At 37.9% G+C, this 144,179-nt stretch overlaps 2 protein-coding genes across 3 annotated transcripts; one reads left to right on the top strand and one right to left on the bottom strand.

The window, feature by feature from the left end:
* Nucleotides 1-33,320: 33,320 nt before the first annotated feature.
* FBXO11 (F-box protein 11) lies at nt 33,321-117,573 on the top strand. Its single transcript, XM_045445971.1, has 23 exons — nt 33,321-34,326; nt 92,088-92,215; nt 92,581-92,662; nt 93,081-93,225; nt 95,059-95,188; nt 95,905-95,988; nt 96,069-96,201; nt 97,743-97,849; nt 97,935-98,046; nt 98,363-98,469; nt 98,555-98,692; nt 106,754-106,971; nt 108,170-108,255; nt 109,116-109,210; nt 110,205-110,327; nt 110,416-110,501; nt 111,492-111,568; nt 111,658-111,801; nt 114,112-114,222; nt 114,882-114,989; nt 115,333-115,441; nt 116,068-116,166; nt 116,249-117,573. The coding sequence occupies exons 1-23, from the start codon at nt 34,107-34,109 to the stop codon at nt 116,376-116,378; spliced, it is 2,772 nt and encodes a 923-aa protein (XP_045301927.1). The 5' UTR covers nt 33,321-34,106; the 3' UTR covers nt 116,379-117,573.
* On the bottom strand, nt 117,540-139,260 carry MSH6 (mutS homolog 6). Of its 2 annotated transcripts, none has more exons than XM_045445969.1 (10): nt 138,872-139,260; nt 128,778-128,977; nt 126,311-126,480; nt 122,516-125,060; nt 120,432-120,700; nt 119,220-119,337; nt 118,749-118,838; nt 118,128-118,282; nt 117,819-118,018; nt 117,540-117,711 (listed from the first exon to the last, which is right to left on the bottom strand). In XM_045445969.1, exons 1-10 carry the CDS (start codon nt 139,123-139,125, stop codon nt 117,630-117,632), a joined length of 4,083 nt encoding a protein of 1,360 aa, XP_045301925.1. In that variant the 5' UTR covers nt 139,126-139,260; the 3' UTR covers nt 117,540-117,629. The 2 variants fall into 2 exon arrangements, with proteins under 2 accessions (XP_045301925.1, XP_045301926.1); XM_045445970.1 differs by lacking the exon at nt 138,872-139,260 and adding an exon at nt 138,577-138,634.
* Nucleotides 139,261-144,179: the final 4,919 nt, after the last annotated feature.

Here is a 144,179-nt window from a genome sequence, read left to right as displayed (position 1 = left end):
TTTATAAAGCGGGGTAAAAGTGTTTAGTTAATCATATCCTAAATAAGAGGAAAATATATTTATTTTATCTTCTCCCCAAGAAGGGAATATTTAATATTAATATTAAATTTATTAATAAATAAATATTAATTAAGAAATATTTCAAGCTTCTCTTTTCAAAACATTGAGGTCATTTTTTTAAGTTTATTTATTTATTTTGAGAGAGAGAGAACACGCAAGCATGCAAGTAGGAGAGGGGCAGAGAGAGAGGGAGAGAGAATCCCAAGCAGGTTCTGCACTGTCTGCACAGAGACTAGTCTCATAAACTGTGAGATCATGACCTGAGACAAGATCAAGAGTTGGATACTCAACAAACTGAGCCACCCAGGCACCCCAAGGTCATGAGTTTTTAGTCTGCTGCATATTTCTGAAGTAGAATGAGACCATCACCAAGTTATTATCAGCATCCCCAAGGACACAAATTCCCACCAGCGTCCAATCAAACTAAAGAAAAATGGAAAGGAGTACATGAACCTCTGGTGTTTTGGGGTTTTGACCTCTATAATTTTGTGACTACTGTCTGATTTCCTTTGGGCTCAGCCTGATTTAGTTGAAAGCTTAGAACTGTGTCCACTTTTTAAAGAAATATGGCTAAAACAAATGTTAAAAAATACTAAAATTCCTAAAGCACTTACTGGTTCTAAAGGAGCAAAATCAAAACTAAGGCCCAAATAATTTTTTTAAGGACCTAGATGCCATAAAGAGTAAATCTGACCCTAAGCCCCACTCAAATTTACAAAGAAAATGTCTTCTCCTTCTGCCTTCTCTGAAAACACCTTCTGTCCCCTGTCTTAATTCAGTTCTGCAAAGTGAAGGCTAACACCAGGATATGAGACTAGGGAGCAAGGAGCAACCAGAAAATGGACACACTTATGCATTTCATTGCCTCCCTGATCATCATGAATCCAAATGTAGCTTTTAGTTTCTGGAAATTTGACCTCAGAACTCATTGGGGACATCTCCATGTTATAAAGATGGAAGTGAGCCTAGGTTTGGCCTATGGGCCATAGTTTGCTAACCCTTGATTTAGATTATCATAATAATGATAAATATAATAATAATGAGCATTTATCTCATTCCATTATCACAATGACTCCCATGAGGTAAATACCCTTATCTAAGGATGATATTGAAAAAAATTAGCTACTGATATGACTAATCAATTAGAACAAAGAATAGGTGAATAATGGGTGAAAACTGACCTGCTGTGATCATCCCCACATTATAAGTTTGGGTGGGCCTTAGGATAGGGTAGTAAATTGTCTTAGGTTATACAAACAGTACCCATTGTAGAGCTGGGATTTTCTGACTCTAGAGCCCATACTCTTAACAACTTGATAGATATATGCTTCTATAAGTCAGAGGACTTTGTTTTGGTAGCAAACTTAAACCCCTACCAGTTACCTAGTCACAAGCATGTCTGGGCAAGAGTAATCCATCCATACCACTTCCAAAAACATTCAAAACACAGGTGAGCCACAGTTTAGAAATATTTCAGTATGTTAATAGTTAGATTGCAAATAAATCAAAAGGAAATGTGAACTCCTTTGACTACTCTCTGACTTAAATCCTTTCCCCTGCTCTATGCCTATGGCTTATCCTCACCCTTCCTTGTCTGCTCAGGTCTCTGATCAAATGTGACTTTATTGTGTGGTCTTCCTGACCTCCAATAGATTAATAAGATAGCAACTCCTGTTCTGGGTTTCCTATCTCTCTTGCCTTGTTTTGTTTTTCTCCATAGCACTTAGCACCATCTAACACACTATGTTTAAATTTATTTTTTTATCTCCTCCAGTTAGAATGTGAGCTCTACAAAGTTAAGGACTTTGTCTTGTTGGCTGCTATACCGCAGCACCGAGAAAGCACTTGTTTAATGACTGAATGAATACATACAGTAGAGAGGCCACATGGTACAATAGTAAAAACATTGGATTTAGAATCAGAGGTGGTATTCTAACCCACCTCTGCCACTTACTGGTTGTGTGACCTTGTACAAGCTAACCACTTGAAGCCTTGGAGGCTTCAGGAAGAACAAAGGCCCTGAGATAGGAGTGTGCTAACTAGGGCAGGATGGCCACGGTAACTGCAGCACAGAGTAGGCAGAATGTGGTAAAGAGTGAGAGATGTAAAGATTAAGGGGCTGAATAGGTGGGGATTGTGGACTATTCTAAGGACTTTAGGTTTTTCTCTGAGTGAGAAGAGAAGACAGTTGAAGGATGTGACAAAGAGGAAAAATGCTATCTGTTTTAACTTTTACAAAGTCTGTTTGTGGACAAGGGCAGAAGCAGAGAGACCAATTAGTAGGCTACTACAATAATCCAAGTGAGAGATGATGGTGGCTTGGCCAGATTAAATAAAGATGATGAAGGATTGTCAGGTTCTGAATATATTTTGAAGACATAGCCAACCAGATTTGCTGATGGTTTGGGTGTGGAATATGAGAGGAAAGGAAGAGTTAACAAAGACTCCAAAGATTTTGGTGGGGGACTGTAGGAGGAGTGGGTGTGAGATGGGTAATAAGAAATTTGGTTTTGGTTCAGCTAAGTTTGAGAAGCTTATTAGACATCTAAGTAGAGATGTTAGGCTGTCAGATGGATAGATAATTCAGGCATTCATGGAGGAGGTACAAGCTAGAGATATAAATTAAAGTGTTGTCAACCAATAAGCCAGAAGTTTCTGTCCTGGCTACTAGTAATAATCACCTAAGGATCTTTAAAAAAAGGTTTTTTTGAAATTGTGGTAAAATGCACATAACATAAAATTTCTCATCGTAACTATCTTGAAAAAAATACATAGGCTCCAATCTGGACCAATGGAATTAGAATTTATTGAGATAGAAACTGGGCACCAACCAGTGTATTTAACAAATATGCCAAGTGTTTGGGAAGATGAGGAGAAACCATAAAGGAAATAGAAAAGAAACAGCCTACAAGATAGGAGTCAGACAAGTGGAATGTCCCCAAAGTCAAGTGCAAAAAGTATTTCAAGAAAAGAGTAATATAACAACTGTCAGATACTACTGATAGGGTCAGGTAAGATGAAGACTAAAGAAAAATCATCAAGCTTAGCAAAATGTACATCTCTATTTTCCTTGACAACTCTTTCTATCAATTGGAACTATCATATTTATTAATATTAAAAATAACGTTTGGTCGTTAAAAATAGCACCTTTTGACAGTAAAGCCCATTAGAAGTTTTCAATCCTTCTGTGTCTTGCTCATGTATCACTCATGACTCAATAGTCAGAACAAGGTCAGTTGGTGATTTGGCCCCAGACTGAGTCTCCTGCAGATGATATAGAACTATGTGGGACCTCCTTTCTGAGATGGAATGAAAAAGGATCTTTCAACTTGATCACCAAGGAGATGGGACAATAAACTCACCCAGCCACTCATAGGAACCAACCAAAGTGAGACAGAGAGGACTACTTATAAAAGGCCAGAAAAAGCAGTCACTAAGAAAAATAGAACTCTTCCTCTTTTTATATTTGAGAAAATGCCCTATCTCTTCCCTGAAACAACTGCCAACAAATGCTTTATATGATTATAATTTATATAATGCTTTAAAGCTTGATAAATTTGAGCTTTGCCAGACCCTTAAACAGAGGGAATTCAAAGACTTGAACCATCCATTGAGAAAGATCTGCTGCTTCAGTTCAAGTCCATGTCTTCTGGATGTTTCTTCCTCAGTGTCACTTCTTTCTTGCTTTCCCTGAATCTGCCCTCAATTTATTCATGAATCTGGGGGAAGGCATCCACTGCTTACCAAAGTCTTTCTCCATCCCATGCTAAGGAGCTAATGCTTTCCCCCATCTCACTACTGTATTCTCAAGGGACAGAAGCTCTGATGAGAAGGAAGGATGACATCAAGAATACATGTAGAACATAATGTAGGGACCATATTAGGAGTGATGTCAAAATTCTCATCCTCCTTGTTATTCACTCACTTCTTCCTCTGGATTGTGTATCTAGAACAGGCACCTAGCAGTGCCTCCTGTCCCTAGAGTAGGATTCAGTAGAAGACATACAAGTTTCTCTATAGGGCCAAGAAGGCTTCAAGTCCATGTTATCCCACCCAGTTCATCAGAACAGGAGACAAGGTTGGGACTTAAGGCTGAAACTCTAATGAATAATAAAAAAAAAAAAAAGGGAATTTTTCTAGAGCAGATGTTCTCAATCTGGCGGCAATCTCTGTGGTATGGGCTAAATGTGTGTGTCACTCCAAAACTCATATGTTGAAACCCTAATCCCTATTGCGATGGTATTTGGAGGTGGGGTCTTTGGCAGGTAATTAGAATCAGAATAAGTCATGAGAGTAGAACCCTCAAGATAGGACTAATGCCCTTATAGAAGTAACATGAGAACTCTCCTCCCCCACCACCAATATGAGGTCACAGAAAGATGGTGGCCATCTGCAAAATAAGAAGAAAGCCTTTATCAGATTCCAAATCTGCCAGCATATTGATCTTAGACTTTCTAGTCCCCAGAACTGTGAGGAAATAAGTTTATCATGTCAATAAGCTTATCATATCAACCTCAGATTCCATGGAAGCTAAGTCATTGGGCCTAAACTGATTCCTGCGTCCCCTTCTCCCCCTACACCACTGCTTTGTAATCCAAAGCCAAATACAATTTTTTGGTGTTTAATTGTAATACAACTTTGGAGCAAGAAGTAGTCTGACTTTTTTACATTGTATTGACCGTACAGCAAGGGTGGAGGGACCAATACGAGTCTTATCGCAGCACTGAGGGAAAAGCTTTTCAGAAAAGGAGATCAAGAAAAATATGACTCATCATGGATGAACCTTGAAAACATTATGCTAAATGAAATAAACCAAACACAAAAGGCCACATTTTGTATGATTCTATTTTCCATGAAATGTGGAGAATGGGCAATTCCATACAAACAGAAAATAGGTTAGTGGTTGCCACGGTCTGAGGGAAGGGGGAATGGGGAGTGATTGGTAATGGGGACGGGGTTTCTTTTTGGGATGATGAAAATGTTTTGGAATTAAACAGTGGTGATGGTTGTAAAACTTTACAAATAATACTAAAACCACTGAGTTGTACACTTCAAAAGGGTAGATTTTATCATATGTGAATTATATCTTAATTTTTAAAAGAAGAGAAAAGAAAAGATGTGACTCAGAAAGGCACACCTCAGATGTGACAACTATGGCTCAATCACTTATTTGGCAATTAATTGGAGAGCATGGTCTTGAGATACTTCTCATATGTAAAGTTCTGTGCTTTTATCCTCTCCCCCACACCAGTGGAAATCTTTTTATTGCCTTTTCTATTTACAAAAGCAATACACAGGCATTTTTAAAAATTCTGACAATACCAGAGGATGTAAAGAATAAAATAACTTGAAAAAGCACCACCCAAAGAAGGTCATTATTAACATTTTGGTGTATATTTTTCCAGATTATTTTTCTATGCATATGTAACAGGGAAAATATTTTAGAACTATGTTAATGTGTTCTTCTCTTTGCACTTCCTTGTATGTCAGCAACCCTCATTCTGTACAAAGCATCCTTTTTCCATAAACTATCAGATTCTTACGACAGGAATGCAAAGAGTGGAAAAAGAGTCAATGTTCAGTTTTTGACTTCTAAAATAAGGTTTTTGATTAGACATTAAGAGTTTTGAAAGCCAAATGTTGAAAATAGAGAAGTTTTTAAAAAAATTATTGTATTTCTCATCAACCTAAGAGACACAGATAGAGTTTTACTGAAAGCCAAGAATAGGGAAACTCCAAGGATGAGGGATGTGAACTGGGGGGAGAGGGATGAGTTTGGTTGGAGGATTATGGAGGGAAAAAAGAATGGCTTGGGGGAATGCGGAGTAGACAGGTGTATCCTGACCAATATTCTCTGGACCGAATTCCTGGAGGGGAGAGCAAAGGGAAAGGAGACTTCTCTCTGCCCACCAAAAGAAACCTAGGAGACTTCAGTTCAGGGAGATCCCACCCTAGTGTGGGTTGGGTAGAGCAAGAGTAGAACTGCATGGGTTGACTAGACAGATGAAGCAGAGCAGCAATCCCAAACTGGTCTTGGCTCCACTGTGACCCAGAAGGGACCCCTTCAGGGGGAAATCTAAAAATTAGCCCAGCCTTTAGTTGGGGAGCAGCTAGTGTGCATCAACCAGACCATCCCCTCACCTCCTTCCCCCCTCCCCCAGTACCCCCACAGCCTCCATCTGGGGGAAGGGGGTGGGGGAAAAACAGCCTTGTTAGGGAACTGGACTTTGAATTGATGAGCATTTACCTGATAGAGACCACTTTAAATCAAAATAGACTGTTAAACCACAAGAGACTATTTAATCTGGAGGAGACTGAGATAACTTTAATTGGAAGGGTGGGAGTGTGTGAGGAGATTAGATCAGTTAAGAAAAGTAAAGAAGCCAAATGCCCCTCTTTAAGAGCAGTGTAATCAAGCTAGATGTTCTATTTTAAGCAAATGAAATCAATGAAAATGAATAAAACTTTATAAATACTTTTAGCATACACATTTTCGTAACCTGATGTTTTTCACTTTACAGTATGGTTTATTATTATTTTGTTGTTGTCTCCATGTTCCTTCCCCCCAGCTAGGCTATAAATATTTTGAGGACAAGGACAGTGTTTTCTTTGTGTCTGCCTCAGTGCTGAGTACAAAGCAGACACTCCATATCACTACCACCTAAAACATTTCTAGTTCTTTCCCTATTTACATGCAGCTAAAAAAAAAAATCTTGAGGCAAGCAGATAGTTTGGAAGAAAGGGCCAGTGAAAAGAACACTGCATGGATCCCTGAGTTCTCCTGATCGTTCACTGACTTAAGGCAAGTCACTTCTTCGCCTCTTGCTCTCACTTTCTCCACTTTCCTCCCTTTCTCAGAAATAATGCCTTCACTATCTTTTCATGCACATGTGAGGCTCAAATAAGGAAATGTACATGACATCACTAGGAGGTGAATGCAAAATAACCACATCAAAATCTCATTTTTACTAGTGACCCCAGACTAGAATGTCAAAGTGCCTGGGATCAGGCTCTCTTCCAGGCTGCCCTCCTTGCCCAACCTTCCTGCAAACCCATTGCTACAGTGTTCTTCCCCCTCCAACCCCCCACCATCAGCTTTCTCTGACTGTGGCAGCCAGACCAGAGTCAATGATCTCCCAGTAAATACTTGTTTTTAAAGAACAACTGAAAGATTTTTACTTAGCTGACTTGTGACTGTTTCCTGAACACAGATGGAAAAAGGTTATTTAGAGACAGGAAAACAATAAGGGCATTTTTCATTCTAACAGTGATTAAAGATCGTTAATCCTTTCCACTTCACCAATTAGCAGGTCTTACAGGTCTTGATTGAGAACAAATAAAAGTAAGTATTTTCTCCACATACCAATAGTCTCAAGTCATAAGCAATGATGTAAGCCAGGACTTCAACCGGCAAGGCACTGCACCTTGGTTTTTAACCAAGAGGCCTCTGGTATCATGCTCTGCGATATATGGAATATGGTTCTAGCTCTTCAATAAAACACACAGCTTGCCTCCAGTGGTTTCAGAATCTAAGGCAAGCATGATCCTGAATAATTCTGTGGGTTTTAAAAAAAAATCCAATTCCAACTTAACTATCATTCACTATGTAAATAAATCTCTGAGAAATATCTTCTTGAAAAGTAAAGAATTGTTCATTCTTTTAGGAAACATTAAATGAGTATTTGTCACATGCCAAGAGGTATGCTACACACTGGGATACAAAAATGAATCAAGCTGAGTTTAGTAGGGGAGACAGACATGTCAAGCGAGTAATTGTTCTACACTACAGTAAATATAATCAAAGGTGTTCACTGGCCCAGAGGAAGAAGGACTGAGCATCCAGGTTGGGTTCATGAGACAGGCCCCTGAGCTGGATGTTTTCATTCCTGCACTCATGCCACAAATACTTACTGCAACCGCTGTGTGTCAGGCATTGGGTAATAGGAATACAGTAGTGAACAAAACACATAAAAATTCCTGTCCCCATGAACTTACATTATTGTGCAGACAATCACGAAGACAAGTAAATAAGTGATGTATTTATCTAACTAACGAAAGGTACTAAGGGGGGGCCTGGGTGGCTCAGTCGGTTGAAGGGCTGACTTCAGCTCAGGTCATGATCTCGGGATTTATGAGTTTGGGCCCCGTGTCAGGCTCTGTGCTGACAGCTCAGAGCCTGGAGCCTATTTCGGATTCTGTATCTCCCTCTCTCTCTCCCCCTCCCTCACTCATACTCTGTCTCTCAAAAAAGAATAAACATTAAAAAAAAAAAAAAAAAGAAAGAAAAGAACTTTAAAAAAAGAAGAAAAAGAAAGGTACTAAGGAATAAAAATGAAACCACAAATGCAGATTTGAAAATTGTAGGTGAGAAGGCCATGGGAAGTCTCACCTGAGAAGGTGACTCTTAATATCTAATGAATGAAATACGTTAAGACTTCATTTCTATGAGGACACCATAGGACAATATGGCAGAGAAAAGAGCAAGCACACAGGCCCTGAAGTACAAAAGAGCCTGGAAAATGTGAGGAAGACCAAGGTCAGTGTCCCTACAGTAGAATGAGTGAGCGGGAGAGTAGTGGGAAATGAGATTGAGAGGCAACTGATGAGAAGGCAGATTTTGAATAGGGAATTATAGGAAGGATCTGAGCAAGGAGTGACCTGAGCTGAGAAGATGACGCTGCATGATATGTTCTTGGGGGCAAAAGCAGACAAGAACAGTTGGGAAGTCACTGCAGTAGGTAAAAGATCGTGTTTTAGACCAGGGAGGTGGCAATGGGAATGGTGAGATATGGCCAAATTCTGGATTTATTTTGAAGGTAGAGCCAACATGATTTGCCAATAGATTGAGTGTGAAATGTGAGCCAGACAAAGGAATCAGAAAAGCACCAAAGTTTGTGGCCTGACCAATTACAAAGGTGGAGTTGCCATCGACTGAAATGGGGCAGAGGGACAGGCGTTGGTTTAGAGGAGCACATCTGGAGTTCGACTTTGAGCATGTTAGGTTGAAGTGTTTATGATATCAACTAGAGATACCAAATAGCTATATATTTAGGTGTGGAGTTGAAAGCAGAGGTTGGATATAGAGACATAAATTTGGGCACTACCGCATATAGATAGAATTTAATGCCACGAGCTTGGACAAAATCACCCAGAGAGAATGAGGATATGAAAGAGAACAAAGAGAAATAAAGAAAGAAAAGAAAAGAATTCCAGATAGAGAGGAAGACATGTGAGGACAAGAAGGTAAGGACAGAAATCCGCTTCGTTAAGCTAGAACAGGAGTCGACAGATTTTTCTGTAAAGAGCTAGGTCAATATTTTAGACTGTGTGGATCATACTGTCTCTGGCTCTTACTCATCTCTGCTGCCATAGCATGAAAGCAGCCATAGACAACCCCTAAATGAGTTGAGAGTGGCTGTGTCCAAATGAAAATTTATTTACGGACAGTGGAAGTTGAATTTAACATAATTTTCACATGTCACAAAGTATTAGTCATCTTTTGATTCTTCTCACCCACTTAAATATGTAAAAACCATTCTTAACTCACAGGCCATACAAAAACAGGCAGCAGGACAGATTTAGTCCACAAGCTATAGTTTGCTGACTTCTGAGCTAGAAGAATAGAGGGTGCAATTAGGGAGCAGTGGGAAAATAAAACTGCAGAAGTAGTCAGAGTTTACGTCATGGGTTAGAAATATCAGGTATAAAGTGACTGCTACATGGTCTGCTCTCAATTAATGGTAGATATCATTATTGATTTGATGTGTCATTTACAGGGAACTAGCAGCCAACTTTAAGGAAGTGAGATTTACAGTCAAAACCGAGACTTAAAATCACAGGATTTAGCATTAGCTAAACCAAGAGACGGAAGAGGATAAATGAGGCCTTCACTGAAATAAGATTGGGGGTGACTAGAGGGGCCCCAAAGGCACCAGCAAGACGTTCTGGGTAATAGTTACTAGAAATGCACACATGGATGATGACTTGTAATGATACTTTAATTTTATAAGACATGTGTGGAAACTCATTGTGGTTGCAGGCATGATTCATTTGCAGTCTGTGAATGAAGATCTGAAATCGTTAATACAAAAAGATGCTTCCGAGCAAATGAACCATATTTCTGTGATAGAGGAGCATCTTTAATTTATATGCAAGCTTATCAAACTGGAGATAAACATGGTGTGCCAATGTTTGAGTTTAAAGTGCCTGGGTGGCTCAGTCGGTTAAGCATCTGACTTCGGCTCAGGTCACGATCTTGTGGTTTGTGAGTTTGAGCCCTGCCCTGGGCTCTGTGCTGACAGCTCAGAGCCTGGAGCCTGGAATCCGTTTGGGATTCTGCGTCTCCCTCTCTGTCTGCCCCTCCCCCACTTGTGCTCACTCTCTTTCTCTCTCTCAAAAAAATAAACGTTAAAAAAAAATTTTAAGCGCTCCTATTCTGCTCAGAATCACCAGACAGAATGTAGACTGAGTAGTACAGGCCTCCCCTCAAACCACCTCCCTACAGGCAGGGTGGAACTTCGGGTTTACGTGTTCTGGTGCTTACTAGTTGGGTGAACTTAGCCCAAGCCCTTAACTGTATTGGTCTTCACTCTTCTCTTCTGTAAAATGTAACTCATTATATATTTACTCATTTGAAAACTAAAGAACACATTTTTTTTTTTTTTTTTTTTTTTTTTTTTACTTTTTGGGGTTTTTTTTCAGTTAATTTCTTTTTTTTTTTTTTTAATTTTTTTTCAACGTTTATTTATTTTTGGGGGGACAGAGAGAGACAGAGCATGAACGGGGGAGGGGCAGAGAGAGAGGGAGACACAGAATCGGAAACAGGCTCCAGGCTCTGAGCCATCAGCCCAGAGCCCCACGCGGGGCTCGAACTCACGGACCGCGAGATCGTGACCTGGCTGAAGTCGGACGCTTAACCGACTGCGCCACCCAGGCGCCCCTTTCAGTTAATTTCAATCAAAAAGACAACTGCCCAGAGAACTGACCTGCAAGATTCCCTAACTGTTGTTATCTTAAAATAAATTTTATTTTTTCCCATTGTAGATGCGAGGTATGTTCATTGCAGAAAATATGTAAAATACTGAAAAAGGAGATGTATGGCCACACAGGGGTGGAGAAACATGCCTGAACCCCCAAGAAAAATCATTATTAAACTTTTGAAGCATTTTTTTTTGGTATTTCTAGAATTATTATTATATTTTAAACGTTCAAACTTTTTGCCACCATGAAATGCCAGCACTCAGGCTTGCCATAAAAATAACCTGAACATACAGAAATGTATTATTATGGACCCGACATTTTCCATCTTTGGTACACAAAACAAAACTTCACAGTCCACCAACAATATATGATTGAGATTCTTGAGGATGTGCTTCAGGGAACTGTTTGTTGAATACTTAAAAATAAAAATCAGTGTTCCATTTTTAAAGAACAGCTGGCTGTGGATCTTCTGCCGTTTTTGCTTTATGGTCCCTTCTGATTCTTAGCTGTAATTAATTTACCGGAAAGATTTTACAGGGCTGAATTAAGAATGCGAACACGCAGTTGTACGATAAAAGTCTGTGCTGTTGTTCTTCACGTCTCTATATTTTTACAAATCATCACTATTTCTCAAAGAAGCTATCAGACACAGATCAAATTGTATTATGTGGAAACAATAAAGCTCCTTTCACCACAGTTAAGAACATTCTCAAGAATCATCTTACGGCCTGCAGATGAAGTTGAAGGAATATTTGACAAAATCAAAATTCCCATCTAACGAGGGATTGTCCCTTAAAAATTGTTTAGAAAGGAACTAGAGCCATGACAAATTCACACATGGCGGTGGAGCATTTCCTGGCCTTTGCTTCAGTTCTCATATTTCTCTCTTGCTCTTCACAATATTATTGTTGTGAGGGGGGGAAAGGTACATGTTGTTAATGATTTCTGCGCCTGTTGTTTTGTCCACATTCTCCAGAAAGCCCTCTCAAGACTGTTCTTTGGAATCAGCCTTTATGTACACGCTCCAAGTGAAAGTTGGGCATTTGCCAGTGAATTCAATGTCAGCATCAACTGTCAGGGTCCAGGAACCCTTCTGTGAGAGGCAGCTTGGAATAGAAGAAAGAGCACTGGACTAGAGTTCTGGGTCCTAATTCCGACTCTGCCACTTATTAGTTTTGTATCCCCTGACTATTGACTTAAACCAAATGAGCTTTTGTTTCCTCATCGGTAAAACTAGAATCATAATAACTGCCCTGCCTATCTCTCAGGGTTGTTGTGAGGAACAAATAAAATACTGCAAGTGAAAGTGCTTTTAAACAAGTGCTCAGTAAATGTCAAACTTTTTTTTAATTGTTTTAAAATATACATATAAATGTTACCATTTTACCATTTTAGGTGTCAAGTTCAGTGACATTAAGTACATTCACCTTGTTGTGCAATCATCACCGCCATCCATTTCCAGAATTTTTCATCCTCCCCAACTAAAACATTACCCATGAAACACTAAGTCCCCGTTCCTCCCTCTCCCCAGCCCCAGGCAACCACCATGTTACTTTTTGCCTCTACAAATCTGAGTACTCTAAGTACCTCTTTTAGTGCATCATACAATATTTGTCCTTTTTGTGACTGGCTTCTTTGACTTAGTATAAAATTTTCAAGGTTCATCCGTGTTGTGACATATATCAGAATTTCCTTCCTATTTAAGACTGAATAATATTCCATTGTATATATAAACCATATTTTGTTTGTTCATTTGTGGACAATTGGGTTGTTTACATTCTTTGGCTATTGTGATAATGCTGCTATGAAAATTAGTCTACAAATATCTGTTTGAGTCCCTGCTTTCATTTCTTTTGGGTATACACTGAGAAATGGAATTCTTGGATCATATAGTAATTCTATGTTTACTTTTTTGAGGAACTTCCCTACTGTTTTCCACAGAGGCTACACCGTTTCACATTCCTACCCATAGTACACAAGGATTCCAATTTCTCCCACATCCTCACCAACACTTGTTTTATATATATATATATATATATATATATATATATATATATATGTGTGTGTGTGTGTGTGTGTGTGTGTGTGTGCCATCTTAACGATTGTGAAATAATATCTCATTGTGGTTTTCATTTGCATTTCCCTAGTAATTTGTGATGTTGAGCATCTTTTCATCAGCTATTGGCCATCTGTTTATCTTCTTTGGAAAAATATATATTCAAGTCGTTTGACTGCTTTTCAATTGGGTTATTTGGTTTTGCTGTTGTTGTTGAGTTGTAAGTGTTTTTTATATATTCTGGATGTTAACCCCTTGTCAGATATGTGGGTTGCAATTATTTTCTCCCATTACATGAATTGCCAAATATTTTTACTTTCATTCATGTACCAGAGCCTATAAAAAAAAATGTTCAGTCATTCACCATGGAGTTTTAGGAACTGAGAACACTCTCCCAGAGTTTCTGTATATAGACATGATACCATAGTTTAAAGACCAGATGAGAAATTTTCATTGGCAAAATATTTTCTTCTGATTTAAGTAGTAAGAAAAAGTACTTCAAACTTCCCCTACTCTCAACCTGTCTCAGTAAGATATTTAATTTAGTTGTAAGTTGGAAAGTGATTTTCTTTACCTGCTTATACAATAACTAGATAGATTAACAGATTGGCCAACAAAAAGCAAAGAGCTACAGTTATATATGACTGAGGGGAGAAAATAGAGACACTTTTTTTGAGAGAGGGAGCATGTGCATGTGCATGTGCTTATGCACAGGGGAGGAGCATGGAGAGAGAGAGAGAGAGAGAGAGAGAGAGAGAGAGAGAGAGAGAGAGAATATCTGAAGCTGGCACCATGCTCAAAATACAGCCTGGAGCCCGATGCAGGACTCGATCCCATGACCCTGGGATCATGACCTCAGCTGAAATCAAGTATTGGAAGCTCAACTGACTGAGCCAACCAGGTGCCCCCATACACTTTTTAAAAATAACATATCCTGTTTATGCCTTGCCATTCACCATCCACAAAGGAAAAATGAATAAGCCATATGCTAGCAAAGAATAATCACCCTCTTCACAGGCAAACCGTTAAATTGCATAGGTGGAAATAACAGTCAAAAAAAATACTGAGTATCTACAGATCTTTCATTCAATAATTTACTTTACAAACGTGATATTCAGCTCTGTGTTAGGCACTGGATACACAGAAATGAATGGGCACAGTTCCTGCCTTCGAGGAGTTCCCACTCGGGTGGAAAAAATGACCAAGGCAAAAGATAATTACAATACTATATGGTGACTACCAGGGAGTTCTGAGGAGTGTTTCCATTGTGGATAATTCACTGCTGACTTCTATGAAGAATATCTCAGAAGTATCAAGTAGCGGCTTATGAAATCCATCATGAAGATAAAACTTTATGAAATGTTAATTATTGTTATTACATTCTTGGTATTCTTTTAGTATTAAGAGGTATGGTGTATAAACTACAGAGCATTTTGTGTCTAAAATTGTTTAAATTTGTTTTCATTATCAAAATAATGCATTCTTTTTATAGAGAGTGCAAGCAACACAGAACTCACTGGAGGTAAACACCACTAACAGTTCACTATGTTCTAGTTCATTTAAGATAGCATCCTAATTTCAAAGGTACTAAAAAGTGGAGAGAAAAAAAAAGAATTTTAGTCAGCACTTGAAGTCTAGGGTCTGTATGAGCAGAAGGCAGAGACACCAAGGCAGTCTTAAGCAAACTGTGCAGAAGAATTCACAAGAAATCTGGCTTGCATGATTAAAAGAGGATTATATTCATTTTCATACTAATGTTTTATACTTCCAGGCCTTGTATATTACACTAGGAAGTATCTTTGTATATTGCATTCCAAAAATCCCCGGCTCTTAGAAGATGCTCCCAAAGTTTATGTTTCCAGAGTTGTACTTAATACCTTCTGAATAGGTTAAGAATATGATCTTTGTTGTTCGGAAGATTTATTCTGTATTACTCAAGTGAATCTTTGCCTGGAAGGAGATAAATCTCCAGTTTCTGAAACATTGGTCAATAAGCATGTATTGGTCCCACATGGACAGATATGAAGGAGCACATGACTTTTTTTTTCTCAGTCATTGGCCCGTATTTATTTTCTTTTCTAAAATCCAAAGGGTTTAAGGAATGAAAAATGTTGGGATGCAGCCTGTCCAACTGTCAGGTCTCTTTCTTTTAAAAACATTAAGGAGGGGCGCCTGGGTGGCGCAGTCGGTTAAGCGTCCGACTTCAGCCAGGTCACGATCTCGCGGTCCGGGAGTTCGAGCCCCGCGTTGGGCTCTGGGCTGATGGCTCAGAGCCTGGAGCCTGTTTCCGATTCTGTGTCTCCCTCTCTCTCTGCCCCTCCCCCGTTCATGCTCTGTCTCTCTCTGTCCCCAAAAAAATAAATAAACGTTGAAAAAAAAAAAAAACAAAAAAACATTAAGGAGACAGCACAGTATAACATAGTACAAGAGGAAAACATGTGTATGCAGACCTAGGTTCTTCCACTAATTAGATGTGTAATTTTAGATAAATCACTTAACCTCTCTAGACCTCTGTTTCTCATCTCTAATTGCTCTACCGAGTTCATAGGTTATTGTGAAGATCAAAAGAAGTCATAAATGTGGAAGCACTTCAAAAAATATAGCACATGCATACTATAAGGTATCATTAATACATACATTTATCATCGGTCTGTGATGCCACTCTTAGACTCAGGCAAGAGGAGCACTTCCCCTGGGTGCTGTGCTCCACAAACAAAACACATTCAACTTTATTAAATATCTAGCAGCACATTCCTAGTATGGCCTCAACTCTGGCAATGGCAACAATATTATCTGGAGTGATTTAAAGATTATATACAGTACTTTCTGGATCTGGCCCAAACTGGATCATCTTGATCAAACACATGTCAGATTTGACCTCAGACATTCTGGTTAACAATGGAGATGCCATTTAAATGCTTTTGGAGGGGCACCTGGGTGGCTCAGTCGATTGAGGGTTCATTTCAGCTTAGGTCATGATCTCATAGTTTTGTTGGTGGGTTCCACCATGTTCTGTGCTGACAATGAGGAGCCTGCTTGGAATTCTCTCTCTGTCTCTCTGTCTGTCTCTCTCAAAAAAAAACAAACAAACAAAAAACAGAAAAAAAAAAAAGGAAAGAAAAAAATTTTTAAAAGATGGTCTTGGAGAAATTAGATTTAATTTAGATAAGAGGGTGAATTGCACTAGGATAGTTAAGTAAAACCATAAAAGATCCTCAAATAAGGAATTGTGGTCTATGGTGGAAAATACTTTTAATTTTGTGCTAACAATAGTTATTTGGTATGGACTGTTGCTTGCTATTAATGATGTTAGCAGAAGCTTACATAAGACATAGATCTAAACTTGCCTATTTCACTTTTTAAAAAATTTTTAATGTTTATTTTATTTTTGAGAGAAAGAAAGACAGAGTGCAAGTGGGGTAGGGGGAGAGAGGGAGACACAGAATCTGAAGTAGGATCCGGACACTGAGCTCTTAGCACAGAGCCCAATGCGGGGCTTGACTGCACGAACCGTGAGATCATGACCTGAGCTGAAGTGGGATGCTTAACTGACTGAGCTACCCAGGCGCCCCGCCTATTTCACTTTTTAAATAATTTAAAATGCTTTTTAAATTTTTAAAGAAAATGATTTTTCTAAGTAGAAATATGCTAAATGTGACAAATACAATGAAAATGATATTCCAATAAAATAACAGAAAATTCAAAGAAGGGAATAAAAATGTTTGCATAATTAGGAACATGCTTGTATACAACTATATATCTATATTATATATCTGTGTCTGGAGAGGTAGATGCTATTTTCTATACATTATAGGTAGAGGTATGTTCCCCTCTGAAAAGAGATTTAAACAAATTGAACCACATATTTTTCTTTCTGTTTTTCTTTAGTCTCAGCATGGAAAAAACTGAAAGAAAATTTAACACTGTATGGATATAGATATTGCTGATAGGCTGGTGAAAAAAAATTATAAGTGATAGAATTTATATGACAAAATTAAAATTTTGTAGTATTTTCTCTGATAATAATCATGATTGCACCAGCCCCATTAAAATGTTTGAACATTGGGGCGCCTGGGTGGCTCAGTCAGTTGAGCGTCCAACTTGGGCTCAGGTCATGATCTCACAGTTTGTGGGTTCGAGCCCCGCGTCAGGCTCTGTGCTGACAGCTTGGAGCCTGGATCCTGCTTCAGATTCTGTGTCTCCCCCTCTCTCTGTCCCTCCCCTGCTCATGCTCTGCCTCTGTCTCTCAGTCATAAACATTAAAAAATTAAAAAAAAAAAAAGTTTGTACATGATCTGTAAAATTTGTGGTTTATTTCCAAATATAAGCACTGATTTAGAAATTTTATTGACAATTCTAGTTGCTACTGCAACAGACTAAAATTTCTCCAATTCTATCAAAGCAAATTTTTTAAACATCTAATATTAAGGAATTACTTTCTTTGCATGAAAATAGTATTAATTTTTTAAGAGATCCTTTTTTCTAGGGATGCATATTGATATATTCATGGATAAAATGTGAGGATGTCTAGGATTTGCTTCAAAATAATTGGATATAGAGTGTTGGGTAGTATGGATAAAGCGAGACTGACTAAGCATTAATACTTTTTAAGGGTGGGTGACAGGTCCAGTGGAGTTCTTTATGCTCTATGTCTATGTTTGTAAATGTTTTTACATTTCCATGGTAGAATGTTAAACAAGAAGCTAAGAAGTCTATTGATTTAGGAAAAAATTTGCTATTAGTGTCAACAGAACTCAAATTGTGTGGATTAAAACACTAGAATTAGGGTTTTCCTGAAAAAAAAAAAGTATAAAATAAATATGTAGTAATTTATGACCTATGTACATCTTTATCTTCTACTCATCCAAACATCACGAGCCCATCAACAGAACGCCCAAATGTATAATAATAATTAAGTTCAGTCATTTTTGCTATTTAGCTGACTTTCAGTCATATAAAAACCATTGCTTTATACATTAAATTTTTTTGTCACAATAACGGTATATTTATCAAGGAAGATGGATAGAACACATTTATTTAATTTTTTTAACCCTGAATCATAATTTTTAAAAATCAAAAATTGGACCTTTTGTATGTAGCCCTCTATCTGCACTCTTGTCCTGGGAACTCCAAATGTTAGGGACAAGCATGCTCTCAGAATTTCCATTTTATTCTTTATTTTGACAGCTAAGATTGGCAGTGAATACCTAGAAAAGTGCTTTTTTTCAACTTATAATTGTCTTCCTCTATATATTGTAAGAAAATATGTGTATTTTTGCTCAACATCACAAATGGGGCTCAGATATCTCTGAATGTTCTACCCAAGGCAAGAACCATGTGTAGTCATAGTAATGTTCACAATCTGCCCCCTCCACAGACCAGTGACCAAAGCAGTCATCACCTCTTTAGTGAGAATAGGTGAGATCAAGTTACAGTCATTTCAGGGAAGACCTTAGGAGTTGTTTGAGACCTTTGGAGTAGGTGGTCATCTACATCAAGGATGTACTGTGGAGAGTTCTGTTTATAACTCTGGCCTCTTATTTAATACAGATATTAGACTTTTGGACAATTTGTGCAGAGAGAAAGTTTAAGATCCTCTATCTTTTACATGATAGAGACATTTAGCTTCATATTTTCTGAGCTTCCAATTCCCAAACAAGGAGATGTAAAAGGGTGAAGGAGGTTAAGATAATTATCTGGACAACAATTAGTCCATATAAGCAACTAACAACTAGTTTCTTTTGTCTAAGTCATTCATATATTCCCACCCAAAAGTTCTGTTTCTGTTTGAATTAGCTGTGTGATCACTCCAATCTCCACATGCAGCAATAGCTGACTCTTCAAAAAAAAACTTATTATCTCCAGTGAAGTACATTCATACCACACTTCTGCAATTCTAAGATACTTTTGATTGTAGGATTGACCAAAGATGTAGTAACCACTTTTTTAGGAGGTAAAAGAAAGGGACTGTAAAATTAATTCTAATCTCATAAACACCAAAATATGTGTGTGTGTGGGGGGGGGGGGACGTGAGGAGAATGTCTTAGAATTGAGAAAACACTAAAATATGATTTTTTGAAGTTACTTTAGAATAAGAAAGTTATTATAACTCTTATGGGGAGTGATGGGAGACAAAGAAAGGTGTACATGTGTCCACCATTACGTAGGAACAGCATGGTGGCCCTCTGCTCTGGTCAGAAAGGCACAGCATGAGAGCATGAGGACCTAGCAGGAAGGACAGACACCAAGAGTGGGGAGAAGGGGGCTTGAAAGCAGTCATGGGTCAAGTGGAAATGGTGCATAAAGAAACATTACATTAGGAAATTTGCCTGTAGCTGGCTCTGCCTCCAAATAATCCTAAGTAACCAGAAACCTACAAGAAATGATCAAGGTGAGCCCTCAGTTCTGTAACTTCTTCCCTTAGGTTATTATCAAAACCTAACCACCAGACAAAGCACAAGCCCTTTTAGCTAGCCTGCTTGAGAAACAGGGCTGAGTGTTCTACCTCCTGGAACATTAAAAATTACACTTAATCTCATTTTAGTGTAATGTTAAAATACTTTTAAGTCTGTATGGTAAGAAATGCAAAATGTTTTGAGACAAAATACCAAAGGGTATAGTCATTAGGTGTTACTGTGTTTACCCAGTAATTGGCTCCTTTCCTATAATGGATGAATCTCTGTTTCAAAATGGAAAAATAAATTAAACAGTAAACAAATTCCCTACATAAAGGTCATATGAGCTCTTTGTAACCAGAATGAGGTATTTCAGTAAGTTTACTGAGCACCTGGTATTTTGTTCAGGTGGCTTGCTTCACTCTGTAAATGCCAATAACTAGTGTTTATAAGTCTGAACTATTATAATGGTCACTTTCATGTAATAATCGCATCCTTATTCTCTGACTGGAAAAAACAACATAAAAACTGTGAACACTATGTGACTAAATATGGAAAATAAATATGCTTTAATAGTTTGGGAATAGGAACAGTGTTTGAAGGTAGAGAATAGAAAAGAAAAAGGCATTCTGCATTTCCTTGAAAATTTTGATTCTGCTGTCACCACTTCCAAAGTCTAAGTGGGTACAAACAGCCACAAAACATCTTTCTGGCTCCGTATTCCTTATTCCCAACTCCTTTCGAGGTAGAGAAAACACTTTCCTTTTTATGTGTCCTTCTATTTCTTAAGTCCTGGAGAAAAGGAGATCGGGTAGTTACCGAAGGAATTGCCTCTTTGATTCACTGAACTCCTACTGTGTGCCAGACACTGTGCTGGACATCATGCAAGATGCAAGATGACAAGATAAAGTCCCTACTCTTCAGAAGCTTTAATGTGGTGTAGGGAGAGTGGTCAGGGATTAGGATCACACAGGTAAATCACTAAACTACCGGACATTGGTGGCAGGTAAGGAGTACCAAACAGGATTACCTAAATCAGCTTGTGCTGTGTGTCTTGGGGGTGGGAGGGGGGGCAGTGGTGGTGTACTGGAAGGCCTTCCTGGGAAGAAAAGACACGATTTAAGGTCTTAACCAATGAGTAGAAATTAGCCAGATGAAATGCGGCAAAGGAATGCAGAAGAGCCTTCTTGGCAGAAGGGACAGAAATAAAATTGGCAGAAATCAGTGAGTCATTAGATGGGGGCTGGGTCAAAGAGAGAGGAATCTTATAGATGGGCAGGTTGTGGCTGCAAAGGCACAGGCAGAGCAGGCAAAATCGGGTTTTAATGAGATGTTTCTTTGGTCAACTCTCCTTTGTGGAATGCCCCTTTTGTCCTGGCCCAGGTCATGGCTTCTAACCTGGCATCAGGAAAGAATAGACCAGTAACTAATCTCACCCTCTGGGTTTAGCACTTTGGCAAGTACCATCTTTCTAGCTTCCTCCTTGCTCTCCATCTCTGACATTCATTCTTGTTAAACCTCTTAATGCATTTTGCTGCTTGTTTGGCTGGTGTTCCAGATGCCTAATAGCCAGTTAAATTAAACTTACCTTTATAGTTATTGATCTTTCTTTGCTTGAAAAAATACTCAAAATAACAGCTTAGTTTTTTTTTAATGATTTCCAAAGAAACAGCCAAGAGCCAAGGGCTAAGGGCCAAGAAAGCCAATAATAATGATAATAGCTACAAAAATGGACTTTTGTTGCTTGTCTCCACAGCTTCTTAGCTCTGTTTCCCACCCCCACCAAGTCTCTCGGTTTTTATTTGAGGAATCCACCTCTCCCCACGCAGCCCATGTGCTTCCAAGGAAGATGACCCACTACCTGGTTAGTTTAAACCAACCATCACATTTCATCTTCCCATGCACAACTTTTGGTTCCAGGGCAGGCTTGTGATTTAAGCAACTGAGTATCAGGATATTTGCTAGGCTGCTGGGGCCCAGTCATTCCCCCTAGATGTGGATGAGGGAACATGTACTTTTTGGAGGTGTAGGCAGTCATCTTGTGATCATGAGAGTTGCTGGCTTTAGGATAAAGCTGGCAATGCAGAAGGCTAAGTGGAAAGATGGAAAGACACTGAACCCTTAGTGACTAAAGACTTAAACAATCCTCAGTAAAATTAATTAATCCAAAAGCCTGCCATACCTCTGGACTTTTCAATTTCATGAACCTGTACATTCCTTGCTTAAACCAGCTTGAGTTGTGTTTTTTTGGTACTTCCAACATAAAATATTCTATGCCATACAGTTCCTATTTGTTGAGAGCCTACTATGTGCCAGGTATGGTAATGTGTGTTCTACAGACTAATTTCTACAACCATATTTTTTCTTTTTCTTTACAATTGTGGTAAAATACACATAACATAAAATTTCCCATTTTTATCTGTTTTAAATGTACAATTCAGTGACACAATGTAATACAGCCATTACCACTGTCCACTTCCAACCATAATCATATTTTTTTTTCAATGTTTATTTATTTTTTTTGGGACAGAGAGAGACAGAGCATGAACGGGGGAGGGGCAGAGAGAGAGGGAGACACAGAATCAGAAACAGGCTCCAGGCTCTGAGCCATCAGCCCAGAGCCTGACGCGGGGCTCGAACTCACGGACCGCGAGATCGTGACCTGGCTGAAGTCGGACGCTTAACCGACTGCGCCACCCAGGCGCCCCCATAATCATATTTTGAGGTGGGTATTCCTATCCTCATTTTACCAAAAAGGAAAATGATCATCAGAGAGATACATTACCCACATCAGATCACAGTTAGTGGTATACTCAAGATTTAAACCCTAGTCTGTGTGACTGCAAAGCCTAGATATTTTTCTACTTCATTATAGTGCCAAATGAAATTATGAAGCAAGGAAACAGGAAGTCTTGGTTGAATTATCAGCTCAGGGTCCACAGCATAGAGATTAGGATCTTGGGAGGTACAGATCCAAAAAACAGGATACAAGGTAAGGAACAAATAGTGATCAGAATCCAAACCATCAAAGGTTGGACACTAGAGGTGGAAATCAAGAGAACAGGGAAAACCGTTTAGGTTCAAGAAGTAAGGTTGGAAAGGGGGCTCATCAGTGGACCCTTTAAGAATATCTGGTTGTATTTACTTACCCAACCCTGGTTTGTAGGTGAAAAATTACTGCCTTGTTCACTTATTTCCTAAAGGATTTTGACCTCAAAACTAATAACAAATAATACTTTAAAACAAAAAAATAGCCCAATGCTATGCTAAGCATTCATTAAAATAAGTCACATAATAAAGTTGATCCATATCAAAAAGGAGACACATCCTGTGATGGGGCCTGGTCCTTTAAATGAAGTCTGTGATGACTGAAGAGCTCTATTACCTTCTTGTTGGGACAAGATGGATTCCAAGCAGTGTTTCCTTAAAAAAAGAAAAAAAAAAAATTACAAGCTTCTATGCTAAAAGCTGTCCACCTTTGATGAGTATCTCTTAATTGTTTACTTTTTAACTAAGGGTTTTTAACTAGGGCTATTAGAACTCCAGGGTGTTTAATCTGTTGATCTGTTTGTTTTCAAAAGTCTAACTCCTTTCATTTGTGATCCTAGGTAAGCAGTAGCTTGGAGGGTTTTACTTATACAAAAAGATCAGTTCCTTAATTTTCTATTTCCGTAAGTGTAAATTTTTGCAGTGTCAGAGGCTCTCTTGAAGTGGGGGAGGGGAAGTTATGAAAATGGATTGGGTAAGACTCCCCATTGTTTTCACACCCCAAAACCTGGACCTCCACACCAAGGCCCCTTCTCCAGTTGGGTAGTGAACAAAAATACAAACATTTTCTCATCAATTATTTTTTATGTAAATCTAAGTGCTGACCTTAATGATTCACTGCATACTGAATAGAAATATGACAGGGAAAGGAGCTTCATAAAGCCAATGTCATTTGACATGGCTGACACATGTATGAGGCTTATCACCCTTTTCCCTCTAAAGCAGCATTTAGGCCACTAAACGCTCCATGGTTTACATTAGGGTTCACTCTTGGCATTGTACATTCTATGGGTTTAGACAAATTGATAATGACCAAATCCACCATTATAGTATCATACAGAGTAGCTTTATTGTCCAAAAGATCCTCTGTCCTCTGCCTATCACACTGTCCCACCTCCCTAACCTCTGGCAACCACTGACCTTGTTACTGTCTCCATAGTTTTGCCATTTCCTGAATGTCATATAGTTGGATTCATACAGTATGTAGCCTTTCCAGATTGGCTTCTTTTTTTTTTTTTTTAAATTTTTTTTTTTTTCAACGTTTATTTATTTTTGGGACAGAGAGAGACAGAGCATGAACGGGGGAGGGGCAGAGAGAGAGGGAGACACAGAATCGGAAACAGGCTCCAGGCTCTGAGCCATCAGCCCAGAGCCTGACGCGGGGCTCAAACTCACGGACCGCGAGATCGTGACCTGGCTGAAGTCGGACGCTTAACCGACTGCGCCACCCAGGCGCCCCAAGATTGGCTTCTTTTACTTAGTGTATGCACTTAAGGTCCTTTCATGGCTTGATCATTTCTTTTTAGTGCTGAATAATATTCCATTGTCTGAATGTACCAGAGTTTATTTACCCCTTTACCTACTGAAAGACAAGACTTATATAGAGAGGTATGAGTAACTGAGCAAGTCCACCTACCTGACCAGGTGCCAGGATTACGGTTGGCCTGCCAGATCCATTGAGTTGGGAACAGAAAGGGGAGAGGATGACAATTAGGCCTCCTTACCAGAGATAGCCCATCGCTACCATGCTACCATCATTCCTCTGGAGAGAATATGTCGCTTCCAAGTTTTGGCAATTATGAATAAAGCTACTATAAACATCGGCGTGCAGGTTTTTCTGTGGACAGAAGTTTTCGACTCCTTTGGATAAATACCAACAAGTGTGAGATTGCTGCATCTTATGGTAACAGTATGTTTTATTTTGTAAGAAATCACTAGATGTTTTTCTGAAGTTACTGCACCATTTTGCATTTCCACAAGCAATGTACAAGCGTTCCTGTTGCTGTTCACCTCACCAGCATTTGGTGTGGTCAGCTTTCTGGATTTTAGTCATTCTAATAGGTATGTCGTGAGTCTCCTTATCTTTTCAGTTTTTACCCTTGTCCTCTCCACCCCCACCACTCCTTGCAATAGCCTATCTTTTCAAAAGGACCCATGGAATCTGAGGGCTGTGTGGTAGGTGGCACAAACAAAGCCACATTAGATAAATGATAGAGTGGAAGGCTGAGAAAGGACTGGATCCAGTCATTTGGGAGCCCTGGGGAGAGGAGTCACCTGGCACCCTTTCAAACCAATAGCCTTTAAATAGCTGAGGGCAGAGAGAAATTCATTTTCTATTAATATAAAATGTATAGCTCTTTATGGTTAAAATAAAGAATTTATTACATGCATTGAATATAATAATGTTTCGACTTATTTGGAATTGTCTTTCCTTTCACATTTTTCATTCATTTATAACTTGAAGAACAATAGTTTATTCATCAGGCATAGAGGTAAATTACAACTACAGACTCTTGTTCAAAATATATTTATAAGTTCTTTTGTTTTTTTTCCAGTTTATATATCACAAAAACAGTTCTAACTTTTCTGAAGGTCTTGTTCTTTTTTTCATTTTTCTTTTGGGAATTTCTGAGCTAGGCAACATCTTGTAAGACACATTCATGGCTTTAAAATGTAGAAAATAACCATCTGTCCCCCAAAACAGTATTAAAAATTGGTGGTAGAATTCCAAAATCAAATGCTACCTCCACCTCTTCTACTGACCAACTTATCTGAAGGAACACGCATGCCCATGTCTATGCCCCAGTGAGAACCCCAGTACCACTTTATTAGTAAGCAGGCAAACGCCCAAACTTAATGCTTGGATCAAGGCTGGGTAGAGGCCAGAAGGTCTAAGTGAGGCCTCTTGAGCAACCTTTCCAACCTCAAATCTAAGTCCTGTGACCCCCCCCTCAAGTATGCCAGAAAGGAGAAGAGTAGTAGGAGTGAGAATAAGAACAGGACATATAGAGAAGTCATCAGTAGATGACTATAAGTCCATCTACCCAACCAGGTGCCAGGATGAGACTGGCCTGCCAGACCCATGGAGTTGAGAACAAAAAAGGGAGAGAAGGACAATTAGGCCTCCTTAGCTGAGATAGCCCATCGCTACCATGCTACCCTTACCCCCCCCCCCCCCCCCCGGAGAGAGTATCTGCAAAGCAGACTCCTAGGGGTAGGAAATAAAAAAGCAGGCATTAGACTTGTAAGAAAGGAAAGTGTCTTTCAGTGTCATGATCCTTCCTTCTAGTGAAGTGTCTCCAGAGTCTCTGACCAGGCTAGTCACTTTTTCCATGTGGAGGATCTAATAAGAGGGTAAATAGAGGCAGAAGCTTGAGTGGAAATGTCCTCCTTCATGAGCTCTGACAGAAGAGCTGAACAGCCCTCCCCACCCCCCACACCTACCCCATTACTTATTTATTTATTTATTTATTTATTTAATCTTTAACAACTGGGCTTAATAAGCAAACTTTGTTCAGCTAAGTTTGTCCAATTAAGATTAGCAGCTCCCTTGGTCATTACCACTGCTCCTTGCTCTAACTTCCTGGGACCACTGAGATGCACAGTTAAGCTTAAGCTGGTCTTCCTAAGAGTTTCGGTAATGGGTCACAACAGGTCATTAAATCAATTTAACTTCCAGGCTGTACTGCACCCTTGGCCAAATATTCACTCCCTAGTTTATTTCCCATCTGAAATCATACCTAGTCATACTGTCCAAAACTGGTCAACAGAGAATATTACTCTCAAAAGTCCAAATAAAACAACAAAGAATGGTTGGAAATGGAATGACAATAACAGAAATTCAAGTCCAAAATGAATTCCTATTTGTACCATAACTTGAACTCAAAGACCTTCAGAATCCAATTACTCTTCTCCCTGGTTTCCTGATCCTTTCAGTACCTGTCAGAGGATTCTCCTTCAAGTGCCTTGGGTTCCTTCAGCCTTCACTGCACCCTGAACCTTCTTCCATTACAATGGGTGTAGAGCCTTCAGCAGCTTCAAAATGAAGTAACCCACCCAAATCTCTCGAGTCCCATAAATGTAGAAGCAATTGTGACTTCTGCAGCAGCAGCATTTTGCAAACAAAATGTTTCTAGGATCCAATGAACAGACAGCCCCTCGTTGCCGTTGCCTACCAGAGATTACAGCAGACTGAGTGTTACCTGGGGGAAGCGGAATAATGTATGGGAAATAAAGGATGAAGAGAGAACATCTTTTTGGTTTCTGCCTTGCCAGGAGGCCTATTAGAATATGTCAGTTTTCCAACTGCTACATGTGAATTTAAATCAGTTGGGATAAACTTCCAAATAAGAGGTTAACTGTGACATAGGACGTCTTAGTTGCTTTTAATAGGGACATAGTTGACTTCCTATACAACATCTTCCTCTTTTTCCTAAAAAAACCCTAATTTTTTTCTATGAACCCACATTTCCTCCATCAGCTGACCACATCTGAAGCTATAGGGGCAAGTCTAATTGGTCTAAGAGTAATCCTCACCCTCCCCAGAGGCTCATTCAAGAGTGGGCATAGAGGGGTGCCTGGGTGGCTCAGTCAATTGAGCCTCTGACTTCAGCTCAGGTCATGATCTTGTAGTTCATGAATTCGAGCCCCATATTGGGTCGCTGTTGTCAGCCTGTCAGTGCAGACCCCACTTCAGATCCTCTGTCCCCCTCTCTCTGCCCCTTTCCTGCTTGTGCTCTCTCAAAAATAAATGAACAACAACAAAAAAAGAATGGGCATAGAACCCAATCAGGTACAAAGAGAAATGAGGTTTTCAGAGGTAGCATCCCTAATGTCTAGATCACGCCCAAATCTTCCTTCTTTCTCTTGGTATCCTTCCCATGTTCTGAACCCTTCTATTTCCATTTCCCTTTTGAGTCTGGTATTTCTGGCGGAAAAGACTAATGTTACATTGAACCAGGTCTCTGTGAAGTGACATAGCTTCCACCTCCACAGCACTCCACATTTATCATAGGCAACCTGGGGGGCCTGGGTGGCTCAGTCAGTTGAACATCCAACTTCAGCTCAGGTCATGATCTCATAGTTTTTGGGTTCAGGCCCCGCATCAGGCTCTGTGCGGACAGTTCAGAACCTGGAGCCTGCTTTGGATTCTGTGCTTCCCTCTCTTTTTCTACCCTTTCCCCGTTCATGTGCTCACTTGCTCTCTCTCTCAAAAATAAATAAATAAACATTAAAAAATATGTAATAACAACAAGCAACCCTGTAGTCCGTGCTTATAGCCTTGCAGCTGGTCTTCTCTGCATTTGTCCACTCCAGGTCCAAAGCCTTTTAAACTTCATGACACAGCTGCTGCCGCTGTTTCCTGCTCTAGAACTCCTCAGGTCTATTAACCTTGCTTGCAAGATCTGCTCTCCTGAAATGTATCTTAGCTGGATTATCACTCTCAACAGATTCCTGAATCTGAAGCTTCTACTGATGCTTCCAAAAGCGATAATCTCAGGATCACAGAGGAGTCTAATTTGTCCTCTGACATGTGCTCCTCCCCTAAACCCCACTTCCTGTAGCTTTCAGATTCTCCAGTCCTTGAGTAACTTCTACTACTTCATGTATTACTTTCTGCCACTTCTTTCTCTGCTCCTGTTCCATGTCTTTCTATCATCCCTACTCTTTTCAAGGAGGCCCAAATGAGTTCGTAAATTTTAATCTGGTACTTAAATGCAGCCAATTCTTCCACAAACACAGACACACCTCCAACTGCTGTCTCCTTTCTAGGCCTATGCATCCATTTCCTGACCTAATCCTTGTACTCTCTCTTAAGAGGCTCCCACAGTGAGAAGATGCCAGAGTATTCTGCATCTGCCACAAGATCCTTGTTCAAATACTGCCTGAGTGGAGAAATCCTGCAGGGAGGTCTCCCATCAGTCCATGCCTCATCACCTGCTGTCATTCAGCCTGACCCTCCCCTTTGGTGCTGTCTTGTACGTGCCTTGTAAAAAGTTTTCTAGTACTATTCATTTTCTAGGCATACTTCCTTATAACAAGAGCCATGTCTGCTTCCCTACATATAATGCCTATGTGTTTTTGAAAATCACCAAGTATGGCCTGAAACAATACCAACACCAACGGCAATAACAACAATGGCTAACACTTTACTGAGCCCCTTCTATGCACCAAGCACTGTCCTAAGCATTTTATAGGTATTAATTTGTTTAATCCTCATAATAATACCATGAAATAAGGACTACTGTCACTCCCATTCCACAGAGGCAGAAACTAAAGCACAGAAAGGGTAAGTGATTTGCCCAAGTCCAAAGCTCCCTGTTAGTCTGCCACTCTGACATCTACCCACACGTTGGTCACCTACCAGTTCTTCCAAGATATAATACACTCTTATCATTTGGCCTCATCTTTTCTCAGTGCTTGGAAATTGGGTTCTGCTTTTAAAAAGCAAAAAATAAAGATTTACAACTGTCTGTCACAGCTCATCCTAAATCTTGAACACAATTAATTTTTTTAAAGGGTGCCATGTCTCTATTATTCCACAGGGAAGGGTATTAAAGTTTGAATCTATAATTCTTTAAAGATAACCTCTATTACAAGTATCATTGGAGTGCGTGCTTACCAGGTTTTCCCACATATACATTAAATTTAAATCCTTAGTTCCAAGTTAATTTTCACTGTCTAACTGATAAAATATTATCTGAGCATGTACTAAAGAATGAATTTCTGCAGCTTAGTGAGATAAGTCATTCATACTCTAACAAGGATATTTTAAACAGCTGGTTATTCCTTCAGGAAAACCATATTCAGATCAAACTAATTTCCTAAATGACATAAAAGGAGTGAGCAGCTCTGAGGTGTCTTATGTAACTCACTGAGTGCTGATGGCTTGGGACTAGATGATGGAATGACAGAGGAAAGGGAGGCTGAATCTTTGATATGCTAAAAATCACAGTAAATATCACCTGCCAGGTATTCAAATGATTAAAGGGCTTATTTTTTCCACATCCCTATTGTCATAGGTTTTATAAACAGATAACTTTACATACACTATCCTGTTAAGCACCAGTAATTAGTTGAGAAAAACAAACACAAATGTACTTGAAGAGAGAGCAAACCCTGAGGGAATTTAGCCCTCTGAAATTATTCTAAGTGTCTACTGAAATCATTCTAGGAGACTCCTATCCCAAATAAAAACCCCATTTAAGTTTTTTTCCTGTCACACATAATATCTATCCTAGCTAATTGACAGGAAGGAGTATTTACTGACACAGGTGGACCTGGCAATGGATAACAATATCTGGAATACTTGGGGTTTTCATGGGGGAATTGGGTCTATATATACCTGTGAATGGAATGGGCACTGTACTGGCAAACAGTAACTTTGCTACTAAGCAGTTACAGGATTTTTTTTTTTTTTTTTGTCACCTTACCTCTTTGAACTTTAGCTTCCCAGTCTGTCAAATACAGAAATGAAAATTACATGATCTCCAAGGCCCAGTCTAACAACTCCCAAGTTCCACAATTTTAAGATGCCTTTGAACACTTTTGCGTGAAGAAGATTCTAACATTGAATCCTGTAAGATAGACTAAAAATATGTAGGAACCAGTGATCTGGGGATAGGATAATATTTTTTGTTATCTCCTAATAGATGTTCCACTACTGTTAAACTAGTTTCTCTCTTGCACTCCATCAGCCATCATGGCTCCAAGAAAGGGTACAGAGCAGATACCATCACAAGAATGAAGAGGATATGGTACATAAGGAAAGCTCCTGACATTTAAGAAGGAGAAAAATTCCTCTTATAGCCCTGAGGGATGATGGAGAGAAGACAGGGGTACAAGGAAGAGGTAATCAGACCCACCATGCTTACCTTCCATCCCTTCTCAGGGTGGAAACTATGATTGGAGGTATATAGTTGAAGGTATATAGTTCACACAGATTTGGGGAGATCCAGGAAAACTGGGGATAGTGGTTTGCTTCCCTGAGCATGCCTGTGAGAGGCTGAGTCCTCTAGAAACTCAGCTTTCAGCTTGATGGCATGTTCAATATGACGTACGGAGGATAATGCAACATTGGTGGCGGGAGATGGCTCAATAGATAAGCCCGAAGCAAGGCTCCTGGCTCATCAAGGCCTACATGTGGTATTCAGGGAATCCGGAAGTTCCCATATATCTCAGTGAGAAGAGAGAGTGGCATTGTGAGAATCAATGGACCTGCAGGGACTTGGGGTCAGTCAGTATTGAGGATGTAGTACATAAGGCAAATGGCTCATGTATGTACTTCAGTCAAGATACCAGCATGATACCTCAAAACACTAGAAATGACCAATTTTACCTCTAGACTATCAGTCCTGCTTTCAGACCATAGCAGCCACTCCATACCAGTGGATAACAAAGGACTGGCATGCCTGGCTTCTCTGATGCCATGTAGGCCTTCCCATCCCCCACGGCTGCTACCAACCCACTAGTCATGGTGTAAATTAGAACAAGACACTCCCTTTCTTAAGACACTTTACTTCCATCTATCAGAAAATTGTCATAGTATATACTGGTTTTGTTAGAACAAGTCATCTTACTGCCACATGCCAGAGAACTGTCATAATAAATTTAGAAATCTACGATGCCAAAAAAGTGAAGGACATTCTAACTGTACCTTATACAGTAACCTTTGGCCTTCATACATATCTTGGAATGAGAGAGGGATGGAGAAACAAAATGATCAAAGACTGATCATTTTTATTAAAAAAGAGGGGGCGGGGCACCTGGATGGCTCAGTTGGTTGAGTGTCTGACTCCTGATTTTGGCTCAGGTCATGATCCTAGGCTCGTGGGATCGAGTCCTGCATTAGGCTCTGTGTTGAGCACTCAGCATGGAGACTGCTTAAGATTCTCCCTCTCTCCCCCCCCACCCCCCTCCCTCTCTCCTCCATTCTGTCTCAAACTAAAAAAAAAAGAGAGAGCAAGAGCGATAATGTGGGGACTCAAAAAGGTTAAACATTACAGAAACAAGCTACAATTTCTTTGTACATCTGAATTAATGTCAGTAAATCTTTGACTATGCCATGCCAAATTACAAACTCTTTATGCCCAAGATTTTACCTTTTTATTTTTGGTGTTTCTCTTAGCACCTTACAGAGTAATGCAGAAGGGACAGAAGGAACTAATAAGTGCTTGTTGAATAAAAAAGTAAACTTTTAGAAAAGTCAGAATTATGGGTCCACTTATATGTATAATAGTAAATAATTTTCCTCCCCCCTCATATTTATTTCAACCAAATCTAAAATTTTACCCATTGGCACCTAGCTAACAATCATAAAAACCTTAGGTTCTTCAGTTGTTTTCTAACAGCCCCATCCTCAAATATTTTTTGGAAAAGGAAACTTAGATGTAAATTTCAACATTTTAAGGACCAAAGAGAAATCATCTCAAAATTACAGCATTTTTAAAAACTGGAAATGGGATTATGTAGTCCAAAATAAGTTCTTTTTAAGGTGAGGGACCCTCATTATTTAGAAAGGTGATATGCCCGAAGTCACATAATTAAATCCAGGACTCAAACACCCTGCACAATATTGGCTCATCTCTTCTTGCCCCTCTCTCCACTCCCTCCCCAAGTACATACTTTTCTCCCTCTCAGCGTTATTTTATCACCCTCTGCAACCGCTTAATTACCTATCTCAAACCTAGATAGGAATTGATCAAACTCAAACAAGAGAGAAATCACCCAAAGGTCTGCAAACTAGAGAATCAGGTAAACTGCCAGTTTTGCCACATCCATAAAATAAAAAAAGCGGAGAGAATTGAGAAAGGGCACTTTTTCTGCCATCACAACAAAGCTAGGGAATAAAAACGCGTTTTCCTTGGGGACAGATTATGCTGAGGGGACCAGATACAGATACCAAAGATAATTCCTCTTGGGTTTTTTTCTTTTCCTTTGAGTTTGTGGGATCAAAAAAAAAAAAAAAAATTAAATAACAGTCATAACCTCAGCACATTTACTTCTCTCCTTTTTCTCACATATTATTTTCTTGAACATAGACCAAGTTTCCAAAAAATAAATTGACCAAGGTCTATTGCCTGTTTACCAAAACCTCTTCAAGACTTAGGTGACTCCTCTTAGTCACGAAGATTAGCAAACTACTCCAAACTTCGGTTACAGGCTGAAAGCTCGGTAAATTGGATCTTCAAGGTTTGCAAATACCCTCAGCTGGGCTAAAGGGCACAAAATCTCTAGCGCTCCCTACAGCTCACACTTTGAACGTACCTACCACAGAAAACGCAAGTTACCAAGGATCGACTCCCTAGCTCCACTTTTTTTTTTTTTTTTTTCTGCTTAAAAAATTGGGTGAAGGTGGTGGTGGTGGGGCGGGGGGAGGACTAAAAAGGCAAATCGAAGGATTAATCACTTCTCCCCATTACATCAGCAGCCCCCGCCCTTTCCTCCGAGCACCTCCTCTCCTAGAATCGTCGCTACGCACTAGCGCTCTCTTCGCCCCCCCACCCCGCTCTATTATATGCCCTGATACCTCCCCATTATCACCCGCCCCACCACACTCCCCTTCCCTCCTTCCCCCTCCTAGGCGAGGCAGGGAGGAAACCCGAGAGAGGAAACAGGGCGTTGAAGGAAGGGACTTCGCCATAAAACCAGAGGCCCCATTGGCCCGAAGGTTGTATGGGCGCCCCCCATTGGCTGCTCTGCCGAAATCCCCGCCCCTCGGCTTCCCCGCCCATTCACCCCTCCCCCCGCCGCCCCGCGGCCCTCCCCCGCGCCCCTGGCCAGCCCCGCGGCGGGGAGGGACCCACTGGGCGAGTGGAGGCTCCGGCGGTGTCAATGGCTCCTCCTGCCACGGAGCAGCAGCAGAAGCAGCGGCTACGGGGTTGAGGAGGAGGAGGAGGAGGAAAGGTTCCTTTAAGGAGGAGGAACGACGACGCCTCTTTTTCCCTCTATCTCCTCCCTTCACACTCATTTCCCCTTCGCCGAGGAGAGAAGGGGGGGAGGAGAGAGAAGAGGCCGAAGAAAGAGAGAAAAAATTCCTCACAGAAATCTCTTTCAGGGGGTGTGGGGGGAGGAAGAGGAAAAAAAAGAGCTGGGCGCCCCCTGCTCCCTCCCTCCCTTCTCTCCCTCTCTTCTCCTCCTTCTCCCTTCCTCGCCCGCCCGCCCACTCCCCCCGCCGCCTGAGACGCCGCTCGGGAGTCGGCGGGACCGGAGTCTGTCTCCTCACCCGCCGACGCCGCGCTTCGCCTCGGGATCCCCAGGCGGGCGGACGCCCTTTCTTTCTTTCTCTCTCTCTGCCCGTCTTTCTGTCTCCGTCCCTCGCGGCCGCCCCGCCCGGCGGTCTCGGCCTTCCCCGTGCGTCAGGCCCTCCCGCCCGGCCTCGCTCGGTCTCTGTCTCCGCCGGCCTTTCTCTTGAATCGGGGTCTCGTTCACCCCCTCCGCCCTTCCCATCTCCCCTTCCCCTCGCCCCCTTTCCTTCCTCCCCCTCCCCACCCCCTTCTCCTGCCCCGCAGCTCGTAGTGCGTGTGTGTGTGTGTCCCTCCGCCAACGCCGCCACCTCAGCCCGGCAAATGAACTCCGTCCGAGCCGCCAACCGGAGACCCAGGCGAGTGTCGCGGCCGCGCCCGGTGCAGCAACAGCAGCAGCAGCCCCCGCAGCAGCCGCCGCCGCAGCCGCCCCAGCAGCAGCCGCAGCAGCAGCCTCCGCCGCCGCCGCAGCAGCAGCAGCCTCCGCCGCCGCCACCGCCGCCTCCGCCGCTGCCCCAGGAGCGGAACAACGCCGGCGAGCGGGGTAAGGCCGCGCTCCTTCCCCGCCGCCCTCCGGCTCGGGCGCCGGCCGGCCGGGACCCGCGGGGAGGAAGGCCGGGGCGGGCGGGGGAGGCCTGTGCGCCCCCGGGGTGGGAGACGGAGGCTGAGCGGAGGCGGGTCCCCCGGTGCCGCAGTGTCAGCCCGGCCCGGGCCCCGGACGGCAGGAAAAACCGCGGCTTCCCCACTCGCCCGGGCTCTCTCTCAGGCCGCGCTTTGTTTGGTTGCGGGGGCTCGGCACCCTCTACCCCCACCCATCCTTTGGCTCCTTCGCTGGCTCACGGACCCCGCAGGAGTCTGTTGGTGGCTGGGGTGGGGGGAGGCAAAATGTGGGATTTCCCCCTTTTCTGCTGCCTTCCACGGTTTAGCCTCCCCCTTCCTAACAGAAGGTGGGGGGGGGGGGACAACTGGGAGTGATCGGGCGGTGGGGCTGGCTGGGGAACTTGTTTTCCCCCTTTTCTCTGTTAGCCTCCCCCTTCCTGTGGAGGAGGGGGAAGGGGGGGAATCCGAGTGGTCTGTGGTGTTGGCCGGGGAACTTGTTTCCCCCACCCCCCTCCCTAGTCACGGGGTAGGGGGAGCAGCGACTACTCTCCCAACCCCATAATGTTTGCTGCGCAGTTTGGCTTTAGTTACAGAACCCCTGGGAAGGACCCGTTAAATCAAGACCTTTAAATAAATAAATATAGAATCCATCGGCCATTTCCAGTCCCCTCCCTCGCGTCAGTGCAGTTACCCTTCGGTTCTATCGACCACCCCTCTCGCCTGTCCTCCCCTAGCAAACCCCTACGCCTCCGTGCTACCCTCCGTCTCCTAGTGGGGTTTGAACGCCCCTTCCTTGGAACTGGCCCCTTGGGAGAGTGTGAGTGTGTGTGCTGTGTCCAAGGCCTAGTGAAATGTGTCATTTGGACCCAACTGTGCAGCTCTGTCTGGTAACCACCATTGTCTAAGGGCTGAAGCTCCCGGGGGTTGGATTCTTGCTTTAGCAAAAATAATGTTCAGTTCTACTTTGATGATGTGGTTATTTTGGGAGATATATGAGGTAGGATGTGGCACCTTGGTCTCCAAACGTAACTATTCTCTTTATTAATTAGCTGTTCTCAGTGGGAGTGGAGGTCAGTACCATATTTATGTGTACGGTTGTTGTTTTAAGGAGGAGGGGAATTGTTAGGAGACATTTTGCGTGTTTTCGTTGGCGGATTAAGGTTAATTTTACATGCGTTGGTTGTCACACCTCCTTTGATTAAGCGAATTGAGATTAAATGCCTTTTAAAAATTATACATTCCTTCCTTAAAAACTGTTTCAATGTTGTACTTAGCTAAAATACTTAAAAAGAGAGATGAGAATCTTTTGAAAAATAGTTCAAAGGGTTTTCACTAGTCACTGTTACAGATGGTCCTTGAGAAAGCAGTTTGCTATATGTTGCTTGAAAGAATGTGATGTTTCAAGCCAGTTAGAGGTGTTGTGCAACAGTATTGGTAAATATGTTTTGATGATTCTCGGATACATTTACCATGTTTCTGTAAATTAAAAATATTTGTAGTTTCATCATTTCCTTTCACATTTGCATAGCAGGGTTTTCCTGTGTTCCATTCAAATAATAGTCAAGTCCCCTTCCACCATATACTGTAGAGTTCACAGTCCTTTTTGAGAAAACAATGATACTAGATTGAAATCCTAGCATAGTAAGGATTTAATTGCTGGAAGTGTTTTTAAGATGTACTGATTTGTTCATACCATTAGGGCTGAATCAAATCTGTTTGGCCAAACTTAATTTAGTCCCATTGTGTATTTTAAAATATTTATTCTGAATCTCCTTTTCATGATGTGTGTAATTTCAAACTTAGTTGAGGTACTTTTATCTTGGGTACTTTTCTTAACATTTGTTTGAATTATTAGCCACTAAAGTCTATTTCCTTTTGAAGTAAAATTACTTGGTTGTTGGCATTAGCATACTAGAGTGTCAGTTTCCTTTTCATTCATGTCCATAAGCTGACTAACAAAAAGATGTTCAAGAAATCAAAATTTCAGTATACACCTAACCAAATAGTGAATCAAATGCACTGTAGAATTGTTGCTTTGCTGCAGCTAGTAGAAACTGTTCTGGTAATTCCATGTTGACACAGAGGGGAAAAGAACTTGCTGATTAGCCTTCAGGGAAAATTCTGTGGGTCTTTTAGAGGGCAGATAAATGGCTTTAAAATGAATAAAACATTAAGATAACTTAAGAGAGTAAAATAGTAAAGATTTTGCCAGTTTTAAGTAAAATATGTCTTTCTACAAAAATTGGCGATTTGATTACTTTTTAAAAACGTACAGTTCACACGATGAGAAGTTAGTCAAAGGAATAACCTCTCTTTTAAAAGTTTTATGGAGCATGGGAAGTGTCACTATTTTTGGTCTGGATAGGAGAGGTTTTGTTGTTTAAGAATATAGTGGGTATCATAATTTTGACAAGGTAATTAAGGAACTACAGCCAACATGTATGTGTGTGTTGTACTTTTTACTAACTCTTAATGGGTATGTAGCTCTTGCATTAGAGTTTGGATAGAGTTACATAATAGTGGATCAGACAGCTTTCCAGGTCAGAAATTAAAGTCAGACTCACTGTTTTTAAGACAAGTTATTCATTCAATATAAAAAATTACTTACTTATTTCACATAAAAGGATGGACTTTGGCTTTGTTAGTGGTAATAGTATAGTTACAATGTCGTTTTTATTTTTAAGCAAAATTTTTGTCAGGGTTGCATTTTTGTTGCTCCTTTACCCACAAGATAATTGGTCTAAAAACTTCCTTGATACATCCTTACACACACACACACACACACACACACACACACTTTCTCTTATATGTCATGGCCAGTGTTTGAAGAGGAAAAAAACAGTCTAATACAGTGAATTCTTATGAGGACTTTTCAAAACCTTCCATTGGGGACAATTACTTATACCCACATTGGGAAATATTTGGCCTGAGTGTTTCATGGAATGCTGTCTTCACTCATGTTATCTGTAATGGCCCACTGTCTTAACATGGAATACTAATCATTAGCTGGTTTTGGTCTTTCAGTTTAAGTTCCAGAGTTTAGGATTTCACATACTACTTTAAATTAGTAGAAAATAATTGGTGTTACACATAGGGACACTTTGATGATATATTCCAGATTCAGTGAATCTGGAAGTAGTGTGGGGTAGATTTTTTTATATTTATTTTCTTTTGAAATCCTGAAAGGATTTAGCTTTTGCAGCTTGTTGTGATTTATGTTAATATCTTTTTGATAGTCTTTTTCTAAAAGTATGAGGTAAGGTTACAAGTCTGCAGAAGTGCTATGTATTCCGAGCATTTTTAGTTTGTAGTTAAAATTGGTTACTTAAAATAGGTAATAAATACAAATGATTTAAAATTCAGAAGTTTCTTGTCTACACCTGCCTTCAGCTACCAAATTCTCCTGCTTGGAATCAATCACTATTATTAGTTTCTCATTTATTGTGTTTTAATAAAAACATAAAAAATGAAACTTGACAACTGAAAGTCTTGATATCAAAGTTTTTGAAAATAGGTGTAATTTTTTCTGGTTGGAGAATTCATAAGACTCTTTTGAAGTGCTGAAATTTTAATTATATAATCATTGATAGTTCAAGAGATTTAATACAATATATTAATGGTATTGCTATTAATTTCTAGTCTGAAGTAATTGTAGAGAGTAAAAACATAGTCTTTTTAGTTCCATATTTGTGGGATAAAAATCTCACCAATGACCCTGGAATTAGAGTTTTGTTTTAACTAAACATGTTGAAATAATGCAGTACATACAGTATATGTGAAATATTCCTAATGGAGCTACATATTATAATATGCAGCAGCCAGGAAACTCCTTAGTGTTCTAGTCATGCATGCTAATCATACCTTCTGTGGGCTTGTTCTAGCTCATGATATTTTACCTTCAGGTTCTTCAGAATAAGGAACTTACAGAATGCAAGAATAAGGAACTTCTGCAACCTTTTTTGACAGAAGAGTTCTGGGCAAAGGACATGATTTTTCCAGTCTTAGGAATTAAGTACTGTGGGCCACTACTCTCCCATCTGGTGGCCAAACCTTCAAAATATTTACATCCATGAAAGGAGAAATGCCACCCAGTTTTTTGTGGGAGTAGGTGGGGTGGAAAAGAGCCTGTTTTCTCAAAGCTTAACAAGTTATTTGAGGGATAGAAATGAGATAGTAGGGTGCCTGGGTGGCTCAGTTAGTTAAGGTATGACTCTCGATTTCTGTTCAGGTCATGATCTCACAGTTCATGAGATTGAGCCCTGCATCAGGCTCTGTGCTGACAGCATGGAGCCTGCTTAGGATTCTCCCTCTCCTTCTCTTTCTCCTCATCCTCCACTCTTGCTCTCTTGATGTCTCTCTCAAAATAGATAGACATACATTTTCAGAGAAAACATGAGATAGTGTGACAATGCTGATGTGAAAGTTCTGCTGATTAGGCCTATGGGTTGTCCCTATACTGCTTTTCTCTTTCTTTACTGGAAATTCTGGCAAACCCAAGGACAGGCCAACCAGCTTGGAAACCTACCAGGTAAGGCAAGAACTACCCGTAGATCCTGACCTGTTAGAACCCCTGGACTTAGATTTGGGAGAATTCAAGGCTAGTGAGTATTTCCAAGTTTGTTTGGTTTTTTTCCCTATGTGTTTTAATTTTGAAGCTAAACAATCTGTAATAAAGAGTTATTTCAACTTGAGGTTCCTTATAGTCCCCACATTTATTACTAACTAATAAGTTAACTCTTGTGTCTTTCTTGTCCCACTAGTCTCTGAAGAGTTATTCTGTTTTAGACCTTCCATTTTATTAATTTAATCAGCCCTTTGAATTAATTACATTCTCAACTTCCAGAGAATTCCAGTTGTATGTGAGGTTACCAGCAAAGTACCCCCAAATTGCAGTTGTTAACCCTCTGAAAATAAAATGATAAGCAAAATATGCCAGTTGAGACAGTTGGGCAGTATGATAGGGAGAGCTCACGGGTGCCTGGGTGGCTCAGTCGGTTAAGTGTCCTACTTCAGCTCAGGTCATGATCTCACAGTTCTTGGGTTCGAGCCCCGCGTTGGGCTCTGTGCTGACAGCTCAGAGCCTGGACCCTGCTTTGAATTCTGTGTCTCCCTCTCGCTCTGCTCCTCCCCCACTCACACTCTGTCTCTCTCTTTCAAAAATAAACATTTAAAAAAAATTTTTTTTTAAAAGAAAGAGCTCAGAGTTACAGCTAGCTAGTTCTAATCCTGGTTACACCATCAACAAGCTGTTTGACATGGCGAAAGCGATATAAACTCTTGGAGCCTTACATGATTATCTTTAAAATGAAAATGGTAATACTTGTCTTATGGGATAATTAATGATGAGAGATTTAAGTATCTAGGACTTGACAGATGCTCAATAAATGGCAGCTTTTTAAAATAGTAATAGGTGCACCTGGGTGGCTCAGTTGGTTAAGTGTCAGGATCTCATGGCTCCAGAGTTTGAGCCCGCACTAGGCTCTCTACTGTTAGCACAGAGCCTGCTTCAGATCTTCTGTACCACCCCCATCTCTGCTCCTCCCCTGTGTGCGTGCTCGCTCTCTCTCTCTCAAAAATAAACACTAAAAATAAAATAGGGGTGCATGGGTGGCTCATTCGGTTAAGCATCCGACTTTGGCTCAGGTCATGATCTCATGGTTTGTGAGTTCAAGCCCCACATTGGGCTCTTAGCTGACAGCTCAGAGCCTGGATCTGTTTCTGATTCTGTGTCTCTCTCTCTCTGCCCCTCCCCTGCTCACGTTCTGTCTCTCTCTCAAAACTAAATAAAATTTAAAAATTTTAAAAATAAAATAATAATAGTAAGCAATGGAATCAGTTATATATAAAACTAAACCCAAAAGATAAAATGTGCATGAGTCATTAGTTTCTGGCATACCCCAAAATGCAATCTAGGTGACTTGATAAAACCTTAGAGAGGGGCACCTGGAAGGCTCAGATGGTTAAGCCTCCAACTTAAGCTCAGATCATGATCTCACAGTTTAGGAGTTCAAGCCCCGTGTTGGGCTCTGTGCTGACAACTCAGAACCTGGAGCCTGCTTCAGGTTCTTTGTCTCCCTCTTTCTCTGCCCCTCCCCTGCTCACACTCTGTCTCTCTCTCAAAAAATAAAATAAAATAAACATAAAAAAAAAAACCCAAAACCTTAGTCTGGTTTATAATTATAAATCATTTTATAGCCAACAAATTAAAATATTCTTTGAAGAAAGAATAAGGAAACAGAAGAAATGAGTATTTGAAATACAATAATAAACATAGATCACTGTTTTTGCTTATGTACTAGAGTCTAATACATCTCATTTAACCCTTTTAGCAATTCTGTAAGATAGACATTAGTCAGCAGTGAGTAGTCCTAGTAAATAGCAGAGATTTACAAAATTGATTTATATCACTGAATCTTCCCATAAACAAGAGGAGAGATAACAAAATACATTTGGCAGAATGTGTCCATCACATTCAGAGGAGGGAATAACCTAGCCCTTGAAGCACATCTGTCTCCTTTCATATCCCATTTATTTTATTGAAGACTGGTACAGTAGTCTGATGCTATATATTGTTAGACACCTGCTTTAACATTTTTTAAATAACCTTCTGATCATAACTTTACCTCTAATGTAGATTTGTCTCTGGAAGAGATGGCACTGATTGGCCAGCATGTTTTTCCAGCTTGTTGAGATCACTAAGTACTCATTGTGTAAAGAGGGGTAGATTTCTCTTGAATTACTCATAAGTTATGAATAAAAGGTGTTAAGTCATTTTAGCTCATGGTTATAGACTAGCCTATTTCAGGAAGGAAAAATGTGAGTTAAATTACACTTCGGTGGTAATTTTGACAGGTTTGTGGACTAAATATCCTTTTGTCACCATAGCTTGATGTCTTTGCATGTATAGCCTGGGGTTTTTATATGTTTGGTTAACACAGAAATGTGCTTAAACTTAATCCTTAGAAAATAGAGAAATGAAACCAATTAACTTCCCTTGTATAATTTATTTTAGTTTAAGGAAATATCAAAAATATGTACTTTGAAAATGAATACATTGCGTATTTTTTGTTTTAAAACATCCAAATTAAGATAGTATATTAAAGCAAATGTAAGTTGCTTATTGTCCCCAATTTCTAAAGATCCAATTGTCAGTGTTTAGTCCTTCTAACAAATGAAAAATTGTGTGTGTTCAAAAGAGGAGAAAAAATTATTAAATGCTGTTCCCTCAACTGGTGAATAAACCTTAAAAAACATAATGGAATATTTCCACATCTCATGAAGGAAGAGGTACAAAGAGAGCCTACTTTTCTGTTTTCTCAAAGCTTTGAAATTGAGTGATAGAAATGGAATAATAACCTGTGCTTTAAAATTATTTTTCTGGTAACAGTGAAAATCTTTACTGATTTCTTTTAGTGTGCAGCATGCACTCATTTTCTAGATGTTCAGGTTGGGTTGTGTCAAAATCTTTGACTACTAAAAATTTTTCCTCAGAATGGAATTAACTGGCTCCTATAGGGGTTCAGTCTTTGACATTGATTTCTTTAGTACCATGTATTGATAACTGACTTGAATCAGTTTAGCCTCTGCTGGTTTGCTGCCTTTACTTGAGTTTAATGAGAATTCTTTTTTACACTGAAATATTGATTTTGTATCTTGCATCCATAGTCTATAACATAGTATGTATAAGACCATGTGGCTTTATGAGAATCTGACACTTAAGAGGAAGCAGGTGGGGAAGAGAAAGAACATACAGCTCTTTTTTATTCACCTGTTATATTTTGAGTTGGACAGGGTTGGTATATATATGTCACTAGTAATTGTTTCTTCCCATATAATCATACATATTGAAAAAAAACAGGCTTTAAGGGAAATTAGAAGTGAAATAGAATTTAACAAATGGAAAATAGAAATCATTCTGGGTTTGTATCATGGCAGAGAGAAAGGATCAAAGAAGACTTGTTTAAAAGAAATGGAGGTGGGTGAAGATCCTATATTTTGAAATTGAATTGTTGGCAAAGTGATTGTATGGTAAAAGAAATGGTGGAATCACTCATTTTTCTGTGTTAAAAGTAGCCACAGAACTAATTCACTGTTGTGTGTAAATGACTGATATCTTCATAATCCTTTGAAATGCATTTGCATTTTTAAGAAACTGATCCCTTAGTCAAATTTTGGTATTTTAGGCCCAGTAAAAGAGATAGAAATAAGTGATTTGGACAAAGGCTTTGGGTAGGAGTGCTTCCTCAGAGACAAAATAAGTATGTCAGGTGAAGGTGAGGGTGGAATAGTCTTGTAAGAATCACTTCCCTTACACATTTATTGTTTTTACTAATCTACTTCTGACCCTAAAATTTTCTTAAAAGTTTCACATTTTATTTTTTCAAAAGACTAATTTTGGGTTGAAGATTGGGATGGAGAGAAGAAAAAGAATTAGAGCAGGTAGGAGTGACAGTATGTGTGGGTCATTTTAAATTAGCAGTGGTCATTTAAATTAGAAAGTCTGTATGTAATTATACACACACACACACACACGCTATATATAACCATATATAATTATTTAAATTGTGAAAAATCTATTAGTTTTTTTTTAACTAAGCTTTTTTTAATGTTGATTTTTGAGAGAGAGCATGAGTGGGGGAGGGGCAGAGAGATAGAAGGAGACACAGTCTGAAACAGGCTTCAGGCTCTGAGCTGTCAGCACGGAGCCCAACATGGGGCTTGAACTCAGGAACAGCAAGATCATGACCTAGGCTGAAGTTGGACACTTAACCCACTGAGCCACCCAGGCACCCCCCTAAACTGACATTTTAATAAAAATACGCAAGCGCACAAATCATTGGTGTATAGCTTGATGACTTTACACAAAGTGAACACGTCTGTGTAGCCAGTAATACCTAGATCAAGAATTAAACACTACCAGTATCCCAAAGGGGCGCCTGGGTGGCTTGGTCTGTTGAGCGTCCGACTTCGGCTCAGGTCATGATCTCACAGTTGGTGGGTTTGAGCCCCGTGTCGGGCTCTGTGCTGACAGCTCAGAGCCTGGAGCCTGCTTCAGATTCTGCCTCCATTTCTCTGCCTCTCCCCTGCTCATGCTCTGTCTCTCTCTTTCTCTCTCTCAAATATAAAATAAAAAACAAAAAAACCACTATCAGTATCCCAGAAATCACCGTTCTGTGTGTTGTCCCAGCCCCTTGCCTTCCCAGTCACTATCCCCAACCCTATCTTTCTTACTGCTTGGATTGCTTAGATTAGTTTTGTCTGTTGTCTGTCTTAGGTACCAACTTTATATAACTGTAATCGCTCAGTCTGTATTCCTATGTGTCTGGCTTCTTTCCCTCAGTATTTGTTTATTTCAACCATGTTGTTGCTTATAGCAATAGTTTGTTTAGTCTTGTTGATCTGTAATACTACATTGTATGAGTATATGACAATTTATTCATTCTATGATTAAGAGACATAGAACTTTAATATTTCGCTGTAAGGAATAGTGCTGTGAGCATTTTATGTATATCTTTTGGTGAATACAGGTACCCATTCCTGGTAAGTCTTTTACCTCAACATTATACCATCAGTTTTCTTTTCTCAAAGACAAAGCTTCCATTTACTTGGGAGATAAAACAACTTTAAGACCGATGTGAATATGGGGCAGGCACCTTGGTGGCTCAGTCAGTTAAGCATCCAACTTCAGCTCAGGTCTTGATCTCACTGTTCCTGAGTTCAAGCCCCACATTGGGCTTTCTGCTGTTAGCACAGAGCCCACTTCAGATCCTCTGCCTCTTTCTTCTTTCTCTCTCTCTCAAAAATAAACGTCAAAAAAAAAGACAGACGTGAATGTGTCCTCTCATAATTAACGCTGCCAAAACAATTGATTTTATTTCAAATATTAGTATTTTTCTTAAGTCTTTGGTATATCTGCTCTAGCATCCTTTAACAGTGGTGTTAGGAAGTTTACCCGTCACCTTAATATACTTTAATTTTCCCCATAGGTTGTAGGTTGGGTTATTTTGAGGAGGAGGGAAATCTTTTTTTATATTTAGGAATTTTCAAAATTACTGTGGAATTTAATGTGATTCTAAGCCTTCATTACAAAAATTATTTGTTTTTGCAACTGCCATAGTTTGTTTCTCCATTTCAGTGTGGAATCCTTCTTTTTTTCTTTTTTTTTTTTTTTTACTACTTTTAAGCTTATCTTTTTAACGCCTGTGAAAATATTTTGCTTTTATTTGGTTAATTGTTTAATTTATTTTTTTCTGCATATCTTGATTATCCTTTATTAAATTCTGCTTATTTTAAAATTACAGAAGCTTCATAGAAAAATTGGGATGCATTTTGTTCTCAAGTTGTTTTTCTAGTCCTTGACCAGATCATCAGTTCCTGATGTATAAGAAGAAGGTGTAAAAGTACCTCTGCCAGTATCATTGACAAGTTTTTCCTCAGCTGAAAGCTTGTGCTGAAGTGTGCTAGTTAGTGTCTTATAAGCTTATGCTCCCCATGATATAAGTATCCCCTGAGAATGGCAGGCCATCAATGACTGAAATGGGGTTCTGTTGTTAAAGAACCACTTGCTTAAAACAGATAATATGGTAGCCTTAGATATCAAAAAGTAAGATCTTATTATTTCATGTCTGTTCTTTCAGCACTTACTAGTTCAGTGTTAGTGCTAAGAGTTTTTCTTTCTTGTCCACGATAAGCAGTGTGGAGGAGACTGCTACCTTCCTGTCTTTTTTTTTTTTTTTTTTTTTTTTTTTTTAAACACCTATCCACATCAAGTAAATGTTAAATTTGGGGATAAGGAGCCTGAGCTTTTTCATCAAAGTGGCTTTTTTTTTCCTTCCCTTCCTAGAATTAAATTTCTACATCAGGGGATTTTGAATAAGGTGACTTCTGAGTTGCTTTAAAACTCTTTCTATATCATTTAAATTGCCAGTAGAAATCAGTGAGGTCTGAATTTGTTAGGTATTTCTATACAGACATGGTTCTTGCCTTTATGGAACTTATAATTGAGTTAGAGACTAAATTTAAATAACATTTGAGACCAGAATGAATTGCAAATAAGGATGTTGAAATTGTTTTCATTGTCTTCTGATACATATTTTTAAGGATACACACACATATACATGCATACATACATATACCACATCGGAGTTTCATTCATAACCTTATCTGTCCACTGTTTCCAAGTCCAGAGTCTGTTGGAGAGTTTTTTATGAAATGGTATGAAGATGAAGGTTTGTTTTGACTCCCCGAAGTCTGATATATATTCTGCCCTTTAATCATTTATTGAATTACCTCTGTGCCACACTTAGAAAGTTGTTGCAGCCCAAAGTTTAAGCTAAATTATAGCATGCTTGTGTGTAAGTTATTAAGAAAGAAAATATGCCTAGTGAAAGAAATTACCTGCAGAGTTGGGGTCATTTATCTTGTTTTCATGGTGTAGTCCTTCTTCATTGTATTCGTTATTTTGCTTATATATCCAGAAACTGAAGGTAGACGGACAGGTTTAAATAAAATTATATGTTGCCAGAATCTAAGATCTTCAATTGCAGAGGTAAAACAACACTTTAAGGTCCTTCATAGCAGCTGTAATCCCACATATAAGTTAGTTGTAAAGGCATACTCTGAAGGTGCCTTTATGGATTTTTTCTGGTTCTCTCTTAGTCTCTACTGCAACATCTCACAGGGAAACTTCCCTCTATTTCTGAGTCATTTGATTTGAGAACCTCTTAGCTGAAATCTTTAAAGCTGAAAAACAGAGCTGAGACATCTGGGTGTAGTGAACTTGTCCAAGGTTTGTAAAGTTAAGTCTGGTTTTAGAGGGCTACAGAAATGTCACATACCAACATACATATGCATTGATAACACACACACAACACTCTCTGAAACTGGGAATATGCACTCCTGATTTTGTGAAATGTCTAAAAATTTTTGGTGAAATGTTAGCAGTAGTATCTTGGGATGGTGGAGGGAGGTGATTTTTGTTACTTCTTTTACATTTCTTTGTTTTTCAAATACCATATATGGAATCTGGAAGGAAGGGGGTTTGTATTTTTTTAAAAGATTTTAATGGTTGTGATTGATGATTGTGATTATTAGTTGGTTCGATGACATGATCCTCAGATAGGTCGTTTTACATTTGAATACAAGCTTGAAACTTTACATTTCTCAGTTCTCTGTGTTTTGAGTGCTTATTAATTTGTAGACATTTTTAGTTTTTGTACTCACAGCAACTTTAGGATAATAATTGCTTATATCATTTGCAGGAAATGAAGATGACTGATGATAAGAAAGTCAGAATTCGAATGAAAAACAGATTTGTTATTTGGGGTTTTTTTTGAGCCAGTGATACTGTTTTTCTAGGACAAGTTTGTGACTGTAGATTATTTACATGCAAATACATACAGTTTTTTCATTACATACATGCCTGGTTGAATGATGGAAATTTAGCATACGAACTGGATTATTTGAAAGAAAAGTGAAACTTCTTATTGGTCAGAACAAGTGGCTATTTCTTTTGTACTCTGGTGGTATGGACTCATGTCTATTTGATAATTTTATACGGAGGATTTCCTTCCCATAAAACTGGAGATAGCTCTGAAAAAAATAATGACTATTAAGTTGAAACAGATTGCTAAGAGATTGTTGCATCATTATCAGTAAAAAATCTTCCCATTCTAAGTTACTATATTCTTAGAAGTTTTGGATTGTGGAACCTAATGTGTTTGAGAATAAATAAGAACCCACAGTGACTTTCAGAAGATACGGACCTTTAAAGCCTAAATTTATTAGATTTGGAATTAACTTATCTCACACTTGGCCAATCTTCTGATCATCTTATAGACTCCTTATAAGCCTTAACCAAGAGAAAACATTTTCTTATTGGAAAATACACTAAAAACCTTCATTGAAAGAGGTGAACTGTTTGTTTTGTTTTTAATGTAGGGGCTACTGTGTGGTTTAGGGAAAATCAGTCATTAAGTATAGATTCTAGATAGTAATTATCATAGTTTTATGAAGAGCTGATTACAGATGAATTTAAAGTATTTTCCTGAAACAGTGACTTTGGGTAGCTGAAGAAGGAACAAGAGTAACATAGGTGTATTTAAATACAGCTTTTATTCTTTTATGAAATAGTCATATTGGTGTTGTGAGGTTGGGGGAAATTTTTTTAGGTTGAATTATATGGAAGCAACAACTACAAAAATAGCGCTAACCATTTACAAATAGACATTTACAAAAATTTAGTAAATGGTTGTTTCTGTTTCCCTTCTTTTTCCTTCTCTGGACTGAGGTTTCTTCATATTACTAATTTAGGTTACTATACATATTAAGTTCTTAGATTTAAAAAAGCAGGGGCAGGGGGATGCCTGGGTGGCTCAGTTAGTTAAGCACCCAACTCTTGGTTTCAGCTCAGGTCATGATCTCATGGTTTGTGAGTTTGAGCCCTGTCTATGCTGACTGCACAGAGCCTGCCTGGGATTCTCTCTCTCCATCTCTCTCTGCCCCTTCTCCGCTCTCTGTGTCTCTCAAAATAAATAAACTTAAAAATTTTTTTTCTCTTTTTTTTTTTTAATATATGAAATTTATTGTCAAGTTGGTTTCCATTACAACACCCAGTGCTCATCCCAACAGGTGCCCTCCTCAATACCCATCACCCACCCTCCCTTCCCTCCCACCCCCCATCAGCCCTCAGTATGTTCTCAGTTTTTAAGAGTCTCTTCTGCTTTGGCTCTCTCCCACTCTAACCTCTAAAATTTTTTTTAATAAAAAAAATAAAAATAAATGCGCTGAGGTTAGTACCTCAAAAATCAAGAATAGAAGTTAAATTACTTTGAATGGTCTGTTAAACAAAAAAATGAACCTTCATCTTTATAGGAACAACAAAAAAATGAATAATCACTTAGAAATGTTGAGCCAGAACTAAGTATGGCAGAAAACAATATGGACTACAGGTGAATCAACCTAAAGTGTGTTTGTGTGTGTGTAAACACATGATAATGTATCAGAGTAATAAGACTTGTAAAATGTTGCAATGGTTGAGAAAATACATCTATTAAAAAAAATCAAGTGTTATTCTAAAGAGGGATAAGCTGACAGGTGACTAAACCTTTCACGTGATTGGAAGTATATGCTCAGAAGATAGCTAGGGAAAATGAATTTAAATTATTTGATGTTTAGAGTGATATAAAGAACATCTGGTAAACATCTTCAACAGGTCGATAAAGAAGATTATATACTTTGCTCTTTTGGTGTCAGCTATTATGATTAGATATTTTAATTATCGTAGAGATGGTAAATTAGTTAGAAATTATAGAATGTTGGATGTAGAACCGTAGTCCCAATTCTTGAGGTTTTTTACTTGTTCAAGGTGGTGGTTGGAATGAACCCAGATCTCCTGACTCCCAGTCAGTGATGATGGTGTTATCTGTTCTTGCTTCAGAATTTTATTAACATTCTGTTCATTTTTTCAGTTTAGTGATTAGTTGAACCTATTGATCAGATAAAGTTTTCTGTAATTTTTTTAGCTGAAATAAAAATTAATTTTGTTAGAATACTTGTGTTCAATAACTTAAAATATGCAAGTAAATTTTAATAGCTTGTTTTTTTATTAATTGACTTAATTTTTTGTTTTGTTTCAACCAGTTGTGACTGGTTGAAAAAAGGCAGTTATGTTATTTCAGCAATTATATTATTTACTGTTCAATAAATGATACCGAGACTATTGATTATTCATTTGGAAAAAGCATTCAGTTAATTTCCTACTTTGTACGATACCAAAAACTACATTTCGAATGATTAAAGAGCTTGACATTTTTTTCAATTGAAAAATGTTTTATTATAGTAAAAACATTTAACATGAGATCTATCCTTTTAACAAATTTCTAGGTGTATAATACAGTATTATTAATTGTAGGCAAGGTGTACATCAGATCCGAAGAACTTACTCATCTTGCATTACTGAAACTTTATACCCGCTGAATAGCAACTCCTTATTTCCCGTCTCCCCCCAGACCCTGGGAACCACCATTATATACTCTACCTTCATAAGTTTGACTATTTTAGATACCTCACGTAAGTGGAATCATGTAGTATTTGTCCTGCTGTAAGGGGCTTATTTCATTTAGCATAATGTCCTCCAAGTAAGAGCTCAGTATTTTTAGAAAATCATAGAAAACTTAGAAGAAAGTACTTTTTCCTCAGCAACACCAAAAAAAAAAAAAATGAAAATCATTAAAGAAACATCAAGAAATTGACTACGTAAAATAAGTGGAAAGTTCTGCGCAATGAAGGTTGCTAATAAAGTTAAAGCAAATGATAGACTGAAAGAAAATTTGCACCTCTCTAACATACAAATGATCAATATCATATGTGAGTTTTTATGAAAAAAATTATACATAAAATTAGCTAAATCTTTTTTAAAAAGAACCTTTCATCCCATTCCCTTCCTCACTTTTACCCTCTCAAGAAGCAACAACTGTCATAAATTTGATATAAATCTATTCATTCCATTTTTAAGTACTTTAACATATTTGTGTGAATCTGTAAACATTTAGTTGTATGGTGTTATGGTTGTTACTGTGGGAAAGTAAAAACTTACCTTCAAGGTGTTTCAGTGCAGTAAACAAGAACATAAAATATTCTTTCAAAAAACGTTTAATATGTAAGTGCCAAAGAAATAGATAAGTCATAAGCCTGGCACTCTAGAAATTTTTGAGTGATTGTTAAGTGAATTAATGAATATAGAAGGATATCACGTTTAAAGGAAAAGTCCTCTCTTCCCCTGACCTACCACTCCCTAGAGGTAACTCTTAACTGTGTGTGTTTACTATAGAATTTTTTAAATATATGTGTATGTAAACACATACTCTTTTTATTTAAAAAGAAACCATACTATATTAATTTGTAAATTAAGTGTTGTTTTTTACTTAAATATATCCTGGGCATTTTTCTGTATCAATATAAGTACAAATAGCTCTTTTTTTTTTTTTTTAACAGTTGCAGAATAGTTCATTACATGAATGGATTATGATTTATGTTAAATGTACCTCTATTAATATTCAGGTTCTTATTTTTTGCAATTATAGTAAACATCTTTGTACAAGTATCTTCATGTGTTTATGTCACAGTTTCAGTTTCATAAAAGTTACTGAGTCAGAGATATTTGCATTTTAAAGTTTGATAATGTCAAATTTGTTTTTTAAAACAATAATCCCACCGTTAATATATGAGATTAAATGTTATTGATTGAATGTATACATGAAATACTTAAGAGTGGAGGGGAAACTAGTCTGAGGCTGAAATGGTTTGAAAAGACTTGCCAGAGAAAGTGAATGCTTAAACTAGATCTTGAAGAATGAGTATGTCACAGATAGAAAAAAGGGAAAAAAAGGATATTCTTAGTAAGAGGAAATGGGCCAGAGAACATGGAAGAATTACCAGGACAGATTTTTAACTCTGTCATCATATTCTGTTCATCTTACAGTTCACTTTGTCTTGGTGTTTCTTTTCCAAAAAAGAAGTTAAAGTTGAGTTAGGCACTCTCCACTTCAGGTCTTACCACGTGTAGAATAATCTGAATTCTTTAACCCAGATTCAAAATGCTCTATACTTTGCCCTTTTTTCTTTATTATGATTCTGTTTTGTCATTGACAGACTTACCTATAAATTGTTTTTGAATGAACCCTGTACGTTGCTACTGTCATTTTTTTTTTTACACTGTCAGAAATTTTTGAACTCAGTGGTTGCTTGACTTCAGTGTTTAATCACTTGCTTTTCTGTCTCCATGCTTTTTTGATAGCTACCCATATCTCAGCCTCAAGTGCTTGCTGTCATTTACATTTATGTAGTAAATAAATATATGTAAGCATAAAGGTCATTTATGTTTAATGTTTGGAGGATTATCAGTAAATATTTGATAATATTTTATATAGTAAGCTCATCTTGTTCGATGTCCTGAATGTTTTTATTTATAATACTATTTGGCAATGAAGTTTCTGAAAACTTACCAGAAGCTATGGGAATTCCCTATTAATAGATATCTGATATCAGTGTAGGGACTTTCAATACACAGTGGAAATGATGTATTATATATTGCATATATAATATCAATGTATATATTAAGCATAATAAGAAAATACTTTTGAAAGCACTTAAGTAGTAATTAGCTATTTTTATATCCATGACAAAACACAAGGAATTTTGGTAATTCCTGCCCAGTAGTTGTGATATTAATAGACATCATTTATTGATCACTCTATTCTTGGTAGACAGTAAGTGCATGTTTTATTTTTGTAACAGCCCCCATCATGTAGGTAATATACCCCTTTTATATATGAGGACTTTGAATTGAAGTAAAACCTAAGTTTCCATATTAAAATTGTACACTACTGAACGGTTGTGTAGCGGGATAAATAGCAAAAAAAGTCCGCTTTTAAATCCTTGGTAGTGGGGCGCCTGGTGGCTCAGTTGGTTAAGCGTCCGACTTTGGCTCAGGTCATGATCTCATGGTCCGTGAGTTCAAGCCCCGCATCGGGCTCTGTGCTGACAGCTCAGAGCCTGGAGCCTGATTTGGATTCTGTGTCTCCCTCTCTCTCTGACCCTCCCCTGTTCATGCTGTCTCTCTCTGTCTCAAAAATAAATAAACGTTAAAAAAATAAATTAAAAAAAAAATAAATGCTTGGTAGTGAAATTATAGAACATAATAAGTTCTTTCTTCTTTCTTTCTTTCTTTCTTTCTTTCTTTCTTTCTTTCTTTCCTTTTTAGAGAGAGAGAGCATATGCACGTGAGCTGGGGAGAGGGGCAGAGGGAGAGAGAGAATCTTAAAGCCAGTCTCAGATCAATGCACAGCTCGATCCCACAGTGCTGGGATCGTGACCTGAGCCAGAGTCAAGAGTTGGCTGCTCAACTGACTGAGCCACCTAGGCACCCCAAGAGTTCTTTAAGATGGTGAAAAAAAGAGTGCCTACCCCAAAATATGAGCTATAATGACAGTGTATTTACCAGGACAATAATTTCCAGAAGATAGTGGAATACTCTTTCCTTAAAATATAGAGATAATATAACTTTAGTTTGAATTCTATACCCATTTAAACTATCAATTATCAGCAAAAATGAGGCCCAAAGTCAGGCTATACACAAAATTAAGAGTTCATCACCTATACAAACTTGATGCAAGGGGCACCTGGGTATTTATTTTTTTATGTGTATTTTTTTAATGTGTATTTATTTTGAGAGCATGTGTGCAAGAGAGTGCACGGGAAGGGCAGAGGGAGACAGAGAATCCCAAACTGGCTCTGAGCTGTCAGTGCAGAGCCTTACAGGGGGCTTGATCCCACCACCATGAGATCACGACCTGAGCTGAAATCAAGAGTCGGTTGCTTAACCCACTGAGCCACCCGTGCACCCCAAAGTAAAAAGGGCACCTGGGTGGCTCAATTAAGTGTCCCAACTCTTGATTTCAGCTCAGGTCATGATCTCACAGTTCGTAGTTTGAGCTCCGCATTGGGCTCTCTGCTGTCAGCACAGAGCCCACTTAAGATCTTCTGTCCCCCTCTCTCTCTGCCCCTCCCCCACTTGTTCGTTTTCCCTCTCTATGTCTCAAATAAAAACTAAAAAAGAAAAAAGAATACATCATGAGTGAAGAATTAGTAAAATATGTTAATAAATTGAGTAGACTTGATTGTAAATATGTATAATATTTTAAAGGTAGAGCCAAAATATTAGGCAATAACAAGAAAATTGGAAGAAAGGGGATTATAGCATGTCAGTGCTACGGGGTGCCTGGCTGGCTCAGTTGGTAGAGCATGCGACACTTGATCTCAGGGTTGTGAGTTTGAACCCCATGTTAGATGTAGAGATTACTTTAAAAATAAAATCTTTGAGGAAGAAAAAGAGTGCTATAATTCTTTTTTCACAGAGAACTCTAGGTCATCTTGTAAAAATAGCTATTTCTGTGGCTCTGCAGCCAGACTCTCTGGACGAAATCCTAGCTTATGCCTTACTAGCTGTATGACATTAAGGTTACTATACCTTCCTGTGCCTAAAACTTCTTATCTACAAATAGGAAGGCAATAACCCTCAAAGTGTTATGGGGAGGATTAAGTACAATACATGTAAAGCCATTAGAACACTACTCAGTACATGTAAACACTCAATACATGTTTGCTGCTGCTGCTTTCATTTCTCTTTTACCTTAAGGGTAACCCTGAAAAGAATAGAAATAAAGTCTATGGCTTATGAACCAGTAAAACTAAAATAAGAGAATGAAGAAAGCTTAACCCTTAGTGTACTGTCAAGAGCAGTTGCACTAATTTTAGTTTTTTATTTTCTGAGCACTTCTAACACTTAAAAAGCTTTGGTATTTTATTACTTTTATTCTTCTTACAGATCTTCCAAAAAGCAGAAAAATTTTTACTTAAAAAAATCAATCTATGTTGCAGTTATATGAATCCATCAGATGCTTTTTGTAAACCTAAGGTACATTATGGAATCTTAGCGATCTGCATTTTGAAATATTTTGCAATTTCTAGGAATTTTATCATTGCCACCAATTATTTCCTGCTGTGTTAAAAAAAAAAAAGATTTGATAAAGCAAGAATGATGGAATCCACTGGAAAGAAGGTATAGTGAAATAGTCATTTTTTAGGTTTTTTAAATTAATTTTATGTTTTTATTTATTTTGAGAGCACACTGGAGAGGGGCAGAGAGAGGAGAGAGAGAATCCCAAGCTGGCTCCACCCTGTCAGCACAGAGCCCCATGTGGAGCTCAGACTCACAAACCATGAGATCATGACCTGAGCTGAAATCAAGAGTTGGACGCTTAACCTGCTGAGCCACCCAGGCACCCCTTTTTCAGTTTTGTTTTCGTTTTTAAAATTTTTTAATTTAATTTTTTTTTTTTTTACTAGCTGTATTGCATCCTTCAAAAAAGGTGTAAAAGAGGATGAGAGACATACAGATAAGATAAATACAAGGAGAGAACTAGTATTCTAGACCTGGGCTGTCTAGTATGGTAGCCACTTGCCACATACAACTACTTATATTTAAATTAATTAAAATCCATAGAATTTAAAATTCACTTCCTTGGTCACATTAACCATGAAGTAGTTATATAGAGGGAATATAGCTATCTATTAGCTTCATTTCACTATGGCTACCATATTGAAATGCAACTATAGAACATTTTTATCATTGCAGAAAATTCTATTGGATATCACTGCTATAGATGCTAAGTATGATAGTGAAATTGATCATATAAGTGATAGTAATATGAATCATATCCATGAAATTTCAGATTTTGAGACTTGAGATGTTCTGTACCTTCCAGGGATGGTATTAAAGAGTGCAGTTTGGGAAAACTAACTTGTCTAAAACCATAGACTTAACCAGTACTGACACTGAAACTTCCTATGTCCCAACTTTATTACTCTGAAGAGCTTTTTAAAATGTGGGTTATAGCTGTTTACTATATCATAAAGCATATTCTCTTACAATAATATATTAATATACTCTCATGAGTAATAGCTTTTTAAAAACAAAAATAATGGAGTAGCATTGTTTTACATTTTTGCAAATCTGGTGTCTACCTTAAGAAAAAAATCAGCTGGATTTTAATATCTACCTCAGCATTTGGTCAGTCGTGATACCCCATGTCCTATATGTAGCTTCTGAAAAACACTGTATACTTGTGAGAAAATGAGAGTGAAAAGGCATATGATGTCTTACTATTAATAGTGAAAATAGTTTGGACCTTAGTACCCATTGAAAGTCATCCTTTGATGACTCCCAAGGGTTCCCATACCACACTTTGAGAATACCTTCTCTACCCTAAAGCCTGCCAGTCATAGCCCCATACAGAATTTAGAAACCACATTTAATACCTTACTCTAGTATATAAATGGACAGCTGATGATTATCAGACACTTGAGAAAAACCTATGAAGTGAAAGATGGAAGCCAAAGCAGAAAGGTAGAAACAAGTGATTGAGAAGAAGTATAAATGGTACTGGGGAGAAGAAAACTTGTAAGAAAGTAATAACCTCGGAACACTAAGAGGTTATTATATGTGTGAAACCAGAATCAGATGTTAAAAATAAGGACCGCCATAGAGCAAAAGGAGCTCCAAATTAAAAAATCAGAGCGGAGGGGCACTTGGGTAGATTAGTTGGTTGATTTTGGCTTAGGTCATGATCCATGGAGCCCCACATCGGGCTCTGCACTGGGCGTGAAGCCTGCTTAAGATTCTCTCCCTCTGCTCTTCCTCATGTGCGCACATGCGCATTCTCACAAAATCAGAGTAGATATGAAGTATGAAAAGTATAATTAAAAATTATAATAGAAATGTTGACAGTTTATGTTTGTAATGTAAGGGTAGTGAAGGACCTTGTATACAAAACTTCAAAAGCACATGGCATGAGTCAAAAAATGAAATGAATTTGTTTACATCAAAGTTAAGGCATTCTGTGGATTGAAGGGACATCATGGTAGAATGGGAGAAGATATTTGTAAAATATAAAAACTAACAAGGGATTTAACATCAAGAAAATGGAAGAAACTCCTAAAAATGCAAAGGAAAAAGACAGCCATACCAAAATAAAAATACATAGAAAATATGTAGAGGTTCTAAAGAGGCATTTATAGAAGGAGAAACCCCAAAGCTAATAAGTCTGTGTAGATACACTCAAAATCGTTAGTTAACAGAAAATTTTAAATTAAAACAATAAGATATCACATTTACCCATTAGTTTGGATAAAACAGAATGTATTAGTTATCTGTTTCGTCATAACAGATTACTCCCCAAATTTAGCATCTTAAAACAAAACATGTATTATCTCACAGCTGTGAAGGACAGAGAATCTGGTATCAGCTTAGCTGGATGGTTTTAGCTCAAGGTCTCTCATGAGGTTGTAGTCCCACTGCGAGCCAGGGCTGTAGTCATTTGAAGGTTTGAGTGGGACTGGAATATCTGCTTCCAGGATAGCTCACTCAAAGCTGTTGGCAGGAGGACTCAGTTCTTTGCTGGTTGTTGGCAGAAGATCTTAGTTCTCCACTGCATGAGCCTCACCACAGGGCTGCCTGAGTGGATTCTGAAGGCTGCTTCTAATAACATGGTGTTACAGATTGAATGTCATGTTTCCTTTCTCCCCCAAAGTTTGTTTAAAGTTTCTATGTTGAAATATAACCCCCAGTGTGATTGTATGAGGAGGTAGGGCCTTTGGAAACTGACTAGGTCACAAGAATGGAGCTCTCATGAATGGTATTAGTGCCCTTATAAGAAGAGGCCGGAGAGTTAGCTCACTTTCCCCCACCATGTTAGAATACTAGAAGAAGTCAACTGTCTGTAGCTTGGAAAAGGGCCTTCACTGGAACCTAACCATGCTGACATTATCATCTTGGACTTCTGGCCTGTAGAACTGGGCAAAATAAATTTCGGTTGTTGATAAGTCACTCAGTTTATAGTATTTTATTATAGCAGCCTGAGTGAAGACACATGGCATCTGGCTTCCCCCAGAGCAAGTGATCCAAGAGTAACCAAACAGGAAGCCATTGGTGCCTTTTATGACCTCTTCTTTGAGTGAAATTTCTATTCATTAGAGGCGAGTCACTAAGTCTAGCCAGTACTTAAGGGGAGGAGAATTAAGGCCTCACTCATGAAGGGAGAAGTATCAAAGGATTTGTGGACTTTCTAAAACTATACTGTATAATGCCAAATGTTAACAGAAGTATGGACTCTGCAGCCTTTCCAGAGCTCAACCTAGCAGTTCTTAAGAATATGAACACCCTGTGGCCCAGTAATTTCCTTTCTGGATATGTATCTCAAGAGTTTCATAGGGGTTATGTACATGGGTGTTCACTGCAGTAGTATTTGTAGCATCAGAAGTTAGAGTCAACCAGGATGTCTCATATACTGGTTTGAGTGTAGATGGGTAAAATTTGTGAATGCACATTGTATTAGTTTCCTAGAGCTGCCATAACCAAGTATCACAAACTGTGTGGCTTAAACAACAGAAATTTATTCTCTTACAGTTGTGGAGGCTAGAAATCCAAAACCATTGTGTGAGCAGGGCCATGTTCCCTCTGAGACTTTGGATAGAATCATTCCTTGCCTATTCCTAGATCATGGTGGTGGCTATTAATCCTTGGATTGCAGCTATATCACTTCAATCTTTGGCGCAGTTGTCACATGGCATTCTCCCTGTGTCTCTTCTCATAGCATTTTCTTTTTATAAGGGCATCAGTCATATTAGATTAAAGCCCACCCTAATGATCTCCTCTTAACTCGATTACATCTACAAAGATTATTTCCAAATAAGGTCACACTTACAGGTAACAGTGGTTAGGACTTCAGCATATCCTTAAGGGATATAATTCAATCCATATACATGTGGACTATTACTCAGAAATTAGGAGCAATTAATTAGATGTACACCTGCACATAGTATATAGCAGGAAATACAAGAAATAGAATGATGGAGTAGTAAAAATAACATTTTTGTTTTATTTTAAGTTTATTTATTTTGAGAGAGCAAGCACATGTGCAAGCAGTGGAGGGGCAGAGGGAGAGAGAGAATCCCAAGCAGACTCTCTTCTACCACCGCAGAGCCCGATGTGGGGCTGGATCCTATGACCATGAGATCATGACCTGAGCTAAAAGTGAGAGTTGGACATTTAACAGACTGAGCCACCCAGGCACCCCAATAATAACATTCATATAAATGAAAAATCAATGTGTAGGAGAGTTCTCCAGAGAAACAAAACCAATAGGATGGAGATAATCTGTCTGTATTTATATCTGTATATAATTAGGTTGAGAGATACTGAGAAAAAGGAACTGGCTCACATGATCATAGAGGCTGGGAAGTAAAAATCTGCAGTGTGGGCTGATAGGGTGTAGAGACCCAGGAAAGCTGATGGTGCAGATGAAGTCCAAAGACTGTGCTAGTGAATTTCTTCTTGCTTGGGGAAGCTTGCTTTCTTCTAATTAAACCTTCACCTGATTGAATGAGGCCCACCCGCATTATGGAGGGCATTCTGCTTACTCAGGAGTTTACCAGTTTAATGTTAATCTTGTCCAAAACACCCTCCCAAGTTGACACATAAAATCAAATATCACAAGTCCACTCCATGTCAAACTGACACCCATAGACCTCTTCCTTAAACCATATTTAGAATACAAATAAAGACAATAACAAGGCCATACTTCTACCTAACATACAAATATCCTGTGTATAGCCAAAAACACCCTAAGCCTTTTCCCAGAGGAGGATGCAAAATCCTGATGTTTAACTCTTCTCTTTGATATCCCATAACTTAAATATTATGTTGTTTTTATGTGTGTTTTGTATATTATGATATAAATTCAGTATACCTTAAATGATGAGATAAGAAAGGGAAGAAAAACAAAAATATTTGTATATACAAACACACAGGCACACAAACATATTCATAATAAAATAAATACATGACAGTTACAGTCCTCTTTTCTGTAACGTCACATGGTCATAGGTGGTATTCATAACTACTTTTGCCTACTACCTATTTTATATTACTTTTTCCTTCAGCAGTTAACTCAGCTGGTCATAGTTCTTTACTTGGTACTGTGACCCAAATCTTCCTTCCTGAAAGGTCTGAGCCGTTAGTAGTCTTGCCTGAATTGGGTTATAGTTTTCCATTGATTTTAATAACAGCATGATAACATGGAGAGATGTCCTTGGGGATCTCCTATACGCCAGATATACTCTCTTACCTCCATTGCAGAGTAGCAATCCCATTTCCCCTTAGTCCCAAGCATTCAAACAGCACAGTGACTTCCTGCTTTGACTGTTTATTCAGGGGCATGAGGTATCTAGAATGTCCAGGTGGCAGTTTTAACTTCCAGTTCAGTGAGATCATTGTTATGTCTCCTGATGGAAGCATTCCTTTCTTTGGAATTAAGACCTATACATCACTAGGAGAGCATAAGGTCATAGAGAGAAGAAACAAAAATTTTACAGGTGGATCACTAGGAATAAATAGTGGTGCCACTTCTATTTCTACCCCTTGATTCTTGGATCTATGAATCCTGACTATGGGGGAAACATCACCATATATTGAATACTGATACACAGCCTCCTGGAGAGTCTTTCCCCATTCCTGCAAGGTGTTGTCAAAATGACAAAAAATCATTTCATTATTCTATCAAGCCAGTTGCTTCAGAATGCTAGGGCACATGATAAGAACATCGGATTCCATGAGCATGGGTCCATTGCTGTAACTTGCATGAAGTTACTTCCCTTGATCAAAAGCAGCATCATATGCAATACCATGAACATGAGTAAGGCATTTGGTCAGTCTACAGTAGTTTTGGCAGAAGGTTTGCATTCAGGGAAGGCAAATCCATATCCAGGATAAGTTTCTATTACAGTAAGAACAAATGCTGTCCCTTTCATGATGAAAGCAGGTCCAATGTAATCAACCTGCTATCAGGCTGATCACACCAGGGAATGGTGCCCTTTAGGAGATTCCGTGTTGGTCTCTGCTGCTGGCAGATGGGCCACTTAGCAATGGCTGTAGCCAAGCTTGCCTTGGTGAGTTGAAGTCCATGTTGCTGAACCCATGCATAACCTTCCTCCTCCACCCCAGCCACTTTGTTCATGAGCCCATTGGAGGGAACAGAGATGGCTGTTCCATTGGGAACAGAGATGGCTGAGAAGAGAGGCTGACTGGTATCCACAGAATAGGTCATCCTATCCACTTGATTATTCAGGTCCTCCTTGGTTGAGGTCACTCCTCCAGGGGCCTTGACATGAGACACATGATGTTTTCACCCATTCAGAAAGGTCTGTCCACATACTTCTTTCCCAGAATTCCCTGTCACCAGTTTTCCAGTTGTGTTCCTTCCAAGTCATCCCGTCTAGCCAAACCATCGACCACAGCCCATGAATTGATATTTAATCACACGTCTGGCCATTTTTCCTTCCAAGCAAAAGGAACAACCTGGTGAACCGCTCAAAGGTCTGCCCACAAGGAGGATTCCCCTTACCTCCGTCTTTCAGGGATGCTCAGAAAGGAGCTGTAGTGCCGCAGCTGTCTGCTTTCAGGTGGTGCCTGCACGTCATGCAGAACCATCTGTGAGCTAAGCTTGAGTTCTTTCTCTGTCGTCTGATTGGAGGGAACTCCCCGTGAAGCTGTAGGTGCGGGCTGGGAGAGAGCTGATAGTGTGGCAGGGGTAGCGACTGTGGGCATTTGGGCTACCTCTTCATGGAACTTACTTGCGTGTTCGGGTCCCGTGTCATAATACCACCTCCATTTGATGATGGGATGCTGCAGTGTATGCCCATCTTTATGGCGTGGTGGGTCAGGTAACACCCAGGTCATGACCAGGAGCTCAGATCACATGGGAACTTGATTTCACCCATGGTTAAGTGTTAAGTCTCAGCGAGGGCCCAGTAGCAGACCAAAAGCTGTTTCTTAAAAGGAGAGTAGTTATCTACAGAGGATGACAGGGCTTTGCTCCAGATGCCTAAAGGCCTGTGCTGCGCTTGTCCTAAAGGAGCTCGCCAAAGCTTCCAAATGGCATCCTTGTCTGCCCTCAACACTTTGTGCACCATTAGATCTTTTGGATCACAAAGCCCGTGTCAGAGCAGCTTACACAGCAGCTTAGACCTATTGCAGAGCCCTCTTCTGTTCTGAGCCCCACTCAAAATTGGCACCTTTTCGGATCACTGAGTAAATAGGCCAGAGTCACAGACCCAAATGATGAATAATGCAACAACTTATCATTCACCTTAGGAAGGATATCTCAACATGCCTCGTACCACTGGACCCTTAGAAATTTCAAAGAAGTTAAAGGTTCCTGAATTTTTGTCAGATTTATTTCACATCTCCTGCCGTGTAAACTGCACAGTAGGTCCAATCAAGGTGGTGATACCAGTGTGGTATCTTGTGAAAGGGAAAGGTGATCATGATCCCTCATCACACCATGTATATAAACTAACAGTTTATATACTGTTATAATAAAGATTAACATTAGATATTTTAGAATAGTTGTCTTTATATAAACAAGAGAATGAAAATGGAAAATGAAAGAACAAATTCAACAAGAATTTAAAATATGCAAATGGAATTGTTAAGTCTCCCAGAAAACTAGGATCAGAAGACCAAAAATACGGAATATGGGTAAGAAAAAGAGAAATAGTAGAAAAGAAAAGTAGAATGTTAGTCTGGGAGACCCAACTCTGAAATCGGAGGGGTTCCAGAAAAAGAAAATAGAGAGGAAGTAATTCAAACACATATTTCAAGAAATTTTCTTCAAAATAAAAGGACAAAGGGGCGCCTGGGTGGCGCAGTCGGTTAAGCGTCCGACTTCAGCCAGGTCACGATCTCGCGGTCCGTGAGTTCGAGCCCCGCGTCGGGCTCTGGGCTGATGGCTCAGAGCCTGGAGCCTGTTTCCAATTCTGTGTCTCCCTGTCTCTCTGCCCCTCCCCCGTTCATGCTCTGTCTCTCTCTGTCCCAAAAAAAATAAATAAACGTTGAAAAAAAAAATTTTTTAAAAAAATAAAAAAAAAAAAAAACAAAATAAAAGGACATGAATTTTTAAATTAGGAGGGCCCATAACACATTCATGAGAGTGAATGACAAAAGGCCCTCATTGTGGTAGTACATGATGAAATTTCAGGACATCAGGGGATAAAGAGAAAAGCCTCAAAGCTTCTGGGAGAAAGAGGAGTCACATACCAGTGATCTGGAGTGAGAATATCCATGAACTTCTCAAAAACAAACCTGAAAGACACTTTAGCAGTGTTTTCACATTCGTGAGGAAAAACTTAGTTCTGCCTTTAGAATTCATTACTTTTAAGCACACTGTCAATCAAGTGTATAGAAGAAGGTATAATAGTCTTAAAATCTGAGGAAATTATAAAGCCAAAAGTATAGACAAATGGACAAGTCTGACTACATAGTCACATTTCACACACTTAATAAAGATACAGAAAATTAGCCAATACTATTGACAAGCCTGATTTTAAAAGATGTAGAACCCTGTATGCACACAAGCACATACATAAGTAGAACATATACACAACTTTCAAGTATACAAAAGTTAACAAAAGTTAATTTGTGTTGTCACAGGGGAAATTTTATCAGTTTTCAATCAGTGCCATTTAGAACATATTCTTGGACCTCAACTTAAATGAGAAATCAAGAATAGTGAGTTTAAAAAAAACAATAGTGAGTTTAAAAATTATATCTAAACAACTTTGGAGAACTAAGTGTAGTACTTAATGAGATAAGAGAAAATATAGTAGACATTACATAGACACTACATGTCAGAAGTTGGAGGTTGCAACTAATGTGAACAGACATTTGTGGTTTAAAAATACTGGTTTTTAAAAAGATTGAATATAAAGTAATTAAGTCTTCAACTCTTGGAATAGAAAGATAACAGAAGAATAAAACCAAAGACAAAAGGATAAAAATAAGTATAAAGGAGAAATTAATGAAATAAAAGGCAAATAATTGGATCAATGTAAAGGCCAGTAGACAAACTACTATTAGGGGAAAAGATATAAATAAGTAATGCTCAGACAGAAAGAAATATAACCACAGATAGAACAAGAATTTTAAGAATCTTAAGGTAACTCCATGAATACTTTGTCAATAACTTTGAATCATAGATGATACAAACAATTTTTTGGAAAAATGTAATTTGCCAAAATTAACCTTAGAAATAGATAACACTGATAAGTTAATCACTAGTAAATACTCAGAAAATAAAAGACAAATTTACACATACCAGCTTCCCAAAGGTACATCAAACCTCAAAATTTTATAGTTACCAGAGAAGAGAAAAAGAAGAGTTCTCCATTGTACCAGACTAATCATTCAACAAGTATTTCTAGAGTGTTTAAACTATGTGCATTAGTGAAATAATACAAAAATATTTGATACCTAAAGTAGGCAAACAGTGCAAGAAGATATAACGTAATCTTATGAACAGGTATACAGAAATCTTAAAATATTAGCAAATTAAACCCAGCTTATATTAATGAAGGAAAACATCACAATCAAGTGGGGTTAATCCCAGAAATGCAAAGTTGTTTTAATACTAGAAAACCTCTTAATGTAACCTGTCACTTCCAACAAGTTAAAGGAAAAAAAAGTAGTCCGTGTACTCATTGAGCAGATATTTAGTATCCATCATAAACCAGGAGGTAGGCATTAATAGTTCAGCAGTGTACAAACCAGAGTCCTGTTTGCATGGAGCTTACAGTCTAGTGTAAGAAAAATTATAATGTTAGGTAATCTGATAAATGCTATGAAGAAACATAAATCAAGTAAAGGGAACAGAGTGATAAGTATTATTAATAAACATTTACATATTAAATATAAACCCTCAGTCTCCTGTTTTTTCCATCTCTGTTCTTTGTCAGCTTGCCATTTATGTTTCCCTGAACACTGTAAAATAATAAGATAATCAAATACTTCTATCCAGAAAATAAGATGACGACCACTAAAATTGGCCAGCAAGGTCTGTCTTGAAATAACTCAGTCCTTATCAGTTGAAGTTTAAAAATTTGAGTCTAGGGGTAATAATACATATGTATGGAATATAAACATTTATAATATATAGCATACTTATATAATCTGTGTATTTATATAATTATATAATTGATCAAATGTATGGAATAAATATATATGGAAGTTGTGTTTCTTAGTAAAAACTTGAAATTCAGAGACTGCTCATATATAATTTTTTTTCTATATAGAATTTTTAATTTTCATAGAAGGAATAAAGGAAAAAACTGTTTTCCTAAGGTTATTAAGTATGGTAGCACAGTATCTTTAGCATAACACTAAAGATATGAAGAGCTGGGAGTTAAGTTTAATTTGAACACAGTGCTAAATGAAGCAAAAGTCATATAAATTGGGGCACCTGGGTGTGTTAGTCGGTTGAGCGTCCGACTTCTACTCAGGTCATGATCTTGTGGTTTGTGAGTTCAAGCCCCACATCAGGCTCGCTGCTGTCAGGGAAGAGCGCACTTCAGATCCTCTGTCTTCCTCTCTCTGCCCCTCCCCAACTTGTGCTATCTCTCTGTCTTTCTCTCTCACTCAAAAATAAATATTAAAAAAAGTCATATAAGTTAATTTCACATAGAAAGACCTGTTCCTAATCCCAGATAAACAGTCTCACAAATGCATCCCCATCAGTCATTATTAGGATGCACTGTGGAATATCTCTGGCTTTACAAAAAATGTTTATGTACTCCCAAAACAACCCAAAGTCATGGCTGTTTGTGTTCCATAGTAAGCACTGTATATGAAGGACAGTATTTATTTCAGAAAAATCTAAACTCTTTAATTGGATTTGGAAGATCTTTGGATATAAGTTTGTTGGTTCTCTTTGTTTAATTCTTGCCAAAGAACTAAACTCTCAGGCCTTCACTTCATTAAAATAATACATTAGGAGCTTCTGCTAAAAGATGCTTATAGTAATTTTTATATTTGTGTATTTTAAGTAAGTTCAAAAGCAGAATTGTATAAGGTATTTTAGGTCTCTCTTGTCAGATTCTTAGTTTACTTCAAGATCCTTCCCTCTAGTAAAATAAGGGTTTATTTTTTCTAAGTTGCCTCTGAGACAACAGTCAAGAATTGGGCAGCTTCACAAAAGATGTGTGCACAAAAGGTCTTTGACTTTGCCTAGCCCAGAGGTTTCAGATTTGCAGCCAGCAAACTGATCTGGCCAACAGAATGTTTTATTTGTTCTGCATAGTGCTCCTAAAAAATCAGTTGGTTTCCAACATTTTTAAATGTGAAATTTCACATAATCTCAATTCCTGAGTTCGTTTAACATTTCAGATCATCTGATACCACTGGCTCGAATTTCTACATGGCTACAGTTGACCAGGGTTTAGCACTGGGTGAGGATTGCATGAACCATAAACTGTCCATTTCTCTGTATTCCCACCATTTCTTAATGTTTCACTTCACTCATTTTCTTCACCTGTGACTTACATAGGTATTTAAGTATGTGACCCTTGCTAACTTACTGGTTCATGTGGACAGCCTTTTTAAAATTTTTGTTATGGGGGGGGGGGGTCTGATGGCTCAGTTGGTTGGGCATCCGACTTTGGCTCAGGTCATGATCTCACAGTTCACGAGTTCGAGCCCTGTGTCAGGCTCTGTGCAGACACCTCAGAGCCTGGAGCCTGCTTCAGATTCTTTGTCTCCCTCTCTCTCTGCCCCTTCCCTGCTCATGCTTTCTCTCTCTCTCTCTGTCTCTCTCTCAGAAATAAACTTTAAAAGAAATTTTTTTTGTTATGGGGCACCTGGGTGACTCAGTCAGTTATAAGCAACTGACTCTTCGACTCCTGTCATTATCTCAGGGTTTGTGAGTTCAAGCCCATGTCAGTCTCTGTGCTAACGGCACAGACCCTGCTTGGGATTCTCTCTCTCCCTCTCTCTCTACCTCTCCCCCCCAATGTGTGCATTCTCTCTCAAATTAACTAAATAAAAGAAAAATTGTCGCTTTTAATTATTATGGCATGGGAAACTAACACTGACTAGGATAAATTAAACGTTTTTAAAAGCCTCAATTTGGGCTAGCGTTGCCATCTTTCTTTCCCTAAGCTGTAGTATGTCTTTAGGAGAATATACGGATATGCTTATCAATTCTTTATTCACTTACTCAAAGCATTTGATATGGATTCTCCTGGAGTCTGGTAGTTTCTGTAAGAAGAATGTTGTGACTTCAATGAGGTTTGTTAAGATCCTAATTTTGTTAAGTGATGATATGACTATTAGAAGTAATAATTTTTCAAATCTGTATCACTAAAAAACATTTATTTAACCTCTTTCTGTGTCATTAGGCTAGGCATTTAGTGTAGTTATTTATACTGCTTACTAAATATTTTTGGCTCTCCTCCATCTGGCATTTTCTGACCCCTCTGTCATTGGGCTATGTCAACAGTTCTGGCCAAAGAGTTGTGAATGGAAATGAGTGTGTAATTTCCAGGCCAGTCATTTAATTGCCAGTATGAGCTCTCTTTCCTTCTGCTGCTGCCACTAGCAGTGTTTCAGAGAGTGGCTGCTCCATAGTCTGAGTTCCAGAAGAGGATAATACAGAGCAGAGCTCTTCACCAACCAGTGATAGGTATAAAGTATGCAAGAAATAATTCTGTTATTTTAAGCTAGAAAATTTTGGAGTTGTTCATTACTGCAGTTTAACTTAGCATATCTGATGCTATATTGTAGCAGTGAAGAAAGAATTAACTTATTAATTAAAGCAGTTAATTAAAGGTAGCTGTGCTAACCAAAATCTATAACCTGTAAGCTATTAGAAAATTGTTTTTAGTCTTTAGGGTAACTCTTATTTCTAAGTTGTGTCACCAAAGGCCTTAAGTCTTAGAAATTTCAACTTTGAGAGTACACATACAAGATACTAGCGATCACCGTACATTTTGCAGAGTCAGCACTGTGTTATGTACGTAAAGTCTGAAGGTGAATAAGGCCTATCATGTTTAATCCTACTTGTTATCAAGGAGGTGTGTGTGTGTGTTTATTTTTTTTCTCAAGAATAGCATGGAGCTGAAAGTTTTTAAGCAAACTTTCAGGATAGATTATAGACTTTTGTGAGCTGACATCATTTTGTGATGGAATTTTAGAGCTGGAAGAACGCTTAGGTATCATGTAATACAACATTCTTATTTTATAGATGTTGAATGCTATAAAAGACTAAATGAAGAACATGTTCCAGTTACTTACTTTTACATTATTTTTAGGTCTTAAAATACCTTTTGAGAAATTCCAGCTAATCCCTTTGCCAGCTAATATTTTTCTTAGCACTCTTTGTTGACATTTGTATTCTTTTTGCTTCCTCATTTTCCCTTCATTATATTTGATCCTCATAGTAATTCTAAGAGGTAGATAGTTTTCTGCCATTTACAGTTCTGGAGACTGAGACTTAATTGAAGTAATCTGCCCAAGATCATATGGCTAAGTAGCAGAGCTGGGATTTGAACAGGTTCTGTTGATTCTAATAATCCATGTTTCCACTAATGTCTTAAATGTATTTAAGATTCTTATACAAATGTAGAGAATATTTTACTTTGTGTGACTATTAAAATTAGATTTGTCAGAGTGACAGGAAACCCAAGACAACAGTTGTCTAAAAAGATAGAAGTTTATTCCCCTCTCTTGTGATTAAAGTCTGGAGGTAAGCATGTAAGGTTAGTATGAAGGCTCTCCACCATGACTTTATGGATCAATACTTACTTCTGTTTTGTTTACTCTACTATCCTTAAACACATGACTTCTGTTTTATGCTTCAAAATACCAGCTCGTGTTCCAGCATTCTATCTAGCAGGAAGCAGAAAGTGTAAAGAAGCACCCTTTTCCTTCCCTTTAGTACCTATTCCAGAAATTATATAGGACACTTCTGCTAATATTCCATTGGCCAATACCAAGTCATATGGCCAACTCATTTGTAAGGGAGGCTGAGAAATGTGGGCTGTGTTCTAGATGGTCATCTGCTCAGCTAAAAATCTAGGGTTTGTGACAGACATAGTTGACTAGATTGGAAGTAATAGCAGTTTCCCTCACAATGATGTAATCCGGTTTTGTTTCAAATTGTTTATTCATAGGTATTTATTGAGTACTTATGTACCAAACACTGTCATAAACATATATGATGGTAAACAGCATTAGTTCTTATGTTTATTTTTACAGGTTAGGAAAATTTTTCTCTAAATAGGTTAAAATAGTACCCAGATGTTTTCTTTGCACATATATAAGGAAAAAAAAAACATATCCAGCTTTAGCTTTATATTTATGATCCAATAAAACGTGCTATATGTTTTCAAAGTGAGCCAGTACTTTTGAAAATTTTGTGCCACAACCCCAAAATACTGTATCTAATGAACACTGTGAAACTTTTGAAATAAAATTATAACTTTCACTTAGGTACTTTATAAATTAAGATCTGTTTATAGACCCTTTATTTTGAACACTTTTCAAAAGAGACTCTTATGATCTGAATGTAGGTTTCACTTAAGTTTTCTGTAACTAGATTGTTTCAGAGCCATGTGAATGAGCTATTTAAGAATACTTATGGAAATTAGAGTATATTCTCATTTAATTCTGTTCCCTATTAGCCTTACAGCAGAACACCTATAAAATCAGCTAGTGATTATTCTTGACAAAAACATATAAATAGAATTATCATTTAATAATTAGTTCATTAGCTTTTTTTTGTACCAACACATCTGCGGCATTTTAAACTTGAAACAGTATCATATTGAGCTAGTTTAATGAGAGTGTTTTGGTTTTATTTTCTATATTGAAGTAGATTTGAAGTCAAGGGGAACATTGCATTTGAAGCTAATTTAAGTCTTTGTACTAATTGTTTTAGACTTATTTTAGTTATTAAACAGTATTGGTATGCCTAGTGCTATGATAATCACTGTTGAAGGAGGATCCAAAGAAAGAATTGTGCATGTGTGCATATTTTGAATTTGCAGTCACATTTTTATGGTTAAGAGTTTGCTCCCATAGATTAGGTTTGGATTCTTACTCTTCCCTTTTCTTCCCAGTTCTTGACATCACTCTGCTTTAATTGCTTCTGAATTTCTGATTATTACTTCTGTAGTCCTGTGGCTTTCAGCCCTGGTTGTATGTAATGAACAGTAGAGCTTTTTCAGAATTCAAAATGCTTTTGAATGTAGCTTAAATCTCACTCAAACTGGCTTAAACTGTAAGAAAATTTACCTCATATAGTAAGTTTTGTCTTAAGTTTTCCTCAAGGACCTAGGCTGGCTGCCTATCATAAAAAAATGCCACATCTATCCTTGTTTGTATCTACTAGGAAAAGAGAGAAGGACCTCTCCTATCCAGAAGCCAAAAAAGCAAACTACTTCTTGTGCCCCACTGGGCCAAATTGGCTTAGTCCTGTTCATCCTTGAAAAATATGGAATTACCATAAATAGCCAGACTATGTATATGCAGTGGAATGGATATTATGAAGTAAAGCACAATGCCCATTTCATAGTAAGTGAATTGTGGATATATGTGTTTTTACAGGAGCTACAGCTGATTCAGTGTACCACTAATTTTGAGCACTACTACACTTCCCAGTTCAAAAAAAATAGGGAAGAAGAAAACGTAATTATTTTTCCTTTTTCCAATGGAACAAAGAATGGTTTTGGTTTAACTTATTTGATTTCTGATGAAGAGGCTAAGTTTGGGTAGCGTTGGTTAAGGCTTCAGGATAAAGTAATTGTTAATTAAGGATTGGATTGGAAGATCTATATTCATAATTGACATTTAAATTTATTAACCATATGGAAATACAGCCAATTTCTAACGTGGTGGCTGTTGTTAGAGGTCCTTTGGCTGTGTGCTATCTGGCAAATGAGTTTACCACTCAGAGTACAATGATAAAAAGTATTTTAACTATTTGGAATAAAGCTGCCCAGCAATCTCATTTACCTTAACGCTGAGGCTAAAGCAATAAAGACTTTGAGCAGCATGACATAGTTCTAATACGCATGGTCCTTTATTCTCAGAAAAGTTTCCTAAGCTCCTTTTTAGTGCCTGTTTACCCTAACTATTAAGATATGTCCAGCAAGCTATTATTTTAGATTATCCAAGAAAAGAGAAGTTTATAGTTAAGTCTAATGGACAGCTTGGAAGAAGCGACAGCTGACAGCATGACAGCAAGAAAGGGAGAAAAAAAATCTGTAAACTGCAGGAGTAACACAAGAAACCCAGCAGTGTAGGACAATTTATCCTAGAATATAGCTTTGTACTCATAAGTGGGTCCTCCCGGGGTGGGGGGGGGGGGGCACCTGGATGGCTCAGTCAGTTAAGTGTTGACTTCAGCTCAGGTCATGATCTCAAAGTTTGTGAGTTTGAGCCCTGCGTCAGGCTCTGTGCTGACAGCTCAGAGCCTGGAGCCTGCTTCGGATTCTGTGTCTCCTTCTCTCTCTGCCCCTCCCCCACTTGTGCTCTGTCTCTCAAAAAATAAATAAATGTAATAAAAATAATAAAACAGCATGAATCTCCCCTCTACAATTCTATAATCAAGTGTTGCATTATTTTGAGGGTATTCTTCTAAAAACAAAATAAGTTAGGGGCACCTGGGTGGCTAGGTTGGTTAAGAGTCCGGCTCTTGAGGGGCGCCTGAGTGGCTCAGTCGGTTGAGCATCTGACTTCAGCGCAGGTCATGATCTCACAGTTCGTGGGTTCAAGCCCCGTGTTGGGCTCTGTGCTGACAGCTTGGAACCTGGAGCCTGCTTTGGATTCTGTGTCTCTCTTTCTCTCTCTGCCCCTCCCCTGTCTCTCTCTCAAAAATAAATAAAACATTAAAAAAAAAAAAAAAAAAAAAGAGTCTGGCTCTTGATTTCAGCTCAGATCATGATCTTGTGGTGTATGAGTTCGAGCACCGGATCGGGCTCTGCACTGACACTGTGGAGCCTGCATGAGATTCTGTCTCTCTCCTCTCTCTGCCCCTTGTGCACTCTCCCCCTCTCTAAATAAATAAATAAACTTAAAAAAAAAAAAGATTAAGGTAATTTACTTCAGAAACATTTTCAATCAAGATTGATTAAAATTCTATTCTGAGGTGCCTAGATGGCTTAGTTGGTTAAGCATCTAACTTTGGCTCTGGTCATGATCTTACTGTTCACTAGTTCGTTCGATCACTGCATCGGGCTCTGTGCTGAACGCTTGGAGCCTGGAGCCTGCTTGAGATTCTGTGTCTCTCTCTCTGCCCCTCCCCTGCTCATGCTCTGTCTCTTTCTCTCTCTCAAAAATAAATAAAAACATTTTTTAAAAATTAAAAAAATATTTCCTGGTGTTTGAAGAGTGTAAAACCCTCAGGTATCCTGAAAAAGTAACTATGAAAACGTTTTCTTTGAGGGCTACAGATAAGAAAGACATAGTAAAGCTTTAGCTATTTGTATACAAGAAATTGGACCAAAATCTTTCTTGAGATCTCATCCATTTGTGAATTTATGAAAATGTGCTGTTTTTTCTCTGTGTAAATCATCCAGAGGCTATTACTTTTAAATCTTGCCAAGTTCCCCCCCTTCCCCTAACCCCAATCAGTGCCAATTAGTTTAATCCTAAACTAACCCAGACATCATCAGAATGAATCATTGATGTTGACACAAGTTGTTCCCCAAATCTCCAATTATTTTTATATTTTAATCTTTGAGCTCTGGATGATTTTGAGATGAGTGGATATATTTTGTTGTAGTATTCCTCCTTATACATCTTAGAATCAAGAAGGGGGGGGTGCCTGGGTGGCTCAGTCGGTTGAGCGGCCGACTTCGGCTCAGGTCATGATCTCACGGTCTGTGAGTTCAAGCCCCGCGTCGGGCTCTGTGCTGACAGCTCGGAGCCTGGAGCCTGTTTCACATTCTGTGTCTCCCTCTCTCTGACCCTTCCGTTCATGCTCTGTCTCTCTCTGTCTCAAAAGTAAATAAACGTTAAAAAATAAATAAATTAATTAATTAAATAAAAAAGGGAAATACATTTCTGTAAAGGGTAGCTTTAAATTACCCATATTGCTAATAAATTGTTAGTGCCATTAATTGTTTACTCTGTAACTCCTTTGTAAGAAGTAAAACTTAGTAAAACCCAAAGTACTTTCAATTCAGGTTTTTGCATTAAGCAGTCTTGTGTTTTTCAAGAAGTATTCATGCTCTAGAACATTGTTATTGACATCAGTCTGTGGGATACCACATGAAAATCTGGATAATTTATAAATTTTAAAAAATATTTTTCAGTTCTAATATGAAAAGTTTTTTTCCTTTTGTTTTATTTAGTTAATGATTTACATGACTCAAAGCATTAGTGAAAAAAAACATTTTGGCGCCACCTGCTGTTTAATAGGATATTTCATCTACTCTGGTAAAACTTGAAGGTAGATTTGAGTATGTATATATTTTCTATTTATTCCTGTAAAGCAGAAAAATAATGGATTTTGGAAATAAGCTTACTGAAAAATATTTCTGTACTCTTACCTCTGCCACTTTTGTATATTCATTCAGTGCCTCTGGGTTCCTGAAGACTTTTTCCTCTACCTTCCTTTGTCTTCCCATGAAAGCTTTGAGTAAGACAGACTCACTGGGCTTCTTACTTAACTTTTGCTTTCTTATGTCCTTTTCTGAAGACCTAGTTTTTCATCCTTCGTAGTCTTCCTGCATCTTATCCTCAAGCCGCACCTCTGTCTATTCTGTGAAATCGTCCCCTGTGATTCTGAGCTACATTTATTTTTACTGCTTTTCTATAGTTTCTTTTATATAAATACAGAAGTAGCATCTTATTTTATATTCATAGTCTCTAATTGTCAGACATGACCTAGTACTCCGGTATATTAAGAGGGAGAGAGTGAGTTTGTTCATTAGTTGTCATGTATGTCTCTTCTCTCCAAACAAGAGTCCTGTTCTCTGTTGACTGGGGCAGTTTATATACTGATTTTGTAGTCTTTAGATAACAAATGTTTATGCACTTTTGGGTATAAAAACTTGAAAATCTGATGCCTTGATTTAAAAAACTGTGCAGGGGTACTTGGGTGGTTCAGTTGGGTAAGCATCCGACTTCAGCTCAGGTCATGATCTCGCTGTCCCGGAGTTTGAGCCCTGCATTTGGCTCTGCTGACAAGTCAGAGCCTGGAGCCTGCTTCAGATCCTGTCTCCCTCTCTCTCTGCCCCCTCCACTGCTCACACTCTGTCTCTCTCCTCTCTCAAAAATAAATAAAACATTTAAAAAATTAATAAATAAAAAACTGTGTACATAGACTAAAGATAAATGAGTCCTAAGCAGTGAACTTTGAGTAAAGTTGAGTTTCTGTGCATAAGTAGCATGATGTCTCTTTTGGCTGATCAAATCTTATTCTGTTTCTCCATCAAATTTAAACATTGTTGATTTCTGCTGTGTTGATTTACTTACAGCATTCCTACCACTCACCTCAACCCAATAAAACTTTGAAACATGTATTTAAAGCTTAATTTTACATTTCCTCAACTAAGAATAACATCTCTAGACTTCCTCTTTTGTAAGATGAGGATGGATACTCATGGTTCTTGCCTTTCACCACAAAGGTGGTTACAGCTGTACATTCTCATTATCAAGGTTAACAAATGTTTGCCATGTTGTTAGTGAAGTGTTTTTCAGTGATTTGTACATAAAATGACTTGAGGTTGAAAAATGAGTGTTTACTATGAATATGGAGATATTTTTCTCTGTAGCGCCAAGTATGTGCTAGTTTCTCTTTCTCTACTCCCTAATAGGCCACTCAAAAGAGATCATTCCTAACTATTCTGATGGATTCTTTTTTTTACATTTCACCTGTTGCCTTTATCGTGTTTTCAAGTTATTCCAAGCTTCTTATTATCTAACCTGTTACTTTCCCTATGAAATTTCTAGGAAATTTTCATTCCTGCAGCTCTTTGGAGTCCTCTTCTGATCTGTAGTTCCTTTGGGCCTGCTTCACAACCTTTATCTTGGAATTTCTTCCCTTTGTTGTTTTTCTGTGATAACTTTATTAATTTCTGGATCCCAGATCATCTTCTTTCTATATTTACTGCCTAGTTTTGTTGAACTATGTCATCAAGTAACTTCCTAAGGAAAGTTATATAGAAGACCAACTTTCTAAGTCTCAGCCTGTCTGGAAATTTCTTTATTCTCCCTTTATTCTTGTGTGGTGGTTTGATGAGACTTGACTTCCTTTTATTGATCAACAGTGAATGTCATTCCTTTCAGATTCACATACCATGATTGTCCTTTACTGTAATTGCATTTTTCAGAGTTCAAAGCTCATCTGAGGTTTTGAGAGGATTTGACAGCTCCCTCTTCAGTTGTAGCCTCTAACATGCTTTAGTAGGCAGTAGCTTCTTCTGCTTTGCTTCTGCAGTCAACACTCATTTATTTTTGTGTCTTCTAGAAATCCATTGAAATCTTTTGTGTACTGATGGCTTTATCCTGTTCTCTCTTTTGTAGCGGTTTGTATCTTTTTATTTCCTTACTAATAATGTAAGGAGCCTTGGGGATAAAATGAGTCTATCAATCCTGCCATTTTCCCCCAGGTTTTTTTATTTTTAAAAGTTTAGGGGCACTTGGGTGGCTCAGTTGGTTGGTTGAGTGTCTGACTTCGGTTCAGGTCATGATCTTGCGGTTTGTGAGTTCGAGCCCTGCGTCAGGCTCTGTGCTGACAGCTCAGAGCCTGGAGCCTGCTTTGGATTCTGTGTCTCCTCCTCTCTCCGCCCCTCCCCTGCTCATGCTCTGTCTCTCTGTCTCTCAGTAATAAACATTAAAAAAAAAAAAAGTTTAAAGTTGACCTGTACTAAGAAAGTAACTTGAACATTAGATCCCTATTGATATTATAGTGATTTTACTGTGGCAGAAAATTATTCCTGATTTCATGCTGTGTTTTCTAAATAATAGTAGTATGTATACATACAGCTTTCCATTGGATAATTGCAAAAACTTTATCAGAGAAGAGTGACTGAATCACAATTTGGGTTTGTTTGTTTTTTCCTCTTTTTTACTACCATCACCTTAATCCAGGGTTTTCTGGTTTATTGCCATTATTGAAGGAGTCTTTTTATTGTACCCTAGTTTCTTATATGCACATTGCTGCCTAAGCCACCTCTTAACAAAAGGTTTATTAAATGTTACAACTCTAATTGAAAATTTTCCTTTTTTTTTTTTTTTTTTTTTTTACCACACCATTTACCTTGGCTTTCAAAGACTTTTTGTGTGTGTGGCCCCATTGATTCTCAAAAATGTGACTCCTGACCCAGCAGAGGCAGGATCCCTTGGAACTTGTTGGCAGTATAAATCCTTACTCCCATTCTTTCCTTTCTGATTCAGAAACACTGAGGGTGGAGCTCAGCATTGTGTTTTAACAAGATCTCCACATGATTCTCATCTGTACTGAAGTTTGAAGACTGCTGATCTAAGTCCATCCCTCTCAGTTTGCAGGCAAAGAATTGAGGTATAGAGAGGTTAATTGGTTTGCCCAAAGTGATAAAACTAGGTAGTTTTCTTTCTAATACTCTACACTTGATTTGACTTTTTATAAGTTGCAATTAGAAAGCAATACAAGAGGCACCTGGGTGGCTCCATTGGTTAAACATCTGACTTCAGCTCAGGTCCCATTATCACTATTCATGAGTTCAAGCCCCGCATCAGGCTCTGTGCTGACAGTTCAGGGCCAGGAGACTGCTTCGGATTCTGTGTCTTCCTCTCTCTCTGGCCCTCCCCGATCCTACTCTGTCTCTCTCTTCCTCAAAAGTAAATAAACATTAAAAAAAAAAAAAAATTAGAAAGCAATCCAAAAATGGAAAAGTTGGGAAAGGCTTTATAGATAGAGAACTTGGGACTTGACAGAACACTAAACTATATAACCTTATGTAAGTAGAAAAGAGACGGATATTGTAAGCAGAAAGAACACAGTGAATAAAGGCACATAGATGTAAATACATATGTAAGCATATCCTAGGAACAGAATAGTCTAAGTTGCACTAATACTAGCTCTGCTTCACAGGAGATGGAGATAATATATGTAAAATAATGATCACACTACCTGGCACATTGATAAAATGTTAACTGCACATTATTAGTGCTGGTGGCTGGGTAGTGTCGATTATGTTGTTGATGTTGTTGTTTGGGAGGTGGTATGGAACAGAAGACTGTGTCTGAACCAAGTCCCAGCCTTGCTGCTTACTAGATGTTTGACTGGAAAGTTAATCTCTCTAAACCAACTATTTTTCAGCTTATATCTGTTATTATTAATAAGTTATCTTACTTGACACTGAATGACATAAAGCTAATGTCAAAAATCCTATCTTTCCTGAAAGGGTGAATTTTTGTCTTGAATTGAAAAAATTAACAAAAATGGCCAAGGAAAATGGAAACTTTAATAAGAGCGGAGTAGTTAAATAAATTTAACAAGAGACTGTTGGAATAAATCATGGAACATTTATATTCTGTAGCCATTGATAGCCATGTTTCAGAAAAAATTTCATGACCTATAAACATACTTCATGTTCATGGTACAGTGAAAATTAAAAAGCAAGATATACAAAGCAGTATGTACAGTATTTCAATTATATCATTTTATAGGGAAAAAAACTGGAATATTCTAAAGCATTAATGGGAATAAAATTCTGAGTGATGGGATTTTTCAGTAACTTTTTTCCCTTTTGTGTTTTTCTTTACATTTCCTAAGTGAACATATTTTTATAATAAAAAAAAATGAGTGTAACAAATACTTCAGTTGTGGCAGGATTGTTGGAATAATTTTATAGCCTCCCAGAATGATATTTTAAAGGGGATATACTCATTTTTTTCTGTGGTCAGCCCATGGCATTTGTGGATTTCACATTATATTTTGTGCTATTTAAGAACTACTCTGAACACCCATCATAGGTAGTTTGTACTAGTAATTATTATTTCTACTTCAGCTTTTTTTTTTTGAAGACTGAATTGGATAATATTAAAAGGGCTTCTAACTGGAATATTTTGAGTGGACCTGGCTAACTTTCAGCATCCCATCTCATTTATGGATGTCTCTACCAGGTACTGTGTTAAGTATTAATGTTTACAACATTTTATGAGGTAGGCACCATTATTTCCATTTTATGGATGCACTGAAAATCAGACAGAGTAAGGAATTTGTCCATGATTGTAGAGCTAGCGACTAAGCCAAGATTCTAAGCCAAATAAGTACCGTTTTCCCTGTCTGTATTTTTAATCACTGTACTATACTGTATCCAAGTATTATTGATATTTATAATACAAAAAGATCTAAAGAGGTGCCCATTATGAAAATAAAGGGTCTGACGTATATGTTTTGGTGTTTTTGTATAAAATGTTAACTTACTAACACTTAATAAAGACCTGAAATAGTATGATTTTTTTTTAATACTGTAAACATTTCCAAAAGAATATGTTTTATTTCATGATACTCTTCTATATGATAAATACTCCTAGTAATAAGTATATCCAGTAATATTTATCAAGATTAATTTGTATGTATATATGTATTTTTACTTTTTTTAATGTTTTTATTTTCTTTTGGGAGAGAGAGAGAGACAGAGTGTGAGCAGGGGAGGGGCAGAGAGAGGGAGACACAGAATCTGACACCAGCTCCTGGCTCTGAACTGTTAGCACAGAGCCTGATGCAGGGCTCGAACTCACAAACCGTGATATCATGACCTGAGCCGAAGTCGGAATCTTGACCGAGTGAGCCACCCAGGTGTCCCAAGACTAATTTGTGTTTAGATAGTACACTGGTTAAGAGTATGGGGCTCTGGAGCTAGTCTGAGTTCAGATTCTGCCTCTGCTACTTAATATCGCATAACCTTGGGCAAAATGCTTAACCTTTCCTTGACTGGTTTCCTTCTCTGTAAACTAGGAATAAAATAATATGTTCCTCATAGGGGAGCCTAGGTGGCTCAGATGTTTAAGCGTCCAACTCTTGATTTCAGCTCAGGTCATGATCTCATGGTTCTGGGATCAAGCCTTCTGTCAGGCTCCATGCTAACAGCATGCGATCCCTGCTTGGGATTCACCTTCTTCTCTTTGTCTGCCCCTCCTCCCCCATCTTGCTTGTGTGTGTGTGTGTGTGTGTGCGCGCGCGCGCGCGCGCGCGCACGCGCGCGTGCACTCTCTTTTTCTCTCAAAATAAATAAACATTTAAAAAAGTAATATATGGGGTGTGTGAGTGGTTCAATTGATTGAACGTTTGACCCTTGATCTTGGTCAGGTCATGATCTCCTGGTTTGTGGGGTTGAGCCCCATGTTGGGGCTACTTGGGATAGCACAAGAGCCTCCTTGGGATTCTCTCTTTCCTTCTCTCTCTGCCTCTCCCCCATATGTACTCTCTATCTCTCTCTTAAAGTAAATAAGTAAACTTAAATAATAATATGTTCCTCATAGAGTTGATACAGTGATTTAGTGACTTAGAACAGGGATACTGTGTTTTTTTTTTCTTTTAATTTTTTTAACGTTTTATTTATTTTTGAGACAGGGAGAGACAGAGCATGAACAGGGGAGGGTCAGAGAGAGGGAGACACAGAATCTGAAACAGGCTCCAGGGTCTGAGCTGTCAGCACAGAGCCTGACGCGGGGCTCGAACTCACGGACCGCGAGATCATGACCTGAGCCGAAGTCGGCTGCCCAACCCACTGAGCCACCCAGGCGCCCCAGGGATACTGTGTTTTATTGCACATCACTTTATATTACAGATACTGCATTTTTTACAAATTGAAGGTTTGTGGCAACCCTGCATCAAGCAAGTCTATCAGTGCTATTTTTCTAACAGCATTTTGCTCTTTTTGTGTGTATGTGTCATGTTCTGATAATTCTTGCAGTATTTTGAACTTACTATTTTGTGGTGGTCGTCTGTGATCAGTGATTATGACTTCCTGAAAGCTCAGTTAATGGTTAGCATTTTTTAGCAATAAAACATTTTTTTTTAAATTTTTTTTCAACGTTTATTTATTTTTGGGACAGAGAGAGACAGAGCATGAACGGGGGAGGGGCAGAGAGAGAGGGAGACACAGAATCGGAGACAGGCTCCAGGCTCTGAGCCATCAGCCCAGAGCCTGACGCGGGGCTCGAACTCACGGACCGCGAGATCGTGACCTGGCTGAAGTCAGACGCTTAACCGACTGCGCCACCCAGGCGCCCCTGCAATAAAACATTTTTTAACTTAAGTATGTATGTTGTTTTTTTAGACATAATGCTATTACACAACTAACAGACTACAATATAGTATAAACATAGCTGTTATATGCACTGTGAAACTAGAAATTTATTTGACTTGCTTTATTGTGGTAGTCACTTTATTGCAGTGGTCTGGAACCAAACCTGCAAATCTCTTGAGATATGCCTATATGTGTATAAAATATCTGAAACAGTGGTGTTTGCCACATGTAAGTATTCAGTATTAGGTACACTAATAGTGGTAGTACTAGTAGCAGTAGTGGTACTGCTGCTACTACTATTAGTCCAATTACTATCATTATTCATATTATAAAATAAACTTTTCAGACATTCAAATTACATATATGCATACATACATACGCACATACGTAAGATTGTACTTAGAGTCCATTGAGCTGAAACTTACTTTGCTTCCACTTACTAACTTTCTAACCTTCAGCATTTCCCTGAACTTTAATGTCAGTAAAACAGGCTGATAATATTCTTTCCTGTCAGGTAATCTCTTGATCTGTAAAACATTACTAGAAATCATATAGTTCTAGAAATTATGGTCTAACTTTAAAACTATGAAAGAAAGAGAACTGATGATGCTCTGCCTCCCCTCCCTTCCATGAGGTCCATTTTCTTTCTTTCAGAAAAATGGTTTCTCAAGTGAGTTGACAACAAAGGTTAAGCATTTAATGCTTGTTAGATTATAATAGTCTTATTCTTATTTCGATTTTCATACTTTACTCTCCTGGTCTTGGTATTCCTTCTCTATAAAACTAAAGTAATAAAAAGTATTTCTAAAAATTTCTAAATTTAATGTGAAAATAAAATTAGGGACAAGCTAAATTGTTTTCTTTTAAGCTGTGTGTATATGGTGATTAACGTACTCTACCTCATATTTTCCTAACACCTTGTGTATGCCTTTAATATGGTGGTTATTATAGTGATTCAGTTGTTTGTATGTGTAGCTTCCTACTGAATCAAGCAGGTCTTTATATTCATTGTGACTAACAAATAGTTGAAAATTAACAGGTTTTTAAAATTTGCTGACTTACATGAATCCTAGATTAGCCCATAATTAATGAGGTTTGTCTTAATTGCTGACTTGGTGCCATGGTCATTCTGATCTTAAATTAATGATTCACTTGATTCCCTGGTCATATCAGCTTCTACTTTAGATGTAATATTGCTTTTGAATAATATCATTGTCTAAATCCACTTAAAGCTACTTAAAATTTATGAAAGTTGCTAACTTTAAAAAGATTCTTTTATTTTTCATCAAGCTAGCTAGAATTATGAACTCTTGTCAATTCTGGGACCCACAGATATTTTTTATATGTGGTATTGATAATTTTGACCTCAATAGATAACAATCCATTGTACATTATATAGCTTTTTCTCAAGGATTGGATAGCACATTAGTATCAAGTGTCTATATTATAGTATGTAAATAAGGATAGCTAAATCTATGCTTTGTAACTCTCTGCTCCTACTATAGTATATTTGCAAAGTGATAAAATTCTTTCTTCAAATCACTCATTGAAACTTGAGTTTTGTTGAGAATCTCCACTTGTATGTCCCACAGTACCTCAAAACTCAAAACCCAAACCTGAACTCATCTTTTCCTCCCCATTCCATCCCTAGCTTGTCCACAAAGATCCTTGCCCTAGTACATGGCACCATCCATTGGATTGCCCAAATCAGTATTACTCCTGGCTGCATCCTCTTCTCTACCCGCCCCTCATATCCATTCACTCATTAAGTTTTATGAATTTACCTTGTGCATGTATCTCAAATCTATTCACTTCTTCCTTTTTTATTAACCATAGTTCAAGCCATGTTTATCTCTTCTCATTTGTATTTCTGCCATAGCATCCTAAACTGGTCTCCCACCACCATTACCATCCATTTCCAGTTGTTTTTACACTGTTTAAGTAATCTTCCTAAAATACAAATCAGAGCATGTTGCTTGCTGCTCTATTTAAAACCATTCAGTGGTGGGGCTCCTGGGTGGCTCAGTCGGTTAAGCATCTGACCGGCTCAGGTCATGATCTCATGGTTCATGAGTTCGAGCCTTGCCATCAAGCTTTGTGTTGACAGTGTGGAGCCTGCTTAGGTCGGTCGGTCTGTCTGTCTCTCTCTCAAAATAAATAAACAAACTTAAAAAAATATTCAGTAACAATCCTTGACCTTCAAGATAACATCTAAATTCTTTAAAGTGTTTATAGCACCCTTCATAATCCAGCCCCTACTACATGATACAGCCATATGGAGCAACTTGTAGTTCCTGGAGACCTGTGCTGGAGGTGAGCACCTTCAGGTCTTGACACACACTATTCTTTCTGCTTGACTAATTCCCAATTGTCATCAGTCTCATTTTGGAATTTTTTCAAGAAACCTTCACCGATACCCCAGTATCCTACTCCAACATCATCTAATATTGAATTAGATAATTCTTGTATATTTCCATAGTACTTTCTGCTTATCCCTGTAACCGCATGTGACATACTGTATTGTCATCGCCTATTTAGTTGTCTGCGTCTCTCCTGAATTCCTGGATGGCAGGTACAATATTGTTTTGGTTGCTGTGTTTCATTTCATTCTTTCTTTCTTTTTTTTTTTTTTTTTCCTTTTATGGTTTGCCAACAATGTTGGAGCTACTTTCTTCAGATGTATCTTTCTCCCTCCCTCCCTCCCTCTCCCTCTCTCTCTCTCTCTCTCTCTCTCTCTCTCTCAATTAAAATTTCATTTATTTTTTTGACTTATTTAGCCTGGAGACAAAAAGTTTATTTCTCCCACCATCCACCCTCTACCTCTAGCAACTGTCATTCTGTTGTCTGTATTTATGAACTTGGTGTTCAGGGCAGGGGGTTGGTTTTGTGTTTGGAGTTTTTTATTTTCTTTTAGATTCCACATGTAAGAGAGATCATATGGTAGTTATCTTTTCTTCATCTGACTTACATCACTTAGCGTAGTGCCTTCAGGATCCATCTGTGTTTCCACAAATGGCAAGATTTCATCCTTTTTTATGGCTGAATAATATTCTATTGTGTATATATACAATTTTTTCATCGATTCATCAATCAGTGGACACTTAGGTTGTTTCTGTATATTGGCCGTTGTAAATAATGCTGCAGTGAATATGGGGTGGGAGGTGTATACATCTTTTCAGGTTAGTGTTTTTGTTTTCTTCAGGTAAATACCCAGAAGTGGAATTGCTGGATCATATGGTAGTTCTACTTTTAACTTTTTAAGGAAACTCTATACTTTTTTCTATAGTGGTTGTACCAGTTTACATTCCCACCAGAAGTGGCCAAGAGATCCTTTTGGGTTTTTTTTTTTTAAGTTTATTTATTTATTTTGAGAGAGTAAGCAAGTGTGAATGGGTGGGGAAGAGGCAGAGAGAGAATCCCAAGCAGGTTCTGCACTGACAGTGGTGCTTGAAGTCATGAACCCTTGACATCATGACCTGAGCTGAAGTCAAGAGTCAGATGCTTAACCTCACTTGCTTAACTGACTGATCCACCCAGGCACCCCAGAGATCCTTTTCTCTACATCGCCAACACTTGTTATTCTAGTCTTTTTGATAATAGCCATTCTAACACGTGTGAGGTGATATCCCTTTTGATTTGCATCCCCAATGATTATAAATGTTGACATCTTTTCATGTATCTGTTGGCCTTCTGTAGGTCTTTGGGAGAATGTCTATTCTAATTTACTGCCTATTTTTTAAATTGGATTGTTAGGGTTTCATTTTTGTTTTGCTGTTGAGTTGTAGGAATTCTCTGTATATTTTGTATATTAGTTGTTTATCAGATACATGATTTACAAATATTTTATTCCATTCAATAGGTTGTCTTTTCATTTTGTTGTTCCCTTTGCTGTGCAGAAGCTTTTTAGTTATGAAGTAGTCCCATTTGTTTATTTTTGCTTTTGTTGATTTGCCTTGGGTGTCAAATTCAAAAAATCATTGCCAGGACCTGTGTCAAGGAGTTTATTGCCTATGTTATCTTCTAGGAATTTTACGGTTTGAAGTTTTTAATCCACTTTGAGTTTATTTTTGTGTGTAGTGTAAGCTAGTAGTTCAGTTTCATTCTTTTGTATTTGGCTGTCCAGTGTTTCCAACATTGTTTATTGTGTCCTATCTGCATTGTGTATTCTTGGCTCCTTTGTTGTAAATTAATTGACCTTATATGTGTGGGTATATTTCTGGGCCCTTTATTCTGTTCCATTGATCTATGTGTCTTTTTATGCCAATGTAATACTGTTTTAATTACTATGTCTTTGTAATATATTTTGAAATCTGGGTTCTCCAGCTTTGTTCTCCTCTTTCAAGATTGCTCTGGCTATTCAGGGTCTTTTATCGTTCCATACAAATTTTAGAATTGTTTGTTCTGTTTCTATGAAAAATACCATTGGGATTATGAAAGGGATTGTGTTGAATCTGTATATTGCTTTGAGTAGTATGGACATTTTAACAGTACTAATTTTTCCAATGCATGAGTACAGAATATCTTCCCATTTATTTGTGTCTTCAATTTCATTAATGTCTTCTAGTTTTTAGTATATAGGTCTTTTACCTCCTTAATTAAATTTATTCCTGGGTATTTTTTTGTTTTTGTGCATTTGTAAATGGGTTTTCTTTTTAATTTCTAATAGTTAATTCTTCATGTATGCAACAAATTTTTGTGTATTGACTTTGTATCCTGCAACTTTATTGAATTTATTCTAACAATTTCTTGATGTTTTTAGGGTCTTGTATATATAATATGTCACCTGTAAATAGTGACAGTTTTACTTCCTCCTTTCCAATTTGGATGCCTTTATTTGTCTTACCTGATTACTCTGGCTAGGATTTCCAATACTGTCTTGAATAACGTGGCAAGAGTGAGCATATTGGTCTTGTTGTTCCTGGTTTTTAGAGGAAAAGCATTTAGTTTTTCACCGTTGAGTATGTTAGCTGTGGGTTTATCTTATATGACCTTTACTGAGGTATGTTCCCTATACCCACTTGGCTGAGAGTTTTTATCGTAAATGGTTGTTGAATTTTGTCAGATGCCCTTTCTGCATCTATTGAGATGATCATATGATTTTTTTCTTTTATTTTGTTAACGTGGTGTATCACATTGACTGATGTGTAGCTGTTAGGCCTTCTTGCATCCCTGGAATAAATCCCACTTGATCATGGTGTCTGCTCCTTTTAATGTATTGTCGAATTCAGTTTGCTGATATTTCATTGAGGATTTTTATATTTATGTTCATCAGGGATATTGGCCAATAATTTTCTTGTGGCATCCTTGTCTGGTTTTGCTATCAAGATAATGTCTGCCTTGACTTTGGAAGAGTTTTGTCCTCTTCTATTTTTGGAAGAGGTTAGAAAAATTGATATTAAATCTTTGAATGCTTGGTAGAACATAACAAGAACCCATCATAAAAGGAAGAAGACCCATCATATGCTGCCTTACAAGAGACTCATTTTCCAAAATAGATTATGTTAGGCCACAAAAAAAGTCTTAATAAATTTAAGAGAATTGAAATCATATCAGGCATCTTTTCCAACCATAATAGTATGCAACTAGAAAATTAATTATACAAAGAAGACCAGAGAATTCACAAATTTGTGGAGATTAAATAGTATGCTACCGAACAACCAGTGGGTCAAAGAAGAAATCAAAAGAGAAATCAAAAAATACCTTGAGACAAAAAAAATGGAACTGTGACAGACAAATATGTGGCATGCAGCAAGAGCAGTTCAGAAGGAAAGTTTGTGGCAATAAATGTCTATCTCAAGAAACAAGAAAGTCTGAGACAACTTTATATTTCAAGGAACTAGGAAGAGAAAAAAAACCCAAATTTAATACAAGGAAGAGAATAACAAAGATTAGAGCAGAAATTAATAAAATAGAGAGTCAAAAGACAATAGAGAAGATTAAGGAAACTAAGAATTGGTTCTTTGAAAAGGTAACAAAATTGACAAACCTTAGCTACACTCACCAAGACAAAAGGAAATAGGACACAAATAAAATAAAAAATGAAAGAGGAAATATTACAACTGAGAGCACAGAAATACAAAAGATTGGGAGAGGTTTTTTTTTGTTTGTTTTAGGATTGGAAGATTAGAATGAAGTTGTATGCCAACAAATTGGACAACCTAGAAGAAATGGATAAATTCCTAGAAATATACAACCTACCAAGACTGAATCATGATGAAGTAGGAAATTTGAACAGATGAATTACAGTAGGGAGATTGACTCAATAATCAAAAACCTCCCAGCAAACAAAAGCCCAGGACCAGACTGCTCCACTGGTAAATTCTACCAGACATTGAAAGAATTAATGGTTGCTCTTGTCTCACCAGTAACTCATACGGTACATGGCACATTCGTTCATTCATTCTACATTTATTCAGCAAATATTTGTTGAACACACTTTATGTCCGGCAGTTTAGAATGAGTTGGTCTAAATTTTTTCTGTTGAAATGAAGCCTTGTTTGAGTTTTCAGTAAGTGTTGATAATATCAAAGAAGTGGCTTCTAAAGATGATTATTCAGTGGTCAAAGTGTAAATATTTTTTCTTTTACCAGTCTTAGATAATCCCTATAGTTCATGTTGTTTTGGAAATTCAGAAGTGTGTGTATATGTGTGTAATTAATAACTGAATATGTGAATGGAATATGTAATAATATCTTGAATAATTACATATTATTACTTTATTTCTGGACTCTCTACCTTAAAATATTTAAGAAAAATTAAGTAAAATGCTTAAGTTTTAAGTAAAATATTTAAAAACATTTTAAATGAATTTTATCTTGATTTCAGTTTATTCAGTGGATTTTTTTAGTAGTTGGAAAAAGCTGTGGTAGTTTGCAACTGTGTTAGAAACAGTTGTCAAGTGTGGTTCTTTACAATGTGAAACTGGGAGCTGTTTCTAAACACACAGTTACTAGCACAGATTTGCTTAAGTTTCCAATCTGATCTGTGGCTATGGGTAAGTAATGTGGAATATGTATAATATTTGTGGGGGGTTGGAAACCACTGTAAATTAATTTCCATAAACTCTAACTTTAGGTTAGTGTATAACCTAGTGTATAGATTTTGAACCCCATCCAAGCAGTAATACAGTTTTTTTGTAAACCTTTAAGATAGTTAAGTATGTAAAAATTAAGGTATTCTTCTAGTTTCAGAATGTATAGACTTAAGTCCCTTCTTTTGTTGGTAATAAATCCTAATATAAATTTTCAATGTATTTAATATCAAAGATTTCAAAGATTATTTTTTAGCTAAAGAAAGAAATGTGCTTATTTTCCAGAAGGCTTTGCTTAAACCTTGGTTCCTATTAATAGTGAAGACTCTGGTATATTAATGTAGGGTTTACAGTAAAATCTAAAAATTATAAAATTAAATCTGTGTGTGTGTGTGTGTGTGTAAGCATCCCTTTAAATTGCACACTATTATCTTTTTGAGCACTGATAAGGTCTTAATAAAATGTGTGGATGTGTACACTATCCAATTTGGGTAGTCACTAGTCACATGTGACCGTTGAGCACTTGATATAAGGCATGTCTGAAAATAAATGTGGTAAAAATAAGTACTGATTTTCAAAGATTTGGTATGAAAAAAGAATGTAAAATATCTCAATTTTATATTGGTTAAATGTTGAAATACATTTTAGATATCTGGTTAAATTACATTAGAATTAATTTCACTTTTTTTTTTCAAATACAGCTACTATAATATGAAAAATTACATGTGTGGGGGGTGCTTGGTTGGCTCAGTCAGAAGAGCACGTGACTCTTGATCTCAGGGTTGTGAGTTTGAGCCCCATGTTGGGTAAAGAGATTACTAAAAAAATAAACTTTAAAAAAATTTACATATATGAATCACATTCTGTTTCTATTAGACCTCTCTGGTTGAGAACATTTCCTAACTGAAAATTATGTTTTCTGTAAATTATGGTTGAAATTGAGCATTTTTTGTATTGAGATTTTTTTTTTAGTTTTAGATTACAGCTCGCATTTAAATATGGACATTCTAATACTAGGTGTAAAAGTGAAACTATAAAGTTAAAATTTTTTCAACAAAATATTATTTTGAGGGCTTGCTTTTAGACTTCGTTGTTGGAACAAAGCCATAAATAATATTTTATGATTTCTTGATTCTTGGATTGGAGCTAGTATGGCAGTTACCATTGATCGTTCACTTTATTCATTGTTTCATTTATTTATTTAACAAAATTTTTGTTTATTTGCTTCATATGTGCCAAATCTATCTTGGGAATACTTCATAATTTTAGGAGGGAACAAAAAATCATACATGTGCATGTATATAAGTTCATTGGAGTTGAAGGTAGAAAGACATGAAGCAGTTCCTGTCCAGATTTTTATTTTCTGTAAAGTAGTATCTAAGGTCATCATAGTTCACCACTAGGGATGGTTTTTGGGGAAAACTCCTTGAATTGAAGAGGTTCTCCATAGATGTGAATCAACATTTTTTTGAGTACCTACTGGACAACAAAGTAGATACTGAGAAAGAATATAAATGAGAGATCTGGCCATCAAAGCTTATATTTTTGTCAAGAAAATATGGCATATACCAAAAAAGTAAATAATAACTTAAAGTAGCTATGATATTGCAAAGAATATATGGTACTTACGCACTACTGCAGATAATTATACAGTACTACAGGAATTCAAAAAATGAAGAGAATACTAATGACTAGAGTTGTTTTGTTTTTTAATCTTTCTCCTTTGCTTCATATTGCAATAGTGGCCAAGTGATCTTTTCAGAATGACCCCTTTTTAAATACCTTTTAGAACAGTCAGTGGTAATTTATTATGAGAACTATATAGAAATTTAGCACAGATTCTTTACCTCAGCACAAATAAGAATCAATAACAGTTCTTTTAGAACTGAGCTTTGAGTGCTTTAGAACAAGACAGTGTTTACAGATAGGAAGTTGAGGTTACTATGCCATTACACAATTCAAATTATGTAGCTTTGTGTATCTGTTTGGTGTGAACTTCTGGGTGCAGCTGAGTTAACCAACACCTTTTCTTTCTGTTAGTACCTCTGAATTCCTTACTTTTTAGTCTTTAATATTTGCTGTGTTGATGGTGAGAAGGAAAGGATTCCAGGGCAGGATGGGTGAGTGAGTTAGGTATCTGTAATAATAAGATCTATAGATTTGAGGGTTTTTGTTTGTTTTTAGAGAGAAGGCACGAGTGGGAAAGAGGGGCAGAGGCGGGGAGAGAGGGAACCTCAAGCAGGCTCCACGCTTAGCCTGGAGCCCAATTCAGGGCTCAGTTCCCATGATCTTGGGATCATGACCTGAGCTGAAATCAGGAGTTGGACACTCAACCATCTGAACCACCCAGGTGCCCCAAGATCTATCGATTTTAAACAGGAATAGGAGTGGGGTGAGAGAGAAGAAGGTTGTATAGGATGAAAAGTTTTGAGAATGTACTTTTTTGAGTGTTGTAGAAACTGATTGCTAGCAGCATTATAACCAGGGTGATAGAGATATTATCCCCACATGCATACCTACCACAAACATACAGAAATGTAACACAAAACAAGGACAGAAATGTAAATGCGTAGTTAAGCTCTAAAGAAGGAAAGAAGAAGCCAGAAATGAGAGAAGTCAAATCAAAGCAGTAAGTAGGAGTAGGTGCTATTGTATAAAATAGCACAGGGACTTTTTGGTTCTGGACTATATGTCCTAAGGGATCTGGGTTGGAGTTTTAGTGCATATATGGGCATGGGAGATATGTGGTCTTAGGCATTTTCAAAATAGAGCTAGCACTAAAACCTAGGCATATGGCTTAGAACCTGAAACAACTTCCGTAATTGTACAAAAATCTAATTTTTTTTAATGTTTGTTTATCTTAGCCTGAGTGGGGGAGGAGTAGAGAGACAGGGAAACAGAGGATCTGAAGCAGGCTTCACACTGTCAGCAGTGAGCCCAGTGTGGGGCTCAAACCCATGAACCGTGAGATCATGATCTGAACCGAAGTCGGACACTCAACTGACTGAGCCACCTAGGAGCCCCGTCCTTGCTTTGTATTTTGTAATGACCGCATAATAGTCTATTGTATAGCTGTACCAAAGTTTATTTAACAGTATTGATGAACATTTTGATTGTTATCCCGCAGTATTATAAACAACTGCAGTGAATATCTTGGTACATACTACTTTTCCCATATGTGTGAATATAGTTGCAGAATCAGTTCACAGAAATGGAATTCCTTATTAATAATAGCAATTGCCAAACTGCTCTCCTTAAAGCATTTAGGAATCTTTTTTCCCTCATACTATACTTTAATGATACTAGTATTTGATCACACTTTTTGATATTTGATAACTTGCCACGTAAAAAATCTCATTGTCAGGGCACCTGGGTGGCTCAATGGGTTAAACATCCAGCTCTTGATTTCAGCTCATGTCATGATTTCATGGTTTGTGAGATGGAGCCCCACAATTCTTGGGATTCTCTCTCTCCCCCTCTCTTTGGCCATCCCCCTTGTGCGCTTGCACACACTCTCTCTCTCTCTCTCTCTCTCTCTCTCTCTCTCTCTCGTGCATGCTCTCTCTTTCAAAATATATAAACATTTTTTTTTAATCTCGTCATTTTTATTAGCATTTAAACTTAATTCTGTCTTGTCTATTCATGTCCTTGGCCTGATTTTCTATTGAATTGTTTCTTTTCCATTGATTTGTAGGCATGCAGATAAAATAAGGAAATTACCCTTCTGTGACATGTATTGTAAAAATTTTTTTCCTAATAGGTTGCTTCTTGATTATGTTTGTGGTGTTAATTTTCCAAGCAGAATTTTAAAACTTTTTATATATTACTCAAATTGATTAGCTCTAAAAAAAATCAATATGTTTATTTGGGGGGAGGTGGAGAGAGAGAGAGAGAGAAAGAAAGAACAAGTTGGGGAGGGGCAGAAAGAGAGAAGGAGACATAGAATCTGAAGCAGGCTCCAGGCTCTGAACTGACAAGCAGTGAGCCCAATACAGAGCTTGAACTCATGAAGGGTGAGGTCATGACCTGAGCTAAAGTTGGACGTTCATCTGATTGAGCCACTCAGGTGCCTCTATTAGCCTCTTTTTTTTTTTTTTTTTTAAACAATTCGTACTTAAAGTTAAGAGTATAATACAAGGAAGGTTTTTTCCTTCTGAACCCCCACAAAAGTAAGTTGCCAGCCTGTTATCCTGCTACCTCCTAATACGTTAGGGTGTCTGTTTCCTACAAACAAGGATATTCTCCTAAATCACTGTACTACAGCTATTAAAATCTGAAAGTTAACATTGACCCATTACTACCTTCTAATCTTTTAACTCCCATTCAAGTTTCACTAATTGTCATAATGGCAAATTTTTAGCAAAAGGATCCAGTTCAGAACCATGTTAGTTGCCATATCTCTTCCGTATTCTTCAACCTGGAACAATTCCTTAGACTTTGCTTGACTTTCATGACTTTGACAATTTTGAAGATTATTCAAAACAAATTAGAACAAATTGAGCTTGTTTGAGGTTTCCTCAAATTAAATTTAGGATATATATCTTTATCATAGCAGTTGTGATCATGTTGTATGCTATCAGGTGGCACACAGTTTCAGTTTGTCCTACTGATGATAGTCATGTTGATCACTTGATTAAGGCAGTGTCTGATGGGCATCTCTGCTATCGAGTTACTATTTTTCCCTTTCTACTTAATAAGTATTTGGGGGGAGGTACTCAAACGTGCCATTCCATATCAAACTTTAAAGTTAATTATTTATCTCTAGCAATATGAATTTATGGGTTGCTTTCTATTCATTGGATTATAATACTTTTACTGTCATTATGAATTTTGATGTTCCAACATAATTTTGCTAGTGAGTGATCATTTAAGCTGACCTCTGTGTCTTTTTGACACATCTTCATCATTCTTTGAGCATTTTCTTTTCTCTGCCACAAGATATTCCAGGCTTGTTTTATAATTTCCAACGACCTAAAATCAGCCATTTCTCCAAGGAGCCCTTATCCTTTTTATAAAAAGTTATCAGAAGCCAAGATCCAAATGTTAGTCATACTCATTGGTACTGGAGTGTCAACTGCTTTCTAGGTTCTGTCAGTGGACAGAGCTAGGAAATATACGCAGGTACATTTATCCACATCCAAACATTTACATATGTATTTATGTATTAGAAACCATGAGTTCACATTGATAACCTCCAATTCCAGTCTTAACACCCAAGTTCTTATTCTAGTTTTCTTTTTATAATTTAACTCTCTTCTCTGACAGAAACCTGGCTTCCATTATTGTTTAATTATTTGATGAATCCCTCTGTTGTATGCAGCCAATCTTCCACTTCCACCATCCCTTTTCCTGTATGCCCTTCTCTCCTTGCTCTTGCTCTGACTCTCCATTTCAGGCCACCCCTTCTCCCACACAAGCTTCCTTACCCTGTTGAGCTCTAGCACCCTATGCCAGACCACCGCCTGCAAAATGTTGTTTTCATCCTACTTGATATGTGATACCCACCCTCCACTTAGCCGTCCCTCTGCATGGACACCCTCCTCATCCCACTTTGATTCTGACACCTCTTGCCAGGCTACTCTTCTCACCCTACTTGGGCTATAATCATGTATTAGTAAGTCTTCCCATTCCTCATCTAGTGAACATGCTCCTCACCTTTTTTTTAAATGCCTTCCAGATTTTGTGTTCTACTTCTTCTCCGCTTTAACATTACAAAAAATAATTACCTTTGGTTTCTTTTAGTGATAGATTTTTTTGTACTTGAATACATGCTCTATTTTGGAATTTGTTTTGAAGTAAGAAATGAACTAGAAGTCTAGCATTTCTTTCAGATGTTTGTCCAGTTGGCTGGAATTTTATATAAAAGTTGTACCTACCCCTTCTCCCCCTATCAAATTTATGAAGCTTCTTAAAAGTATACTGCATCCATAGAGCTTTTTTTAAAAAATGGGTGTCATTTTTCATATTGCTTTTTTTTGTAACAGATGATGATGTACCTGCAGATATGGTTGCTGAAGAATCAGGTCCTGGTGCACAAAATAGTCCATACCAACTTCGTAGAAAAACTCTTTTGCCAAAAAGAACAGCGTGTCCTACAAAGAGCAGTATGGAGGTAAATAAATGGAACTCCTTTTCTTTTTGTAATGAAGGAATTGTTAAGAAACAAAACGGGAAATGTCACCATTTAAAAGAAATTTTTTTAATGTGTATTTATTTTTGAGAGAGAGACAGCATGAGTGGGGGAGGGACAGAGAGAGAGAGAGAGACAGAATCTGAAGGAGGCTGTAGGCTCCCAGCTGTCAGCACACAGCCTGACATGGGGCTCAAACTAAAACTGCGAGATCATGACCTGGGTCGAAGTCGGACGCTTAACCGACTGAGCTCCCCAGGTGCCCCTGAAATGTCACCGTTTTTTAGAAATAATGATTACGTATGGTAAAAATATTTGCTTAATTAGTTTTCCTTTTGTTTTTGAAGGGTGCCTCAACTTCAACTACAGAAAACTTTGGTCATCGTGCAAAACGTGCAAGAGTATCTGGAAAATCACAAGATCTATCTGGTATTTCCTTTGGGAAAACTAAGGGATAGAGTTAAATACTCTTTTTAATTTTGTTTGATAGCAAAAATTAAAATTTTATTAAATATAGATTAATGGCACATTTTGAATTGAAAAGGTGATACTATAGAATAAACATGAGAACCTGATCTCTTTTGACTGTAATTGTTGTATAATACATTTTATGTGTTTAACCAGTTTCTGAAATGGTACATAACAGCTAAAAGAAAGAATACTTAAGTTAGGACAAAAGAAGGTAAATGTGTATATTATCTATGAAAGTAAAATGCTTATAAAATGATTGTCATCAAACAATAAAAGCTATTCATTAGATAAAATGAAAATAATGCTCTTTGCATAATGAGAAAGTTGTCACTACCACAATAAATAGTTTAAATTCTGTTTGTTAATCTCTTTATAGCGGCACCTGCTGAACAGTATCTTCAGGAGAAACTGCCAGATGAAGTGGTTCTAAAAATCTTCTCTTACTTGCTGGAACAGGATCTTTGTAGAGCAGCTTGTGTGTGTAAACGCTTCAGTGAGCTTGCTAATGATCCAATTTTGTGGTAAGTGAAAATTTATTTATTATCTTGAGATATATTATTTGCTGCCCTAAATGCTAAAGATGGTAGGGAAGTTGAAGTGTGAGGTGGTAGTTAAAATTAAACAGTTGGAACAACATTAGAATGCTTATAAATTCCATGTTACCTGTTTATCACAAATGTAGGTTGTTGGTCTAAGCGGTATTTATAAAACAAAAAATGAAGTACTTTCTGTGCTGTTTATCAGTTAATAGCAACTGAGTGATTGTGGGAAATGTTGTTCATTTAAATTTAAGCTTTTTAGAAATAGAACTGTGTCTAATTTCAAATAGGTAATTTTTTAAGAAAAAGAAAACAGGTAATTCAATCTGATAGTTTAATGAGAGTGTAGATTTTGTTACATCACTTTTGGAAAACTGTTAACATCACTGAGTTTGACAGTTGTATTTATGAGCCTTAAAGTATACGAGCCCTTTGACCAACGTAATTCACTTCTGGAAATTTTTTTTCCTTATGTACAAATTTTTCATAATGGCACAGTTAATAATAGGGAAAATTAGAAATCTAAATGTCTAGCAAGAAGAAATGGACTAATAATGTAACATCTACTTGGAGGATGATGATACAGGCAATTAATAGTGATTTTTACAAGAGTTGCTACTAACATGGTAAAATGCTATGTTCTAAAAAAATTTTTAAAGAGCAGAATACAGAATTTTATATGCTATATAATCATAACTGTAATAAATGAAACTATCTGTAGATAAAAAGACTGCAAGAAAATACCAATTTTTACAGGAAGTGATAATAGTTACTATCAGTACATTTCTGAGGTTTGTTGGCTCTTGATAATAACATGTAAAGATATACAAAGAGTTAATTAGGTTCACAGTATTTCACTGAAAGCCATCCTTTAATTATTTTTTTCAAAGTTTATTTATTTATTTTGAGAGAGCATGCACATGTGTGAGTGGAGGAGGGGCAGAGAGAGAGGGAGAGAGAGAATCCCAAGCAGGCCACGCACTGTCAGCGTGGAGCCCGATGCCCGGCTTGATCTCACAAATGATGAGATCATGACCTGAGCCGAAACCAAGAGTTGGGTGCTTAACTGACTAAGCCACCCAGGCAACCTAAAAGCTATCCTTTTAAATAATAACCGTATGAGCCTTTTACAGTAAGGGTAGCCTTTTTTCCCCTAAGCAAATTTTGAAGAATTGACACTTCTTATTTTGGGAGGTGTACTATTTTTTATATGTAGTTACATATTGTTTTTTAATGTTTATTTATTTTTGAGAGAGAGTGAGTGGGGAGGGAGCAAAGAGAGAGGGAGACACAGAATCCTTAGCAGGCTCCAGGTTTTTAAGCTGTCAGCACAGAGCCAGATGTGGGGCTCAAACTTGTGAACTGTGAAATCATGACCTGAGCTGAAGTCAGATGTTCAGCCAACTGAGCCACCCAGGTGTCCCTATATGTAGTTATATTATTTTAGCCAAAAACCATTTTACATTTAAAATTTTGGTTTTTTATATTCTTATATGTTTTAAAGCATCAGATAATTTTTCTAGTTGTTTTATTTTTATTTTTTTTTTAATGTTTTTTTTAATTTATTTTTGAGACAGAGAGAGACAGAGCATGATCAGGGGAGGGGCAGAGAGAGAGGGAGACACAGAATCCGAAGCAGGCTCCAGGCTCTGAGCTGTCAGCACAGAGCCCGACGTGGGGCTCGAACTCACGGACTGTGAGATCATGACCTAAGCCGAAGTCGGTTGCTTAACTGACTGAGCCACCCAGGCGCCCCTTTCTAGTTGTTTTAAAGGACATTTTATGAAGAAATCTTTCATTCCTTTTCTCCTTCAGGAAACGATTATACATGGAAGTTTTCGAATATACTCGCCCTATGATGCATCCTGAACCTGGCAAATTCTACCAGATTAATCCAGAAGAATATGAACATCCAAATCCTTGGAAAGAGAGTTTCCAGCAGTTGGTATGAAGTATAAATGGAAAATACTGATTTATATTTGTAACTAAAAGTTTCTTTTTAAAAAATTTATTTAAACTTAAGAATAGGTTTTAAGGCAATGAATGTTTATCAGTCAACAAAATATTCAACAATTTTTTTAACTGCTGATGTATTTATTAATAATTTAAACAGTGGCAGTAAGCATCAGTAGCCCAAGAGCAGTTATACTTTATATGAATCTCTTTGAACTTTTTCTTAAATTGTTAGTGTTCAGTAGTTGTTTTAAAGTTTCACATTTACTTTAATTTTCCTATGGTCTTTTATGAGTGGTTCTCAGGTGGGGATGGTTTTGCTCCACAGGAGACATTTGGCAATGTCTGGAGACCTTTTTGGTTGTCACACTGGAGAAGAGGATTCTACTGGTATCTAGTGGGTAGAGGCCAGGGATGCTGCTAAATATTTTAACAGTGGTGCACAGGACAACCCCACAACAAAGAATTATCTGTCCCAAAATATCAGTAGTGCTGAGATTAGCAAATTTTGTCCTTTCTTACTGGATATTACTGAGTCATAAGCTGTTTCAGAATTTACATTGCACTATGCAACAGAAAATTAGAATAATTAAAACCTTTTTTATATTTAATAAAAAATATACAATACGAAATTAATTTAGAATATAATGTTTATATTAGTAGTTAATGTTTCTGGGTTTTTTGTTTGTTTTCTTTTTGACATTTTAGTATAAAGGTGCACATGTAAAGCCAGGATTTGCTGAACATTTCTACAGTAATCCTGCAAGATATAAAGGAAGAGAAAATATGTTGGTATGTTTGATTTGTATTTTTACAAGACTTAAGATGGCAATCTTTCAGTTCTGTACTGATGCTTTTATTTTTTTTTGTAGTATTATGATACAATTGAAGATGCCCTTGGTGGGGTACAAGAAGCTCATTTTGATGGACTTATCTTTGTTCATTCTGGAATATACACTGATGAATGGATATATATTGAATCTCCAATCACCATGATTGGTGCAGGTATTTTGAGATGCATTGTCATTAAAAATTTAATATATTATTTACATGATTTTTTTTTTTTTTTTTAACACTAGTGACTTAAAATCCAGGGGAACCTTGGTAATACCTTAATGGTAAGAAAGAACAGGAATATTGCATATCACAGAAATGAAAACATGACAGTTCAGACATTATAGATGATTTTTTTTTTTAAGATGTATATATTTCTTGATGTCTGTACTTTGTCCAACTGTCTTATTCATTAAAGAAAGAAAGATACTTGTTTTATCTTTTATTTGAAAATCAAGATGGTTAATGTTTTTATTGCTGTGTTTTTAATGAAACAGATATCCTTTGTAAATTTTTTGTGTGCGATTGGTCAGGTTTCTAAGAATTAATGTAACAGTTGTTGAGCACTGATCAGTCATTTCAAGATTTCTTCTGCCTTTTTTAAGGACACTGTACCTGGACCATTTTAAGATAGCTAGCATTTATTACTTGTAACTGAAATTTGTATTTACTGCCCCTTGTGCTTCCCTGCTCCATTTCCACGATAGAGAATAGGGGGGGAAGGTATAATAAATTTTGCCTAGTGACTTGCAGTACTTTCCAAATCAAGGCCAGTTTGGAAATAAGTTTAAATTGGGAGGTTTCTCTCCTTCTCTACCTACTCATCATCCCCCTTCTTCTTTCAACCCTCCTTAAGCTTCTTTTTCTGGTGCTGCCAGAGGTGATTTTATTTTCACAAGAAACCATTTTTTAATCTGTCATTGTATTTGATACTAAATACTATTAGTAGTTAAATATTATTAGGAGTATTGTTATATATGAATGAGTATAATAGTACTCAAATAATATCCACATTAAATATGATGGCCTGTAGTAAAGGCCAGTGAAACATAGTTACCTGATAAAATGAATATTCTTATATACTCAATACTAATGTTTTTTTAAAACTTCCCCCTCATATTATGCTAAGTGAAATAAGTTAGACAAAGACAAATACCAAGTGATGTCACTTATATATGGAATCTAAAAAACAAAACAAATAACAGTAAAAAGGAAATAGACTCATAAATACAGAGAACGTATAGGTGGTTTATAGAGGGGAGGTAAGTGGACAGATAGATGAAAAAGGGGAGGAGATTAAGAGGTACAAACTTCCCGTTATAAAATAAATGTCACAGGTTGAAAAGTATAGGATAGGGAATATAATCAGTAATATTATAATAATTTTGTGATGGTGACAGAGTAATTACACTTCCATAGTGAGCATTTTGTAATGTATATAATTATCTAGTCACTGTATTGTACACCTGAAACTAATATGTTAACTATACTTCAATTAATTTTTTTTATTAAAATTTTTCTTAAAAAATGAAAAAAAAATTGCTCCTCCAAAAAAAGTACCCAACTTAAAACAATAAAAAGGATTTTTTTTATTATTAGTTTTATGGCAGAATATTTTTACTGATTAAAAAAATTTTTATTTCAATTTCATCTGATAAATCATGTGCTTTAAAAAAATAAAGGTAATGTGTTTTAAAATATCTTCTCCACAGCACCTGGAAAAGTAGCAGACAAAGTTATAATTGAAAACACTAGAGATTCAACCTTCGTCTTTATGGAAGGTTCTGAGGATGCTTATGTTGGATATATGACAATAAGGGTAAGGAATTTAAGATTTAGAATATGTATGTTGAAATTGTTTAAGGCAGTGGTTGTCTGTTTCAAGCAGAATTTCTCCTTTTCAGTTTAACCCTGATGACAAATCTGCTCAACACCATAATGCACACCACTGCTTAGAGATTACAGTAAATTGTAGCCCTATTATTGATCACTGTATCATCCGAAGTACATGTACAGGTTAGTGTTTCCATTATGTTTTATTATGAAAAGAGTTATTGGGGTGCCAGGGTGGCTCAGTCAGCTGAGTGTCCCAGCTCTTGATTTCGGCTCAAGTCATGATCCCAGGGCTGTGGGATCCAGCATTGGGCTCTTCACTGAGCATAGAGCCTGCCTTGGATATATATTCTCTCTCCCTCTCTCTCTCTCTCTCCCCCTCCCTCCCTCCCTTTTCCCCTCTCCCCTGCTCTTGGTCTATCTCTCTCCCTCTCTCTCTTAAAAAAAAGTCACTGTATTGTTGTCCAGTAGATTTTTAAATAAATTTTTCTTCTTACAGTTGGCTCAGCAGTATGTGTTAGTGGTCAAGGAGCATGTCCCACTATCAAGCACTGTAACATCAGTGACTGTGAAAATGTTGGACTTTATATAACAGATCATGCACAGGTATTTTTTAAATTTGTGGGTTTTTTTTCTTTTTTAAATTTTTTTTAAAGTTCTGCTAATGTCTATTTCTGATTAATTGTTGCAGGGAATATATGAGGATAATGAAATTTCCAATAATGCTTTAGCTGGGATTTGGGTTAAAAATCATGGAAACCCAATTATTAGACGGAATCATATCCATCATGGACGTGATGTTGGTGTGTTCACATTTGATCATGGCATGGTAAGAACATTTATTCTTAATAAAAAAAAAACTGACTTCTTATCAGTTAAGCTATTTTTTTAAAGATTTTTATTTTAGGGACACCTTTGGGGGCTCAGTCGGTTGAGTGTCTTGACTCCTGAGTTCAGTGAAAGTCATGATCTTATAAGTCATGGGATCAACCCCCACATCAGGCTCTATACTGACAGCATGGAGCCTGCTTGAGATTCTCTTCCTCTGTCTCTGCCTCTCCCTTGCTTGTACACACACACACACACACACACACTCTCTCAAAATTTTAAAAAGAAATTTCAGCATCATATTTTAAAATCAATGTGCAGTAATCTGTAAATTCATGAATCTAATACTATGTGCATGTAGAGAAGATGGTGTCCTTAGGGAATTGATGAATCTTTGAGGGGAGTAAGATCTAATATAGTAGTTCTCAAATGTAAGTGTGCATAAAAATCACCCAGATATAATAAATAATATAAATGGGGATTAGGATATGCATTTTTAATAAGCACTATAAGTGAGTTGAATGCAGGTTGTTTTTAGACTACACTTTGAGAATTAATGGTTTCATCATTCCATTTTAGTGCTTTAAAATTTTTTTTAACTGGCAGAATTTTAATAAGAGATACAGTGATAATATCAGTTCTAAAACTGATGCAGCAGTTAATTAGTGTCTTGATGGATAATATTATATTTTAAATACTATTATGTCATTTTACACAGATTTCTAGAGGTACAACTTTTTGAGCTCTCTTAGACCACTATTTTAAAATTGGGGCGCCTGGGTGGCGCAGTCGGTTAAGCGTCCGACTTCAGCCAGGTCACGATCTCGCGGTCTGTGAGTTCGAGCCCCGCGTCGGGCTCTGGGCTGATGGCTCAGAGCCTGGAGCCTGTCTCCGATTCTGTGTCTCCCTTTCTCTCTGCCCCTCCCCCGTTCATGCTCTGTCTCTCTCTGTCCCAAAAATAAATAAACGTTGAAAAAAAAAAAAAATTTTAAAATAATGGTCTTTGGTGTCTATTCAGGTATGCTTTTCATTTAATGTCTAATTTTCATTGAGGCAATTTTTAAGTCCTAGTACAACATTGGCAACATTTTTTGTTAAGGAGTCTGAGATGGGAGAAGAGGTGATGATATGGTGGGCAAATCGGGTTACAGTGAAGTTGTATTGCTGTTGTATAGCATGAATCAAGCAACAGAGGAATGTTGGATTCACATGTACAAATCATCAATTAGTGAAGGAAATTTTTTATTTTTATTGTTTGTTCCAAAGCCCTAATGTAGAACTGTTTTAAAACTGATCTAGACCAGGAGGGGGAACTCTTTTATGAAATTCTGATTAGATTTAAATGGTTTCAGACCATCCAGTGCATCATACTCCTGGGGTAACTGTAACCTGAGAAGAATAGTTCACTTAAAATGTAGGCTATAACTTGGGCCTTTAAATAAGAAAGCAGAGTGGGGGAAATAAAATAAATAAATAAACAAGCAAACAAATAATAAAGAGTGGAGATGACCACTTGCCCCTCTCCAGCTGGAATAAAGAAATTGACATTTCACTGTAAATTGTACCTCTGTGTTCCAAAGAATAGGGAAATAGGAAGCATGGGAACTGGGGAGTCTGGGCAAAGGTATGGAGGATATCAAAACATAACAATCTTGAAAATCTCCCCTTCTCCCCTGGCCTATATTGCCTATAGTTCCTAAATGGAAGTTTCATTTTGTAATGGCACCACTATGCTAGTATTTCTCTTCTCGCGTTGCCTTTACACTTTGCCCCAGAGTTAACGTACAATTCTAGTATCACGTTTTTGCATTCCTCTGGTCTCATTGACAAGGGAGATTTGAGGTGCCAAGATAATTTTAATCTGAGTAAACTTCCTCATTTTTAAAAGACCTGTGGTGATGGTCACTTAACTAAAGTTCATCATAATAATTTAGTCCTCATTGTACACCTATATTTGGGCTTACAAATTTTTTAACTTGTTTTTAAACAATTCTAGGCGATGCTACAGATAGATATTTTCATTAAGGATTGATGAAGAGATTTGTAACGTATTACACATTTGTAAGGGAAGGATGGAAATTAAAGCATAACATTTTTGGTAGGATGTTCTTCCATTTCAGGTATTCTTTTGGCTTGTCTTCTTCATCGTCTTTGTGTTGACAGCCCATGATCGGTAGGATAACATCACTGTGAATAATCTTTCTAAAATTTGACTTTGTTATCTATAGAACTTCAAAGAACATTAGAATAAACATTTAAAACTAGTTTCTATACTGTCCACTTTCTTTAAATAGACATGTATTCTCTGAATTTTTTTCCTTTACTTGCCTGCTGACATACTTAGACTTTAAATTCCTATACTCATAAGAATTAATCATAAAAGATTTTATACTCTTTTTATTTTAGAGAGTTGTTTTTGTAAAGATACTACATGCACTAGTATAAAGGACACCTCTAGGATTAAGTATGAACTCATACAAAAAATGAGGGAATGAACACCTTATATTTCAACCTGTCACCATTCCGTCATTTATATTCTTATTTTTCTTTTGTAAAGATTTGTAACATTTGTATTCCTATAGTTATTGGTGTGTATTTATTCTATATTTGTTTACCTTTAGTCCTTTTATAACAGTTTGTCCATTGCTGAATTTTTTTGATTCATCCTTTGTATGGCTGGACTTTGTCATCTAGCCATTCATTATTTGTTTTTTGGGTTTTTTTTTAAGTTTATTTATTTATTTTTGAGAGAGAGAGACAGACACAGAATCCCAAGCAGGCTCCACACTGCCAGTGCAGAGCCCAGTGCCGGGCTTGAACTCACAAATTGTGAGATCACTACCTGAGCCAAATCAAGAGTCAGATGCTTAACCAACTGAGCCACCCGCCACTCCTTTTATTTATTTTTAAAAGAGGGGTTTACAAGTATTGTAGCCTGAATTCTTACCACTTGAGAACACCTACCCCATTACCTTTTAACTTGGCTAAATATACACAGTTTTGAGTGCACTTTTTTCCCCTCTGAATTTTATAGTCATTTTTATATTTCTGGCATCCAGTGTAGCTGGCAAGTCTGAGATCATTCTGGGTTTTTTTTGTTGTGTTTTTTTTTTTCTTTTTCTACGTCAGTATCCTTATGTAGGTTTTTGTTGATGTTGTGTTTTACTGGGTTTTTTTTTTATTCCATGTGTTCCTTTCTTTAGAAACTTGGCTTTCTGTGTCCCTTACTATGTTTCTGTAGTTCTTTTTTTCCTGTTTTGTTTCCAGTAGGGTTTTTAGCTCTAATTTTTAATGCATTTTGTTTTATGGAATTTTTCTAACGTACATAAAAGTAGAACAGTATAGTGAATGAATCTCCACGTACCTACTTTCCACTTCAACAGCTATCTCAATTCATGGCCAATTTTGTTTCATCTGTACTTAATCATTTTACTCTCTACTCTCTAGATTATTTTGAAGCAAATCTTGGACATCATCATATCATCTGTATATATTTCAGCATGTATCTTCAAAAAATGAGGATTCTTTATTTTTCTTTCTTTCATATAACCACAGTACCAGTCTCATTCCTAAAAACAATTTTTCTGTCATTGTTCACAGTTCCCCAATTATCTTTTTTTAATATTAAATCCATTCCAGAGTATTGTTTTGTATAAAATGTAATTAGAATACCACAGCAATACCAAACTGCTATAAAATTTTTTGAGACATTTATTCTTAATTTATGAATTTGACACATGACAGATGACAGAAATTTTGAAATTGCCCTCTCTCTCATTTTCCTTTACTTTGGATAATCTCCCTTAGATAGAAAGCATAATTTCATGCTTAGTGTGTTTCTTACTCACATTTACTTCTTGTGCCTGGGATATTTCTATGAAAATGATACGGAAATATCTCTTTCTTATGTTCCGTTCATGCCATTAGATCTCATCACTGTAGTATTGGCTAGGCTCATTGGAACCTTCAGCTATTTGGGGAAAACTACCTTGCTAAAGGTAGAAGATAGCATTTGTTAGGTTTCAGCACCTACTCTTCCTTATCCAGATTTTGCAGTATTTGGCAAGTGTTCTGTAAATAGTAGTTTGCATTGCAGACATTTATTTCAATGAAGATAGCATGCTTTTTTTCCTCTATTTTTCATTCTTGTTTTCTTTGGAGAGTTTTAAGAGAAATTCTTGAATGCCTTTTACTTTGTCATATTTAATAAAGACTGTTGTATTTCCAAAAAATTTTAAATGAAAAAGTCCTTCACCTTTTATTTTTATATCAGTGTTAAGTTTTTAACTTTATAGAAAGTTAATTTTCAAAAATTTATATTAATGTGTATGTCAAGGAATTACAAACACTTGTGGTATCAAGTTAACAAGCCCTTATTTTATATATGGAAGAAGCTTGGGGTCCCTGGGCGGCTCAAGTCAGTTAAGTGTCCAGCTCTTGATTTCAGCGTGGGTCATGATCTCATGGTTCACATGTTCAAGCCTCGCATTAGGCTCTGCATTGACAGCATGGAGCCTGCTTGGAATTCTCTCTTCTCTCTCTGCCCCTACCCCTCTTTGTGCTGTCTCTCTCAAAATAAATAAACTTAAAAATGTATATATGGAAGAAGCTCTTAGCAATCTGATATCTTTGAAATGATTTTTTGGGATTGTCCAACAAAACACCCTTGCTTTTGGAGTTTTGTACATATATGTTGGAGTTTTTGTGGTTTGCATCTTACAAGGCAAAGTAGAATTCGGTCTATATCCTACTTAACATTTCTGTATTATTAGGCTATTTTACATTAAAGGCATCTCTTAAAACATGCATTCCATTAAAATGTATTTTAAAGCAGAATTACATTAACTGAACCCTTTAAGCCCATAAGAGATAGATTTCTTTGTAAAATTATTAAACTGTAAGTCAGTCAATCATTGTTCTGTAATGAATGTAATAAAATGACAGTTGTAGCAATAGAGAGGCTTCTGGTTTTCAAAGCATGTAGTGGGGGGGCAGCTCCTGGAGCATGTGACTCTTGAGTGTAGGGTCGTGAGTTCAAGCCCCACATTAGGAGTAGAGTTTACTTAAAAAAAAAAAAAAAAAAAAGTATGAAAGAATATAATGTTTTTTGCTGTTTTCTGTTCTTGAAAGTTATCCTCAAACAAAAAATACAGGTTACAAACACCGTCTTTGATAAAACCTAGGAGACATTTTAACCTTTAAATTGCAATGTTGTAAATGACTGCATGCCTATGACCAGGGCAGCCAGTCCAGTTTAGAGCAGATTATAAAACCTTATGTTCAGGAAGATAAATTGATAAATCTGATGTGAATATAAATATGTTCAAGTGTTTAAAGAACTGATCACAGGTTTAGGATAGAATTATCACTAGAGACCTAAGCAAAGGAGAACAAGATAATTACTAACTTCATTAAAAAGTTGTATGGCAAAGAATACGTAGTTGTACTTTATGGCTCAGCTCTGAGTAGCACAGTAATCTTAACCAAAATTGTGATATAACTACATTGGAATGATACAGTGTGAATGTGTGTGATGGGAGATAGAAATAGAAAGAGCTAAATTGTTACCTTCTATAATAGGAAGTCAGTGGATAATCCCTAAAACTGCAAGCCGAAGACACAATACAAGTTGTTTTTTGGTGGTTTTTTTTAATGTTTATTTTGAGAGAGCGAGCGAGCACAAGTGGAAGGGGGCAGAGAGAAAGGGAGAGACAGAATCCCAAACATCTGTGCTGGTGGCGCGAAGCCTGCTTAGGATTCTGTCTCTCCCTCTCTCTCTGCCCCTCCCCTGCTTGTGTGCCCGCTTGCTCGCTCACTCACTCTCTCTCTCTCTCAATATAAATAAACTTTAAAAAAAATAGATAAAAAGAAACAGCTAAACGAATGGAAACGGGGGCCATTAGATCAGGGAAAATGAGGAGAGGAGGCTGCTGTTTGCCTTAATAAACTTGTGGATCTAGTTGACTATCTTAGGGGTGCCTGGGTGGCTTAGTGGGTTAAGTGTCCAACTCTTGGTTTCAGCTCAGGTCATGATCTCACAGTTTGTGAGTTCAGGCCCTACATCAGGCTCTGTGCTGATGGTGTGTAGCCCGCTTGGGATTCTCTCTCTCTCTCCCCCTCCATTCTGTCCCTCTCCAACTCGTATGTGCTCACACTCTCTCAAAGTAAAAAAATAAACTTAACAAAATAAATTGCTTTAGTTGACTATCTTAACTATACAGAATCAAAACCTAAAGAAAACAGAAAGAACATCCCTGCATTTGAATCATGTTTAGTCAGTACATAGCAAAATATACTTGCAGTACTGTATGTTTAGTATAGTCAGTAGATGACAGTGGGCTGTTACTGAAATCTTTATGGAAGCCCAATAAGCAGCACATTTCCTTGCCACATTATGAACAAATTAAGAAATAAAGCCATGAGGTAGCAGGAGGGGGCTGAAATAGCATTTTATTAACCCTTAAAGAGCTAAGTTGGAGAATACAACCTAGAACAAGAACCACATGGATCTGGTTGTAATTGCACCCCAAAATTAAATAGGCTTACCCACTTAGTCCTAAGATTTGTTTGTGGAATAGTAGCAGAAGGCATGCTCCCTCAGGGCAGCTCACTTCTGTAAGGAAAAGAGTGAAGCTGAATGAGCATACCCAGTTTATTCTTCCCCAAGTTTACCAATCAGAGAAGTCATTCAACTCCCAGCAGAAAGAAACTAGGAGCCTAATTGAACTCCTTTCTCAATAATGAAAACATCAGAAATGTGGATTCATTCCAACCTAAGTCCATTTGGTCTGAACTCTTTAAATTTCTTGGTTTTTTCTTTGATGCTCAGTTTTGCCATAATAGTCTGTAAAAATATCCATTATACATCCATTTTTATTTGGTGTAAAATCAAAGAAGCTTTTCATATTTAAAGAAGTTATTTTTCAAAGTTACAGATAATTTGTACTTGTAGAAAATGAATCCAGAAACTACTTCTGAATGTTATTCTCAGAGGTGTGTCTTCTTAAAGAGTTAAATATATAGTAAACTATTCAGATTTACATCCTGTTTTTAGCCTCTACTAGATTTTGCAAAAAGTTAATTAGTTCTTACTTGAGTGTTTAGTGTGTGTGAAGTCCTGTATATCTGCACCAGAAATTAGTATATTCATTTCTATATAGGAGCTTATGATCAGTTAGAAATGGATATGACCAATATGGAAGTAGTACAAAGCAGTACTTAGAGGTAGCATAAGAAAGTACTTAGTATTAAAGAGAATTTAAAGAATGGAGAACACCTTCAGTTTTTGAAGGGAGATAGACCAGGAGGTAAAGTGCCATCTTAGGAATGTCTTATTTTTTTCTCTTAATTATTTACTCTTGATTGGATCTTAGAATTTAGGATATCGGTATTACAGTAACTTTGAGTCTCATTACAAGTAAGTGAAGTATGTCCAAAAAATAAAAAATAAAAATAAGCATGTCTGTTACAGAAGATTTAAGAAACTAAGAGAAGTGTAAAGGATACAAAAAGTCATCCATAATACTTCTCAGATAATCATGCCCTCATATTTTTGTTTTATTCTTCAAGTTTTTCTTGAAATAAAATTGAGATCATATTTAATGTATACTATCTTAGATAGCATGTAGAGCATAAACATAAGTCTTCAGAAGGGTTTTATTGTCTCTGATTATGTCCTTAAGTCAACTTTTTAGAATTTGATTTCTTGGGGCATTTTTAACAAGGATTTATTTTATTTAATACGTAATAAGTCTTTGTTAAAGGGTCTATATATTTATTGGGTAATGGTGTTTATTTGCATTTATTGAATAAATCTTTCCCTATTTTTCTTTCCTGGCTTTGAGTATACTCAGACTAATCAGAGAGTTTGTAGTTCTGTTTTACTAAAATACTTAAATCTCTTCGTGTTTATCATTTGAAATTTAGTGTATATCTGTGTTTTATTCTTACTCAACATTTCTGATACTTAATTTAGAGGTATACATTAAAAAGGTCAATTTTTTTAATGTCATTTCTTTTTGGAAGGTAGCCTTACCTACAGTTTAATTTCTGTGTTTTTCAGGGTTACTTTGAAAGTTGCAACATACACAGAAACAGAATAGCAGGCTTTGAAGTAAAAGCCTATGCTAACCCCACGGTGGTTCGATGTGAAATTCATCATGGGCAAACTGGAGGAATATATGTGCATGAGAAAGGAAGAGGACAATTCATAGAGAATAAAATCTATGCAAACAACTTTGCAGGTGTATGGATTACCTCAAATAGTGACCCAACAATAAGGTATTTATATGTAATTATGGATGGAAATTACTTTGTCACATTGTTTTGTGTTGTAAGAAAAGTCAGGATACTTAGCTTTAACTCTCAGTGTTTTTCCTAGACACCTGACTGCTGTAAAATAGATTTTCCTAGTAAATGTCTATGCATCTGAATGAGCATAACAATTGCTTTTATTTTAGGGTGTTCGTTTTTTAGTGATCTAAGCCATGCATTAATAATATTTTATGAACAATTGCAAATGCTGAGATTTTTATTTTAAATTTATCAAACTGCATTATAAATGGGTACGTAGAGCCATGAACTTTCTCTTGGAACCTGAATATTCAGGATCTTGTCTTCTCTTTTTGTCTGAGAGCAGGTAGCATAAATCAGGAAAGTAGCTATCTCAAAGATTCTTGGACAGAGAGTCCAAGAATAACAAAAAGTCAAAACTTTCCTTTAATAGTTCCTACCACTCCCTCTGGCCACAGTAAGGAAACAAACAGATACATTCTGAAAGGCATTGACTAAGACTGTAGAACAGAACTGTTATAATTTGATCAATGATAATTTATTTTTAATTGCCAAGTTTTATTTTCCACTGGCTTTATGAAAGTAGATTATGGGATTTCCATCTTGTTAATATTCAGCAAATGTTTCCACATCAGCTAAAAAACAGTTCTTCTCATTGTGTTAGCTATTTTGAGGGGGGATTTTTAAGAATGTTATCTTGGGGGTGCCTGGGTGGCTTGGTCAGTTAATAAGCATCCAACTTTTGATTTCGTCTCAGGTCATGATCTCAGGGTTCATGGGATCAAACCCCACATCAGCTCTCCGCTGACAGAGCAGAGCCTGCTTGGGATTCTCTCCCTCCCCCCCTTCCTCCCCCCCCCCTTTCTCTCCCACCTCCCCCCCCACCCCTGCTCGTGTGTACCCATGCTCTCTCAAAATAAATATTTTGGGGAAAAAAAGAATGTTATTTTGTCTCAAATACCAGGAGGCTCTTCTAAGCTTTAGGTCTTAGAAAGAACTGCAAGGGAATTTAAAAATCATCTAATCTGAGTCCCTCATTTTACAGATTAGGAAACTAAGGCTCTTAGAAGATAAATAATTTTTTAAGGTCACATGATTATGAGTGGCCTTACAATTTATTGTGTAAAACAAGTAAGCTTGTAGATGTTTGAATAGATGTTTATTTTTTATTATTTATTAATTATAGGGGAAATTCTATATTTAATGGAAATCAAGGGGGAGTTTACATCTTTGGTGATGGACGAGGCCTTATTGAAGGAAATGACATTTATGGTAAGCATGTGGTTTTGCTGTATACAGTCTTGGAGCTTGGCCTTTCTTCTTGACATTAACACAGTGGACCACTTTGAAACCATCCAAATAGGATAATTGATCCAGTTTCTTTAAACTCTCAATAAAGATTATTTCTGATATCTATTTACTTAATAGTCATTATTCACTTAACATTTACTGAGTACCCATTGTGTACCAGTCACTATGTCAGATTATCAGTGATGAAAATATAAATATGACCTTAGTCTCAGAAGTATCTACAGTTTCCTTAGATTCACTTCATTAACTTTGGTACTAACTATAAAAGGAAAATACTCCTCATTAAAACTTTTTGAGATATTAATTCAGCAAACCATTATTAGGTGTCTGTATGCCAGACACTGATATGTTCCTGGGCTTTGTCTTTTGCTAATACTTAACATAAAGCTTACTTAGTTTCAGGCATTATTCTGAACACCTTACCTGAATTAAGTCATATAATATTCACATCAACCCTGTGAAGTAGACACTATTAAATATCCCCAGTTACTGATCAGGAAACAAAGGTATGATGAGGTTAAGTATCTTACAGTCACACAGGAAGGTAGAATTCCTGGGATTCAAAATTTGGCAGCCTGACTTCTGAGTCTCTACTCTTAACCATTATACCCATACTGCCTACAGTTTTTCTTTTTATACTCCTGGTTCCCTTAGTTTTTTTTAATGTTCATGGACCACAAATATCTTTCTGAATATGACATATTCACAGACTAATGCTTTTCCTAAAATTGTAAAAATGTTTAACTACTGTGTAATGCAAAACTCTTACTGTGTTGCACTAGGCTCCTTATGTTGACATTATAACTTTTATTTTTAAATAGGCAATGCACTAGCAGGAATTCAGATTAGGACAAACAGTTGTCCAATTGTTCGACATAACAAAATTCATGATGGCCAGCATGGTGGGATTTATGTGGTAAGTTAATGAATATAGTTCTAGAATGCCATGCATTAAAACCGAGAGAGAAGGGGTAGGCCACATTCAACTTGTAGAGTATGAATTTATGACTCTCTTTAATATTTATACAATAAGACTCTTGTTCTTTCTGCCAGTATATATGAATAACTTACTTTTATAGTGTGGGTAGTGTTCTGTAAAATTCAGTCAACTGACTGAATTTAGGCATAGAAGTATCTTCTTACTAATTTTTTAAAGTTTTATCTATTTAAGAAATCTCTGCCCCCCAGCGTGAGGTTCATGACCCTAAAAAAATCAAGAGTCACACGCTCTTCTGAGCGAGCCAGTCAGGTGCCCCTAGACTTGAATCTTTTTGAATATTTTTTGAAAAGCCATTTTCTCATTTGAATTTATGTTGAAACATGATTGAGCATCTTACAAAATTGTAAAAACGTCTATTAGTCCTATGTCTTCTGTTACCATGGTGTCTGAAACTGTTACAACTGATTCAAGTGAGAAAATGCAGGAAGTTTTAGAAAGGTCCTTGTGTAATGCTAGGTGTGACTCTAATTTTTATTTTCAGTTCTAGAAATGTCCATATCTTAAATCTTCTCAAAAATTTTAGTAACCTAAGACCTTTTTTTGAATTATTTCATCAGTAATAAATTTGAAATAACTATTAACTTACTAAATGAAAGATAAGCTTTTTTGCTGAAGAAAATTGAATGCTACTACTCTTTCTATAATAGATTTAAAAGTACAAAACCGCATAACAGTATATAAACTTCTGGAGCTTAAATTCGTGTGTAGAGACTACATAAAAACAATGTAATCATTACCTCTTTAACCAGATTAAAAAATAAAAATTGAGATTTTTTTTATGATAACTGTTTTTAAAAGGGAAATATAAACTATTTCTAGAAGATATATATGTATATATATATATATATATATATATTGTAATGTTTCTAAAAGATATGTATTGTAATTTATTGTAATAAATTTCATTTAGCATGAGAAAGGACAAGGAGTAATAGAAGAGAATGAAGTTTATAGTAATACTCTGGCTGGGGTCTGGGTGACAACTGGCAGCACTCCAGTACTGAGAAGAAACAGGATACATAGTGGAAAGCAGGTAAAATTATTTTGGACTCTTATTTGGGAAACACATTGTTTGGTAAACACTTTCTTGTCATTTGAAAAATAATTTTTTTTAATTTTAGGTTGGCGTTTATTTTTATGACAATGGACATGGAGTGCTAGAGGACAATGATATCTATAATCATATGTATTCAGGGGTTCAGATAAGGTAAACGTTTTTGCATTTTGCTTTCGGGAAAAAGTTGGGTGGGAGTATGTGGGGCATGTAGAACTTTCCTTGTTATTTAATGCTCAATCTTTATTCCTCCATATATATATTCACTCTCTTATCACATGCTCAGCTTTGTCAGAATATAACTTCTCTTGAACGACCTGAAGATGGTAGCCAGTGGCACATATGCCTGCCATAAGTGCACATTTCCTCTGTTCTCCAGTGTAACGGTTGTAGTTGCCAGTGTACTCCATCATACTTGGAAAAGTGGAAGGCTGTATAAAAACACTTATGAGCTATACCTGGCATGTTGTAGGCACTCAGTAGATGGGAGCTTCTTTTTTTACACTATTTCTGTAAAATTAATAGTTTTTTAAATCCCTCTTTCCTGTATTTTAACAGTTTTAAAAACTGTAATAGTACTTAAATTCAGCCCTTCATTTTATATATGAGGGGAGCATGCAGTAATAGTTTAATCTAACTTCCCTCAGTTTAGTTTGTATATTATTAGGAGACTCTATAGTAGTAATATAATCTATAACTAAGTGTATTCTATAGTAAATAGAATTAAGCAAAATTAAATCAGTGTCTTAACCAATAAATTTTCTCAGAGCATTTTGGAAGGATGCCATTGTTATATTTATTCTTACTGTGATTAATATGAATTTTTCCACTGTTACCTCACATAACATGGATAAGAGAGTAAAGGCAATTTATTTTTTAACGTTTTTATTTTTGAGACACACGCACGCGCACGCACACACACACACAATGTGAGTGGGGGAGGGGCAGAGAGAGGGGGACACACAGAATCCAAAGGAGGCTCCAGGCTCCAAGCTGTCAGCACAGAGCCCAACACAAGGCTCAAACTCATGAACCACAAGATCAAGACCTGAGCCGAAGTCGAATGCTTTAACTGACTGAGCCACCCTGGTACCCTGGGAGTAGAAGCAATTTAAATGACATTATTTTCTATTGTATCCATAGGACTGGAAGCAACCCCAAAATTAGACGTAACAAAATTTGGGGAGGACAGAATGGTGGAATTCTTGTTTATAATTCTGGTACGTTTAATCTTTCATCTTTTTCTCAATGCTAATTGCCTTTAAAATATACTTTCCAAATAACATAACCTACATTTTTACACTTGTAGGTCTAGGCTGTATAGAAGACAATGAAATATTTGACAATGCAATGGCTGGAGTCTGGATTAAGACAGATAGTAATCCTACACTAAGAAGAAATAAAATCCATGATGGAAGAGATGGTGGCATCTGTATATTTAATGGGGGTCGAGGTATTGTTGTTAATTTTGCATTAGTAAAAAATCAAGTTTTTCATTATTCTTCTTCCATATCTTTAATGATTAGTGACATTACCAATTAATATGTTATAAATGAGTGAATCTCAAGTTTATTTCTTTATCAGGTCTTGAGATGGTTTAGGAGATTAGTGCCTAGAGGTAAAGGAGACAAATGTTAATGTAATTTTTCTTTTTTCTTTTGTAGCCATCTTGACTATGCCAGTTGTTAGGCTTTTTTAAGGTAGAATTTGTTTACATCCTCTCTCTGGACTTAATATTTAGAATAGTTATAGGATTATAATAAACCTCAAAGTCCAGTTACATAACTAGATGAGAAATTAATTGGGTCTGTAAATATATGAAAATGTCTGTAGTAAAGAAATATTGCTTTGTAACTGTTTACAACTGTGTTGGAGAATGGAATCAATGAAGCCCAGCGGGCATGCCTGGTTTTGTATACATAAAGGTCAGCTCATTTTGCATTGAGGCAAAAGTTCCACAGTCCCTGCCCCTTGCAAATGCATGTTGCTTATAGAGAGAGACTAGGGGAGAATGTCAAATGCAAATTTATCATCATTCCTGAAATGTCAGTAACCCAGCACTGTACATATCTTATACAGGATAGTTATTGCTACAACATACCAGTCAACAAAGTTTACTACTACAGCCAAGCAGTGATGATTCCATTAATGACAGAGACTCTGAAGGAGCTTAGAATTTAGTAATAAAGTAACATATCTGATAGGAGTATTTACAAGATATAACGAGGAAACACAATACAGTGGATGGTTTTATTTGTAAAGTGTTGAGAAAAGGTTCATGGAGTAAAATCACTCTTGAGCTGTGCCTTGAAAAATAAGTATTCACAGGTCAATGGGGTCGGGAGGTCATTCCAGGTGTAGAAAGCATACTTATTTCAGTTTCATTTGTTCTGTACATATTAACTGAATACTCATGTACTAACAACTGTGATACCGATGCTAAAGGTACAATGCTAAATAAAAACAGTACTACATCCAGAAAGTTTATAGTCTAATGGCACATTAAAACAAAAGTCTAGAAGAAACAAAGTGGTTTAGTAAAGCAAAGAGGTACTGAAAGGTGAGCCTAGAAAAGAGGCAGGGCCCAAATCTTAAGAGACTTTGTACATGGAATTCAGACTGGATCTTAGCAAAAGCAAAATTACAGATAGGGACTTGAAGCAATTTAAGGTCAAGACTGAAATACCACAGATGGGTCAAATGTCTACAGAAATAAAAACCATGTTTCACGTCTTCAGGGAGCAGAGAAACACTAGTACACAACTAATGATTGTCTATACATAAATAGGTTTTATAGGAGTAATATAGCTTAATGTTTATTTAGTGCTGTGTACTTTTACATATATTAATTCATGTGATCCCCATTATAACCCTATATGGTAGGTGCCATTATTCCCATTTTACAGATAAGGACATGGAGACAAAGAGTAGGTAAGTAATTTACCTACTCAGAGCTAGGAGGAGGTGAAATCAGTGTTTGAAGACCAAAAGTCTAATAATTCCTCAGCTCACTATCGATCATTATGTTATACTCCCAGAAGACAGAATAATAAATTTGATGGAGAGAAACTAAAAATCTTCCAGAGGACGTGACATTAGGAAGAAAGAGGGTAGGACATTCCGGAATGAGGAAATAATACAAACCAAAGCATTAGAGATAAAAACGTATAGCATATTCAAAGCATAGGTAATGCAGGAAGACAGAATAGGTTGGGGAATATTTTGAAAGGCTTTAAATGGCAACTTAATTTTAAATTTTATTCTGAAAATACTTTTTAAGCAGAGAGGTATGTGATAAAGTTGTAGGTAACTGGGAAAAATAACAGCAAAAGAGACCGGAGTAAAAGAAATCGGTCAAATAATGATTATTATAGTAATGGCCAGAAATAATCAGGGCTTGAATGAAAACACTGAGGGTACTGCAGAGGTTCCAGAAACATTTAAAAGGAATTAATTTTAATTCAGTATTTTTAGTGAGAAAAACTATGTGCCAGCCACTGGGGATGCAATGGTGAATGAACTGCACATGGTTCCTGCTACCATGAGATTTCCAGTTATTTGTTAGTATGGTTACATGGCAATTTTCAGTTAAGTCTTACATTCCTTTGAATTACTAATAAACTTTCCTTTCAGCTGAAAAGTTAGTCCTGTGAATTTTATACAATGCAATTAATAAGAAACTAAAAGAATACTTAAATACCACCAAAACACCTAGTAACACTTGTGTGCATTAGTCTTAATCTGAGGAAATATTTTATTATAGGTCTCCTTGAGGAAAATGACATTTTCAGGAATGCTCAAGCAGGTGTTCTCATCAGCACTAATAGTCATCCAGTCTTAAGGAAAAACAGAATATTTGATGGATTTGCTGCAGGTTTGTATTTTCTTTTGTTACCTGTAGCTTGTTTTCTATAAAGTGTTTGATTTTTAGTCTATTCTCTTTTGCTTAATAACTAAAGGTGTAAATTGTATTACAAAAGTGGCTGAATGCCTATCAATTTACAATCGCTTATTAGAGTACCCAATCCAAGTTCTGGATTCTTCTACTCTAAGCCCAACTTTTAAGAAATGTCTCTCTTAATGTCCGGTAGTAATTATGAAACATTAATTGGGATAGAATGCAGGCTTGTACTACAGACAAATTCAAGCCCTCTGGTCTCACAAAGTATTACGCATATATTTCAACTTTTTGCCAATGAAGATGACAATTATTTTTATCCCAAATAACCATTCAGCTCCTTTTTTCTTCATGTGTATAACTAATGGCTACCTCACCATACTTCTGAGCATTTATCCTCTTAGCAAAGAAAGTAGTAAGTTATGAACTATCTGTAGCATTGCTCACTTTGGCAAGGAGAGTGGACTAGTAACAGTGGAAAATAAGTGTTATTCTCAAGGACTCTAACATTTCATCTTATTCTTTACATATTAAGAGTTAATACACTTGTTAGTTTTTATTTGCTGTAGTGCAGGTTTCTTTTAGGAAACTGTATAATGTGATGATGTATCTACTGTTTGTAAATTTTACTTCAGGTATTGAAATTACAAATCATGCGACTGCAACACTAGAAGGCAATCAGATTTTTAACAACCGGTTTGGAGGCTTATTTTTAGCATCTGGTGTTAATGTGACAATGAAAGGTATGTTGGAGTCTGCTCTGCCTATAAATATAGAAAATACGCCATGAAAAAAATAATGGTATCAGAAGCCATTGGTATTTGACTGCTTTGTCAGTCTACCAAGACCTATTTTCCTGTTTACCAAGACTGCAACTCACCGATTTTCTAAGTTTCAGGTTGTTCTAAACAGTTGGAATCTCTTACACAAGGAAAATCCTTTAAGGTGTTTTACTCAATTGGCTAGCCTTCTTTAAAGATCTTAAAAAGTGACTCTTCTTTAATTCTATCATCTATTTTTATCTTAAGTGTTCTATATTTTGTCTTTGTCCTCTAGAATTTTACTTATTTTTTTCTTTTATTACAGACAACAAAATAATGAACAATCAAGATGCCATAGAAAAGGCTGTTAGTAGAGGCCAATGTTTATATAAGATATCAAGTTATACCAGCTATCCCATGCATGATTTCTACAGGTATATTTCTAAATTACTTGAGTCTTGGAAAGGGGGAGTTCGTGATTTTTCTTTTTCTGTGTGTGTGTGTGTGTGTGTGTGTTTTCTAAACTGGCAATACCTAACATTTTTAGATCTCTTTCTCTTAAGGCAGAGGAAAAGGGGTATTTGCCAATGGAAAGAAAATATAACTGCGAACTTTATATTTGTCCACATTGAGTTCTGTGGTCAGTCTACTTGAGGATTGTGTGTTGGGGACCATAAATATGAAAATATAATACTGCAGTAACTATTCCTATCACTAGAAAGATGGAACACAACGCTTATATTGTTTGCCTAGGAGTTTCAAAGTAAAGCTGTCATTAAGTGTTCCATATACCCTAGTCACTGAGTGGTTTTTGACTCCCTTCTCTCCCAAATTGATTCAATACAGACTTTGATAGGTTAAATTGCAAATCAGTGGCTTTTCTCAGAAGACACAGGAGATTCACTTATTACATTTAAGTCCTTTTGCAGAATTAATGTGGCATGGGGCCACAAAATGGTTTTGGTCCTCTTTTCTTGTAAACCAAAGGTCATAGGGTGCAATACCATGTTTTGAGGAAATCTCATGTTCAAGAAAAATAATGTAAGCTTTTGCTTTTTAGATGTCACACTTGTAACACCACAGATCGAAATGCCATATGTGTGAACTGCATTAAGAAGTGCCATCAGGGACATGATGTAGAATTTATTAGACATGATAGGTATGTAGCACACTTACTTGGTCTATTACCCACTTATTTTCCCCCTCACTTTCCTAATTTTTGGGTTTTCATTTTGCTTTAGGTTTTTCTGTGACTGTGGTGCTGGAACACTGTCTAATCCTTGTACATTAGCTGGTGAGCCTACACATGATACAGATACACTATATGACTCTGCTCCACCTATAGAATCTAATACATTGCAGCACAACTGAATTCCTTCCCTAAAGAAAAAGTCCTGCCATTCTAACATCATAACTTAAAACATTTTTTTTGGAAGAAGATTTAAAATATTTGCCCATGCTACAGGAAGAGACTGTATTAAAAATGGATACACGAGGTCAGTTGACACTATGAAGCTCAAGCTACCAAAAAGAAAGTGGCAATATATTGACTCAGGATCTCAAAGCTGGGTGTTTTAGCATTACTGTGTAAAGACTTTTGAAGGGACAGAAGTGAAGAAATAAGCTGCAATTTTGTACAGATACCAACTTCTCAAAAAAAGCTGGTGTTTTTACAACTAGCATTGAATGCAGTCCAATTTGCAGTAGTACTCTTCAATAGACAAGCAGCTTTGTTGCTGCCTTTATGGACATGGGTACCAATTGCTTTTGTAATATGGTAAAAATGTGAGCTAGCACTTCTGCGTTTCTTTTGATTTTTTTTTTTAACATGTATTCAGATTGAGAAATATGATTTTAATGCTTTAATCTCATGTAGTTTGTTTTTAATTTCAAGCAAATCTTCTTGTACTTGAATGTGCCCTGTTTTGTTAGCACACCTAGACTTGCTGTAACTGTACTCATGTCCCAGTATGTACGTTCTTTCTATGAAAGAGAAAACACTAATCTTAAATTATATCCAGCAATGTTTCTGGTATCCTTTAAGAAAAGTTAAGACTATTATTTCCTTCCCTTCCCTGTGCAGCATTCAAAAATCACCCCTAGAAAGTGAGTGTTTTAATGAGACTTCCTAGGAAGGGATGCACTGTAAAACAAAAGTATTCTTGTAACTCAGTTTTGTGAAAGGTAAAAACTACTATGTTTTAAAGTACACTTTAGAAAGTCTCTTCAAAACAGTCCTGTATTTGAACTCTGTTCATAGTTTTTTTTTGAACAGTTTAGACAAACTGCTGGAAATTAAAAACAATTTCCTGCATTAAGCTGAGACAAGTATATATACAGCCCTATACAGTTTCATAGCTCCCCCTCCCCCATTTATGTGTATTGGTGACAGTGGGTATAAACAGCCTGAAAGTGTATGCATGTACCATAACATCTAGACTTAATATATTGTGGAGTATTCAATAACCATTATGTAGAAGGTAGATAAGAATTAAAAGGGTTTAATTTCCTAGAAAGAAAATGGAAAAATGGTCATTTTTAAAAAATAAAGTTTATTAGATCATAATGTTGTCTGAATTTACCACCTTTGTCAAAAAGTCAACTCAAAGCTTCCAATGTAGTCTATAATTCCTTAATCAAAGTCAGCAACTTAGGGACAGCTTCAGCATCTATAGTCGACCTTTCACTAGCCAGGCAAACTTCCCTTAAAATTAAAAAAAAAAAAAAAAAAATTGAGTTCACATCAACCATCCCCCTTTATGGTTTTAATAAGGTTGGCTGCATGGCAAAATTATATCCAAGTATAATTACCGAAATAATCGCAGTGATTGGGTCATCTTCTCAAATTCTCTTGCTTTTCTATGTCCCTTTTGAATAATCTCCTCTGGAAGATTAGCAAGCTTTGCTGCATTAAAGCCATAGCTTTTAGGACAAGCTCCCTTAATGAATTTATATAGGAAGGTAATAGTCTCCTGGCTGGGATCCTCACATTCATTTTCTACCATGCATGCCTAAAAAAGAAAAATTATTTTATTACGTTATATTCATGTGCTAGTAATGGAAGTACCTGACTTGATTCCCTCAAAAATCTAACCTTTTGCATAAGCAATTTACACATACCATGTGTCCCAAGCGCACTGCAACGTTTTGAGAATAATCTTCCACTAATGAATGGTAATGGGTAGAAAACAATGTACGACACTTTATGTTCTCAGCAAGTTCTTTAACAACTGCATTTGCTATTGCTGTTCCATCAAATGTTGCAGTACCTCTTCCTATGAAAGTAAAATATGCATAAATTATGTATCTGCCTAATACCCAAAGCGATCTACCTTACAATAGAAAAAAAGAAAAAAACCAAGATACAACAGTAACATCAATTAGTGCATCCAAATAATAGGCCCTGTTTAGCTAAATAGGTCTGGTCTCATTTAGCAGCCCTTGGAGTGGGCTGCATTTCTTTAAAGCATACTGTTCAGGTACCAGTCATCTTCAGAAATGTCCTATTGGTTTCTCCTCAAATATCCATATTTTGATAAATTAATTACCAAGGCTTGAGATCTCTTAATACTGAGAACTTTTTCACATTATCTCTTCAATCTCTTATCTCCAACTATGGTCTATGGCGCAAAGGTGAGTGCATTCTTTTAGAGAACTGTCCTGTCAACCATCTTCAAGAAAAGTAATTCTTTGCACTAAAGTTTTAAAAATAGGCTTCAAATGGAAATTGTAGTGTCTTACCTAATTCGTCCACAAGCACCAGAGAATGTGCTGTTGCGTGTGTAAGGATACTGGCAGTTTCACTCAGTTCAACAAAAAATGTACTTTCACCTAAAACACACACATATGTGAAGGAGAGCTTTAAGAATCCTAAAACAGTACATTCATCTTTAAGGTTCATATTCTTTGAATCCATGAGCTACCCAGCTTAAATCTTTTTACACAGATTACGCATGCAATTCTTGAAACAATAGAATGATTTCAAATGTCTGAAAGCATTCCAGAAGAAAAACATCAAATTTAAATGACTCCTATGCACGCAGATATATTTATCTGATATATCTGAAGGCAGATATATTTATCATTTAAAACATAGAAATGAATTGTCAAATTCATCAGATGTCTGATATATCTGAAGGCAGATATGTTTATCACTTAAAACACAGAATGAATTGTCAAATAATAAAGCCTTAGGTGGAAAAGAAAACTCACCTGACATTATTCTGTCTGAGGCACCAAGTCTAGTAAATACTCTATCAATAGGTGTGAGTCTGCATACTTCAGCAGGTATGTAACAACCCGTCTGGGCCATTACAGCTAACAGGCCAGCCTGTAAATGGAGGAAAAGGTCATTTCTAATTGGTATTAAAAACATAGATACATAGACAGATACACATCTATACATATCCAGAAGACAGCAACACCAAGCTAATAAACATTATCTTTCATAAGAACAAAAGAACAATTATGGTAGGACTCAGGCACTCCTAAAAGGCAAAGCGAAGCCTAGAGAAGGCAAAAGGCTTTGGGCCTAACTGGCTTGAAAACCTCAGCCTGTGAGGTCTGAACCCACTACATCAGTGATTTTTAACCCTGGCTAGCTACACAGTAGAATCACCTGGGAGCTCTTTAAAATTGCTGATGCCTAGAAGCAATTCCAGACCAAATCAACCTGGGAGGATGGAATCCTCCTGCACTTTGTCAAGCTCACCCCATTTTCATTTTTTAAGATCACCTGGAGAGCTTGACAGAAAATACAAAAAAATCAAAACTGATCAACTAGAACCGTACTGTCCCTTGCTAGTTAGGAAATTTGATGACCGTAAGTATAAGATTATACAGGAGAGCAGGGGGTCAGCAAACATTTTCAGTTCAAGGGCCAAATGTCTCAGTCACATTTTTTTTCCTTTTTATAACCCTTTAAAAAATATAAATCATGGTTTAGCTCAGTGGCTGGCCAACCCCTTATGTATTTATTGTCTTCCCTAAAAGCAGTTTCCAACAGTTACTCGAGGTCATAAATTTTATTTGCTTTCCTATCTGAACAAGTCAGTCATGGTTTTTTATAAGGATTCCCACAAATGAGTCTAATTAAAGGACAAACCTGCAACATTTTCATTCATTATGAATACACCTACCTTCAGAGGAAATGAATCCAGTCAAGTCAAAGTTTATAAAGACCACTTGAAATCTCCCTTGCCTTTTTATTTTTCTAGCCTTTTTAAATATAGGCTTCCTGTACATCAGACAGACATTTGATGAAGTGAATACAATTCTGTTTTATAATACATTTTTCCTTTGTTTCCTAGTATTCTAGTGACTGAACTCTGTTATTCATGTGCTATTTGGAAAAGGACCTAAATATGTAATATATTCCTAAAGCGTACAAGTAACTTTGTTGTAAAACCTTAAAGGTCAGTTTACCTGTCTCATGAGTGTCGACTTGCCCCCCATATTAGGTCCAGTAACAAGCACACAATAAGCTTTGCCACTTTCCTCCTCCTCTTCCTCACAGCCTATTAGAATGTCATTAGGAATAAAGTCATCTCCAAAAAAAGTCTTCGTAATGCAGGGATGACGTGATCCTCGAAGGTCCAAGAAGGGGGGTGTGTCTTCTTCTGGAAACAGAATTACTGGACGACACATAGGGCCATCACCCCCTCGACTGTAGTTAGCCAGGCACAGTAAGACATCTGTTAAGGTAAAAGTGAGGCTTGATTTTTGAGGTCTGATAAACACAAAGACCCAACTAATTAATATAAAAAGCCTGCTGGGGATTCTGTGTCTCCCTCTCTGTCCCTTCCTCAGCTCACACCCTGTCTTGTGTCTCTCAAAAGAATAAACGTTAAAAAAAAATTGTTTTTAAACAAAACAAACACTTTCTCACTGGAGGGTGGTGGTATGTTCTACTTGCTTTTTAGACATAGTGTTTTTTCTTTTCTTTAAAAGGCACTCCAGAATACATAAAATGCTTTGTTAATGCATTCAATAACCTAAAACCAGTCATCAGCCTAAATGTTTTAGGGGTCTTCTATTATAGCATTTGTAATGAAAAGCGAACTCTCATTTTTGGCCCCAAATCCCACTTCTCATCCAATCTCAAAAAGACTTAGTCCCCTAACATCCAGACCAGAGGAATGCCAGGGGAAGCTAAGGGATACAACTGGGAAATGCTATACTGACCTATTTTACTTGATCTAATCCTGGAGCTAACACTTCTTAGAAGCAGAATATTTTCACAATAGGCACACTGATATAAAACAATCTTTTTTTTTTTTTAAGTTCTTTTAAATGTTTATTTTTGAGAGAGAGAGACAGAGGGCAAGTGGGGTAGGGGCAGAAAAACAGAGGAAGATCGATTCTAAAGCAGGCTCTAGGCTCTGAGCCATCAGCAAAGCCTGACACAGTGATCAAACCCATGAACCTAAGATCATGACCTAAGCCGAAGTCGATACTTAACCAACTGAGCCACCCAGGTGCCCCTAATATAAAACAACCAAGAATAAATTCACAATTTTGAATACCTGTGCTGAGGGAAGTTTTGTTTTTTTTTTTTTAAATTACCCACTGAACTATTCAAAGCTGTATTGGTTTAAGGAATAAATGTGGCACAGGGGCGCCTGGGTGGCTCAGTTGGTTGAGCATCCGGCTCTTGATTTTGGCTCAGGTCGTGATCCCAAGATCGTGGGATCCAGTCCCTGAACGTGGATGGAGCCTGCTTGGGATTCTCTCTCTCCATTGCCCCTCTCTACTGCTAGCATGCACTCTCTCTGTAAAATTAAAAAATAAAAAAATGTGGCACAAAAAGGATGCCAATTCTGGACAGCCTGTTCAGGTCAAAATAGTTCGTTACAAATTTGGTTACTGTGTTTTTAAACCACAGGGAAAAAACCTAAACTGAAACACCAAGGGCTCCAAATAAGTTGGCCATGAAATTTAAAGAAAAAGGATATTAAGCTTTTGAAAAGGTTACCAAATTACAAATCTATAAATCAGGGCTCTGAGAAATCAACTGCAGGAAAGAAAGTGTGATAATTTGGGCTAAAAGAAAAAAGATTAAAATCTTGAAATATGCATGTAAAGAAAAGAGATGCACTGAAAATACAGAAAGGATGCAAAAGTTAAAATTAAGAAGTGATGGGCCAAGATTTTTTAAGCTATTTTTTGTTAGACTAAATTAAAACAGTATCAAATACTAAAAAACTCCACTGTAAAGGAAATTTGATCTGAAACACATTGCCTCATTAAAAGTACTAAAAATATTTTATCTTTTGTTCAATTATTCAAGACTGAGTAAGGCCAAAAAGTGAACAACTTAAATTGCTATGGACAAACTAGTCATTTTGTCTAGTGAGGAGGCAAGCATACACACATCAAGACGTATATACCTTGTTATCTATGTTCACACCTCAGTGGCAACTCTCCAATGGATGTAAATCTTAATGTACAACTAGGACATAACGCATCACTAACCAAAGCTTTAGGAATAAACTTGTTCAAAGTCTTACCCAATACTGCGATGCACTCAACAGCAGACTGCCAGTCCTTGTAATTTTTATCAAAGTTATAGAAGAGTCGCCGCATGCAGTCTTTCAATGATACGTCTCTCCGCTCTTCAGCGTTTATCAGATTAGCCAACTTCTTCTCAATAGTTTTGGTCCAGTATCGTTTACAGCCCTTCTTGGTGGATTTCAACTCATATTCTTCTGGCAAATTACGAGTGATGAAATTCTCTGGAATTTCCAACTGGTAACGGTTCCTGCCAATCCCCCAGTAGACAATGGTCCTACAGCCAATTCGACTGCGCTGTTTCTCCAAGTATTCCAGGAGGCTCTGTTCATTTTCTCTTATGTCAGCAAGAGCTTGGTCATAATCAGGGTCAAATCCTGCTTTGGGAGTAATTAGTCCAGTCCTTCGAGCCTTTTCATGGTCAAAGGCTGTATCCCATCGGTTCAGTTCTATAGTCAAATCAGGAAAACGGCCCTCAGGATTTTTTGTCTGCAAAGTAATGACTTGCTTAAGGATTTTAGACTTAAAGTTGTCAGCAACTTCTTCCATAATCTCTATAATTTTACATATTACTTTGAATCCTTCTAGAGCAGAAAGAAAATCAATAATCTTTTTTTTGCTGTATGTAGTTTCTTCATACATTATAGCCCTGCTATCTGGGTGGTTCTGGCTCTTCAGGGGAGACCCAACATTATGAATTTTACTCAGCAGCCTCTCAAGGTCTGGAATCTTCTTTAGAAGGTCTGCAACATCAGAGATTTTGTCAGGCACAGCCATGAGATCTTCTATAGCATCTAAACGATCATTGATGGCATAAGGGCTACAGAGTGGGGCACAAAGCCACTGCTTTAGGAGCCGCTTACCAAAGGGAGTATGGCAAGTATCAATCTTTTCTAGCAGGGTCCCTTCAGTAGAACCATTTGTTCCATTCAGGAAAATCTCCAAGTTGCTTAATGTCACAGCATCTAGCACCATCCGTTGATTGGCTTTTGCAAAAACAGCACCAGGTCTTGTAGCACTAACCCTGTCAGAATCCAAGGGAATGTATTCTTCAAAATTAGCCATTGATAAAAGCTCTTGATCAATAAGGCATTTTTTGAGGTAGAAGACACAACCACCTAGAGCAGAGAGGGCCAATTCACTCTTCTCTCCTGGTGTTAACCCAAGAGAATCAGACTCTGAGGTCATACCTTTAAGCACCTGGGGTAACATCACCCCACTGTCCTCATTTAACTTTTCCTTAAAATATGCTTCTTCAAGGAGAGTTCTCAAAGTTTTGGCTGCATCCCAAAACTGGGAGCCTGGTATCAGACCTTCCTGAAGGGAGGAGGATAATGAACCCTTCAGAATCATCTTAGTTTCTGTTGAGAGATTTCCTTTCTCAAACAAGACTTGTACTGGAGGGTAGTGTGCCACTAGAGTCCTAAATCTAGAACAGTGGCGATCATCTGGAAACTGACCTATGAAAAACTTTCCCAGTGAGGTATCAACAAAGCATACTCCATACACTCGAGTGTGGCCAGAGGAATCCTCCTCTTTTTCTTTGAGGCTAAGAAGATACTTACTGTAGTTCTCAGAGGGGTCACCTTCCAGTACACTGTAGGTCTGTGTACCCTTGGTAATGACTCTACAGATCTCCCTCCTCACCACTCTGTCATACTTAGATATATGTGCCATCTTCCGGCATCGTGCCTCCATCATTTCCGGGGTCTCAGTCTGTTCCACTCGTGCTACTTTATAGCCCTTCTGAACCAGAGAATCAGAGTATCGGCCAAATGCAATTTCAGGGAAACCAGAATGAGCCCAGTTGCCTTTCATGAATACCAGCCCGAGTTCATTGACTCCAATAAGAGCATCCATGTGGTACAACTCATAAAACTTCCCCACCTTATAAAAAATAACAAGATCAAAGTTCTGAGACTTAATCTGCCACCACTTCCTCATCCCAGGAGTACAGGAATTAAGGAAATCCTCAGGCACATAGAGTGTGGATGCATCAAAATCGGGGTGATCAGGTCGCCTCCTGTGGAGATCTCGTCTCTTTTCCTCCTTAAGCCACTCTAAAGTTTCATGATACCAGAAAGTGGGGCGACTACTATCCTCACATCCTCCACCAGTGTGGGCTTGAGATTCAGAATTCTGAGGGGCAGAGAAAGCACTCAGAGTGCTCTTGGTTTCTGAAGAAATGCCAGTTGATCGTTTGGTGGCCAAGGGCATTTCCTTCCTTGAACTTTTCCTTTTGAGAGCACCATTTCCAGACACCATTTTCTTCCGTTTTGAAGCAACTTTGACAGGGCTGTCCAAGCCTTCACTGTCACTGTCCCCCACTCCACTGCTGATTTCATCACTGCTTCCTTCCTCCTTAGCATCTGGCTTGAATTCCACATCAGAGCCACCAACATCACTCTCAGAGTCTGATATGACCCTTCGTTTTTTTATCTGGCGGCTACTTCGCCTAGATCCTTGCACCTTAGGTGGCACTTCTTCTTCACTTTCAATTTCCTTATCTTCTTCACTCTTATCTGATGAGTAAGTTGCACCTACCTGGCAGGCAAGGAAAGAGTTATTTAAATACGAAACAATCTGGAAAATTACAGTACTGCTGTGAAGTATTTCTCAATACTTCCTATGTCAAGAGAAGAACCCATCTCCAAAAATGAGAAACTATTTTTTTCCTCAAAGAATATCAGCTTCAATAGTATCACATTACAGGATTAAGTGATTCTATCATGACAGTTCTATCCTATATAATAGTGATGCAGCCCATTAGCATGACCGTACATCACAAATGCCCGTAAAGTGATGCCCCCAGGAACAGTCAGCTGTGGAAATAAACAACTTTAAATAACTCCATTATCTTTCTTCCAGGGTCACCTCTCCTCTTACAGATGGACGTATTATGAAATTTGCCACTTTATAAATTCTTAAGGGTTAAGAAAGCAGTAAGCAATCTCTACTGGTTCTAGTCCTTGCCCTTCCACAAACCAGCTGTATCTTCTTGGGCACGGCACATTCACTTATCGTGGATCTCCCACATACATAAAGTCACAGGAGGCTAAATGATTTCTGTATTACCATCCAGTTCTAAACCTTTGATGAATGTTATGATCCCTGCTCTCAACCTCAAACATAAGATTAAAAACACTTTTCCTCTCATTTCTCTTAAAATACCCATTAGATTAACTTGTTTATTCCCTATCTGTAATAGAATAAAACACAGAATCTCTTCAGCACGCCGCTCACTAATTTCTTAGAGAATAATGACCATGTTTGTTTTAAATGAACCAATTATTTCTTCCTTAACAGAATTTAATTCAAATAGTGACCACTAACATTTGAAACCCAGGTTGTGTGTCAAGGTTATTTAACCTTTATTCTCATCCTTACAAAATACAACAACAAAAAAAAAGGAATGAACGCATAAAACCAGGCAATTAATTACCAGGGCTTGACCACACCCTCCTATAGAGGCTTACTACCAGATACCATGACCAATTTTGTCACCATGTCCTTACTGTCCTGAGCTCATTACTTGTTACCAAAAATGGTTCTACCTCTTACACGATGTGTCCTCCACCAGGCTTGAAGCTGTAAAACCTAAGCAAAAGGACTGCTGAGATTCTAATCTAATTTAACCTACAGTCCTGAGGAAATACAGACGTATGTGTACAAATATTAAAGTGTATATATATGCAAACAACATATAAATAAGAGAACATCACTTTGCATATCCACCCCCTCCTTCCATCACTCTCCCAAAAGAAGTAACAACTGACTGTTTAACAATGTCCCACCTCCATCTCTTCTTCTTCCTCTGGTTCTGAGGGCTCATCACACACTGCCAATTCAAGCCTCTCGATCTTGTCTTTATTCAAGGCTTCATCTGCACGTTGCATTGCTCTGAGTATTTCAGGCTTTGAACTATAAAAATGACCTCCTTTTTGTGCTTCTTTCGATTTTGAACCTAAAAAATTTACATTTAGATTTAATTTATATTTCTTAAGCAAATCTTATTCTTATAAATAGGACCTGTTGGTGGGGTAGTGGACTCAACCTACAACACCTGTCCTAATGAACAAGAATGATGAGAATCTAGTTTTTAATTTAATGACCCATTTCTTCTGATTGATAATAGACCAGGAAAGCCTACAAGGAAGGAATTCTCAGGGAAAAAATTACCAGTGAAACTTAAATTACCTATTTTACCTCCTTGAAGTTGCCTTAACTGTGGGGTCATCCAGGACCACTTCATCTCTCTTCTAATTTCTTGGGAAGTGGCCCTAAATAGATAAAGCCCACCTCCTCTTCAGGTGAGGCATGACATATAAAAGGTGTTTGTGTTGAGACCCTTTTTTTATTACTTCAGGAAGGCCAAAACTACACCATCAGTTAAATGGAGTTATGATACTAAGTTTATCCCTAAGTTAAATAGGATATATTAAAAACAAACCAAAAAACAAAACAAAACAAAAAAAAAAAACCCTCTACTGGTAAGGATACTAATATTTTGGATGGGTACCCCAGTTCAGACTGTGAATGTTTTTTGTTTTAAAGTTAAACTGTCTTGTTTTCAAGCAAAACTCTTTCTTTACTCCTTGCATTTAAAGAGCTATAATTTTAAATGACACTATCCACTGAGCAAAAGATCAGATGCAGAAGATCACAAATCTAATGGCACAAACTAGGAATGTATGTTTTCTTCTAACCAAATATAATTAGAAAACAAACCTGCATTTGTCTACATTTGAAAGCTCCAAACATGGCGTTATTTCCTTCTTTCTACTGAATACTAAAACTGATAGTACATGCTAAAGTGTCATGGAATTTGCAACTTTAATGAGCTGCCTAAATAAAATAAAGGTACAATTTTTCATTTTTCTAAAGAGCTGCACCAACACTACAAAGTTAGGATAATCAAAATCCATTGGAGGGTGGCTCCTAACTTCCTCCAGTGCCTTGTTTGCAGCTGCACTCATCCCCCAGCTATCTAATGACATCATTCCCTGAAAAACCCTGATGCAAACTACTTTACAATCCTAAGACCAAAAAAAAAAAAAAAAAAAGAAAATTAAAGACCTACTTTTCCTCATCCACGCTATTGCAATGATTTAGAAATTTAAAGGGCCAAATGCAGTATGCAGAGGGTGCCTTTACAAAATAATGACAACGTAAATGCAAAATTTTTTGGTATTTTTAAAGTCATACTGCCAAAGCTTTGTTTAGAATCTCCAAATCAGTCCTAGGAAAAGATCTTATTTGTCATCTAGTTCAACTCTCTCACTTTATATATGAGTGAATAGTATCTGAGTTGCTTTGTTGGCCAAGATTATACAGCAAATTAGTGCAGGAGACAGCACCAAATTTCCAGATTCTCTTTCTGTCCTGCAGGTCAGATTTCTGTGCAGACTGAACTTTCTTCAGTATGCTCTCCTTGCCCTGCAGGATGAGCGGTGCTAGGACCAAAAGGCATGATTCCCAGAGATTCCTGGGAAACTGACCCTTATTCTGACTCCAAAACACTTGACTTCAACAACATCCTAGCCTGGAGAGTCTGGGGATAATAGATAAGGACTTATTCATCATGAAGTGTATGTACAAGCACTGAATCCTGCGAACATCATGTGCATGCACTATATAATTCAAGAAACTGAGAAGGTGCACCTGGCCCAAGTGAGGCCCCACAGGCGGGACTGCTGATGTCTAGGACCATAAAAAAGCTGGGCCTGGAAAAAGAAAGTTATGGTTCCAGAAATCTGATGTAAAACTCACCTCAGACGTAATCATAGGTGAGGATTTTGAAGGCCAGGTAAGCATGCATCTCCATCTGTCCTAGAGAATGACACTGATTTATATGCTACATATCCTGACTGCATTGCCTTTCTCTTGGACCCTTGAAGATGAGGACACTGTCAATTTACCTTTTTCATATCTGAATTTGGTATTTTGGTCCAAATGAGATCTAATCATGAAAACATTTTCCCTTTAAAGGCATGATATTGCCATAAGTCAACTGAAAAGACAGAAAAATTCCACTCCATGCAACAAACCTGCTGAAGACCAGCTACAGCATCTTATATCTTCCCCATCTATCTTATCCTTTTCCCATGCTGGAAGCATTTCCTGCCACTCCTGAAATTTATTGGCATAAAATACACTTAATTTCACTGTATAGGAGACGGAGACACTTGTGCTCACGTGCATGCGTGCTTGCTCTCTTGCACACTCTCTCTCACAAACATTCTGCAGAGTGGACTCCCTTACCTGTATATGGCTTTAATAGCCTTCTGCTAACCCAGCCCCTTGTTGGGCTGTCATCAAAAAACTGTACATGAACTCGGACAGACTTCCCTTTCTCGCGGATGAATGTTCCATCAAAAGGGTGGTTATAAACCAGGCAAGGCCACCAGGGGTAACCCTCCATCTTGGCCCAAACCAAATCACCTGGTGAGAAGTCACAAGAACTGTTGCCAAAAGGAAATATATAACTTGGTTAATATTTGGTTAAGTTGCATTCAAGGCAATTACCTACAAATAAAAGCAATTCCAAGGAAGGTATCATTAACACTCCTATGAATTCTGGCATTAATATTCAAGCATAAAAATCCTAGAATTAATGATTTTTAAAAACCAGATGTTCAAGTCATTTTAAAAACATAAGCAAATATCACAATGCTTATTATTTAACTATTAAGACAAACACAAATATAATGAATTCTGGTATTAAGGTGAGAAACTACTTCTCAGAATCATTCAAAGTTTAAAAACTATAGCAGAATTCTGGTAGAATAACAATGTTAACAACAAGACTCATTGTACATGCTCTCCAAGTTATAATGCATCACATCAATGCCTGCATACCACAATATAGTATATATCAGGAACAGGACCTGACCCACACTATTAATAAAATACCAAGCATACTATGTAATTTGCTAATGATATTAAATATTACCTCATTAGACTTTGCTTGGAATCAGTCTCCAGTCAAGCTCCTATGTATTCCACACATTCCAAAAGCTACCCAGCACACTACTATCCTTCACTCCTAAAAATCTAGTTTTATGGAAAATGTCAGTAAAGTGCCTAACATCCCTGAAGTATTGAGGACATATGCCTTTAGACTCAAAAGCAGAAATTCAATCTTAACAAAATGATTTGGTCCTGAAGGTTTCCTGAGAAAGGGAAAGGAGGAGAGGGTAGGGAGAGAAAAATCTAGCTTAAAAGACTACAGCAGATGTACACCTGAAACTAACATAACACTGTATGTTAACTAATTAAAATTAAAATATAAAAATTAAAAGACTACAGCACAGTCCCTCAGTGATGAGGAAGCCACAACAGCTGATAAATTCTGCTCAGGTACTATACACCAAGATTTTCTAAACTTGCTTAAAGATTTCACTGAATAACTGCAAAAGTAAAATAAGTATGACAAACAGGGAACATTTTAGAATAGCTTCCGTTAGTCACCTGGGGCCACTGTATTCAGACCCAATAACGAAATTATTCCTTTTCTTCAAAAATGTGAATATGGAAATCCCTAGGCTAGACAATTAGAAGAGAAAAACAACAGCATGATTCAGCTGGGACTTTTCTCAAGGGCCTTTACAGTATGTGCATTCTTAAATCTAGAGCAACCTACACTCTAGCAAAGATCTATAAATATTGCCATCAAGCTCACCACATAAGTCATCTTTAACAGGAAGCTGTGACTGTACAATTTCAAACAAACTTCCACTATTAAGTGCCTCCTGGCTACTAACATCCATTAACAGGAGACAAAGACCCTTACAGCTGTGCAGAATGGTTTGTTTACAAGCCTCCCTACTGTCAAGCAGTCTTTCCCTTGACTCCAGCCAGGTAGCCACTAACCACACAGCCTTTGTACCAAAGTACCTGGGACTACCCTAAAGCTGGACTTTTATTTCTGCTGCTAAAGGAAGGAAACATCTTTTGTCTTTGTAAAGACACTAACAGTTCTGAGTCTGAACCGTGGCAATAATTTTTACAAGATTGGCCAAAGAGCAAATACATGTTATTTCAATGAACATGTCTCCCCTCATGAAGCGTATTTCTGTATAGTCTTGAGACATCAGGCTTCAAATTGTGTTATCCAAGCAGATTTTTCTGAAAGGGGGACCAGTCGGGATACCTATCTGTCAAGCCTGGCTGCCCTTCTCAAAGACACTTAAATCCCTTAAAAGATGGAGACTCGGGTAAGGTTTTGGTGTGTTTGTAGCTAAGCCTAAACCCCATCATTGGCTAGTTTGAGGCAGTTCCTCCCCAAGTATTGAAGTTATTCAGTATACGTAGATGAGCCCTGAGCCTGACCATTATGGAGCGAGGTTTACAAAGTGTTCTTGGTTTGGAGTGCCTGGCTGGCTGTCGGTGGAACATGAAACTCTTGACCTCAAGGTTGTGAGTTCGAGCGTCACAATGGGTATGGAGATTACTTAAAAAATAAAATCTTAAAAAAAAAAAAAAAAGCGTTCTTGATTTGTGAAATTAAAGACAACTATTCTTCTTGCCTGTGTGTACAGAGTTATGCAGGGTAAGGACTAAGGGCTGAACTGGACACCAGCTGTTTCATTACATCTGTGTCTTATAAAAGTTACAAATTCTCAGGGCGCCTGGGTGGCTCAGTTGGTTAGGCAACCAACTTCGGCTCAGGTCATGACCTCACAGTTTGTGAGTTCGAGCCCCACGTCAGGCTCTGTGCTGACAGCTCAGAGGCTGGAGCCTACTTCAGATTCTGTGTCTCCCCCTCTCTCTACCCTGCTCACGTTCTGTGTCTCTCAATAATAAATAAACGTTAAAAAAAACATTTATAAAAGTTACAAATTCTCAAGAATGGAGTTAGTGCATAACAGACTAACAAGAATGCACATCTTGGTAATACATTTTTTTAAGTTTATTTATTTATTTTGTGACAGCACAAGCGGGGGGGGGGGGGGGAGAGAGAGAGAGAGAGAGAGAGAGAGAATGAATGAATCCAGAGCAGGCTCCACGCTGTTAGCACAGAGCCCAACGTGGGGCTCCATCCCACAAACCATGAGATCATGACCTGAGCCTAAATCAAGAGTTGGACACTTAACCAACTGAGCCACCCAAGGTGCCCCATCTTGGTAGTACATTTGAAGTTCAAGGGAACAGGATGTCTCAAATCCAGTGGAATTCTGTTTTGCCTGGTATGAGGCAACAGAGCACTTGCAGGAATCTCAGTTTTCTTATGGGATCCCAGAAAAACTGTCATGACTAGATCAAAATTCTTGAGCCAAAAATGACATGGCCACACCTGCCTCCTGAAAATTCCTTTCTATCCTCAAGTAAGAGTAACTCAAGTTTCTGAGACCCAAAGACATGAAAAAAAATTTTAGTTTTATACCTAAACTTAAGATGTAATAAAATATTACTGTTTTAACATGAATAAGTTCATTAGTTTTATCCCAAAGGAAATAACTTGAGCTAAGTAAGACTCAAGTTATTAACTGCCATTTATACAAATGTAGTGCAAATTGTAAAACAAACTGTACAGTGGTATTCAAAGGTCTCAAAAATAATTAGAAAACATAAATTGCCAAAGCAACCAATTTAAAAATTCAATGTCTTGGGTACCTGGGTGGCTCAGTCAGTTAAGCATCCAACTCTTGATTTTGGCTCAGGTCATGATCTCACAGTTCGTAAGATTGAGCCCCATGTCAGGCTCTGTACTGATAGCAAGGAGCCTGCCTGGGATTCTCTCTCCCTCTGCCCCTCTCCTGCTCATGCACACTCTCTCAAAATAAATAAATTAACTTAAAAATTGTTAATATCTTTAAGTTTATCTTGAAAGGCAGATAGCCATACTTACTGGAGGAAAAAAAGCGTAAAAAGCTAGTTTTGAAATAAATTCCTTATTTGTAAAGTTAAAATTAACTGTTCAAATTGTTTTTCAACATCACCATACCCTAAATATAACCCTATACTTAAAGAATCTTACACACAATCTAACTTTTCTGCTGTTAGGAATTGGCAGTAAACTATAAAATGCTAAGGCTAAAATGTTTAGTAATATGCACTGTTCCTCTACTAATGCTAAAAATGACATTTTAAAAACTCCAGCCCAGGAAACAGTGGTTTCCAGCCAAAAAGAGAATTAAGTGGGTAATAAAATACACTGTTGTATACTGTGTAATAAAACTAGGTATTTTAAACATTTCAATTAAAAATTTTCTTCACTTAATGCTAACAGAGTTCTTGGGGCGCCTGGGTGGCGCAGTCGGTTAAGCGTCCGACTTCAGCCATGTCACGATCTCACGGTCCGTGAGTTCGAGCCCCGCGTCGGGCTCTGGGCTGATGGCTCAGAGCCTGGAGCCTGTTTCCGATTCTGTGTCTCCCTCTCTCTCTACCCCTCCCCCGTTCATGCTCTGTCTCTCTCTGTCCCAAAAATAAATAAATGTTGAAAAAAAAAAAAATTAAAAAAAAAAATGCTAACAGAGTTCTTATTAAATCTATTAATTTTGTGGGTACACTCCAATTGTTTAAAGGTAATTTTAAAAATTTAATCTCAAAATAAGTAAATAAAAAATTTCTAGCAGTTGTGTAGTTTCCAAAGAATACCAAAATAAAAGGAACATATATTTTAATCCATGCAAATATTCAGGTTTTCCTACCAACACTAAATCCTGTCTTTTAAAATATGGAAATATAGGGGTGCCTGGGTGGCTCAGTCAGTTAAGCATCCGACTTCGGCTCAGGTCACGATCTCAGTTTGTGAGCTCGAGTCCCACGCGTCACTGAGAGCCTGCTTTCAGATTCTGTATCTCCCTCTCTCTCTCTGCCCCTCCCCCACTTGTGCTGTCTCTGTCTTTCAAAAATAAATAAATGTAAAAAAAAAAATGTGGGGGTGGGGGGGCGCCTGGGTGGCTCAGTCGGTAAGCGTCTGACTTCAGCTCAGGTCATGATCTCACAGTTCTTGAGTTCAGGCCCGTGTCGGGCTCTGTGCTGACAGCTCAGAGCCTGGAGCCTGCTTCATATTCTGAGTCTCCCTCTCTCTCTGCTCCAGCCCCACTCACACTGTCTCTTTCTCAAACATTAAAAAAATTTTTTTTTCTTAAATTTTTTAAATATGGAAATATAATGCAATCTTGAAATATGCTATAATTTGAATACCTGCCAGTTTTTCATACACTGGTTTTTATAAAAGCCTGATAACCCTATGAAAATCACATCCACCTATTTCACTGGCTCTACTTAAAACTTTGCCCAACAGTCATGTATTAACTGTATTTTAATATTTGGCTATGTTTTCTGACAATCTTAACATTTTTCCCTTTTCATATAACTGTATTAACAAGAATCTTTAGCCCCATGCAAATCAAATTTGAAAATATCTGGGCCAAAAAGTCACCTCACATCTAAATATTTTATTACAGGGGAACCTGAGTGGCTCAGTCGTCGGCTCAGGTCATGATCTCACAGTCTGTGAGTTCGAGCCCCGCGTTGGGCTCTGTGCTGACAGCTCAGAGCCTGAAGCCTCTTTCAGATTCTGTGTCTCCCTCTCTCTCTGACCCTCCCCTGTTCATGCTCTCTCTCTCTGTCTCAAAAATAAATAAACGTTAAAAAAAAATTTTAAACATTTCATTACAATGTAAAATACATTGGCTCTTCCTAAAGCCCAAGGTGAAATGCCAAAATAAATACTGGAATGATATCTTACTATATACTTATAAATAAGATCTAAATAGGGTGCATGGGTGGCTCAGTCGGTTGAGCTTCCGGATTTCAGCTTAGGTCATGATCTCACAACTCATTAGTTCAAGCCCACTTGAGCTCTGTCTGTGCTGACAGCTCAGAGCCTGGAGCCTGCTTTACATTGTGTCTCCCTTTCTCTCTGCCCCACCCCTGCTTGTGCTCTATCAAAAATAAACATTAAAAAATTTTTCTAATCCAATTATGACTTTATATGTTTTTAAAGTGTTAATATAAATGTTTTAAAATCTATTTAAGTAATCTCTACATCCAACATGGGACTCAAACTCACAACCCCAAGATCATGAGCTGCAGGCTCTTTCCACTAAGCCACCCAGGCACCCCAAAAATGTTAATATATCTTAAGTGTTTAATATTCTTGAGATTCTAAAGATAGTGTTAAAAAAAAAAAAAAAAAAGGAAAACCAGATAGCTCAGAAAAATAAATGTAAAAGCCTTCATACAACTAGGGTGCCAAGCTGTCTCAGTCTGTACAGCATACAATTCTTGACCTCAGGGTCAGGAGTTGGAGCCCCATTTTGGGCATAGAGCTAATTATTAAAAAACAAAAAACAAAACTCATACAACTAAAACTGAGAAATGACTTAGTAAAGCTAAATATATATTGAACAGACCTTTAAAACTATGCTTTAAAAAAAAAAAATCACATTTTTGCTTTCCTTTTGGTCCATAATTTTGTTGTCAATTACTGATTGTGCCCCCAAATTTATAATCAACTTTTTGAGCTATCTACTTAAAAAAAAATTCAGTAGGTACCAAAGCACTGCTAGAATCTGCTTCTATAAACAATAAAAGATGTCAAACAAAAATATGTGCATATAACACAAAAGCACTTTCAGACCAACTTCAGAAATCAGCTACCAGTATTTGCACCTAACTCTCAAGGTGGACCATTAGAGCAGACTTCCTCTACCCTCAAATAACTAAATGCAGTACTGAGAAAAGAGAAGTAATCAGAGCAACTAATTCCAAGGCCCCTACAAGACCTACCCCCCTACCAGTACACCTCTGCCCATATATACCCTTTCCTTCTCCTTCAGCTTGGGTTAACTGTTACCCATCACTTATGCACTAAGGATCTAAGGTGACCATATAAACTGTCATTCAAACTGGTGTCTACTATTTTCTAAACAGGATCAGAAAAGAAACCTAAAGGAAGTTTAAAAAAAACAAAAACAGGTTCTTTGTGGAGCAGCTTAATTCCATGCCTTAGAGCAGGGAGGGAGAAGGGTCATCAGAATGAATGTTTTCAAAAGTCCTGAGGTAATGTTAAAAAGTTGTAAAAGTCAGCTCACAAGAGGCTCCCACAGACCAAATTATGACAAGCTGAGCATCTTTAAATACCCGTTTTAATTATATCAATTAAAACAAGTTAGGTCTGTGAAACTGAGTCCACAGGATACTTTTTAAAAGGGCTAGAATTCTTTCTCTTACAATAAGTAATATTATATGGATGTCATATTAGTTGGAAAAGTATAGTGCTATCTACAAATACATTTAACTATGAAAATTCTTAGGAAAGGACTTACAACTAGTACAGACAAGGGTGCTTAAAGAAGATTTGCCAGGTCTCCTCTGTGAATGTGGATGGGGCATACACTTCAAAGAGAGACAATTATCATTGAAATAAGATTGTAAAAAATAAACTAGCCAAGATTTGTAATAATAATTTTAAAAAGCCAGATTTAAAGTGCTCAAATTTTAAAAAGCCATACGTATTACAGCTCTCTCAATTATCTTAGTCAAAAATAAAGAAAAAGGGGGTTCATGACTGAACCCCTACACACCTCTCAAAGGCTCACGTCTCCTTTCCTTCAATCCACAATTTGCTGGACCTTCTTCCTGAACCAGCTTCCTAACACCCCCTCATTCCCACCATAGCCTGACTAACTCCTGTCTGTCTGCTGGGTTTCACCCCGAAGAGATGAAAGCCTACCCTGTCATATATACTCTCTTCCCCTCACCAAAGCTCACAGAGCTCATACACTCTGCTCCTACTCTAAGAATTACTCTTTTGCTTGTTCTATATAAGGTTGTATCCTGGACCCATAATGCCTAATACTGTGCCTGGCAGAGCAGGTACATGGGCATTTGTTGAATGAAGGTCAAATCTATATACTGGAGTCTCTTTAGAAGCTTAGTATCAAATGCTGATCTTTCTTGAATACTCTGGAAACAGTCCCTTTAGCAGGTGGTCAAGTGTAAACAGTGTCATGTTTTTACAAGTCTCCTGAATTCAGACCTCAAAAAAAAAAAAAAAAAAAAAAGGAGCATGTACTTTTCAATACATAAAACACAACCACACAATAAATGCGTCCTTTTAGCATGGATGCAAGAATAGTCAACTCCTGTTCAAATAAACATTATAACACATTTCTTACAATGAATGATGAAAAATTTTATGCATTTCTTACATTGAATGATGAAAAATTTTATGAAAAACAATGTTATGGAAGATACACCTTAGGGGAGGAAAAATGTTTTTCCTCTAGCCTTCTGAGTTCTTGGCTAAGACCCGCAGTAATAAAAGATTAACGAAAGAAAACCAAACTGAGGTTTATTAACATGTACACCTCCTGCATACATTGGAGATACTGAGGGAAACAGTTAACTCCCAGAGATAGCTCCAAGTTACCACCTTAAATACCATCTGCAGCTAAAGACAAAAGAAAGATGGAGGAGGGGTGGGGAGAGGGACAGGTACTGAAGGGTACCAGGGAAAGAACACCCAACAAGGGTTGATTGTTATGCAGATTTAAGTCAGAACCATCTCCATTAGAAACGTTTTATCCACTTTTAGTTATCTTTCCTCTTCCTGGTTCAAAGCTGGAGACATCTTTGCAAATGGAGGTTTCCCTTATAAATGTAAATTGATGAGTAAAGTACCCTTTTCAAGAACTGCTCTAGTGTCTGCTGTTTCTCAAAAACAAAGCTCAAGGGGCGCCTGGGTGGCTCATCAGTTGGGCTCTTGACTTCGGCTCAGGTCATGATCCGGCTCAGCGCAGCTTAGGACTGACTCCCGCTGCCCCTTCCCCGCTCGAACACTCGCTCTTTCTCTCAATATAAATAAACTTAAAAATAAAAAAGAATTTTGACAATAAATTTCATACATTGAAGAAAAAAAAAAAAGAAAGAAAAAAGAGCCCCAAATAATCTTTAAGCCAGAGGCATACCCTACTACTCTTCACACAACTACATAAACTCACTGCCTGAAAGGGTCGCTTAAAGGAAGGTAACACTATAATTACACTTAGACCTCACAATCTGTAGGACACCTAAAACTAAAGACATTTGGATTACTCAGAACCACTAACACTTCAATCTTGAATGAGTTGGTTTTTTTTTTTTCTTAACCTCTATTTCATCCTTTCAAACGGCTAGCATTACATTTTGTGCCTAATACAATACCTGGGATACAGCAAATACGAGCTTTTCAAAATGTCGCCGCTTCTCCGACAAAAGGCCAACCAAGCCGTGGAACAGCACCGAACTGCTCGGAGAGCTAGGACACCTCCCGGCCGGATTCCCCACAATCGTGGCGGTATATCCCTGTCCAGGGCCAGCTCAAGGCCTTTCCAATCTCACTCTCAACTGCGAAAAAATTACAGTGCCCCCTCCTCCCATGGAATCGTCAACAAAAGAGACACTGTATCATAACATCTTTTTCAACTCCACACGACACTTCCACGTGTGTCAAAATTAACACGGCTTCTAAATTCTTCATTTGTTGGTGTATGTTCGCCCTACCTATGGGATGACCCAGCCGGATCCCAGCACTTTCTGCTCCCCCCCCCCCACCTGCCCCGCCCCACCCCGCCCTGCAATTCTCCTTCCGACCAATCGGACCCCTCGGTCTGCGACGTGATACACCCCCGACGCACACAGCTCGTGGCCCACCCCCACTCCCACCTCCCCAACAGCCCACACAAGCAGGCCGAGGGCCCATCGCCCCCAAAGTCTAGGCGTCCAAGGCTCAAATCAAGCATCAAAGTGTGTTCCCCGAACGTCTAATGGCCCCCAGTTCACTATCCCAGCTCTGAAGGAGGAACCTCCTCCTCGAATCCCAGTCACTGCCGCGCCCCCACAGCCTCTGGGCTGCAAGCGTTCATCCTCCCCGCAGACATTCCTCTTTCCCGCCACCCCTCCCCCGCCGCAGGCAAACACCACCCCCTCCCCCGCCCTGGGTGCGCACCCCGCAAGGAGCGTGCAAAGCTCCCTTCTCTTCCCGCCCCACCCCCAACGCTCCCATTTCCCCTTTCTTCTAGCTACCCCAACCAGTTTGCACTCCATCTCTACCGCGGCCTCCCACCTGGCGGAACACATCTCTTCCTCCGAAGTCTGCACGTCTCCTCCCCCCCCCCCCTTTCTTCCTGCAGCCAATTTCCTGCTGCCCTGTTTACAATATACGCCCCCTAACGCCAAGGCTACGAACTCAACCCCTGCACTGTTTCAAGCCAAGTATACAGCCCCACCTCCTCCGAGCCCAAGGCCTGGCTACGCACCCCGCAATCCTCCAAAGCAAGCCTCCCTTCCCCAGGCTCCCTGCGCCCCGCCGCTGTGCCCCCGCCCTCGGCACCCCCCCCCACACACACACACCAAGCTACCTGGGGGGGACCGCGGGCGCGGCCGACTTCCGCAGCCCTCCATTGATGTTCCTCGCCTCGGGTGGCGACGCAGAGCCCGCTAGGGGCCCAGGCTCGGCCTCGCTCCAGGCCGCATCCCCGCCGGGAGAAGCGGAGGCCCGGGTAGCAGCGGCGGCACCACCGCCTTCACCTGAGGCCCTGACCGAGGCCTTGTTAGCATTATTCAGCGCTGGAGACTTGGGGAAGAAGCTGTACAGCGTGCTCTGTCGCGACATAGCGACGGCCGACAAGGCCCAACCGCTCGGTCAGACCCAGCGCCTAGAAGCTCGGAATTAACCGCGCGGCGACTGCTGGCGGGAAATCTGGGGGGAGGTGCGCTGCGCAGGAGGAACACTGGCCCCAGCGGCCAATCGACAGGCGCTGGGGCGGGCGCAAGAGGCGTAGCGGCCCGTGCGCGACCTGCCCCGCCCCCTCGGGGCGCCAGGCGACGTGAGGAGGGGAGGGGCTGGCAGGCCGCGCGGGGCCCCTGCACCCCAGGGCAAGAATGGCAAGAGGCCTGCTGCGCTCCCTCCGTGGCTGGTCGAGGCAGGAACGCTCGGGCCGGTAGCCGGCGGCAGCCTCGGAGCCGCCGCTTCGGAAAAGCCAGCCCTCTGTGGAAGGGCGGTGGCGGGACCGTGAGCTGGTGGAAAGCACGCACCGCGTGGGCATTAGTGGCCGGGGTGCAGAGGGCTAACCCAAGAGCCGGGGAAAGCGGCCCTTGCGGAGAAAAACCTTCCCGCGCCTGCCTGAAAAATTCCGTGGTTAGAGCGCTTCCGCCAGGAATTCGAGGGAAAAAAATTCAGTCTGCAGTGAATCAAGCCCCCTGTTTATCCTGAATTCTCAGAGTGTTGCACTTAGTAGGCACTTGATACACTGCTAAGTGGCAGGCACTTTGTTTTTTTTTTTTATTTTGTTTAATGTTTATTTATTTTTGAGACAGAGCATGAACAGGGCGGGGGGCAGAGAGAGAGAGAGAGAGGGAGACACAGAATCTGAAGCAGGCTCCAGGCTCCGAGCTGTCAGCACAGAGCCCAACGTGGGGCTCGAACTCACGAACCGTGAAATCATGACCTGAGCTGAAGTCGGATGCTTAATGGACTGAGCCACCCAGGCGCCAGGGCACTTTATATGTTTATGAAAACCTGCCGCTACACAGAGCTTTCCAATTTGTTTACATAGACTAGTTGAATCTGCCCAATAACTGATGGAAGTACTTCAGGTCCACAACTCCTTATCTGAACCTTTTGGACCAAGTGTGTCTCAAAATGCAAGGTTTTTCAGATTTGGAAAGTGATGTGGAAAGGTTCAAAGTTCAGAGCGAATTTTTGAGAAATCTTTGGTGTAAAATGGTGGCTTTATTAACGCACAGGGACAGGACCCGTGGGCAGAAAGAGCTGCACTGGGGTTGTGAGGAGCAATTGATTATATACCTTCAAACCGGGAAGGGGTTAGAGATAGCTTAAATCTCTAAGGAAGTTTGGAAACAAGGTTTCCCGGGGGGGGGGGGGGGGGGGGGGCGGGCTAGTTGTTGTAAAGAGGTCATTTATTACTATCTAGTGAAACCTTAGTAATGAGACCCTTCAGAGGTGTATCAGTGGGCCACATGCTTGGAGGATGATTGCTAACATATATCTTGGGGGGTAGAGATAAAAGAAGTTTCCAAAGGAATATTTATATGTTAAAGGAGACCTACAGGATCCTGGAGGTCAGAATAATGTGAAGCTAAGATAGCTTTTTGTCCTTAGCAAATATTAACATGGAGGCAGTTGAGTTCCTAGAGGAAGGTCATTCTGCCTGTCTCAAGGACTTGTCAATGGGCTAGAAGTTGTAAGGAAATTTAATTTTTCCTTTTGTCTTTGTTCTCCACATCAAAAAGATGATAGGGTGTGACTGAAGTTCCCATTCTCCAAAGCCAAAAAAGAAATAGGAAGACTGACACTTCTTTGGCCTTCATCCCAAATTGTGAATAAGTAACTAAAATCCAGAATCCTGGAAACCAATCCCAATCAGCAACAGCTGTGCTTTGGTAAAAACCTTTATAGGACCAGTTCTCTGCTTTATTCAGGAAGGCTGTGCTCTACCACAAGTTCTCCTTTGCTAGGCAAAAAGTAAAACCAACATTGTTTCAAATATATTTGAGAGGTGCTTTCTTCCCTCTGTGGGTATAATAGGTGACACCCCCAGAGATTCTGGGGCAACACCCTGAAATCAATATTAATGCAGTAAAACCTGTTCAATTCACAGTAAGTGGGATAATTATAGACCATCAATAGCCTCAAGTAAACTCAGGTCAAAATTTGCTACCACTTGAGTTTGCCACAAAACTTGGTTTTCAGAGATATTTACCTTTCAGAGTTGTAGGCAAGGGATTGTTGACCTGTATTATATCTCCACACTATGGCTGTAAAGACTGAGGTACACATGGTGCAAGTAAAGTGCCTAAAGTCAAACAGCTAGAAGTGATGGAGTAGGAATTTTAATCCTGGAGAGATGTTTCTGGGGTCTTGTGTTGTTATTATTATTTTTTCAGTGTTTATTGTTTATTTCTTTTTGAGAGAGAGAGCAAGTGCGTGCGCGCACTAGGAGAAGAGGGGCAGAGAGAGAGAGAGAGAGAGAGGGAGACAGAGGATCGCAAGAGGGCTCTGTACTCAAAGCAGAGAGCCCAATACGGGACTCCAACTCACAAACTGTGAGATCATGACCTGAGCCAAAGGACGCTTAACCAACTGAGCCACACAGGAGCCCCTGGTGTCTTGTATTATTAACAGAAATGTTATACTGCCTTCAATTTAACATAATTTCATTTCACTTAATCCTCACAACAAACTTGGATTAGATTGAATTGTATGAAATTGCCAATACTGAATTCTTTTTAGGAATGAACCAGTTATGGGACTGAGGTTAAGTGCCACTGCTTTTAGATAGATCAAGAGCCAGGCTCCATCTCAGCCTACCAGCCTGGTAACTGAGTGATTTTACTTCATTGAACTTGTTTCTTCATTGTTATTGAGAACAATCCTAACTTGGGGCCAAATTTTGGAGGCTACAGTCAGATGTCTCCCACATCTAACTTTTCATTAAGAGTCTAAAAAGTAAGAAGTCACACCACACATCTTAGAATTCTCAAACACACAATTTTTTCGTAGGTGAGATCACCCATCCATCTCCAGAAGGCACATAATGTTTGTAATTATAAATGAAGAACACCCAAATAAGAGCAGACAGAACAAGCTACTTAATCAGTGCTTGCTACAGCAAGAGACTCAGCTACCATCACGGGCAGAGATTCAAGGGCAAGCTAAGGAGTAGGAAAGCTTCACAGTGAGCAAAGGGAAGGCTTCAGATGTGCTCTGATTACAAGTAGTTGGCCTGGGGAAACTAGACATGGGCTAACTAGAAGTAGAGTATCCTTTGTGGTTGATTTGGGAAGGATATTTAGCCTTCTCTGATCGGTCCTGAGTTGAAAGAGGGAACAACAACAACAACAAAACAGAGAACCTGACCAGTCATTCACCAAGTCCTGACAGTTCTGGGCCAACTGCTGCAGAAATCTTTGGTTGCTGCAGAGGTTGTGGTTTGGCTTCAATCTACAGCAACTAGCTCAAGAAGTCAACCATATCTGCAGCAACCAGTCCAGGGAGCCAAACAGCATCCCTGATAGCCTTTGAATCTCTGCAACATGCAAATGGTGGTGGCTGTGACTCCCTTGCTGTAGCAAACTGAATAAATAGCCTTTGCTCGTTCTCATTTGGGTGGTCCTAACTATTTCCACATGTCTGACAAGAGTCTTCCAGGCCAAGGGAACAGCTCCTCAGTGAAGAGCAAACACCCAGAGGTTGGGTGTAGCGAGGAGGCCTGAATTGCGAGAGAAGAATAAGCTGGGAGGAGCAGCAGGACAGGAGGTCAAGGAAGAAAGGCTAGGGTGGATTATCTGTGCCCTTATGGGACTTTTGACATTGACTCAGAGTGAGCTGGGGAATCATTGCAGATTTTGAGCAGAAAAGTGACCTGATGTGACACAGACTGCAATGTTGATAATAGAGTGCAGTGTAAAAAACAGTAACCTAACTCAGCTCTCTTGTTCTTGACAGAAGAAAGTATGGAAATAGGGAGAGTGCAGTCTGCATAAAGTCTAGGAGAAAAAAGAGCCAGAAGAGCAAGAGAAATTAGTGGTATTTATATCTGAAAGTCTGGATGTATTTACTCATGTATTACTCATCATGGGGGGAGGGTGAAATATCCCCCAAAACTCTGCACCTGTGCTCCCTAAGCTCATGCAACATCTCCTCCAACTGAATTCTTGCTTTGTGCCAGGCTACTGATGTTGGCACAAGGGATACAGTCATGGGCCTGAAGGGCATGTCCAGAGGAGGTAGAGACTACTGAGAAAACAAGCCCGGTCCCAGTGTTCCTATCACTTTTGATAGGGATTAGGCTACCACCATGGTTCCCAAACTGGGCAGCAAGGCATCCCAGAGAATAAGAGAAAATTCATAGGGGCACCAGGGGTATTTTAAATTTTCAAGGGAAACTCAGCAACATCTGTTGGACACCAAGCAAAACTACTACAGATAGTTTACAGTTTCAATATTAAATCATGTTACATTGCTTTTGACAATATTATTGGGGAGGAAAAACAACATTTTCTCTACCCTCTTAGGTTCACTTCTTGGAATTCTGTGAATTTAACTGACAAAATGCAGATTAGCAAGAGAAAAGAGACGAAATATTTTTGCATGCAGTGCAAATACATGTGGGAGTACTCAGTGATAAGTAACTCACAGGAGTGGTTAGAATTTCGGGCTTATATGTCTAGTTTAGTGGGGGTAGGAGAGAGGAGGAAGAAAAGGCTTCTATAAGGAAGAACAAATCAGGGTTTTTTTTGTTTTTTTGGTTTTTTTTTTTTAGAAAAGACAAATTGGGGGTGCCTGGCTGGGTCAGTCAGTAGAACATGTGACTCTTGACCTCAGGGTTGTAAGTTCGAGCCCCACATTGGATGTAGAGACTACTTAAAAATAAAATCTTAAAAAAAAAAAAAAAAAAAAAAAGGAAAGAGACCCCTGGGTGGCTCATTCGGTTAAACATCCTATTCTTGACCTTGGCTCAGGTCATGGTCTCACAGTTCATGGGATAGAGCCCCCAGTTGGACTCTGCACTGGAAGCTCAGAGCCTGCTTGGAGTTCTCTCTCTCCTCTCTCTCTGCCCCTCCCTCACTCTCACACACTCTTTCTCTTTCAAAAAAAAAAAAAAAAAAGAGGAAAGACAAATGGGTTTTTACAAAAACAAACAG

Source organism: Leopardus geoffroyi, chromosome A3 (genome assembly GCF_018350155.1).
Source record: "Leopardus geoffroyi isolate Oge1 chromosome A3, O.geoffroyi_Oge1_pat1.0, whole genome shotgun sequence".
Classification (NCBI taxonomy): domain Eukaryota; kingdom Metazoa; phylum Chordata; class Mammalia; order Carnivora; family Felidae; genus Leopardus; species Leopardus geoffroyi.
This window is presented reverse-complemented; position numbering and strand designations above follow the sequence as displayed.

Coding starts and splice junctions, on each gene's coding strand:
- FBXO11 (XM_045445971.1), top strand. CDS start 34,107: ATGAACTCCGTCCGAGCCGCCAACCGGAGACCCAGGCGAGTGTCGCGG. Junction 92,663..93,080: donor AAAATCACAAGATCTATCTG/GTATTTCCTTTG, acceptor ATCTCTTTATAG/CGGCACCTGCTGAACAGTAT. Junction 106,972..108,169: donor AATAGTGACCCAACAATAAG/GTATTTATATGT, acceptor TATTAATTATAG/GGGAAATTCTATATTTAATG.
- MSH6 (XM_045445969.1), bottom strand. CDS start 139,125: ATGTCGCGACAGAGCACGCTGTACAGCTTCTTCCCCAAGTCTCCAGCG. Junction 119,338..120,431: donor AGTCGACACTCATGAGACAG/GTAAACTGACCT, acceptor CTCCATTTACAG/GCTGGCCTGTTAGCTGTAAT. Junction 118,839..119,219: donor CTCAGACAGAATAATGTCAG/GTGAGTTTTCTT, acceptor TGTGTGTTTTAG/GTGAAAGTACATTTTTTGTT.